Below are 144,179 nucleotides of genomic sequence, written 5' to 3' on the forward strand. Positions count from 1 at the left end.
AGGATTAAAAATCCAAGGTCAAATATTTTCTCTGATCTGTAGAAGCTAAGCCACAATGGGAGAGGGGGGTGAGGGGGAAACTAGAAGTTCTGTAGATCAGACAGAGCCCACGGATGAGCTGCCAATTAGCAGTGCATCCAGTCCCTGCAGGATAGCAAGTCCTGTCAAGGAAACTGGACACGGTAGGCCTGTCCCTTCCTATCCTGTAGGCCCAGGGCTCCCCTCTCCCACCCAGGTTCTGGAGGGGCCCAAGGGACAGAATCTTTATGTCCAGGTGGAGGACCCCGTGGCTGTGCAGATAGTGCAGTCCCTCCACCAGCTGCTGGAGGTAGACCTTGACCTGTGGCAAATGCTGTGCTCAGGGAGGGGCCGCGGCCCTCCACCTTGACTCATCCTGCTTGAGTGCTCCAGTCTAGCACCTGGGACAAGCCCAAAGGGGTTGAGGAGAGGTAGCACCCTGAGCCCTAAGTGCCAAAGGGTAGGTGGCACCCTGAGCCCTAAGTGCCAAAGCCAGAGAAATCCCCAGGAACAAGCAAGGTGTGCAGGAAGCCAGGCAGTGCAGCTGGGCACAGAGCCTGGGTAGCCACGGGGCCTGGGATCCAGAGAGGCGGGGCCTGGGCCACATTTGGGGCAGCTGTGTCTGGGTGGGGCTGGGACCCGCATGCAGCTCAGGCCAGTGGCAGGCAGGTGCAGGGTCACCTCGGCTTCTGTCACCACTCTCTTCTTGAAGAGGCGATCCAGCAGCTCCTCTGATGAGCACCTGGGGCCTGGTCAAGGAAAGCAGCTGAGGCTGGAACCCACCAGGAGGTGGCCAGGACAGGGTTCCTGCGGTCTCAAGGGTGGGGTACTGGTGCTCAGGTTGAGGGGAGGTGCCATGGGCCCCTGGAACCCCAGACAGCATCCAGCCCAGATGAGGGGGGCTGCCTAGGGACTGAGGCCACAGGGCAGTGGTAGGGTGGGGGCACCTGGCCTGTCTGCACAAATCCCTCCTCAGGGGAGAGACAAGAACACAGGAGCAGATCCAGCCACAAGGCCCTCCACACTGAGACCCCAGTCAGGGACCTATGGGCAGTGGGCAAAGACCTGGAGTAACCTGTGTAGGATACACCTCGCCTGACATCTGAGAGGTCACCCATGGGAGGAGACCCCTGGCCATCTCCACCGAGGACATCTGGACCCTCAGGAGCAGCTCAACCACTGACCCTGCCTGGTGACCCCCATGGACAACCCTCAGAGAGAAAGAACCCCCTGCCCAATACCATCAGGAGTGTCAGGAACAGGGCTGCTTGTCACACAGCATTGGCCACAGGAAGGTGGGCTGAGGCCGTCACAACCTGCCAGGCCCAGGGAGCATATGCTCCTCCAATCCCCAGCCTGGTGGCCACTGTACCCCTCCTCAAACCCCAAGGGGTCAGGAGAAGAAAGGATACAGTTCCAAAATGAGGATGAGGGTCTTCCGGGTCTCAAACTGGTCCAGCAGCCCAGTGACCAGCGGGTGGCTGACCGTGGCCAGGATATCTCGCTCCTGGTACACCTGGGCCCGAGTTCTGCTCCACAGGGGGATGAACATGGCAGCACAGAATACCTTATTTCCTTTGTGCTGTACCCTTTTTACAAAGCCAAACACGCCTCTGGGGAGGAGGGAGGGGGATCAGGATGGTGACGCTGTGCCACAGGTCCTGGGCATCCCCGGGGCCAGAAGGGCTGGAGTGTACCTGCCAATCTCCTCCTTGACCTCGTAGAAGGAGTGCAGCTTCCTTCAATGGCTCTGCTCTTCTGAATCTGGCTCACTGTCTCCTGTGGTCAGCACAGAAGGTAGTTAGGACGGCAAAGGCACTGCCCTGGCCCTCGTCCCCAGTACTGTGGAGCTGGCAAGCTGTTCCCTGGGCCTGGGTCTGTGGCCCATGGGAACCTTGAGCTGGGGTCCCTGTGGGGACTGGGGATGCCATGTGGAGACCGAGCGGCCCTGGGCCTGGGAGGCTCTGCGGCTTACCCCCATGGACCAGCAGTTCCGCCTTGCAGAGCACCTGGCCAGCAGCATTGTGTGCGAGACAGGTGTAGACGCCTGCATCTTGCTGGGCCACATCCTTCAGTAGCAGGCAGTGAGTGGTGCCATCCTTCTGCTGGCTCAGCTGGGCACTGTCCTCCATTTGGACACCGTCCTGAAACACCAGCAGGCCAGGACGCCATCAGCCCATCCCAGCATCAGGCCCACCTGCCCTTCCCTGGCACCTGCTGTGTGTCGGCCCCAGGTCCAGCCCCATGCCCAGCCATGATGGGCTTGGGGATTGCAGGAGGGGCCACACAGCTAGGATTGTGTAGTGCGGTTTTCGTACACACATGCACACACAGGTGCCTCCGGCCTCTGAGGGTCCCACCCTGCCTCCTTGGGCCAGCTCTTACCTTGTACCATGTCACAGTGGGCTGTGGGTGCCCCTCAATGACAGCCTCAAACTGTGCCGTACCACTCGCCTGGACCTGCACATCCTCAATGGTCACCTGCATGGTTGGGGGCCCTGGGAAGAGGTGGAAAGGGGGACATGAGGAGGGATTCCCAGGCTGCACAGCCCATACATGTGGTCAGTGAGGCTCTGAGTACACTCCAGGGCAACAGGCAACAGGGCCCCCTGGTAACTGGGAAGTTCTTCCTTCCATCCAACCACTGTCTCCCTGCTTTGCCCTCAGCTGGCCCAGCAGTCACGAGAACAGTCAAGCCAAGGCAGGCAAAACATGCTAGGGGGTGATGGCTCTCTCCAGGACTGGGTCCAGCAGACACCGGATCTGTAGTGCCTGCCTCTCCTGGAGGAGAGCTCCAGCCCCCACCCCATTGTGGCACAAGAGAAGGGGTGGGGAATCTGGGCTGAAGCAGGCAGGGATCTAGCGGGCCCCTCTACCCTCCAAGCAACTGCCCCCAGCCCAGGCACTGCAGAGCCACCCTCACAGCACGCCCTGACCCCTGACCCCCATACTTGAACTTGTAGCACTGGTGTCTAATTAATTAGCAAATAGACACCAATTAATTACAGGGTCCCTGTAGCCTTGGTGGGCAGGCTGGCCAGGAAGACCAAGCTTTGACAGGAAGCCTGGAAAGGGCCCCACCCCATCCACTGGGGATGGCGTGTGACACAGCTGGAGTAGGGTGCCCAGGCTGTGGGCCTCAGGGAACTTCGGCCTGATGGAAACAGAGGTGCTGGCAGGGGCTGTGCCCACCAAAGCTTGCCCGACATGATCTCACATCTGGCTGCTCCTGAGGTGTCCTTAAAACACCTTCAGCCTAGGCAACAGGACCCTTGGTTGGCTTCTGTGAGCTGCCCTGGCAGGTTAATCCTGCCCCAGGGAGACCATGGGTCCTGATTTATATCCACTGGGTCCACCCCAGTGAGGAGCCTGGGCTTCTTACTAGCCTCTGAAGCAGGTTGTCTTGCCTGTCCCCAGGCAAACAGGGTCAGAGCTGAGCTGGGCTAGAGGACATGCAGCTGGCAGGTGCCCTGGCCACAGAACTGCTGCTGGTGTGTGTGGGGTCGTGGTGGAGGCTCCCCTGCATACAGGCATGCTTGGAGCTGTGGCATGGTGGGCACTGATGGCTGGTCTCCTTCCAGAGCTGAAAGAGCTCTTCACGTGTTTCTGATTCCGGGCTGCATCAGAGGCATGACCTCGGTCTTTCCCTTTCTTGGCCATGTTTTGGGGGCACTGTGTCTGGCCTGATGAAGGCTAGGGTCTCTGCTCTTTCTTGCCTGCTTGGGCTTTGCCACACGTATGCAAGTGCTGCCTGATGTGAGTCATAAAGACCCACATGTGTGCTTTCTTCTGGAAACTTGGTGGTAGCTTTGAAGTTGAGGTCTTTGGTTCCCTTGGAGGGAATTTGTGAGTTTGAGGTAAGGCTCCAAGTTCACTCTTTCTTAACACCATTTGTAAAAGACTATTTTCTTCCATTTTATTGTCTAAGAAATCTTGTAAAGTCCCCCAATTTTACCTGAATGTCACTGAGAACGTGGCAAGAAGGGCCAGGGGTCTCGGGTCCTTGGCTAAGGTGCAGCTGCCATTCAGCTCCCACTGGCCCCAGGCCCAGAGCCCCACCTCCCAACCATCCTGCTGGGGTAGCATCTCAGCATGGGCACTCTGGGGACTCTCGCTTGGCCCACAGTGGTGGAAGTCCAGCTTGTTGCCCCTTCTTGGCCAGAAATTCAAGTCTCTTTCTCTTGGTTTTGAGGCTTGTGTCTCCAACCTCTCATGCCCTGGTGGGATGGAACCAGAAGGTTCTGCCACTGTCCCTGTCTGCTGTTTCTGGAGACTCAGGTCATATGACATTTTGTGCTGGGCCTAAGAGGCTTGCAGTTAGTTATTGGTGTGGAAGAACGAGGCTGGGAACAGCAGGGGTGGGCAGGCCCAGGAGGGCGCGTCCCCCTGAAATCCCAAAGTCCTGAGCCTCCTCCACTCACTTTTCCTCCCCAGTGACCAGCACAGACTACGACACTGCCACAGACGCCACGGAGACCTCATCCTACTTCAGTGCCCAGGGATACCTGTCTAGGTGGGGCCACACAGACAGCAGCCCAGGGCCTCCCGGGAAGTGGTGATCTGGACTGGGTGGCTTAGATTGACTTTCCCAAGCCTGCAGCTTTCAGTCAGACCCTGTCCGTTTCTGTCCCTCTGCTCCTCCACTCAGGATACAGGGAACCTCAAACCTATCTGCCTCTGACCTTCACCCCGTGGGCCCTCCTGCCTGGACCCTCAGCCTGCTCCACTTTATGGCTACCCCCTTATTTGTCTTTTTTGCCAGCCGGGAGCAAGAGGGAACCGAATCAGATGAGGGGCAGCTGCCCCAGGTGGTGGAGGAGCTGAGGGACCTCCAGGTGGCCCCTGGTACACGCCTGGCCAAATTTCATCTCAAAGTGAAAGGTGAGGTGCTGGGGAGTGGGCACCGTAGCTGGAGGGAGGCCAGGAGCTGTCTCCCATTGGTCACACGTGGGAAGGGCCTGACCAGTGGAGGTCAGGAGGTCATGTGTGCCTGCTGCTGGGCAACAAGAGGCTGCCACCCCACCCCCACACCAGAGGCTCGCTGGCCTCTGAGCAACCTCTTTTCTGGGCCTTTGTCTGTCTGCCATCGAAAGAGTATAGTGCCCATTGAGAATGGTCGTGTGCTGACCACTCTCCTCCATGGGGTAGGCTACCCAGTCCCCAGATTGTACTGGTTCAAAGATGGCCAGCCCCTGTCTACATCTGCCCACATTCGCATGGCTGACAAGAAGACACTGCACACCCTGGAGATCGTCTCTGTCACCCGGGAGGACGTGGGCCAGTATGCAGCCTATATCAGCAATGCTGTTAGTGCTGCCTACTCATCTGCCCATCTGCTGGTCCGAGGTGTGTGCCCTGAAGGAGTGAGCAGTGCCATATGTACTGCATGCCAGGCCCCATCAGGCCGGGGCCCAGCCCATTGCCCTATGCACAGTGGCACAGATGGCAGAATTGCCCCACAGGAGCGGGTGCCCAGTGGGGCTTGGACGCCCTGAGTGATGAGCAGGCTCTTGGGGGAAGCGGACGAACACTGGGCCCAGCAGACCTGCACAAAGCCCCAGTGGCAGCTCTGACAAGAAAACTCCTGTGTCTTTATTTTCCCAAACGTTCTGAGCACTGAGAGCTGACTCCTAGTTTGACCCATACTGGTCCTGCGGAGAGACTGTTGCTGGGTCCTCCTCCTGCCTCTCAGGGTGCAGCCCCAGCTGCCATCTCCCAGTGCCCATGTGGTTCTAGGCGGGGCCCCAGATTCCCAGTGGGCACAGGGAGGGTGGGGATGTCACACGGATGTACACTGGAGTGTGAGTTCTTTGGCCTCCCGGCCAAAGTTTCAGGCAGGGTAATGGACCTTTGACCATGGGTGGGGCCATGCCCAGGTCCCCCCACTGGGCAGTAGGACCAGGACCTTCCCACATGTAGGGAAGCAAGGGAATCTGTGCATGCTGCACATCTGACTCCCTCTGCACTTTTCAGGTCCTGATGAACCAGAAGAGAAGTCAGCATCAGGTGAGATGGCCCTGTGGGCAGACAGAGGCTGGGTGGATTGTGGGCGTGAGGCCAGAGTGGACCAGCCCTGGGCCTGGTAGCGGTGGAGGTGCAGGAAGAGGGCTCTCTGGGGCCACAGGCACAGGTCGCAGAGAACTACCTGGGGTTCCCAGAACAAGGACATCAGGACGTGGGAGCTGAAGGAGGGGTGCCGGGTGTCTCCATGGCTGTCCTTGCTCTCCCAGATGTGTGTGAGCAATTGGTGCCACCCCGCATCCTGGAGAGGTTCACCCCCAAGAAAGTGAAGAGGGGCTCCAGCATCACATTCTCGGTGAAGGTGGAAGGTGGGCATCCTCACTCCCCGGAGAAAGATCACCCCCCCAAAGTCCCCATGCCACCCTCCCACAGTCCACCCATGCCACCCTGCGTGGCCTCCTGCTCCACCCCTCATATCACTCTTGCCAAGCACCCTCTTCTGGAGGCCCATAGCCAGTGGGGCTGTGTACCCACTGAGCCCTCTCCTGCCCACAGGATGCCAGGCCCCCACCATACACTGGCTCAAGGAGGAGGCCGAGAGAGGCGTGCTGTGGATTGGCCCAAACACCCCAGGCTACACTATGGCCAGCTCTGCTCAGCAGCACAGCCTGGTCCTGCTATATGTGGGCCGGCAACACCAGGGCACCTACACGTGCATTGCCACCAAGGCCGCTGGCCAGGCCCTCTGCTCTGCCAGCCTGCATGTCTCAGGCAGTGAGTAGGGAGCCTGGGTGTGGTGAGGGACCAGCTTGGGATGTATGGCCTTCACCCACCTGTGATCCTTCTCCTGCAGAGCCCAAGAGCAGTCTGGGCCCAGTGGTGCAGGCCAGTTTGGCCTGGAACCTCAGCCCTGCCTGCATGGTGCACAGATGGCCTGCAGGCCCTGCCCAGAGCCCTCTGTTCAGCCCCTCTGAGCGATGGTGCTTGGAGGGCAGGCCTGTCCCCCAACCCCATGGGTGACCAAGTGCTGAGAGTGGACAGGGAGGTGGGCGCTTAGGCACAGACCCTTGCCAGGGCTTCTTAGGGACAGTGCAGGCAGGGCCCCCAGGGTGGTCTAGATGTCCTGGGTAGGGGTCCCAGCCCAGGACTCAAGGTATCGGAGTACAGGACTGGTCCTGACAGCTCCCCTGGATCTCTGGACAGTGCCCAAGGAGGAGGAGCAGGAGAAGATGAAGGAGGCTCTCATTTCTACCTTCCTACAGGGGTGAGTGGGTGCCCTGACTGACTTACCCAGTGGGCTAGGGTGGTGTAGCCCTGTGGGTGGCCACCCCCTTCCCTGTGCAGCTTCTCCACACTATCAAATGAAGTTTTTATGGGCCCCTTCTGGTGTGGAGCCACTGATTGTGGTGTCCTGGCCCCTAGGCCCCCCTCTATGGGGAGCAGAGTGGTGGGGTCCAAGCTGGGCTTGCAGGACACCCCTCCTCCCCTCAGGACCACCCAAGCCATCTCAGCACAGATGTCAGAGTCTGCTGGTCTCACCGGCCTTGCTGGGCAGAGGAAAGGTATGCCCGGGTTGGGTGCAGGGGAGGCCGCCCTTTGGACCTGAGCAGCCTGGGCTCTAGGTTCCTGCCCTCTCATGGCCAGCTCCCAGCTCTGGTTGGAGTCAGAGCTATTTCTGACCTCTGTGGTCAGGGGGCCCATGCCCAGTGGGCTATGTTAAGAAGAGCCACAAAGTCACCTCGGCCCCCACATCCCCAACCCTGCCTCAAGCCTGATGCCAGGCTGGACCCTGCCCAGCCCTGTCCTCAGCTCCCTCACCATCTGCCTGCAGCCCTGCCTGCCACCTGCTGCCCCTTAGCTGTGCTTGCCATTCTCTGGCCACTTGCTGCCTCTTCTGTCCAGACCCGCTCCCTTCATTCTCATCCCTGGTCACAGGCTCTGCATCCTGCTGACCTCACTGGTCTCTTCCTGCTGGCACCACCTCATGGTCTCCCTGCCAGGGCCTGGTCTCCTGCTCACCATCAGCCCCTAGGAGAATTGCAGTGAACTTTTGGGGGAAGCATGACCCCACAGTGTTGTGTTTGTTCCCCCAGGGGAGGCCCTGGTGGCTGAGGAGGCCCATAGCCACCTGTCCCTCACTGAGGTGGGTACAGAGGAATTCCTACAGAAACTCACCTCCCAGATCACTGAGATGGTGTCGGCCAAGATCACACAGGGTGAGGGGGCCAGGATGGGACCTCCCCAACCACAGGGGAGGCTGGGACCCTGTGTCCTCGCATGGGGCCTAGCTAGGACTCTGTGCCTGGGAGCCCTGGAGACTGGCTGGGTGGTAGGCAGTAGGGGGACAGCCTTCCAGGGACATCACAACTCTTGTGTTTGCCCAGCCAAGCTGCAGGTGCCTGGAGGTGACAGTGATGAGGAGTCCAAGACTCCGTCCACCTCCCCCCGGCATGGCCGGTCGCGGCCCTCCTCCAGCGTCCAGGAGTCATCCTCAGAGTCAGAGGATGGGGACTCCCAAGGAGAGGTGGGTGGGCTGGGACCCTTAGGAACAGGGCTTGGGGCCTGACTTGCTGAAGAGACAATGGGGGGCTGCAAGGGCCTGGTGCTACCAAGGGAGGGGCATCACCCCCAGAGACACCAAGGGACACCAGAGGTTAGAGCAGAGGGCAGGGTCTCTGCACGTGGGTTCCTGCAGAGCACTACCTCTGATGTCACTCTCACTGCCATCTGTGGAGAGTGCACCTTTGCCTCCAGAGCCCACCACCTCTTGGGTTGCAGGGGGCAGTGGGCAGCAAGGTGCTGTGAGCAACCACAGTCTAGGCGCCCATCCACGTTGGCAGGAGCCAGCCCTCTCACTGCCATCTGTGCAGAGTGACCCTGGGGGCTCCTGCCCTGTGGCCCTGGACTGGGTACCTCTTCAACCCCTGGACTCAGCACCCTCCCCTCTGTGCTCTTGGGGGTTTTAGGGGGTTGGGAGAACCTATCCCTCTTCAGAGGTGGGGGGCAATGGGGGGCCTTGGCAGGCCTCACCCCTCTGGCCCCAAGACTTAGGCCCATTTCTCTTTATCAGATCTTTGATATCTATGTGGCCACGGCCAACTACCTACCCCTGGGGGCCGAGCAGGATGCCATCACACTGCGGGAAGGCCAGTATGTGGAGGTCTTGGACTCAGCCCACCCACTGCACTGGCTTGTGCGCACCAAGCCCACCAAGTCCAGCCCCTCCAGGCAAGGCTGTGTGTCACCAGCCTACCTGGACAAGAGGCTCAAGGTATGGTAGTCCGGAGCTGGGGGAGGGTGCCAAGGCCCTGGGATCCTGGCCCTTCGCCAGAGAACCCTGGAAGTAAGGGACAGGAGCCCGGTGGCCACAGAGGAGGTGGAACAAACTGGTGCCCTGGAACAAACTCCTGTTTCTCAATAGCTGTCTCCTGAGTGGGGGCCCAGTGAGGCCCCCGAATTCCCCGAGGCCATGTCCGAGGATGAGTACAAGACCAGGCTGAGGTATGTGTTGGGGAGGGTTGAGAGTGGAGCCACAGCTGGCTGCTGGGCCTCAAGGGCCAGCTGGCGTTCTGCCGTGCTTCTTCATGGGGGACCTGTGCTTGCTGAAGCTGTGTGAGCCTCCTTGGGTCACAGTCCTGCCCCTGGTTTCTGCAGCTGTGCCCTCCCAGAGCCTCATTCGGGAGGGCTTCCTGGGGAAGAGGTGGTGCCCTTGCTCCACCACCTACCCACTTTCTGAAACTGGGTGACAGGCTCCTGATCACAGGAACCCCATTTAACTGCAGTGCAAGTGAGCAAGCTCTCCATGTGTCCCTAGTCCCCATGTGGAGACTAGGGACAGTGGGAGCAGGGCAGCTGCTGGGCACTCCCTGATGCCACTCTTCCACCAGCTCTGTCATCCAGGAACTGCTGAGCTCAGAGCAGACCTTCGTGGGTGAGCTTCAGTTCCTCCAAAGCCACTACATACAGCACCAGCAGCCGTGGCCAGCCAGAAGGCAGTCATTTTTCGCAATGTACAGGACATCAGTCGCTTCCACAGCAGGTAGGCAAGGCCACACACATACATGTGAGGTGCACGCACAGCTGTGGGTCAGGCCTCGTGGAGGGTGACACTCAGCAGCTGGGGTAGGAACTCGATTTACCCATGGGCACATCCCACTTGTGTGATGCCCCAGTGACAGACGCTCGCCATATGGGTTGAAGGCTGAAGAATACCTGCCACCCATGAGCACTCACACAGGCCCATGTGCATGCACATGAATGTACACGGGCACACGGGAAGTCCCATGTGCACACCACATATGCTCACGCACCCAGCCTCAAATGTGCATGGACATGTGCTTGATATGTGTGTGCACATAGTGTACATGTGTGCACACATACATATGTGAATCCTGTACAAAAATGTACATACATGCTGGATACACATAGATATGTGCACTCACATGCATGCTGATCTCCATGCACATGTACTCTTGCACACTCACACAAGAATTTGAGTGCATGTGTGTGCCATGTGCACATCCACAGACACATTCAGGCAAACACATGCACACATATTATACACACATGCCACACATGCATGGTCATATCTGCACACTTGTGTATACATGCACAGCCACATGCATACACACATGCACCCACACACGTGCACATGTACATGCATGTACCCACATATACATGCTCACATACTACACATCTGCACACTCGTGGGCAAGTGTACATACCCATGCACTTCTGTACGTGCCCACATGTCTGCACACCCAGCTTAGTATACTCAGTCTCACAGACCCAGAACCCACTCCTGGGCAAGAACCATAGCCTCTCAAGGACAGGGCCCAGGACTGGGCTGTGAGCTGTGCCTGACCCTGTCCCTGACCCTGTCCCTCTCTGTGGCAGCTTCTTGCAGGACCTGCATCGCTGTGACACAGATGATGATGTGGCCATGTGCTTCATCAAGAACCAGGAAGCCTTTGAGAAGTACCTGGAGTTCCTGGTGGGCCGTGTGCAGGCAGAGTCCATGGTTGTCAGCACGCCAGTCCAGGAGTTCTACAAGGTGCCCATGCCTGGCTCCATGGCGTTGGCCATGGTACCCCTCCCTGGCTACTCCCAGGCCTAGTGCTGGCCTTGACTCCCACCAGAAAACTCACTGACCTGAAAGTCCCCTGTGGCTTAGCCCTTGTCCTGTGCTCATGGCCTTAGTTCATATTCCCTGATCTCTTTCCCCACAGTCCCCAGTGACCCTTGAGCCCTGTAGCTCTGTGCTCCTGGGCTGGCCACTTCACTGCCCAAGTTCTGTGCATGCGTCCGGCTAGATGGTAACACAGCCATTGTCCAGGTTCAGGGCCAGGTGTGAGAGTGCCCCTGGGATGTCCTCTACTGTCAGGATGCCCTAACTGGAGCTGTGCTTTCTTGCCTGAAACCTTCCCTGTGGTGCCTACAGAAATGCACTGAGGAGATGCTGTCTGCTGGGGACCCCTCGCAGCCACTGCCACCCCCACTGCAGCACTACCTGGAGCAGCCGGTGGAGCGGGTGCAGAAGTACCAGGCTCTGCTCAAGGTGGGAAGCCCTGTCCTGCCCCAGCCCTGAATGTCCAGGCCAGGCCTTGGGGCTGAAGCGGTCTGGGTCCTGACCCTTGGTCCGCCTCAGGAGCTGATCCACAACAAGGCTCGGAACCAGCAGAACTGCGCCCTTCTGGAGCAGGCCTACGCAGTCGTGTCAGCGCTGCCCCAGCGTGCTGAGAACAAGCTGCACGTGTCCCTCATGGAGAACTACCCCGGCACCCTGGAGGCCCTGGGGGAGCCCATCCGCCAGGTGGGGGGACTTGTGTCTGCTGCCATGTGGTGGGGTGTGGCTTTTGTGGGTGCTGGGCTCATAGATGACCCTGGGGTCTGCGCCCAGGGATGGGTCCAGGCAACCACAGTCCAACCACATCTACTCACACCCCAGGGCCACTTCATTGTGTGGGAGGGCGCACCAGGAGCCCGAATGCCTTGGAAGGGCCACAATCGCCATGTCTTCCTGTTTCGGAACCACCTGATGATCTGCAAGCCCCGACGAAACTCGCACACCGACACCTTCAGCTATGTGTTCTGGAATATGATGAAGGTCTGTGGTGCCAGGGGCTGGGGGTGTCATGCAGGCCAGTGGAGGTTTCCCTGTTCCTGGGCTCCAGGGTGGCCACTGGAGCAGAACTTGCCATTGTTCTGGGATGACCTGGGCATAGCCCTACTGGACCCTGTCTGTCTAGGGATGCTTAGCTCTGTCCTCCCACTAATGTTGCACCCCTCAACAGCTAAGCAGCATCGACCTGAACGACCAGGTGGAAGGGGACGACCTTGCCTTCGAGGTGTGGCATGAGCGGGAGGACTCTGTGCGCAAGTACCTGCTGCAGGCGTGCACAGTCATCATCAAGCACTCCTGGGTGAAGGAGATCAGCAGCATCCAGCAGCGCCTGGCCCTGCCTGTGTGGCGTGAGTGTCCCTGGTGCTGTGCTGGTGTGGGGACCTGAACATCACTTAGATGCCCAGCGGGCTGCACCCAGGCCGGGCACGTGGGCATGGGTTGCTTTCTGCACTGGTGGCTTGGTTCTCCCCTTCGTCAGATCTAGCTGAGGGACCAATGGCTTTGGCCTCCCAGGGAGCCCCATAGCAGGTGTTGAGCTGACCCTGGGACACAAGGGATGTAGTGGGGACATGGTATAGCTCCAGACTTGGAGTATCTGACCAGGTCATGTTTGGGTGTGATGGTCTTGTACCCTGGTCTGTCCCTGCCTCGTGCAGCCACACCCAGCTTAGTCAGTAACCAGGCCCTTGGATGTGAGGCCACTGCTGTTGTTGGGGGCAATTTGCCAGGGTGCACCCAGGGGACATAGGCCTGACATCCCACCCTCAAAGTCCTCAGACCCCCACATGTGTCCTCAGGTCCTCTGGAATTTGAAGAGGAACTGGCTGACTGCACGGCTGAGCTGGGGGAAACTGTAAAGCTGGCTTGCCGCGTGACTGGCACACCCAAGCCTACTGTCAGCTGGTACAAGGGTACCTGCTAGGGCCTACAGACTGACCCTTCACAGGAACCCCTACCAGGGGTGGGCTGCACGGGGGCTGAGGACAGCATGGGGTCTGGTCAGTGGGCTGGGCATGGGGAACAAGAGACAGTCCAGGCCTGTTCAAGGGCAAACATCCTGGGGATGGACAGTGAACAGGTAAGTCAGGTGGTGCCATGGCCACCCAAGGGAATGAGCAGGGTGAGGAGTCAGCACAGGGCCGAGACAGACATGCCTGAGGGCAGCCGAGAGAGCACCAGGACCACAGAGGGGGCCACAGGCAGGCACCTGGGTGCAGGAGAGGCCTGTAAACTTAATGGGCCAGGAAGGGTGCTGATCACACTGCGCCTTCAGGGTCACAGAGCACAGGCCTTACGTGGCTCACGGATGGGAGCTGCCAAGGTCAAGGGAAGTCAGGTGTCTCCCAGGCCCGTCTCACTTGACACTGCCACAGGCTTGGGGTCCCGAGACCATCCTCACTTCCTGCACCTCCATAGGCTTGGGGTCCCGAGACCACTCTCACTTCTGACGTCCAGTTCACTGGTCCCCAAGGTTGCCTTCAGGTTCAGTGATTCACCAGAAGGTCTTGGAGTTCAGAGCTATTATGCTCAGGGTTAGGGTTTACTTCAGCATAAAGACAAGACTGCAGCCCCTGAGAAAAAAGAAGAGCACTTCGGGAGGGTCCAGTGTCACCACTTATGAGCTCCCAGCCTCCCGCTCCCAGTGCAGTGAGGAAGAGCACCTTCTTCTCCCAGTGACACCTGAGAACACAAACAGACCTATGCCAACCAGGAGGCTTAATGAGACTTGACGTCAGCATTTGTCACTGGAACTCTGTCAGACCTGCATGGCTGACCACTCATGTGGCTGACCTCAGGCTCTAGTCCTCCTGAAGTCAAGATTAATGGCCTGAAGCCCACTATGAATCTCACGTTAGCATAGAAGACAGCCTGGAGCTCCACTAGGAAGCTCATTGTTAGTGTAGACGCCAGTGTGGCCTGGGTCACCTACTAGGAATCTTGTTGGCGTAGTGCTGGCTTGGCCTAGAGCATCCATCAGGAATCTCATTATTGGTAGAGATGCCAGCATTGCCCTGGTCACCCACCAGGAATCTCATCATTGGCATAGAAGCCTTCGTGGCCTGGAGCATCCTCCAGGAATCTGTTCATTGGTGTAGACACAGCATGGCCTGGGTCACCTTCTAGGAATCTCGTCGTTGGCATAGACACTGGCATGGCCTGGGTCACCTATTCTCAGAATGGCCTGAGAATCCCCCCAGGAATTTCATTGTTGGCATAGATGCCAGTGTGGTCCAGGTCACCTACTAAGAATCTCCTCATTGGCATAGATGCCAGCGTGGCCCGGGTCACCCACCAGGAATCTCCTAGTTGGTATAGAGGCTAGCATGGGCCAGAGCCTCCTCCATGAATGCCATTGTAAAATAGAGTGTCCAGTCTGGTCCTGAGCCACAAACCCCTAGGCTAGCCCATCTTTTGTGGCCTAAGGTTCCAGAAAATCCGAGGCTCTTCCCTGGCAGACTGTTCTCGGGTCCCAAGGCACCTTGCTGGTGCCAGGGATCAACATGATTCCTTTGGGCAGCATGGAGCATTGACTACATGGAAACCCCATGGTCTTGTGAGCAGCACGGGGCATGGTTCAGATCTGTCATCTGTCACCTTGGCTGTAGTGCCAAGGGCCTGCTTAGGGACATGGCATCATGTTGGTGGTGGCCATGGTTGCATCCTGGATGCATTTTGAAGGCAGAGCCAGCCAGATTTGCTGATGGGTTGCATGGGGTGTGTGGAAGAGAGATGGCATCCAGGGAGCAGCACAGGGGTTGTGGACACCAGAGGCCACTGGTCCTATTCACAGAGGTGGGGCAGACCCACAGGGAGGCAGGCTGGTACATTCTGAGCTGGGCAGGGAGGAAAGAAACCCAGATTTGTGAGATTTTGAAGAATCCAGGTACCCATTGGGCTCCAGGTGGTTATGGAGGGGATAGCTTGAGAATAAATCTAGAGCTTAGGAGAGATGTCTGGCTGGAGGTGAGAGATGGCAGGCAGGTCCTTGGCATATAGTGTGTCTGAAACTATGGGTCAGGTCTAGTGCACAGCCCTCAAAACATTCCCAGCAGCTCAGGAGACTGAGACAGGAGGATACAAGTTCAAAGCAGCCTCAGAAACCTAGCAAGGCCCTAAGCAACTTAGTAAGACCCTGTCTCTAAATAAAATGTAGAAAGGGCTGGGATGTGATTAAGGCCCTTGGGTTCAATCCCTGGTGCCAGAGAGAGAGAGAGAGAGAGAGAGAAAGAGAGAGACTGAGGTCAGTTTGAATGTGGAATGAGTGTGAAGAGATAAGGCAGGCTTCAAGGCTTGGGATCTGGGATTCACAGAGTCAGAGAGGTGAGGAACATAAGTGAAGGGGCGGCAAGCCAGAGAGATGGGAGGGACCCCAGAAAGCTAGCGAGGAAGGGCAGCCAGGCAGAGAGGGCCCAGGAGTGCCAAGAGCTCTGGCCAGCCCCCAAAACAATGAATGAGTCCAGCTTCCTTTCCTGGGTGATGAGGCTAGCGAGCTGCCGTGTCAGTGGGCTTCAGTTTAGCTAGACCATGCGAACCCAAGCCCATGAGTGGAGACCCTTGGATCCAGATTCTCATGGAGTCAGCTGCCTTGCATCAGGGAGTGGAGTGGAGAGCAGAGCCCACCCTGCCCTTGGGGGACATCCACTCATTCACAAAGCTCTCTTCCTTTTGATGAATGCTGGGCAGCCCTTATCTCTTGTTCCTCAGGGAGTCCAATTGGCCTATCCCTGAGTGGAAGATCACAAGGCCTCACTGGGTTGGGCATCTGGTTTCCTCCAAAGCCCCACTGCATGCTGAGAGCTGATTTTCAAAAGTGGTATCTGACAGCCATGTCTGGCAGGGGATAAGTCCCAGACCCAGGGGACGCTTCACTCATCAAGGGCTCTAGCCGTGAAACGGTCTGTCTCAGGAACGTGCGACGTGTCCATTTCCTGATGTGCCAACAAGACACCTGAGTCTGGGTTACTTATAAAGTGAAGAGATTGTTTTCAGATTGAAAGTCCAAAGGGCATGGTGCCATCTGGTGGGGTTCCCCTTGGTGGCCTCATGACTTCTTGGGAGTCTTGCCAGGGGGAAGGAGCAGTTGCAGTGACAGGAAGACAGGGGATCAGGACCAGGCTGGTTTTATAGCAGCTTGCTGACCTCTGGAGACCAGCACCCATCCCTTCCAGTCAGTGCCCTCAGTGACTGAATTCACTTCTGCTGGGGCCCCACCTCTCAGGAGGGGAGCGCTCCCAGGGCACCCCATTCGGAGCCACCCATCTGGAGCTGCTGGGCTTGCACGACCTATGTATGTGCCTACAACCTGGGCCCATGGGGGCAGCAAGTAGATAGAGCTGGTGGTGACCACTCTAGTAGCCAGCTCTCTTTGACCATTTCTGATGGCCATACAAGGATATCAAGTTGCGATTCATCTTCTCATTACCTTGGCTGCCTCTGTGCTATAGCAAGGCCTGGCACTTCCTCTGCCAGCCACGCAAAGGCTGGAAAGTTGGGGTGTGGCATCCACGCTTTACTGCCAGGTGTTTGCGTGGAGCTGTCCCAGCTTAGCTGGTTAACTGTCAAACCAAATGGCCATGCCACTTGCAGCAGCCCCTGGGTCAACAAGGGCACATTGCACTAGTGGCCTCAGGAAGACCAGCAGGATGCCTGGCTCCCCCTGAGCAGAAGGCTGGTGTTAAGGGTCCACTATGTGAACTCAGAGTCACGTGCAGTTTCAGGCCAGAGTTCAGATGCAGACATCATCGCCATGGCACCCAGAGGTCCCTGTCCACAACTGGGTGGCCTGGTGCCTGTGTCCAGCACAGCCATGGAAATTTGAGTTCCTTCTCGAAGCCCCCTGCAGATTGGATGGGTAGAAGGGCCCTCCATCCCTCTGCATGCTGTGATGAGGGACGAGGTATGGGTGGGAGGGAAGGGGTGTTAGGCAGTGGATTATGTATGTAGCTGTAGGCTTGGTGGGATTGAGTGAGGATGGGCCCATAGCCAGGGAGCTGGGCGTGATCAGCACATGGGAGGTCCGCAGGGAGTCACACTGGGGCGGTGGGGTGACCATGGACTTAGCTGTCCATGTGGATGTCTTCTGTCAGGTTCAGGTCTCTTCATTTGGCCCTGCCTCTAGCTAATGTCCAAGGTGGACATAGAGACACAGAGACAGAGGTCTGGGCCACACCCTCTGTGTAGAGAGGGTAGAGAGAGAAAGAGAGAGAAACAGAGACAGACCCAGAGAGGTACAGACCAGCCCCAGCCTCTCATCCATCTGGGCAGGCTTACAAGGTCCCTGCCTGACAACAGCCCTCACTCCTCCTTTCTAGATGGGAAGCCAGTGGAAGTGGACCCTCACCACATCCTCATCGAAGACCCAGATGGTTCCTGCACCCTCATCCTGGACAACCTGACTGGGGTCGACTCTGGCCAGTATATGTGCTTTGCGACCAGCGCCGCTGGCAGTGCCAGCACCCTGGGAAAGATCCTGGTGCAAGGTGAGCCTGGAGGCCCGTGGGGCAGGGAGACACCCTGACCAAGCCCACCATGTGACTCTGGTGGATGGGTGGAAGGGCCCTCCATCCCTCTGCTCACTGTGATGAGGGACTGGGTGTGGGTGGGAGAGAAGGGCAGGCAGGCAGGCATGGGAGGGTGGAAGCCCTATGTGGTCATGGGCTCACTTAGGGCTCAGGAAGAATGTGGGGGCTCGGACACCCCCAGCTCCATCAGAGTGGCTCTTTGTGTCTCTCCACCCTGCAGTCCCGCCACGGTTTGTGAACAAGGTCCGGGCCTCACCCTTTGTGGAGGGAGAGGATGCCCAGCTCACCTGCACCATCGAAGGTGCCCCACACCCTCAGATCAGGTGGGCCAGCACATGGTGGGTCACCAGGGAAGGGGCTTCAGGCTCCTGTCTGCAACACAAGGGTTGTGCAGCTGTACGGGGCTGGGCACAGTGACTGTCTGATCACTGAAGAGAGGGCATTGTGGGGCTGAGACCCACTGGGCATGGGGCCTCTGCCACAAGATAGCATGGCCAAGCTGGATGTGGGCATCCAGAGGGTGGGTTCACCAAGGACTATAGCATCTGGGCCAGGGCAGCGGCTCTGCAGCACAGGAAATGTCACACCCTGCCTCATGGACTCTTGTGACGGGTTCTAGGTGGTACAAAGATGGGGCCCTGCTGACCACGGGCAACAAGTACCAGATGCTGAGTGAGCCCCGCAGCGGCCTGCTGGTGCTTGTGGTCAGAGCAGCTGGCAAGGATGACCTGGGACACTATGAATGCGAGGTAAGATGGGTGGGCAAGGAGCCTCATGGCCAGCTGTCCACTGGGGCTTGACAAGGGAAGGGCCTGGGCCCTTGGCACAGGCCCGGAGACACCAGGCCACTGTAACCCATCATCCCCAACCCACCACACCATGTCTGGCCTTGCTCCTCTTCCACACGAGGCTGAGCCCTGCCACCTGCCATTGTTCCCACCCTCTCAAAGAAGCCCTTTGGTTTTTGCCTTTCTAGGGAACCCAGTGCTGACCTCAATTTTCATCCATTTATGTAAAAAGTAGTGTTAGTTTCCACCTTTGCCTGGTGTCACATAGGTGGGACCCTACAGAAGGAAGAGCTGCCCTGTCCCTATTCATTGTCCAGAGGCCCAAGGCTGGGGCTCCTGAAGGCAAGGCCCAGTCTGAGCCTCTGGTCTTCAGGGCCTGTCCTGGCACACCGTGACATTGAGCAGGTGTGTGCCCGTTACAGGGCCTCCGAGAGCCCCAGGCTCCAGTCTCTGGCTCTTGTCTAGAGGCCAGCCTCCTGCATGTGGGCCCCACATGCAAGTTCCAGGAAGCAGGGAGACCCAGCCAGCTCTGCACTTCAGGGGCTCAGAGCCACACACAGCCAGCAGCCATCTGCACAGTGCAAGATGCCTGGGCGAGGCCCTGGCTGGGAGCCCTGTCCCCTTTGAGGGACACAGTCTCAGTGGGGACCTAAAACTAAAGACCGCCAGAGTGGTCAAGAGACAGCTATGTCCCTTGAGGATAGGGGTCCTGAGTGGTTTCTGTCCATCCTGCAGCTGGTGAACCGGCTTGGCTCCACTCCTGGTGGTGGGGAGCTGTACATGCAGAGCGCTGTGCTGCCGGCCCAGGAGCAGCGCCACAGGGAGCAGACTGTGGCTGCCATAGAAGGTAGGTGCCACCAAGCCTGTTGCCCATGTTGCCTAGGTGGGTCCTCAGGCTTGAGCCTTGTGTCACAGCTGCACAGCCAGCCAGGACTGGGGGGCAGCAGACCCACCATGTCTCAGAGCGGGTGCACTTCCTGCAGGGGTGGCTGGGCAGGCATCTTGGGCAGATGACCTGGCTAGAAGAGGAGGCTGTGGGGAGGAGCCCAGAGGCTGCAGGCCACGTGGTCTCAGCACCTGTGGGGCAGGCAGAGGTGGCCAGGAACCCAGAATGAGTGCTGGAAAGGCTGCTCTATGTTGGGGAAGTGTGAGCCCTGACCCTGGCCTGCAGGACAACCCACAGAGTCACTTCTGACCCAGGGCACCCTGCCTGACAGTGGTCACACAGGCCTCCTGCAGGCAGCAGCTGGGATGGGCTGCACTTCTAGAGAAGGGGGTTTCCCCCTGAGGGCAGAGGCAGGACAGTAGGACATCTGGGGAAGAGCGTCTACACTGAGGACAGAGGACAGGACAGTAGGACATCTGAGGAAAGGGCATATCCACTGAGGGCAGAGGGCAGGACAGTAGGACATCTGAGGAAAGGGCATATCCACTGAGGGCAGAGGGCAGGACAGTAGGACGTCTGGGGAAGGGCATCTCCACTGAGGGCAGAGGGCAGGACAGTAGGACGTCGGGGGAAGGGCATCTACACTGAGGGCAGAGGGCAGGACAGTAGCACGTCTGGGGAAGGGACATATACACTGAGGGCAGACGACAGGACAGTAGGATGTCTGGGGAAGGGCGTCTGGGTAGAGGCAGCACAGTAGGACGTCTGGGGAAGGCATCTCCACTGAGGGTAGAGGCAGGACAGTAGGAAGTCTGGGGAAGGGGCGTCTACACTGAGGGCAGAGGGAAGGACAGTAGGACATCTGGGGAAGGGGCCTCTACACTGAGGGCAGAGGGCAGGACAGTAGGACGTCTCAGGATGGGGTGTCTACACTGTGGGCAGAGGCAGGACAATAGGATGTCTGAGGAAGGGGCGTCTAAACTGAGGGCACAGGCGGACAGTAGAATGTCTGGGGAAGGGCGTCTACACTGAGGGCAGAGGGCAGGACAGCAGGACATCTGGGGAAGGGCGTCTCCACTGAGGGCTAAGCTGATGAGTGGAGAGTCAGATATTGGTCTGGCCCTTTCCCACCAGGCTGAATTGGCCTTGGAGAGGCCAGAGCATTTGTGGTTTAGTGTCCCTGCCCTGGCCTAGGTCACTCCCAGGGTCACAACAAGTAACTCCTACAAGGCCCCATCTGGGTGAGCCAGTGCCCAGGCCACCAGGATGGGAGGAGGGCCACTGTTATATATCTTGGCTCCCAGGTGGAGTTGCCCCCCTGGAAGGGCTGCCTTGGCAGGTGGGGAATCCTTGTACCTAGGGCCATTGAGCAGAGGCTGGACCCATGTTTGTGGAGCCACAGCTTCCACAAGAGGGTAGTTGGAAAATGTGTCATCCAATTCCTGAGCACAGGCTCTTGTAGAGTGTTCCCACTGCAGTCTGTCCATCCCAGGGACCAACACACAGGGTCTCTGTCCCTCTGGACCTTCAGAGGACCGGGCCAGCCAAAGCCCTAGATCCCAACCCTAGGAATTTCGAAGCCCCTGTGGCCCTCATGGACTCTTTCTCCAAGGGCAAGTCCCTGTGTGAGGGCTTGTGACCCTCACCTGCCATATTGGACCTGTGTTCCTGGGGACCCGTGACATAATACTGTCCCACAACCCGGGGACAGTATCACCATACATATATGCTTTTACCGCCACCGGCTTGTCCACTTCCTCTGCATTGTGTGTCTCATGGTTGGGGACGTGCCCTTCTCACTGGGGCAGGAGTGTCCTCTGCAGCTGTTCTCTTGTTGGTCACGATGGGTCCCTTTCTGGAAGAAGGCAGGTGTCAGCGTGAAGAGCAGGCCTCCAGAGCCCACTGGGGCCAGGCACATCACTGAGCGCTGGTTCTTGAAGGCCATGCAATCAGAGCCCTGTGCCTCCTGCTTCCTAATCCTGTCCTGCTGCTTTGTCTTAACCAGTGGCTCCGCAGCCAGAGGGGCCCTGGCTGTCTCCTGTTGGTGGCACTGACCTGGCTTGAGTGTCTGCACCAGGCCAGGATGCTGCTTTGCACGGCTGCAGCCCTCCTGTAACGGCAGACTCACTGGGGCCCACAGCTGGTCTGGGGAAGTTGGGGACCATGAATAAAGTGCCAGCTTAGCAACCCAAGGTGTCCTGGAGCAGCAAGATGGAGCAGTAAGCCGGGTCCCTGCCAGGGAGGACCCAGGTGGAGGCCCTGGGCTTTCCTGCCCTTCTGTGCACAGGAGCTTGCCTGCAGATGGCACACAGGTTGTCCCTCTTTGTGCCCAACTTAGTCTAAATACATACAGCTTCCTGACTGGATTCCTATTCCTGCCATCAGTCACTTCCCTGTAGAAAAGCCTGTGCAAACAATTCACACATATAAATGCACACATGCCTCAGCACAGCCTGTGCAAGCAATGCACACATATAAGCACACATGACTCAGCACAGCCTGTGGAAGCAAAGCACACATAAATACACACACACCTGAGCACAGCCTATGCAAGCAGTGCACACACATAAACACGCACACACCTGAGCACAGCCTGTACAAGCAATGCACACATATAAGCACACATGCCTGTGCAAACAATGAACACATATAAACACACACACACACCTGAACACAGCCTGTGCAAGCAATGCACACATATAAACGCACACATGCCTGAGCACAGCCTGTGCAAGCAATGCACACTTATAAATGCATACACACACGTGAGCAGACTGTGCAAATAATGCACACATATAAACACACACATGCCTGAGCCCAGCCGGTGCAAATAATGCACACATATAAACACACACACACACTGCCTGAGCACAGCCTGTGCAAGCAATGTACACATATAAACACACTTGCCTGAGCATAGCCTGTGCAAGCAATGCACACATATAAACACACACAAGCCTGAGCATAGCCTGTGCAAGCAATGCACACATATAAACACACTTGCCTGAGCACAGCCTGTGCAAACAATGCACACATATAAATGCGCACACACCTGAACACAGCCTGTGCAAGCAATGCACACATATAAATGCATACATGCCTGAGCACAGCCTGTGAAAGCAATGCACACTTATAAATGCATACACACATGAGCACAGCCTGTGCAAGCAATGCACACATATAAACACACACATGCCTGAGCACAGCCTGTGCAAACAATGCACACATATAAACACACACAAGCCTGAGCACAACCTGTGTAAACAATGCACACATATAAATGCACACACACTCCTGAACACAGCCTGTGCAAGCAGTGCACACTTATAAATACACACATGCCTGAGCACAGCCTGTGCAAGCAATGCACACATATAAACACAAGCCTGAGCAAACACATGTACATGTGCTGATGTGCACATACATGTATACACACTTGTGTGTGTGAATGTGTGTGCAGCATGTCTGAGCATGCATATGTGTGCAGACAAGTACACCTGTGTGCACATTTGTATGCAAGGTACATCCATGTGCAGGCACACAAATGTAGCCAGTGTGACCTCCAATGCACACACACAGAGATAGTGTCTAATTCTTATGCTCATCATCTGAGACAAGCTTGAAATGCCATGGGTTGCCTAGGGAAAGCCTATCTCAGTGTTGCAGTGCAGTGAAGCAGAAAGTCCCCTGGTCCAGGAGATGTGGGACCATGTCCCAGTACAGGCCACTTGGCTTTGCTGGCCACCTCCTCCACCTTCCTATTGAGCAGTGAGAGGGCTGCTGAGCCTGGAGATGGCATGCAGTAGTCAAGCCCAGGCCTGCCCAGAGGTCAAGGGAAGAGGCCTCAAGGTGGTTGGGAGTAGGTGCTGCCTGGTTCCAGATGAGTTTCATCCTCCCTGGAACTCCAGTCCCCAGCAGCAAGATGGAAACATAGGCCCCATGGGCTGGCTTTGGTAAGGGCAACAGCTGCGAAAACCAGGAAAGGCCACGCAGTTGAAACAGCTGACCTCCACACTCAGACCTCAGGCACCCACCACATGCAGGGGGCTCAGATGTGCCACATGCAGCACTCTGGTGCCCCCTCCCCTGGAGACCACTCACCACATGCGTGGGGTTCAGATGTCCACATTCAGGACTCTTGTGTCCCTCTCCCCTGGAGACACCTTTTGGACTTGAACTTGTTTTGTGGCAAAGGTATCAACCATCCTGGCCCCATTGTGGCTGGTGGCCCACTGCATGGCCACAAGCTACTCTTCCATTTCCCTAGGCCTCAGGGCTATGTTGGGCTACATGTTTAAGGAATTCACAGGCTTATGTCAGCATGAGGAAAAGCCTGGGCCCTTTTGAGTAGGCAACAGATGCCAGCTCGTTCTCCCCACAGCCCCTGTGGTGCTCAGGAGAGAGAGTGGGCTATCCTTGTGGTGCCTGCTGTCACATCCCAGCCCCTCGGGGCAGATGCTCTCACCTGTCTGTAGCTGAGGAAACTGGACCTCCTAGCTGAAACAGACTGCCCAGGGACACATGGCCAGTGCTCCTAAGCCCAGCAGATGGCTGCACTGCAGTGCCATCAGGGAGTAAGCCCCAGGCACTGGCTTCTCTGTAACCCTTGCTATTCTGACTGTTTTCTTTGTAGTCACTGAGCAGGTGACTAAAGTCCCCAAGAAAACCGTCATCATGTAAGTGCAGGCGTGTTCCTAACCCATCTCGGACTGCAGTGCCCTGCATGCCACTAACCTTCCTGAACCTTGCGGTGTGTCTTGGCCACTTGCAGTGGCTGCACTAACAGCCTGGCTCACTTCTGGCCACCAGTGCCTTGCAGATTTCTCACACAGCCGTGGCCTTAGGTCCCTCCACACGTCATGGCTCTCTTGCTCTGCACACAACACAATGGCTCACCAGAGTTGCACCACTAGGGTGGGGCTGGAACTGAGCCACTTCCCTCAGAAGACTAGAGACAGACTCTTATCCCTTGGTACCCCAGGTCTGGGACGGTATCATCCAACAGAACTTGCTGCAGTGGTGAGAGTATTCTCTCTACACTGCCCAGTGTGGCAGCCACTAGCCACGTGTGTCTGTTGAGTACTTGAAGTGTCTAGTGCAGCTTAAGAAATGAATTTTAGGGGCTAGAATTATGGCTCAGTGGTAGAGCACTTGTCTGGCATGTGTGAGGCCCTGGGTTTGATCTACAGCACTGCACATAAATATATAAATAAAATAAAAAGATCCATTTACAACTAAAAAAAATTTTTTTAAATGAAGGAATTTTAGCAGTCTCCAAACCCAAGCCTAACCAAGGTTCAAGGAAGTGATGAGGCTTAGGGTGGCTCCCAGAAGTCAGCTGAGAGCCAATTTCCCCAGAGCCATGCCCGTGGGCTCTTTGTCCTTCAGTACCTTCATGCTGTAGAAAATCTGGGCATGTTGGTGAGCTGACTTGGGGGATCAGAGCTGGGTGAACTCACAGAACATAGGCTTGCTTATGACCTGGACAGTCCTGGAGACTTGCAGAGGAGGTATGCAGGTGGAGGTGTGGGGAGCTGTAGGCAGGACTGGCTGAGGATTTTATAAGTTACAGGCTGGGATGCTCCAGGATAGAAACCTCCATTCCTCAGGGGCTGAGCAGCCGCCAGAAGGGCCTGAAGGTAGATGTGCTACAGAAGAATTCTGTCATCAGAATTGATGAGGCCCTGGGTTAGCTCTTCCCTGACCTCCCTTCTCCCCAGAAGTAGGCTTCTCCTACTGTGCCACCCAACAGATGGGAACAGTTGGGTGGTAGAGTGCCATCCTGGGTACAAGCAGGTGTTCTAGGGCCTCAGACAGGTTATTGCTCCCTTCCCTCCACAGGGGGAGCATTGTAGAGATGGAGCCAGATCCCATTTGGGAAGCTTCAGAGGCAACCTGAGGGGGACTGGGGGTCAGAAACATTCTGGGAAGTACCCACCTTTGTCCTGCAGAGAAGGCTGTGCCCCCTCAGCTTTGGCCCTCAATAGGCCACCAGGAGCCTCAACCTCCCCACCAGTCAGTGGAGTAGGAGATTCCCTTCCTCCTGGACAAGGGATAGGGAATGTAGGGTTCATCACTGCTGTGCACCTTGAGGGTGCCCATGTGTCTCTGGGCCCGTCCCTGGGAGCAACTCTTCCTGGAGCCCCGAAGTTAGAGCAAGAAATAAAAATAAGTGCTGAGAGAGAGAGAGAGATAGGCAGTGCCTTGGTCAAAGCACCAAGTCCTGACCATGGACTTGCCTCCCTCAACTGGAGCCTGCTCCCTGCTCATGGCCCACTTTACCTCAGCACCTGCTAGAGCCAGGATCACTGGCAGCAGAGGAGGATCTGGGCTAACCAGTGCATTGCTGACCCTTGGATCTGGGCATTTTTGAGCCTTTCCCCCTGTCCATGCCTATAAAGGGGATCAGAACCACTGAGGGCCCTTGCTGAGACAGGCCAGGGCTGCAGAGTCGCTGGCCCTCCCAGCATGCACTCCTGAGCTGTTGGCCTTGAGCTCTGCCCCTCCCACCTTGGGAGATGCCAGCCAGGCGGGGGACATGGCCATGTGGAGCTCAGTGTTCAGCCATCTTCCCCTTGGCCTGATGGGGCCTCACTGGCCTTAGATCCAGAGGCCAGGAGCACAGGCCACAGGCCAGCAGCCTGTCACTTGCCAAAGACTTCACGGCATGCGGGCACTTCCTGGTAGCAGTCTGGGCACCCTGCCTGAGGTACAGAGCAGAAAGCCTGCTGAAGAGGGGGACGGGGAGACAGTGCAGTCCTGGTGTCCAGAGGCTTCAGCTTGGGTGATGTAGCATGGGCCTTCTAGGTGCCTCCACATGTCTTGAGCAGAGCAGAACTTGAGCTTAGCCATGTGAAACACTGTGCTTGGTTTCCTTGGCTTCCTGCCAGGGGCTCTGCAGGTGGGGCTGAAGAGCATGTGTAGGAGTTTGCACACTCACCCTCCTCACCTGTTTGTACCTTAACTTGGTCTCTGGCATGTGCTTATGGCTTGGAGCTGGGTGAGGCTGCAGATCTCTGTGCCCATCTCTTCTTGGGCCCTCTCCCCTACCAGAGAGGAGACCATCACCACCGTGGTGAAGAGTCCCCGTGGCCCACGACGATCCCCCAGCAAGTTCCCCTCCCGCTCTCCTTCCCGCGGCTCCACCAGCCCACAGAGGCCAGTTCTGTTGGCCCCTGACCTGCTGTTCCTGCCGGGGTCCAGGCAACCTCACAGGCCTGAGACAGAGCCAGGCCGGAAGCCCACTGTGCCCACACTGTACATGATGGAGGCTGAGGCCCCCTCCGGAGCCCTGCCAGGGGGCACAGGGCCCCAGCCCAAGTGGGTGGAGGTTGAGGAGACTGTTGAAGTCCCAGTGAAGAAGTCGGGTCCTCAGGCTGTGTCTCCCACCAGGGAGATGCCCAGAGGCATGGGGGCACTGCTCTTCACACTGCCTGGTGGGACGCCAGGTGGGGACCCCAACGCCAACAACTCCAACAACAAGCAGCTGGACCAGGAGCCCCATGCCCAGGGTCTAGCTGTGGTCTGCATTGGGGAGCCCCTCGTCTTCCATGTGGATGCTGGGAGCAGTGTGGACTGGGCTGCTTCTGGAGCAGTCACCCCTGAGCCAGAGGAGACTGGGGCTTCCCTCAGGGACAGCAGCACGGAGTGGGCAGGAGGAGAGGGTGATGGGGAGACCCCTTTCGTGGTGGAGGAGCCCCAGGACACGGATGGCCTTTGCAGCCGTGACCCCAAGATCCTCACACACAATAATCGTGTGCTGACCCTGGCTGACCTGGAAGATTACGTGCCCCAGGCAGGGGAGACCTTTAGCTGCCCAGTAAGCAGCACCTCCGACGACATGCCCTGTGAGGTCTCCGTGCTCCAGAGAGAGATCAGTGAGCCCACCGTGGGGCAGCCCATCCTGCTCAACGTGGGGCGCCCACCCAGACATGTGGGTCCACCTGGCTTCTTCAGGACGGGATCCCAGGTCCACAGCCCTGAGGACCTGTCCTTTCACGTGCGAGGGGTCCGAGCTGGGCCTGTGGGCAGTGCTCCTTGGACCTCCTACTGCACCCCGGTCCAGCACTCTACAGATGGCAGGCAGAGCAGCTTCAAGACGGAGGTTTCCACCCAGATGGTCAGCTTGGGTCTGTGGGAGAGACTGTCACTCTGCATATTCCCCCAGATGGAGATGAGGCCCCTGGCCCCTCCCAGGGATGAGGCCACATACCCTGGCAAGACAGGGAGGCCAGGGCACTCTTACTGTGCTGTCCTTGCAGCATGGGGCCTGCACCCTGCTGGGCAGCAGCACCTGCTCTTCTGAGCTCGGGGTTCAGCCTGCCATGCCCTCTGTCCTGGGCCCTTCCTACCTCACTGGACTTTGGTCCTCAACAAAGAGGACCACAGTGCCTACAATGCCTACAATGCTGGATGCACTGAAGTCCTTCAAGAGAGCCCTGGCCAGGGGCAGCTCAGAGACCAAGCTCTGGGTTGTCCCTTTTGGCCTGCAGGAGCCTCCAGGCTCTGGAAACAGATGTGGACTTGGGCCTGTGTCCTGCTCCTACTGGGCACAGCCTTGCCTGTCCCCAGGCTAGGGATGGGACCCAGACCCCCAAAGCCACACCCAGGGCCTAGTGGCCACCAGCGGCTCTGCAGGGTGGACACAGGGTCTGTGTTGGGAAGTGCACCTGTATTCTGGCTGATAGAGCAATAAACCAGTCTGCGCCTCCTCTCTGCTCCTCTCGCTCTCGCATTCAGTACCCTGGGATCCCCTCCACCCATAGCCCTGGTTGGGCCTAGACCAGCTGCCCTGTTCCTTCACTCCAAGGTCAAGCTGGGAGCCACATGGGTGCCCTGTATTGGCTCCTGTGTGCCCAGACGGGCTGTGGCAGCACATGGGCCTGTCTTGTTCCCAGGCAGGGGCTGTGGGGCTGGTCCTGTGGACACATGATATGACCAGAATCACCCATAATTGTCCCTCTGGCCCACCAGGAGCAGTTCAGGCTTTCCTCTACCTGGCAGCTGAGGCTAGTGTCAGGACAGATGTGATGTGGGGGTGTGATATGGTGGTCCCAAGTTCTTGGCATCTAGAGGTTTACCCCTTTGTCCCCAGCTGAGGTGACCCAGGACAACCTAGCATCTGTCAGAGGGGTGGGAACCACTCTGTGCCGAGCTCCAACCGTGAGGCTTCCCAGGGATCCACTGACCTCTTGGATGGGGAAGGGGAGGGTGGGTTCCCTGACTCCACAGAGGGCATCCTGGAGCTGCCTCTCCATTTTGGGTGCCCCTCCTGGGCAGGGGCTCAGGAGGGTTGGGGAAGGTTCTGGGAAGGGACCTTCTGGGGATGGGAGTGGTCAGCATCCTCAGGCTGCAGATGGTTGGCAGGTGGGAAGGGCATGGGCCATGCCAGGCAGGGGCCTGGAGAGTTTTTCAGGGATAGGTGGAAGGGGCCAGGGAATGGTAGCATGGCCTGGACTAGCTGTAAGTGGAGGGTGGATGGTTACTATGCAGATGGAGTTGGGTAAGGATAGGGCAGTGGGTCTGTCCCCAGGAGGGGGGCCAATGGCTCTGGCCACCTGGACACCAGCCCCATGATTCCCTTGGACCTTGACATGGTATCAGGCTGCCCCCAGGTTTAGAGCTGGGGTTCGGAGTCAGCCTTGCAGGACAGCCAGCCTTGGGATGAAGTGTGCTAGGATTTGGGGCACATGAAGGGTGAAGGATGGGTTCCCGGTCCCCTGGCCCAGGAGGTGGAGGAGTTCTCCATGGGACACCTGGGTGAGGACAGGCCTGAGCTCCAGGGGAGGAAGTAGCTGTCCCCAGTGTGGGTTCTGGGGCTTCTCTCTGTGCCAAGCCTCCATTCCTCACAGCCTCCTGAGTGGGTGGGTGAATGAAGCAGATGGGAGAGGCCAGCTGGGGGTCAGCCCACTGGACTGTCTCTGACAGGGACTAGTCTCTGGAGGCCCCTACCTGGGATCAGGCCACACCAGACCCTGGGCCTTACCATCTGCTGCTAACCCACCTCTTCATAGGTGTTACCCAGGAGGGCTCCGCCCAGCCCTCCCTTGGAGCCGACCAGGAAGTCCCATCTGTGCTGCAGAGACTGCTGGGCCCTGAGGCTCCAGGCCCTTCTGCAGGGGACTTTGCCAGCCCCACCCCCGGCCCCAGGGAACCACTGGCATTTCAGGAGGCTGGCCCCCAGGCTCCAGAAGCCTCGGGCACACCAGGTAAGCCCTGCAGGGAACTGGCTGCAAGGACACATCCTGTGCTGACCCTGTCCTGGCCAAGGAATGTCCTTGGGCTCTGAATTTGCACATGGCCACCCCAGCGTTCTCAGCATGGTGTCAGTTAGGTGTAGGTCTGGCCCAGTGTCTCTCTCAGGACCAAGAGTAAGGCAGCTTCGTCTTGTCTGTCACCACCACCAGCTGTGACAGATTGGTGCCCACAGGGGATGGAGAGGCAAAGGCTAGGGATGGCATCTCTGTGGGAGGCTGCTGGATCAGAGTGGCCACAGAGTTCTGGTGTCCAGGAACGCGGTGATGGAGCAAACCCCTGGTGTTGCTTGGCCTGCCTTGGCACTGGTGTTCACTTTCCCTGCTGCTGCTTTGGGGAGCAAGCCGAGCCCCTTCCCATCCTGGGCTCCCTTTCCCTCCACTCATTCCCTGTGTCCTGCCTGAAGATGGAGGGGTTCCCCTAAGTTCAGCCTCCATCCAGCCCTGTCCTTGGAGGCCCAGCACATTGCCCCTCCCTGCCCACCCAAGTGCTGGCTCCAGCCTGAGATGCCTCAGTTCACCTGCAGCCAGCCTCAGGGCCCTGGAGAACCTCCCCAAGGGCACCACCGCCTGCTCTAAGTGACCACCTGGTCACCCTAAGCCCTACTTTTCTAGCCAGTCTGCTAGGCTATCCTCTGTTTTGTCCCTGGCCACTGATAGAGTGGGCTTGTCTGTGTGCTATGGCCACAATACAACTTGTAGTGCTGGGTGACGTCACCTGCAGTCTCTCCTGCCCGTAGGAAGCTGCCAGAGCCTATGACACCCATGGCGTGGGATATAGCCACTTTCCTGGGTCACCGACCTGTGCTGTCAGGATGTTACCTGGATGGTAGCCTAGCTGCTGGGCAGGGACACTGAAGTGGGTGTCCCTGGTGGGGCAGGTGCCTGCAGAATGGATCCCAGCCAGCATGCACATGCTGAGCCATGGGCTGAACCTGGGCTTTGGGGACAGTCTCACCCATGGCCCCCAGGTCCCTGCAAGCAGTGGTCTTGCTGAGCATACACACACCCTGGCCTGGTGATGTGGGGGACAGCTGGGCAGTGCAGGGCCGAGGAGGGTCCCTTGAGCCCCAGCCCAGCTCTGTCTCACGAGGCTCCTCATCTCCCAGCAGCTGAGATCCCAGAGGTGCCACAGCCTCTCATCCAGGAAGTCCTGGAGCAGGAGACGGTGACTGGTTCTGGGGCCCAGGGACAGACCGTCCCCATCCGGTAACCTCCCCCAGTTAACTGAGTCATGAGATGGGGGCAGTCCTGCCAAGGACAGCTCATGGGTGGGCAGGTCCATCCACTCTTGGCCGTGTGGTACTCAGAGGTAATGGGGTGGTCCTGTGGCCTCCTGTGCACTCCTTGACTGCCCCAGGCCAAGCCAGTAGGCAGGAAAGAAGGCCAACCTTAGGGAAGGAGGCGCAGGAAGCCCCCACAGCAAGGACCAGGGTCTTCCATCTGCACACCTCATCCCCCCGCATGTGGGGAAAGCCTAGGACCCCATCTTGTCACCTCTAGCCAGCAGAAGCTCACCTAGCTCTGTGATTCCAGGGTGGAGGGTGCTGCCTGGCCAGGGGCAGGTGCCGGGCAGATGCTCTGGGATGTCCACAGCCATGTAATCACAGAGACCACACAAAGGACCTATGTGTACCAGCCCATGTGCTAATTAATTAGACAAATAGAATTTGTTAATTAATTAGACACCAATTAATAAGACACCAAATAGAATTCACACATGTGCAATTAATTAGACACAGTGTAGGCACTGGGCAGATCACCTCCCCTGAGCCCTGGTAGCAAGGGATGCTGATACATTTCTCTACCATCGTGAGACCATACCTAGAGCCCACTCTGAGTGGGAGGCCAGTGAGACCCCCCAGCATGTATGGATTGGCAAGCTTGCTCCTCCTGCCCACCCCTCCAGGGCCCAGCTTGGACCTCTCACAGGTACAAAGCAGGGGAAGGTAGGTGGTGATCTGGGGACCATGACCTCAGGGGGTACTCAGGGCTGAGCCAGGACACATCTGATCAACAGCAGCCCTGAGACTTTAGTGACCTGGCCCACACACCTGCAGGTTAAGCCACCTAGGAATGGAGGGAGCATCCTAAGACTCTGGGGGTGGGACAGATTCATAGCAGGACCCAGCCCAGGATGGTCATCCACCCTGGTGTCAGGAGTGTGACCCAATCTGCAGAGAAGGGACACATCTTCACACACACAAACCACCCACCCAACACCGAAAGTCGAGTTGATGTCACTGCGTCTTGGGCAGCAAAGGTGACTTCCCCAGCGTGGTGTAGCTGTGCATTGTGTAGCAGCAGGGTGTGGTGGCTGCCATCAGCAGTGACGGTCCAGTCGTTGTCAGGCTGTACCATAGTTCCATTGATGTACCAGGTGGCTTTGCCCACTGGCAGGGCCTCTCTGAGCACACAGGTAAAGCAAGCCTGTGTGCCGGCTTGCACCACCACATCCTTGGGGGCCTCCAGGACTTCCAGGCGCCAGCCTGCAGTCAGGGGTGGAATGAATGCTGGTGTGTAGGAGGGTCCAGAGAGGGCAAGCCCAGCATGGCCCACTGGGTCTCCCACTGAGTGGGAGTGGACAGAGACCCCATCTCCACCAGCTCTCCCTACCTGCAGAGCCCCACGCTAGAGGGGCCTGGGAGACACATGCCCTGCACTGGAAGCTGCACTCCAGTCCTGGGAGCGCTGCCCAGCCCCTGGAGGAGTCTTGGAGACCCCCTTCAGGCTCCCCACATCTCACTCCATTCCCTAGCCGCTTGTCTCAAAGACTGATATCCTGCCTCCAGCCAACTCTCCAGGCCCTGCCCTCTCCCAGGTGTTCACAGCCCGCAGACTCACACCACCCAGCCGGCTCAGTCACAGGCATAGACAAAACCTGTCATGTCCCAACAGCACGCCTGGCCCTGCTGTTGTGCAGGTACACTCCCCCCATGGCCCTGCTGATGGAGGCCTCCCTGGTCCTTGGCCCCTGTCCCCACTCCCTCTCGGGTTCTCTTGGCCATGGGTCCCCCAGAAGCACAAGCTCAGCAGCAGCATACCCTGATCAGGCAGCTGTGCAGGACCCCAGCACTCTCCCAGAGGCCACCAGCCCAGGTGGAGGACTCTCCTGCAAGCTGCTCCTGTCCCAGGCCCCATCCCCTGAGTGAGCAGTCCAGACAACCAACTCTTTTTGGAGGTAGAGTGGGGGTTCCCAAGGAGCAACTTCCCTTCTGGTGGGAGAGTCCTGGAAGCCACCTTGGGCTGCCCAGAAAGTGGCCCAACCTCCTGTGGGAGAGGTCTCACCAACCTCCGCCCCGTCAGCTCTCATTGCCATTACCTCTGACGGTGAGGAAAGCAGACGTGACCATGTCCCCAGCCAGGAAAGTCACCCGACAACTGTCCTGTGGCCTCAGGTTTTTGAGCAGCAGTAGGTGTCGCAGGCCGTTCTCGAAATATACCACCTCCGCGTTCTCCGAGGTGTGCACGGGCTCATCGTCCAACAGCCAGGTGTGGGAAGCCACCTCAGGCCAGGACAGCTGGCACTCAAACAAGGCCTCCCCGCCCTCAGGCACATCCACATTCTCCAGGCCCTGGACCACAGTGTTCTTGGCTGTAGGGAGAGCAAGGCTCAGGGACTGCTGACCTCACTGTCCCTTGGGAGAGCCAGCATTTTCAGGAGGGCGGCACCCAGGCCTGTAGTGTTCCCTCCACACCCTGCCCACCCTTTGGGCCCCTCACATCAACAGTGGTCTCCTGACCACAGGAAACTCACAGGTGTTCACAGACCGCAGACTCACACCACCCAGCCAGCTCAGTCACAGGCATGGACAACCCTGTCCTCGTGTCCCAATAGCACTCCTGGCCCTGCTACTGCTCAGGTACATTCCCCCCATAGCCCTGCTGATGGAGGCCTCCCTGGTCCTCGGCCCCTGTCCCCTCCTCCCTTTCAGGTTCTCTTGGCCATGGTTCCTCCCAGAAGCACAAGCTCAGCAGCAGCATGCCCTGATCCAGCAGCAGTGCAGGCCTAGGGCAGGTTGCCTGCCACCTCCCAGGCCTGTTCCCACTATGTAGGTCCCCTGCAGTGCAGAGCTGGCTGTTGCTGCCTGCCACTCCACCATTGCTGCATGGCCAGAGCCACGCCAAAGCCGTGCTGGACCTGGGCTGCCCGCCAGGTGGCCTCACCTTGCACTTGTAGCAGTGCCACCACGCCAGTGCCTGCGGCCTCACAAGAATAGATGCCACTGTCACAGGGCAGGGCTGGCCTGAAGGTCAGCCTGGCCAGAGTCCAGTCCTGCTCTATGATGACATGGTGCCCATCTGCGTGTACCTCCCACTCGTCCATCTTCCATGTGGCCTGCACCAGCCGTGAGTATTGGCAGAGGAGTTCGGCAGAGCTACCCTCCTCCACTGCCAGGTCCTGCATGGCACTGACCACCTCCACCTTAGGATCTGTCGGCCAACATGCCGGACATGCATCAGCCCTGAGGAACAGCACCACCATGGCCCACCCACCCCCACTCAGTGTTAGTGGCTTCAGTGGCTGCAAGCATGGAGCTTCATGGTGACAGTTTAGCAGGAGCTGCCTGGCATGTGGCTAGGAAGGGAACCCACAACGCAGCCCAGAGCCCTCCATCAGACACACCTCACCCATGAGCATAGTGCCTAGGCTTCACCTCTGCCCAGGCAGAGCTCCTCTGGCCCCACATACCTGCTGGCCCCCAGAAACATACGCCACTGGAAAGGCTCCTCTGGATGTCCTAGGGCCTGCCCCAGAACCCAGAACCCCTGCCCTGCTTGCTTTTCTCCAGGGGCCTTGCTGCCCACCCAGGGCCCACATTCCATCTCCATTTGTTGAAATCTCAACACATTTTACATGACAGCACATAGCAGGAACCAGGCAGAGCTGTTGGGAAGAGGCTAGGGAGACCCTAGCAGCTGTTACTCTCCCTGTCTGGCCAGCTCCTCCCCAGAAGGGCACAGATCTCAGCTGAGCTCACAGCAGAGGAGCAGATGTGAGCAGGGACAGGTAGGCCAGGGCCAAGGGCATGGGCCTCCCCTCAGAAACCCAAAAAGTCCCCCAAAGGGACTGGCCCCCATGGCTGGGGATGTGCAGCTAACTAGGTGACTGGTGGCCAAGCAGGCGGCAATGCACTGGCCCTACCTGGCAGGTGGCAGTGGACCTAGCCTCCAGCTAGATCTCCCATTCAAAAGAAAGAGCTGCCCACTGTGCCTCCTGGGGGTGCCCAGGGTAGGTGGCACATGTATAGTGATGCCCAGCCTCTGGCTCTGGGGACAGTGCCCACCTTCAGTGCCCATCTTTCCCCTTTCCCCAGGAGCCTGCAGGAAGCGTGTGGCAGCAGGAGCAGAAGCACCAGCATGGGGGAGTCCCCAGTGGTCAATACCTTTGACCAATAACTTGGCTGTGGAGACCAGGGGCCCTGTGCGGAAGGTGATGGTGCCTGAGTCAGCCACCCCCAGGCCCGAGAGTGTGAGGGAGTGAAAGGTCCCATCAAGCACAATGATGGCACTCTGGGGGCTGTCCTGTAGCAAGGTGCCATCCAGCCACCAGTGGGCCTCTGGCCCACCCGCACGAGACACCTCACAGGAGAACGTGGCCACCTCCCCTGCGAAGACGTCCACACTCTGCAGGCCACGAACCAGGCACAGTGCAGCCTCTGCATAAGAGGACAAGAAGGAGGGCTGGGTTCATCACTTAGAGGCTACCTGGGGCTACTGGTGCAGGTGTGTCTTATGATAGCAGGTTTTGTCTTTATGCCCAGTTCCTGGCCCAAAGCTCCTAACCCAGCAGAATCTCCTGAAAATGCTGCAAGTCCTTCCGTTATATATAACAGGCTCTTTTTTTCTTTTAATCACACCTGAGATTATGTTAATGGGGTGACTCAGGCCCAGCCCTGAGACAGCTTCAGGAAAGGACTGGTCACCAAGAAGATCAAGTGATTACAGGGTTACAAGGCTCAGCCCCATCCTCTGAGAAAGCAGGGTGGTTGGACATCAATCTCCATAAGACAAACTCTTAACAAGACTAGATGAGCTTCCACAATGCTGAACACAGGCTGGGAGGGCAGCGTGGAGAGGACATGGAATCTGTGTCCTTTCCCATTCTTGTCTTTCACCTGGCTGTCCCTGAGCAGGATCCTCTGCAACAAGCTATCCAAGATGAGTGTGTCCCTGACTTCTGTGAGTTTCCCTAGCAAACTGGTCAAGCATGAGGAGAGGACAGTGGGAGCCCTCACTTGAAGCCACTCAGAAGTTTGGGTAGCAACCTGAGATTTGCCATTGACATCTGAAGCTGGGGAAGCCTATGGACTGAGCCCTTAGCTTGCAGGGTCTGTGCTAAATCTGGGTAGATAGTGTCAGAACTGAATCACAAGACACCCAGTAGGTGTCCACTGGAGAACTGCTTATGTCTGTTGGGACTGTCTGGTCAAATGTTCTAGGTTGAGGAAGTATGACAGGAAGAGAATAGTGACCATTCTCTAGAACAGATGTCAGAAATGGGATGTGCTGGCCTAGTTCTGAGACCCACTGGTGTGGGGCCACCCTGGGGCCTGCTGGCACCATCCAGACCAAAAGGATGACCTGAGCCCTGGGGTCTAGAAATCCACCCTCATCACAGAGGGAGGCACAGAGACCACCACGGTGAGCCCAGCTCACACCCCATCAGAACACTACAGGTTTCACCCAGAGGAGGCCATGCCAGGCATGGTACCCTGATCATCAGGAGAGCAGACAAGCCCCAAGCCCCATGACTGGAGCTCCTTCTAGTGCGGATGCCTCGTCTGACCCAGGTTAGGGCAGGAAGCAGAGGTCCCAGCACCTGCTTCTCCCCAGGGGTGGTGGCTGGCCTCAGAAGGGGACCTCTCTGTCCTTGGGGGCACCTTCAATCCCAAGAGGGCACCTCATCCAGTTTTCCTCTGAAGTCCCTCAGCCCCAGGGTTCAGGGCCCTGATGCTGGATCCAAATATTCCTGTTCCTGTCACACAGAAGGTCCAAGCTCAGGGCCTTTCCAGATGAATCATGGCTGCCCTCCTGTGCCCTCCATACAGTCTCCATCCTGTCTACCTCCTGATGGACACTCAGGGTGGTTGGAGGAAGAGGATACCAGCATCCACGTCTAATCCTCCCATCCCCACAGGCCAGCCAGTAGGACCAGACAGAGACTTCTTCCACCACCTGCTGCCTAGGGCCAGGCAGGGAGGATGTCACCCCCACCCTGTGCTTCTCTGAGCACTTTCCACAGGCCATCCTGGGGCCTCCTTGTGAAGACAGAGACACTGTTCAGCTTGGTAAGGCCTAGATGCCTTTACCCCAGGAGGCGGGCCACAAGGGGAAGGTGAGAGTCACTGGCAGACACCAGAGCCCATCAGGACAGTGATGTGTGGGGCAGCCCCCATGCCCACCCCAGCAAGCCCTCACTCAGGAGCCTCTCCACACTCCTCCCCTTCAATGCACCCCACCAGCACCTGCCTTCCCCAAGTGTACATCTGCACCTCCTTCTCCTGCTCTGCCAGCTCCTGGGTCTTGCCCCGAGCAATAGTTCCCAGGCCTACCTATCACACCCCTACCTGGACATCCATTCACACACCTAGGCCCAGGGCCCTCCCCCTGAGATCACTGTCCTGATGCATAATGAGCCATCTTTCCCAGGCTAGGGACTCAGAGCCATGTCACCCCCACATAGTCATCGCCCCAGGAACACACAAGGCCCTTCCTGCACTGCTCCCATTCAGGAAACCCATGACACTTCATCTTCATCACTCAACCTAAGGCACTAAGTAGCCTTTCCCAGCCCCCAGGCCACAGAGCTGACCATATCTGTTTATTCTTTAGGTTTTTGGGGAGGAGAGCATGAGATTCAAACATACACTGTCTCCATGTCCAGCTCCACCAAGCAGACGGGGAATCCCTGAGGGCAAAGCTACCTTTGGACCTCAAGGTCCAGGACTTGACCATGGTAGGGGCTTGCTCAATGGTGAGTAGATAAGCGGTTTGATAGTGGCTGGTAGATGGTTGATGGGTGGATGGATGGATAGTTAATAGGTTAGTGGATGGACAGAAGGATAATTAACTGGTGGTAGATGGATGAATGTGTGATAAATGGATGTACAGAGGATGAGTGGAAAGGTATGTGGATAGCTAGATATGGAAGATAGGTAATAGATGAATGGAAAGTGGAGGGTGGAGGGATAGATAGATGGATAATGGGTGCATGAGTGGACAGTGAACAGATGGTGGTAGTAAATGAATGAATGGTAGATGGATGGATGGTTGATAAATAAACGTATGGATAGAGATGGATGGATGGGAGGGTGGATGGAGAGGTGGTTAATGGGTGGATGGATGAATGGATGATTGGTGTGGACCGATGGGACCAGTCTGAGAACCAGGAATAGGGCAGTAAGGGAATGCACTCAAGAGTGACCTGTGGAGTCAAGGTACAATCCAAGTTGAAGATTCCTAAAGTCCTGTTTGCATTCTGGGGCCATGTGCACCATGCCTGAGTCCACACAGGTGTCACGCATCAGCTGTTGCATCCACACCTTTGAGCTTGTGTGGTATGCAAGAGCATTTCAACATGGATGTGTGTGGGCCCACATGGACCATATCAGAAGGTCAGGCATTGAAGATGATGTCCAGAAGACCCTGTCTCAACCTCAGGGTCCAAGGCAGCAAGGCTCTCCTACAGAGAATACCAATCCTGGCCTGTGCTCCCCCTATACACAGTATTCCTCAAGATCTTCACCAGCCTGCCTCACTCCATGACTTGAGGGATCAAGGACTGGAAAATTGCTAAGTCTAGGGTTTCTTCCCCACACCAACACACACACACACACACACACACACACACACACACACACTCACACACACACCAGCTGCCACTAGGCAAGATGCTATGGTGTCCAGAAAACAGGCATCCACAGGCCAGGGCCTAGGTATGGAAGAGAGCTGCCCACCTGTGACTTTCAGCTGGGCTTCTGAGCTGCATGAACCCACTTGGAAACTGATGGTTCCCGCATCTTCAGGGGTCACCTGAGGACACAGGGAGGAAGATGCTCAGTCCTGGCCAACTCATCCTGACAGGAAGGACTGGTCCATCTAGCCAGCCCCCAGTGATGGGGCTCATCACCTCCCTAACCCGACCCCCTAATGGATGGTCTTTCTGAATGGAGCTGGAACCATCCCTGTTCAAGTGGAACAGGTCCCAGAGCCCCACCTTGTGCAGGGTGAGCAAGTGAAGCATGCCCTGCTCCATGGTGATGTCATTCATCTCGTTGGCCTGCAGAGGTACCCCTCCCAAAGCCCAGCGGGCTTCCTGGCTTGCAGCTCTGGACAGCCGGCACCGGAAGTGGGCATCCTGGCCTTCATTCAGCTGCATGTCTTGCAGGGGCTCCAGGATGGTTACCTCTGGGACTAGACACAGGGTAGGCATGGGTGTCAGCCTCTGTGTCCAGGATGCTCCCTTCTTTAGCATAGCTTCCATATCCTGGAGGTCCTCCCTGGTGACCCCACCCCAATTCCTGAAGACAGTACATGGGAGTGTGTTATCAGTCCTTCCTCTAGCCAGGGCATGGGGAGCACCAGTCAGATGCATGGACGCATGCATGCACGGACGCTCGCAGGGATGCACGCACGCACGGACACACTGCGAACTACTTCTGTGCAGTGGGTTTCCTGAGGCCTAGAAGTTTCAGGCAGATGGTGGAGAAGCAAGTGGCTTCACGTAGCTGAGGACCTACCTTCGGAAGGCTGCCTGGCCTGCTCTGCTCCTGGCCAAGAAGCTTTGTCACCCTCTGGGATGAAGTCCCTTCTGGCTTTCCACTTTGCAGTTCCTGGTGAGGATGTGAGGCTTCCCACAAAGGCAGCCTGGTGCTCACCACGGTGCTCCTGTTGGACATTGTGGATCCCAGTGGAGAGCCTCAGGTAGGGAGGGCACTAGTGTGTCCAGCAGTTTGTGGAGTGCAGCACTGGCTGGAGCGGCATCATGGGACCAGAGCTGGGTAAGTAATGCATGGGGAAGAGGCAAAGTGTGTCTCTCTCCCTGTAAGGAGGTTCATGGATGCGCCGACCCTGCTGAGTCCTGTTTGGGATAGGAACCTTGCTGGATAGTTCTTAGGGAACTTGGAGCAGGGTGGGGTAGGAGGTGGAAGGGGTAGGAGATGGGTGAGGTAGGAGCTCCGTGGGGTAGGAGCTGGGTGGGATAGTGCAGGGGAGGGGATGCCCTGTGCTGTCCCTAAGAGGCAGTGCCTGAAGGGGTGACCATGCTGAGGCTTGTGGGGGAAGGGTCCTGGCTGGAGATCTTAAGGGACCTGAGCTGGGTGGGGTAGTGTCTGGGGAGAAGGCGCACTGTGCCTGTTGCCACTAGGCATTACTTGGTAACATTTCTGGGCAAAGCCCCACCCTCAACACACAGGTGAGTGCATGAAGCACACAAGCTTGGGCAGGCATATTGCAAACTGTTTCTGTGCTCTGCATTTCCAGGCATCCAGAAGTGGCCAGTAGACAGTGGAGAAGCATGTCCTCAAGTACCTGAGATCCTTCCTGCTGAACCTGGGAGCAGAGCCTAGGTAGGGAGACTTCCAGTGTCCTCAGCAATGTGTGGCGTATGGCCCTGGCTGGAGAGGTGTTGGGGGACCAGACTGGATGGGGTAGGTGCTAGGTGTGGTAGTGTGTGAGGAGGGGGCACGCTGTTTCTGTAAAGTGGTGCCTGGAGAGGAAGCTCATGCTGAGGCCTTTGGGGGCACCGCCCTGGCTGAAGAGGCTTCAGGGGAACGGAGCTGGGTGAGGTAGTTGGTGGGGAGGGGCACACTGTGTTTGTACCTGTGAGGAGATGCCTGGAGGGGGCGCTCTTGCTGAGGCCTGTAGGTACAAGGCCCTCACTGGGGAGGTGTTAGGGCACCAGGAACTGGATGGGGTAGTACATGGGGAGGGTACTTGCTGTGCCTGTCACTGCAATGCAGTGCCTACAGTGGATGCTTGTGCCTGTGGGGGTGCAGTCCTGGCTGGAGAGTTATTGGGAGACCAGAGCTGAATGGGGTGGAGCTTGATGGGGTAGGAACTTTTGTGGGGAGAAGTGCCTGTTCTTGCTAGGGGGTAGCTGGAGGGGGCAGTCGTCATGAGGCTTCTAGGGGCACAACCCTGGCTGGAGAGGTCTTAGGGGACCAGAGCTGGGTGAGGTAGTACCTTGGGAGGGCTGAACTGTTTCTATAACTGTGAGGTAGGGCCTGGGAACATCCCTGCACATAGCCCCGCCCTTGACACACATGTGCATGCAGTTTGCACATATTCACTGATTCATGCAGGGACTTATCCCAAACTGCGTCTGCACAGTGGATTTCTGGGCAGCCTAAAAGTGTACTGTAGATTGTGGAGAATCTGGGGCCTTCAAATCACACAGATTCTTTCTACTGATGGCTGCCTGGGCTGCTCCAGTCTTGCTCCTAGACTATGTCACCCTCTGGGAAGGTGTCCTTGCCGTCCTTTCTCATTCATGGGTGAGGATGTTGGGCCTCCCATAGTGGCAGCATGGCCCTCACCACCACCTCCTGTTGGTCTTTGTGGACTTATGAGGACAGTCTCAGGTAGGGAGGACTCCAGTGTCCCCAGTGGCATGTGGCATATGGCTCTGGGAGGAGAGGTTTTAGAGAACTGGAGCTGGGTGGTGAAGGAGTTCGGTGGGTAATGTGTGGTGATGGGGCACACTGTGCCTGTCTCTGCGAGGCAGTTACTTGAGGGGATGCCTGGGGGGGCGCAGCCCTGGCTGGAGAGGCATTGGGGACTGGAGCTGGATGGGTTAGAGCTGGGTGGGGTAGTGTGTATGGAGGGGGCATGCTGTGCTGGCCCCTCTGAGGTGGTTCCTTGAGAGGAGCCTCTTTCTGAGGCCTGTGGGGGTTGGACCCTGGCAGGAGAGGTGTCCTGGGACCAGAAGCTAGGTGGGTTAGTGTGTGGCTGCAAGGTGATGACTGGAGCAGACACACGTCATGAGGCCTCTGGGGGCGCCACCCTGGCTGGAGAGGTGCAGAGGGACTGGCAGCTATGTGGGGTAGTGGCTGCCTGCTCTGAGTGAGTGCCTGGAGGGGGCACTAGTGCTAAGGCCTGTGGAGGTAGGGAAGTGGGGCATAGGAGTTAGTGTGCTGTTCCTGGGTGCTCTTGACATGAGCTGAGTGGGTGTGGCAGAGGTTGCAGGGCAGTGGGGCAGAGGCACTTGGGTGCTGTTCCTGGGTGCTCCTGGAGGCAGCTGAGTTTGTGTGGTAGAGGTTTTAGGACTGGTACCTGGCTTCAATAGTGGGGCCTTGTTGGGGGAGTAAGTGTGAAGGGAAACTGGTTGGGGGCTGGCCTGAATGGGAGGATGTTAAAGGGAGAAAGCGGAACACCTGGTTTAAATGGGAGTATACATGTATCATTTTTAAAGCTGTGTGTATGGTGTATCATTTTAAAAGCTGTGTTCTCAACTTTATCTGCCAGTGTTTTCTTTTGTTCGTCTCCCCAAAAGAGTAAATTGCAAGTTTTTAGTATAAGTCTATTCTCTACATTCTGTACATATAATTTATGTGTTTTTCTTGTAACTTATATTTTATTACAATTAGGTGATTTGTAATGATTCATTGTTTATATATCAATGACTTTCATATTTTAAATCAATCATTTTTATGGAAACCATTTTTGTAAGTCCTCATTTACTTTGCTTTTTAGTTCACTATTTCCCAGTAAGTACAATTACTCATCCATTGGCATTTCCCTTTCTGCTGTGCAAAGGGTATATTCATTCTGAAATACTTTGATGTGTATTTTGTCCAGTGTGTGTTATTCAAGCTTCATGGAAATTTAATTATCAGTTGTTTTTGTCTTAAAATGGGAGATAAACTGTAGTTGAAATGGTCAGGTTTTTAAGGCATTTGTCTTGTGACATTTTGCTCTGTTGAGACATGCATTTTGTAAGTACATGTCTTTATAGTAACACACATATTTCATGTCAATATTTTTGTTCATAGAACCAGTTTTAGTAAAAAAAGTTTTTCTATTTTTTCACTTCATCATTCGATATGTTTGAGCCTCTGTTCATGTTCTATAGGTGGGAATTTATTATGATCACCATCTGATAAAAGAAGCTGGTAGCAAAGTTAGGGTTAATTTCTATTTTTACCACAAGGTCATTTGTTATAACGAGGTTTTACTTAGGGGTTTTACAAATTAGCATCAAAGTAGGCAATTAAGAATATTAACATTAACCAGCACTATTATAATTAATTCTTTTTTACTTTTGGGATTTCACAGTGGGATTGAGATTATATGAGGAGTATCATTTCTTAGAAGTATTTTTAAGTGTAGCAGATGCAACCAAGCTTACATATTTCCATTAAAATATGTAGCCCTGAATTCCTGGGCTGGGGTTGTGGCTACACCTCAACATATACGTGTGTGTGTGTGTGTGTGTGTGTGTGTGTGTGTGTGTTTGTGTATGCTTTGAAATCCTGTCACTTTAGATTTTCAATTATGTAGAATACCTTTCTGAGTGTTGATTATATTTGTATAAGTTCATTTCATAGTTTTTTTTCTATTTAGAATACCTCAAAATGCAAATGAGGGCTCTCATGAGGAAATTAAATGTGGAAATTTTGGTTTCCCACAGCAGTTCTGTGATGTATCCCAGGGCCTCCAAGCCCCAGCTAGTGGTTTGGTTTAGAATGATGATGGTGTAAATGGAGAAAAGGGATGCATACTTGATTGTTTTATTTGTTCATATGAGTTATAATTGAGAATAAAATGTATTTTGACATACATAAATGGAGTATAACTTCTCATTCTTTTGGTTATACATGATGTAGATTCACACTGGTCATGTAATAATGTATGTATATAGGTTAATAATGTCTAATTCATTCCACTATTCTTCCTACCCTCTTACCCTCCTCCACTCCCTTCACTCCCGTCTGCCTTATCCAAATCACCTGTATTCTTCCCTAGAGGGCATCCTCCTATCTCAGTCTCTAAACTCATGGACATTACAGGTGTGCACCACAGTGCCTGGCTTTTCTTCTCATTTATTCTGAGGTCCCAGGCAATATTTCTTCTCTCAACAATTTATATTGTTTAACATCTCATAAGTACATATTAGTATGTACAATGTAATTACTTTGATTCCTGGGTAATATCTATCTCAACTTTTATCATTTTTTATTGTAAATATATTTTAAATATCCTCCTTTCTATCTAGTTTCAGTTATTCAATGCTGTATTCACCCGCCTCTGCCATAGAACACAAGAACTTATTCATCCTAACTGTAATGGTGTTCTGGTTGACCAATCTCTCTCCATCCTCCCACCCTCTACACTCTTTCCAGCTTCTGGTAACAACTATTCTCTCAACATCTATGAGATTGACTTTTGTAGAATTCACATATAAGTGGAATCAGGTAATATTTGTTTTTCTGTGCCTGGATTATTTTATTTAACTTAATGTCCTCCATGTTTATCTCTGTTGTTGCGTATGACAGGACTTCTTTTAATTTTGTGGTCAAATAATATTTGTTTGTATATATCACATTTTCTTTATCCATTTGTTAGTTTATGGGCACATCTGTTGTTTTCATTTCCTGGCTATTATGAACAATCAGTAGGGTAGTGCAGGTGTTTCTTTGCCATGCTCATTTCATTCCTTTTTGTATACCCCCCAATAGTGGAATTTCAAGATATGTGGTAGCTCTATTTTTATTTTTTGGAGGACTCTCCATACTTTCTTCTATAATAACTGAACTAACTACATTCCAACCATCACACTCTTCAAAAATGGTTTTTGTGTCTTGCCTACCACATTTATCCCAATATTTCCCTAATATTATGACTTTCCAAGTATGAAAATATCTACCTAGCCAAACCCTTATCTCACTGTCCTAAATACTGTCATGTAAATAAAAAAGTTTTCACAACTGTTTCTCAAACACACAATGACAGTTTCTGTCTGGAACTTTACTAAATTTTTATGGAACTATATCTTTGACTTTCTCAATAATTTACATAGTTTATTCCAGTATACTTTATTTTAAGTGTTTACTGTGTTATTATAAAATTGATTTGTCATTTTTACTTTACTGTATTTGTTAATAATACCTCAATTTTACCTTTATATCCCAAGGGATTGAATCTAGGGCCTTGTGCATGTGAGGAAAGCACCCTACCAACTGAGCTATATCCCCAGCCACAGACTATATTATAAAAATGAAGAATTTCATAGATACCATTGAATTTATGTATTGAGATGCAAGAATAAATAAAATGGCCACATGAGTCATGAATAAAGAATAATTTGAGATTATTCAAAAATAATATCAATAAAGATGATATTAATTAAGATTTACTAATAATTAACATATTTTATGCTGTCAGTGATGAGAAATATAATAATGTTTTCTGATAAATAAAAAGAATCAGTATTTGCATATTTTCCTTTCCTAGAATGTTTATATGATCATTTGCTTTTTTTGTTACACCATTCTTTTGTTTCCACTTGAAAGACTGCCTGTAGCAATTCCAAAAAGAAAGGCTAGTGGTAATTAACTCACACACCTTTTATTTTTTTGCCAAAAAGTTGTTATTTTTTCTTAATTTTTAAAGGAAATTATTGCTGGTGCTCTCTTCTCAGTTGTTAAATTGTTTTTAGTTTGTGTGTGTGCATTCTTTTTCTTTGAAAAATTAATACATCATATCTGACCTAAAGTTTTCTTCCAAAAAATCTGCTGATGTTTTTCTTTTTTTTTATGGATTGTTCAAAACATTACAGAGCTCATGATATATCATCTTTCATACATTTGACTCAATTGGGTTTTGAACTCCCTTTTTTACCCCAGATACAGATTGCAGAATCACATCTGTTACATACTCACATTTTTACATAATGGCATATTAGTGACTGTTGTATTCTGCTACCTTTCCTATCCCCTACTATCCCCCCTCCCCTCCTCTCCCATCTTCCCTCTCTACCTCCTCTGCTGTTGTTCAATTCTCTCCCTTTATTTCCCCTCCCCCTTGCCCCTCATAACCTCTTATAATTTTTTGTATCATTGAAGGTCTCCTACCATTTCCATATGTTTTTCCTTCTCTCTCCTTTTCTCTCCCCCCATTCATCTTTGTTTACTGTTAGTCTTTTCCTCATGCTCTTCCTTCCTGTTCTGTTCTTAGGGGCTCTCTTTATATCAAAGAAGACATTTGGCATTTGTTTTTTACGGCTTGGCTAGCTTCACTTAGCATCATCTGCTCTAATGCCATCCATTTCCCTGCAAATTCTATGATTTTGTCATTTCTTAGTGCTGCATAATACTCCATTGTGTATAGATGCCACATTTTTTTATCCATTCATCTATTGAAGGGCATTTAGGTTGGTTCCACAGTCTAGCTATTGTGAATTGTGCCGCTATAATCATTGATATGGCCGTATCCCTATAGTTCGCTCTTTTAAGGTCCTCAGGGAATAGTCCGAGAAGAGCGATAGCTGGGTCAAATGGTGGATCCATTTCCCTGCTGATGTTTTTCTAAAAGCTCCATCTTAGGAGATAAATCACTCTTCACTTCTTACATTCAAAATTTTTTATTTTCATTTTATTTACTTGTTTATTTATTTATTTTCTAGTTGCTGATAGACTTTATTTATTTATTTATTTATGGTGCTGAGAATTGAACAGACTTTTATTTATTTATTCATATGAGGTGATGGGAATCAAACCCAGTGCCTCACACTTGCCAGGCAAGTGTACTTCTGCTGAGCCACAGCCCCAACCCATCAAAAATCTTTATTTTTAAATTTTGATTGTTACAATTTTCCTCACTTTGGGTCCTTTTTGTATTCATCTTAATTATTTTTCTTTGAGTTTCTTGAATTTGGGTATCCATTTTCTTTCTCAGAATTGAAAAAAAATGTCTTATTTTTTCAAATGAGTTCTAGTCACCCTTCTCTTTCTCTTCTTTAGAGATACATGCAAAACACATATTTGTCCTTGTGATGTTGTCTCATAAGTCCCTTAGAGTTTCTTCACATTTAAAATTTTATATTTTTAATTTTGTTTTTGTTTCAATCAATAATTTCAAAAAAATATTTTATTTCAATTATTGTTTTATTTAAATACTGTCATGTTGGCATTTTTACACTTTACATGCATTTTCCTGATTTTGTGTCATTTTTTTAATATTTATTTTTTAGTTGTAGTTGGACACAGTATCTTCATTTTATTTTTTTATGTGGTGCTGAGGATTGAACCCAGGACTTTGTGTGTGCTAGGTGAGCGCTCTACCAATGAGCCAGAATCCCAGCCCTTTTGTGTAGTTTTCTGCTGTTTCCTCATAACACATGTAGGTATTTTTACAAGGACTATTTTTCATTTCATGAAATTATTCATAGACCTTAAAAGTCTTAGGATTGGTCTTTGTAGAGTTATCTCATTTATTTGATTTATTTGTGTTTCTGTGTTTCTTCATGTGTCTTGTTATTTCTGTTATAATTTTTTGTTTTGTTTTTGCATTTGAAGAAACAGCTACCTCTTCCAGACTTTGTGAATCAGTTTTGTATGGGGGACAAGTTTCACAAATTAGCCAGAAATTTTGGAAGCCCCTTGGATCTTTTATGGGAGTGGTTCTTTTCTGGACTTGAAAAATGATTTCTGAATTAGGTTTGCTGGTTTCTTAAGAAAGTCTTGTACTCTCTTCCTCCCCTTGGTGTCTCATTGCTGTATGGTAGAGTCTGATGCTTAGACAATCCTTTTGAGCTCTCTCTGGTTCTCAGCCCAACTCAGGTATTGAAAGTAAGAAATTTCCTCATATGAGCCTTAAGACAAGTGAGACAAATCATTTCCTCAGACATCTGTCTCTCCCTAAACAACACCTATAATATTGGAAGCATATCCACCCTTCCTCCTAAGAAAGTAGTCATGAATTATGTTTGTCTTGCTGGGTTGGGCATGGGGTAGATAGCAAGTGAATGGAAATGGCCTTTTTTTTACCTCTTTAAATAAAACTGTGTATTCCTGGAATACCCCAATTTCATAACTGGCTTATGCAATGTTCTTATGAGATCATTGGACCATAATCTTTGTGTGTCAATATTTGTGAGGAAGTGACGTCTGGGGCTTTATATTCTGAAAAATTTCAGACATCATTCAAGGAAAACATTTTTTTTTTTTTTATTGATTGTTCAAAACATTACAGAGCTCAAGACATATCATCTTTCATACATTCGACTCAATTGAGATTTGAACTCCCCAAATACATAATACAGACTCACTTCTGTTACATACTCACGTTTTAACATAATGGCATATTAGTGACTGTTGTATTCTGCTACCTTTCCTATCCCCTACTATCCCCCCTCCCCTCCCCTCCCCTCCCATCTTCCCTCTCTACCTCCTCTGCTGTTGTTCAGTTCTCTCCCCTTTTTTTCCCCCCACCCCCTTTCCCCTCATAACCTCTTATAATTTTGTGTATCACTGAAGGTCTCCTACCATTTCCATATGTTTTCCCTTCTCTCTTCCTTTCTCTCCCCCCATTCGTCTTAGTTTACTGGTAGTCTTTTCCTCATGCTCTTCCTTCCTGTTCTATTCTTAGTGGCTCTCTTTATATCAAAGAAGACATTTGATATTTGTTTTTTAGGGCTTGGCTAGCTTCACTTAGCATAATCTGCTCTAATGCCATCCATTTCCCTGCAAATTCTATGATTTTGTCGTTTCTTAGTGCTGCATAATACTCCATTGTGTATAGCTGCCACAATTTTTTTATCCACTCGTCTATTGAAGGGCATCTAGGTTGGTTCCACAGTCTAGCTATTGTGAATTGTGCTGCTATAATCATTGATGTGGCCGTATCCGTATAGTGTGCTCTTTTAAGGTCCTCAGGGAATAGTCCAAGAAGGGCAATAGCTGGGTCAAATGGTGGATCCATTCCCAGCTTTCCCAGGAATCTCCATACTGCTTTCCAAATTGGCCTCACCATTTTGCAGTCCCACCAGCAGTGAACAAGTGTGCCCTTTTCCCCACATCCTCGCCAACACTTATTGTTGTTTGACTTCATAATGGCTGCCAATCTTACAGGAGTGAAATGGTATCTTAGGGTGGTTTTGATTTGCATTTCTCTGATTGCTAGAGATGGTGAGCATTTTCTCATGTGCTTGTGGATTGATTGTATGTCCTCCTCTGAGAAGTGTCTGTTCAGGTCCTTGGCCCATTTGTTGATTGGATTATTTGTTATCTTATTGTTTAATTTTTTGAGTTCTTTGTACATTCTGGATATTAGGGCTCTATCTGAGGTGTGAGGGGTAAAAATTTGTTCCCAGGATGTAGGCTCTCTATTTACCTCTTTTACTGTTTCTCTTGCTGAGAAAAAACTTTTTAGTTTAAGTAGGTCCCATTTGTTTATTCTTGTTATTAACTCTTGGGCTACGGGCGTTCTATTAAGGAATTTGGAGCCCGACCCCACAATATGTAGATCATAGCCAACTTTTCCTTCTATCAGACGCAGTGTCTCTGTTTTTATATCTAGCTCCTTGATCCATTTTGAGTTAACTTTTGTGGCTGGCGAGAGAAAGGGAATCAATTTCATTTTGTTGCATATGGATTTCCAATTTTCCCAACACCATTTATTGAAGATGCTATCCTTCCTCCATTGCATGTTTTTAGCCCCTTTATCAAATATAAGATAGTTGTAACTTTGTGGATTAGTCTCTGTGTCCTCTATTCTGTACCATTGGTCCACCTGCCTGTTTTGGTACCAGTACCATGCTGTTTTTGTTACTATTGCTTTATAGTACAGTTTGAGCTCTGGTATCGCTATACCTCCAGATTCACACTTCCTGCTTAGAATTGCTTTTGCTATTCTGGGTCTTTTGTTTTTCCATATGAATTTCATGATTGCTTTATCTATTTCTACAAGAAATGTCTTTGGGATTCTGATTGGCATCGCATTAAACCTGTAGAGAACTTTGGGTAGTATCGCCATTTTGATGATGTTAGTTCTGCCTATCCATGAACAGGGTACATTTTTCCATCTTCTGAGATCTTCTTCTATCTCTCTCTTTAAGGTTCTGTAGTTTTCATTGTATAAATCTTTCACCTCTTTTGTTAGGTTGATTCCCAAGTATCTTATTTTCTTTGAGGATATTGTGAATGGAGTGGTTTTCCTTATTTCCATTTCAGAGGTTTTGTTGCTGATATACAGGAATGCCTTTGATTTGTGCGTGTTGATTTTATATCCTGCCACTTTGCTGAATTCATTTATTAACTCTAGCAGCTTCTTTGTAGATCCTTTTGGGTCTGTTAAGTAAATTATCATGTCATCTGCAAATAGCGATAATTTAATTTCTTCTTTTCCTATTTTTATGCCTTTAATTTCTTTTGTCTGTCTAATTGCTCTGGCTAGTACTTCGAGAACTAAATTGAATAGAAGTGGTGATAGAGGACATCCCTGTCTTGTTCCAGATTTTAGAGGGAATGCCTTCAGTTTTTCTCCATTTAGGATGATGCTAGCCTGAGGTTTAGCATATATAGCTTTTACAATGTTGAGGTAAGTTCCTGATATCCCTAGTTTTTCTAATGTTTTGAACATAAAGGGATGTTGTATTTTGTCAAATGCTTTTTCTGCATCTATCGAGATGATCATATGGTTCTGGTCTTTAAGCCTATTGATGTGGTGAATAGCATGTATTGATTTCCGTATATTGAACCAGCCTTGCATCCCAGGGATGAATCCTACTTGATCATGGTGCACAAGTTTCCTGATATGTTTTTGTATTCGATTCGCCAGAATTTTATTGAGAATTTTTGCATCCAAGTTCATTAGAGATATTGGTCTGTAGTTTTCTTTCTTTGAAGTGTCTTTGTCTGGTTTTGGGATCAGGGTGATGTTGGCCTCATAGAATGAATTTGGAAGAGCTCCTTCTTTTTCTATTTCTTGAAATAGTTTGAAAAGTATTGGTATTAGTTCTTCTTTGAAGGTTTTGTAGAACTCCGCTGTATACCCATCAGGTCCAGGGCTTTTCTTGGTTGGTAGTCTTTTGATGGCTTCTTCTATTTCTTCCTTTGTTATTGGTCTGTTCAAATTGTGTGTGTCTTCTTGTCTCAATCTGGGCAAATCATATGCCTTAAGAAATTTATCGATATCTTCGCTATCTTCTATTTTATTAGAATATAGGGTTTCAAAATAGTTTCTAATTATCTCCTGTATTTCTGTAGTGTCTGTTGTGATATTGCCTTTTTCATCCCGTATATTAGTAATTTGAGTTCTCTCTCTTCTTCTTTTTGTTAGCATAGCTAAGGGCTTGTCTATCTTATTTATTTTTTCAAAGAACCAACTTTTAGTTTTATCAATTTTTTCAATGGTTTTTTTTGTTTCAATTTCGTTTATTTCTGCTCTAATTTTAATTATTTCTTGTCTTCTACTACAATTGCTGTTGTTTTGTTCTTCCTTTTCTAGGTTTTTGAGGTGTAGTGTGAGTTCATTTATTTGTTGGTTTTTTCTTTTTTTGATGAAAGAACTCCAGGATATGAATTTCCCTCTTAAAACTGCTTTCATTGTGTCCCATAGATTCCGGTATGTTGTGTCTGTATTATCATTTGACTCTAAGAATTTTTTTATCTCTTCCTTTATGTCTTCTGTAACCCATTGATCATTCAATAACATATTGTTCATTTTCCATGTGGTGTAGGATTTTTCCTTCCTTTTTTTATCATTGATTTCCAATTTCATTCCATTATGGTCAGATATGGTGCATGGTATTATCTCCACACTTTTATATTTACTAAGATTTGCCTTATGGCATAATATATGGTCTATTTTTGAGTAGGATCCATGTGCTGCTGAGAAGAACGTGTATCCACTTGATGATGGTTGGTATATTCTATATATGTCAGTTAGGTCTAGGTTATTGATTGTGCTGTTGAGTTCTATAGTTTCTTTATTCAGTTTTTGTCTAGAGGATCTGTCTAATGGCGAGAGCGGTGTGTTGAAGTCACCCGTAATTATTGTGTTATGGTCTATTTGACTCTTGAACTTGAGGAGCGTTTGTTTTATGTAGATTGCAGCTCCATTGTTTGGTGCATACAAATTGATAATTGTTATGTCTTGTTGGTGGATGGTCCCTTTTAACAGTATATAGTGTCCTTCCTTATCCTTCTTAATTAACTTAGGTTTGAAGTTGATTTTATTTGATATGAGTATGGCCACTCCTGCTTGTTTCCGAGGGCCATGTGAGTGGTATGATTTTTCCCAACCTTTTACCTTCAGCCTGTGTATGTCTTTTCCTATCATATGAGTCTCCTGAAGGCAGCATATTGTTGGATTTGTTTTTTTGATCCAGGTTGCTAGCCTATGTCTCTTGATTGGTGAGTTTAGGCCATTAACATTTAAAGTTACAATTGAGATATGATTTGTACTTCCAGTCATGCTTCTTTATTTATTTATTTTAGTTTGGCTAGTTTTACTTTTTTGGTTATTTTCTTCCTCCTTTACTGAGATACCTCTTGTTGTTAGTTTTGGGCACTATTTTTCAATTCCTCTTCTTGTAGTATATTGCTCAGAATGCTTTGCAGTGCTGGTTTTCTTGCTGCAAATTCTTTTAGCTTTTGTTTATCGTGAAAGATTTTAATTTCGTTGTCAAATCTAAAGCTCAATTTTGCTGGATACAGTATTCTTGGTTGAAATCCATTATTTTTCAGCGTTTGAAATACATTGTTCCAGGATCTTCTCGCTTTCAAAGTCTGTGCTGAGAAATCAGTCGTTAACCTAATTGGTTTACCCCTGAATGTAATCTGTCTCTTTTCTCTGGTAGCTTTTAATATTCTCTCCTTGTCCTGTATGTTGGCTATCTTCATAATTATGTGTCTTGGAGTTGGTCTATTATAGTTTTGAATGTTTGGGGTCCTGTAGGCTTCCAGGATTTGGCAATCCATTCCATCTTTCATCTCTGGGAAGTTTTCTACAATTATTTCATTTAATATGCTGTCCATTCCTTTGGTTTGAATCTCTGTGCCTTCTTCTATCCCGATGACTCTCAAGTTTGGTTTTTTAATGGCATCCCATATCTCTTGAATAGATTGCTCATGGGATTTAAGCATCTTTTCTGTGTTGACTATACTCTTTTCAAGTTGATAAACCTTGTCTTCATTATCTGATGTTCTGACTTCTACTTGATCAAGTCTATTTGTAATATTCTCGTTTGAGTTTTTAATTTGGTTTATAGTTTCCTGCAATTCTAGGATTATATTTTGATTCTTTTTTAAGATCTCTATCTCCTGGTAGAGCTCGTTCTTTGCCATTTGAATTTGTTTGTTTAACTCATTTTCAAAATATATTTTTATTGCTTGGACTTGCTGTCTCATGTCTTCTCTAATATTCCTTTCCATTTGAGTTAGGTATGCCTTGAGTTCTTTCCCTATCCCTGCTTCTGATGTTTCTATGTCCTCTTGTAGAATTAAGTTGTCTTGCATTGTTTGTACTCCTTTTTTCCCTTGTTTTCTCATGTTGTCCCCGTTGCTTTCCAGCTCTATTTGATTGTCGTGTTTCTGTTCTCTTCTATAGATTTGTTTCGGTTCTGTATTACTCTGATGCCTCTCCTTAGTGTTGTTAAACTATGCCTGCTGACGTGGGTTCCACTGTGAAGGCAGATCCGACGTCCGAGCTCCAGTGACGACACTACTTCGCTATGACTGGCCCCAGTTCCTTGCCGGGGTGTCCTGAGGAGGTGGTATGACTGAACTGTCTCTGTTTGATTTCAGCTCCCAGTCGCGGCAGGCAGGCGGTCTCCAGCCGCCCAGTATCACAGGCCGCAGGCGGGTGATCGGTCACCTGCGGCCGGGTGTTCTCCTACCGCCCACCTATGCGGGCAGTGGGTGAACTGTCGCCGGCGGGCCTGCAATTTCCAGCTGCCCAGTCTCGAGGGCCTTGCCTCTAGCCTCCTGGTTTCTCCTGCTAGCCTTCTGTAGCTGCAGGGCAGGCCGCACGAATCAGTCGGCCTGGATCTCCGGGGTCCCACAGTTGGCAATTGGGATCCCAGGCACTCTGTCCTTTGGATTTTTCCTGCTTGCCCCTCCCCCAGCTCTAGCTAGACAGGTTTCCTTTTGGCTGCAGATGTGTAGGGGGGGTTGCAGGTCAGGTGCCTCTAGTTCCCCCCCTAGTCTTTATGCAGGCTCACTCTGATTCTCCCTCCCCGGCAAGCCTAGGAGAGATTTTATGCGAGTTCCCGATGTATGGGGGATGGGCTGAGTGCCACACACCTGTTTTGTTGTTGAGATCTGTCGGAGAATGGCGGTGGATATTTCAGCTGTTCAAGATGCTGACTGCTGATTGCCTTGGCGGAGTGTCCGCTGTGGGGGATGGGACTGTACCGCTTCCTTCCCCGTCTAAACTCCCGAACTCAGCCCGGGGGTCAGTGTGGGCTTGGCTGGCGGGATTCCACCTGGTCTCAGCCGAGCCTCTCCCTGCTTGCTAATTAATGGCTTCCCTGGGGCGCCACGCCTTCTGTAGCCGCAGGGCAGGCTGCACGAATCAGTCGGCCTGGATCTCCGGGGTCCCACAGTTGGCAATTGGGATCCCAGGCACTCTGTCCTTTGGATTTTTCCTGCTTGCCCCTCCCCCAGCTCTAGCTAGACAGGTTTCGTTTTGGCTGCAGATGGGTAGGGGGGGTTGCAGGTCAGGTGCCTCTAATTCCCCCCTAGTCTTTATGCAGGCTCACTCTGATTCTCCCTCCCCCGGCAGGCCTAGGAGAGATTTTATGCGAGTTCCCGATGTATGGGGGATGGGCTGAGTGCCACACACCTGTTTTGTTGTTGAGATCTGTCGGAGAATGGCGGTGGAAATTTCAGCTGTTCAAGATGCTGACTGCTGATTGCCTTGGCGGAGTGTCCGCTGTGGAGGATGGGACTGTACCGCTTCCTTCCCCGTCTAAACTCCCGATCTCAGCCCGGGTGTCAGTGTGGGCTTGGCTGGCGGGATTCCACCTGGTCTCAGCCGAGCCTCTCCCTGCTTGCTAATTAATGGCTTCCCTGGGGCGCCACGCCTTCTGTAGCCGCAGGGCAGGCCGCACGAATCAGTCGGCCTGGATCTCCGGGGTCCCACAGTTGGCAATTGGGATCCCAGGCACTCTGTCCTTTGGATTTTTCCTGCTTGCCCCTCCCCCAGCTCTAGCTAGACAGGTTTCGTTTTGGCTGCAGATGGGTAGGGGGGGTTGCAGGTCAGGTGCCTCTAGTTCCCCCCTAGTCTTTATGCAGGCTCACTCTGATTCTCCCTCCCCCGGCAGGCCTAGGAGAGATTTTATGCGAGTTCCCGATGTATGGGGGATGGGCTGAGTGCCACACACCTGTTTTGTTGTTGAGATCTGTCGGAGAATGGCGGTGGAAATTTCAGCTGTTCAAGATGCTGACTGCTGATTGCCTTGGCGGAGTGTCCGCTGTGGGGGATGGGACTGTACCGCTTCCTTCCCCGTCTAAACTCCCGAACTCAGCCCGGGGGTCAGTGTGGGCTTGGCTGGCGGGATTCCACCTGGTCTCAGCCAAGCCTCTCCCTGCTTGCTAATTAATGGCTTCCCTGGGGCGCCACGCCTTCTGTAGCCGCAGGGCAGGCCGCACGAATCAGTCGGCCTGGATCTCCGGGGTCCCACAGTTGGCAATTGGGATCCCAGGCACTCTGTCCTTTGGATTTTTCCTGCTTGCCCCTCCCCCAGCTCTAGCTAGACAGGTTTCGTTTTGGCTGCAGATGGGTAGGGGGGGTTGCAGGTCAGGTGCCTCTAATTCCCCCCTAGTCTTTATGCAGGCTCACTCTGATTCTCCCTCCCCCGGCAGGCCTAGGAGAGATTTTATGCGAGTTCCCAATGTATGGGGGATGGGCTGAGTGCCACACACCTGTTTTGTTGTTGAGATCTGTCGGAGAATGGCGGTGGAAATTTCAGCTGTTCAAGATGCTGACTGCTGATTGCCTTGGCGGAGTGTCCGCTGTGGGGGATGGGACTGTACCGCTTCCTTCCCCGTCTAAACTCCCGATCTCAGCCCGGGGGTCAGTGTGGGCTTGGCTGGCGGGATTCCACCTGGTCTCAGCCGAGCCTCTCCCTGCTTGCTAATTAATGGCTTCCCTGGGGCGCCACGCCTTCTGTAGCCGCAGGGCAGGCCGCACGAATCAGTCGGCCTGGATCTCCGGGGTCCCACAGTTGGCAATTGGGATCCCAGGCACTCTGTCCTTTGGATTTTTCCTGCTTGCCCCTCCCCCAGCTCTAGCTAGACAGGTTTCGTTTTGGCTGCAGATGGGTAGGGGGGGTTGCAGGTCAGGTGCCTCTAGTTCCCCCCTAGTCTTTATGCAGGCTCACTCTGATTCTCCCTCCCCCGGCAGGCCTAGGAGAGATTTTATGCGAGTTCCCGATGTATGGGGGATGGGCTGAGTGCCACACACCTGTTTTGTTGTTGAGATCTGTCGGAGAATGGCGGTGGATATTTCAGCTGTTCAAGATGCTGACTGCTGATTGCCTTGGCGGAGTGTCCGCTGTGGGGGATGGGACTGTACCGCTTCCTTCCCCGTCTAAACTCCCGAACTCAGCCCGGGGGTCAGTGTGGGCTTGGCTGGCGGGATTCCACCTGGTCTCAGCCGAGCCTCTCCCTGCTTGCTAATTAATGGCTTCCCTGGGGCGCCACGCCTTCTGTAGCCGCAGGGCAGGCCGCACGAATCAGTCGGCCTGGATCTCCGGGGTCCCACAGTTGGCAATTGGGATCCCAGGCACTCTGTCCTTTGGATTTTTCCTGCTTGCCCCTCCCCCAGCTCTAGCTAGACAGGTTTCGTTTTGGCTGCAGATGGGTAGGGGGGGTTGCAGGTCAGGTGCCTCTAATTCCCCCCTAGTCTTTATGCAGGCTCACTCTGATTCTCCCTCCCCCGGCAGGCCTAGGAGAGATTTTATGCGAGTTCCCGATGTATGGGGGATGGGCTGAGTGCCACACACCTGTTTTGTTGTTGAGATCTGTCGGAGAATGGCGGTGGAAATTTCAGCTGTTCAAGATGCTGACTGCTGATTGCCTTGGCGGAGTGTCCGCTGTGGGGGATGGGACTGTACCGCTTCCTTCCCCGTCTAAACTCCCGATCTCAGCCCGGGGGTCAGTGTGGGCTTGGCTGGCGGGATTCCACCTGGTCTCAGCCAAGCCTCTCCCTGCTTGCTAATTAATGGCTTCCCTGGGGCGCCACGCCTTCTGTAGCCGCAGGGCAGGCTGCACGAATCAGTCGGCCTGGATCTCCAGGGTCCCACAGTTGGCAATTGGGATCCCAGGCACTCTGTCCTTTGGATTTTTCCTGCTTGCCCCTCCCCCAGCTCTAGCTAGACAGGTTTCGTTTTGGCTGCAGATGGGTAGGGGGGGTTGCAGGTCAGGTGCCTCTAGTTCCCCCCTAGTCTTTATGCAGGCTCACTCTGATTCTCCCTCCCCCGGCAGGCCTAGGAGAGATTTTATGCGAGTTCCCGATGTATGGGGGATGGGCTGAGTGCCACACACCTGTTTTGTTGTTGAGATCTGTCGGAGAATGGCGGTGGAAATTTCAGCTGTTCAAGATGCTGACTGCTGATTGCCTTGGCGGAGTGTCCGCTGTGTCAGACTTTTATTTATTTATTCATATGAGGTGATGGGAATCAAACCCAGTGCCTCACACTTGCCAGGCAAGTGTACTTCTGCTGAGCCACAGCCCCAACCCATCAAAAATCTTTATTTTTAAATTTTGATTGTTACAATTTTCCTCACTTTGGGTCCTTTTTGTATTCATCTTAATTATTTTTCTTTGAGTTTCTTGAATTTGGGTATCCATTTTCTTTCTCAGAATTGAAAAAAAATGTCTTATTTTTTCAAATGAGTTCTAGTCACCCTTCTCTTTCTCTTCTTTAGAGATACATGCAAAACACATATTTGTCCTTGTGATGTTGTCTCATAAGTCCCTTAGAGTTTCTTCACATTTAAAATTTTATATTTTTAATTTTGTTTTTGTTTCAATCAATAATTTCAAAAAAATATTTTATTTCAATTATTGTTTTATTTAAATACTGTCATGTTGGCATTTTTACACTTTACATGCATTTTCCTGATTTTGTGTCATTTTTTTAATATTTATTTTTTAGTTGTAGTTGGACACAGTATCTTCATTTTATTTTTTTATGTGGTGCTGAGGATTGAACCCAGGACTTTGTGTGTGCTAGGTGAGCGCTCTACCAATGAGCCAGAATCCCAGCCCTTTTGTGTAGTTTTCTGCTGTTTCCTCATAACACATGTAGGTATTTTTACAAGGACTATTTTTCATTTCATGAAATTATTCATAGACCTTAAAAGTCTTAGGATTGGTCTTTGTAGAGTTATCTCATTTATTTGATTTATTTGTGTTTCTGTGTTTCTTCATGTGTCTTGTTATTTCTGTTATAATTTTTTGTTTTGTTTTTGCATTTGAAGAAACAGCTACCTCTTCCAGACTTTGTGAATCAGTTTTGTATGGGGGACAAGTTTCACAAATTAGCCAGAAATTTTGGAAGCCCCTTGGATCTTTTATGGGAGTGGTTCTTTTCTGGACTTGAAAAATGATTTCTGAATTAGGTTTGCTGGTTTCTTAAGAAAGTCTTGTACTCTCTTCCTCCCCTTGGTGTCTCATTGCTGTATGGTAGAGTCTGATGCTTAGACAATCCTTTTGAGCTCTCTCTGGTTCTCAGCCCAACTCAGGTATTGAAAGTAAGAAATTTCCTCATATGAGCCTTAAGACAAGTGAGACAAATCATTTCCTCAGACATCTGTCTCTCCCTAAACAACACCTATAATATTGGAAGCATATCCACCCTTCCTCCTAAGAAAGTAGTCATGAATTATGTTTGTCTTGCTGGGTTGGGCATGGGGTAGATAGCAAGTGAATGGAAATGGCCTTTTTTTTACCTCTTTAAATAAAACTGTGTATTCCTGGAATACCCCAATTTCATAACTGGCTTATGCAATGTTCTTATGAGATCATTGGACCATAATCTTTGTGTGTCAATATTTGTGAGGAAGTGACGTCTGGGGCTTTATATTCTGAAAAATTTCAGACATCATTCAAGGAAAACATTTTTGTTTAATAAAAAAGTTGATACTAGGCTATTCATATTATAATGTGACTTTCATTCAAGTATAATTTCTTAAATGTGAGCTACATTGTAGCATAACATTCATTTTACAGGAAAGCTTCAATACACTTCGGCCACTTTTATCTTATGACCATTGAGTAACTACAAATAATAACATTTATGATATTTGTGGTATTGTTTAAATATCCGAAACCTTTTGGGTTTTCAAGTTACAATATTCTTGTAAAATGTGTATTATTTAAATTATTTTTCAATGCTGAATAGGTGAATGTATCCAAATAAAGTCATATGCATTCTCGAATTTATAATTCAATTTTCTCAAAAAAGTTTAGTCAAATAGTATTTTTTGTGAGCCCTGAAATAAGGGAATCTGATGAGCACACTTGAGATTTTTATATTTTAAGGTGTTAGATTATAAACCAAATCTGAAATCAAAAAGAGTTTTCCATTTAATTTTTAATATTTGATATTTTTTCTCTCATTGTTTTATTGAAAATATTTTGCATTCCTTTAATTTGTTCCTCAGAGCCCCTATACATCCTAGATTTTACCTTTTAATTCTATCCCATATTTCATGAAATTCAGCTCCTATTCTCTTAACATCTTTTCTCCATGATCAAGTTTCTTTGCCAAGATTATGTATATTGCCTTTATTATGTCAATATCTATTTTTCAAATGATGTAGTCTGTTGATAATGCTTTCTATTAAATTTTTAATTTGATTTATTGATTCTGCAATTTCAGGAGTTTCCAAATTATTCTTCTTCAAAATCTATATCTCCTTCTTGACATGATCTTTCACTTCTAATATTTTCTCTCTGATTTCAATCTTTACCTCATTTTTTTACCTCTTATGTCTTCTTATCTTTGAACTTTCTAAATTTATTTTTTGAAATTTCCTATACTGCAGTATCAGTAGAGTCTATTGTTGAATCATTCTGTTTTGGATGTTTTCTTCATATTGTTTATGTATCAACCCATCTATTCAAATGGATCTGAAACAGTGGGGTTTCTACTCTACCAGCTTTTAGTTATCCTGTAATTTTCCAGTGCCTCAGATATTAAGGGAAGTCAAATAACTGCAAAAACCTATGCATATAACATATAGGATTAAATTAAGTACTTAGTTCCTATTATGACATGTACAATGTTGATTGACACAATAAACAGAAATTGTAGGGTCAGCAATTTCTATCATTAAAGATAGTAGTTAATTATGAATTATGTCCATCAAAAACTCAAACAATTGGTATTACCTATGACTTCCAGTGTTTTAACTGCTTCTATTGCATTAGTGGTGGGGTGTGACATTATACAAACTAACCAGTGGTAAGGGAAGTTCAAAATAGAGATAATTAAGAGTAAAGAAGAATATATTAGGGAGACAAAGATTTGCAATTTCAAAATAGGGCTGATCCATAGACAACATATTGTTCATTATTTATGAGGGGGAAGAGAATAAATAAAAATAAAAGAAAAATTAGAGGAAGAGTGAAAGAGAGAACAATGAGTCCGGCTTCTGTTGGTTTAACATCTATTTATTTATAGATTTTTAAATTACTGCATTATAGACATACACAACATTGAAATTCACCATGCTTTATTCATAGATGTACAAAGAGAGTTTAGTTTGTTTCATTCTACTGTTCATCCCTCTGTTTGTCCTCCATGCCTTCCATGTAACCCCTTTCACAGATATCTCTGTTGAATGCCCTCTTTTCCATTATGTGGTCGAGTATTCACATATGAGGGGAAATATTTGACCTTTGGCTTCCTGAGTATGGCTTATTTCACTTAGAATTGTGTTCTCATTTCATCAATTTTCCACCTAGTGCCATAATTTAATTCTTCTTAATGACTAAGTAAAACTTCATTGTGTATATACACCATGTATTCTTTATCAATTACTCTGTTGATGGGTTTGATGGCTGGTTCTGTAATTAGGTTATTATGAATCGTGTTGCTATAAGCACTGATGTGCCTATGTTTTTATAGTATGCTGATTTCAGATATTTGGATATATACCAAGGAATGCGACAACTGGGTCAGATGGTAGTTCTATTCCAAGTTTTGAAAGAGCTATTCATCCAGTTTTCAAGAATGGCTGTACTAATTTGAAGTCCTACCAACACTGCATTTCCCCATGAATTATTCTTTTTTTCTTTTTAAAAAATTTTTTTCAGGTGTATGTACAGTAAAGTGTGTTTTGACATATTATACATACATGGACTATAACTTTCCATTCTTGTGCTATATATACTGTAGAGTTACACAGTTGTGTAATTCATATAAGTACATAGGAAAGTTATGTCTGTTTCATTTAACTGTTTTTCCTATTCCCATCCTCTCCCTTCCTTTCATCCTTCTATGTCTAATCCAATAAACTTTATTCTTCCTTTCCCCCCAAATGTTCTGTCTGATATGTGGATCTCTGCACAATATTCTTGATAATTGGTATTTTAAGTGGAGTGAGATAAAATTTCCATGCAGTTCTTTTTGAATCTAATAGTTTTATTGAAGTACAGGGAAAGAGCAAGGACATTATAACAGACTTTCTCTTCCTTGCAGTTTTGATTGTCATTTCCCTGATGCCTAAATATGTTTTATGTATACTTATACACACACACACACACACACACACACACACACACACACCACTTGTATTTTTTCTTTTAAGCAATGTCTGTTTTAGATTTTGTACCTGTTTCGTTTAGTAATTGGGGTTTAATATTTTTTAGTTTTTTTATTATTCTGTATATTAATTTCCTGAGGAACAGATGAAAAATATTTTATCACATTGGTAAGCTCTTTGTTTACATTCTTGTTTCCTTTGTTGTGCAGAAGTTTTGAAATTTGATTTAATCTCATTTATTGACTGTTAGTTTTATTTCTTGTGCTTTAGAGGTCTTGTTAAGTTGATGATTTTGTCAATATGTTGGAGTGTTGGGCCACATTTTCTTTAAGCAACTGTAGAGTTTCTGGTTTAATTCCTAGGTCTTTGATACACGTGGAGTTGGCTGTTATGCAGGGTGATAGGGATCAAGTTTTATGTTTTTCACATATGAATACCCAGTATTCATAGCACCACTTGTTAAAGTGTTTCTGTTTTCTTCAACATATATTTTTGGCCCCTTTGTCGCATATCAGGTCACTTTATCTATGCGGGTTTGTCTGTGTTTTCTTTTCCATTCATCTTCAGGTCTGTTTTGGTGCAATATAATGCTGTTTTTTTTTTTTAACTAAAGCTCTGTGATATAATTGGATATCTGGTACCATGAAGATCTCAGCATCACTCTTCTGGTTCAGGATACATTTGGATGTTCTATGTCACTTCTGTGTCAAAATGAATTTGAGAAATGTGTTTTGTCTCTGTGTTATGAAGAATGTCTGTATTGTGAAGGATGTCATTGATATTTTGACTGAGATTGTACTGAGTCTGATCACTGGTTAAGGTAGTATGACCATTGGGATAATATTAATTTTGCTTTTTTCAAGATTATTGAAAGTATTTCCACTTCTTAAGATTGTCTTTGATTTGTTTTATTCACCATTTTATAATTTTCATTGTTGAGGTCTTTCATCTCCTAAGTTAGATATTTTCCAAAGTATTTTCTTTAGGGTTTTGAATGAGACATGTTTCTCAATTGTTTTGAAGAGGGTTTGCTATTGCTTATAGGACTGCAATTGATTTATGTATTATTTTCTTGTATCATCTCTTTTAGTAGATTTGATATCAGCACTATAAATTTCTTGATGGAGCATTTTAAATCATCTAAGTAAAATGTTCCTGTCATCAGTAAACAGAGGCAACAGGACTTCTTTTTCCTATGTGTATGAAATTAGTTTCTTCTCTTGCCTGTTTGCTCTTGCTGGGGATTCAAGGAGTGGTGAAAGTTTACTTCCTTGTTTTGCTATTGTTTTGAGAAAAAATGTTTTAATTTTTTTTTAATTCAGTTTGATGTTGGCATTTGGTTTCTCCTTCTATCACTAGTGCCTCTGGTGTTTTAACCTGAATGGGTGCTGAGTGTTGTGAACAGTCTTTTCTGAATCTACTGATTATATCATGGTATTTTTGTACTTAAATTTGTTCATACAGTAAATTTTGTGTGTGTGTGTGTGTGTGTGTGCGCACGCTCATGCATGCGTATGTGCATATGTATATATGTACACATATATGTACTTAAATTTTTTTTTTGGAATTGGGAATTGAACCAAGGCATGATTTTCTAATTAGGTTCATGTGCCACTATCCACTTTTTAATTTTTTTCCTATTTTTGTAAATGCATTATAGTATTACAGAACAATGGATTTATTGTTACATATTCACATATAAATCTAATATAAAAATAAGCAATATTATATTGCAGTGTTTCCCTTTGTTTCCTTCCCTCCCCCAGGTCCTTTTACTTTTTTAAATTTCTTCTTTTTAGATATATGTGACAGTGGAGTACATTTGGAGATATTATATATGGATGACATATACCTTATTCCAATTAGGATCCCATTCATGTGGTTGTACATGGTGTGGAATTTCACTGGCCATGAATTCATATATAAACATAGGAAAGTTATGTTCAATTCATTCTCATGTCTTTCCTATTATCATTCTGCTCTCTTACCTTCATTTCTCTTTGTCTATTCCAATGAACTTTTGTTATTTCCTCCTTGTCCCTTATTGTGTATTAGCATCCACATATAAAAGAAAATATTTGGCCTTTGGTTTTGGGGACTGACATATTTCACTTAGCTTGATAGTTCCTAGTTCCATCAGTGTATTGCCAAATGCCTTAATTGAGTTTTATTTAAAGCAGAGTAATGTTCTATTGTGTGTGTGTGTATATATATATATATATATATATATATATATATATATATATATATATCCATATATTCTTCTGGATATTTGATATTTGAGAGACTAGGATGAAGGGTCAGAAGCTTGGAAGAGAAAAGCTATTGGTATAATTCTGTAATTCCCAGGTGTCCTTATGGAGAATAAAATTGACACTTTCACCCCAGGCCATCTGTTCAAGACTACAACAGTACATCTCAAGTAGGGTACATGACAGTCACTTGGAGAGCTCACTCAAACTCAGACTTCTGGGCCTCAACTCAGAGTGTCTGACTCAAGGCCCGGGGTGGCCCTTCTTTATTCCTTACAAGCCCCCAGGGTTTGCTAATGTTCATGGAATAAACACTTCCAACTGATGGCCCTGGTCTAGAAATTTCAAGGGCAGTGAAGGTGACATAAGGTCCTCCTTGGGTCTAGTCTTCACCTTCTTTCCCTTCCTCTTTTCCCAGTGTCCTATAGAGAAACCTACTGTAGCTCCTACTTAGATCACACCTGCATATGTCCATGATAAGTTGGAGCACATGGGATCTTCCAGTCTCATGGGCCTTCCACAGTTTCAGATTTTTTTTCCCTGAAGACTGCAAGCTCTATCTCTGTACTTCAACCACTGTCTTCATATCAGTTTTTAGAATCTCATCTTTTGGATTGTTGATTTCCATGTGAATTTTCGAACATCGTTTACTCTTAGAATTCCACACTGCATTTTCATGATATTTTATCCAGGACTTTGTGGACATAGGATGTTGCTGATGACAATGGGATTCCTCTTTTTCCCTTTTATTAAAGGAAGCTACCAGTCTGGGACTAACTCCTCTACTGAGTGTCAAGGAAGAGCCAAACATGGGCCCTTTTGGGTTCTTAGGACTACTCTGAAAAATAATACTTACTGGGTGTCCAAAAATATCAATTTATTGTAACACAGTTGTGGAGTCTAGGAGTCCAAACTGAATTATTATAGTATCTGCTCTGGAAGGTCTAGGGGAGGATTTTTCCTCGTCTCCTCTAGCTTTCAGTAGTTGTAGGAAATTCTTGGCATACCTTGATGTGTAGATTCATCTCTCCTTTTTCTGTCATGATTATCACATGTTGTTCTCTCTGCACAGGTATACTTTCCAAATTTCCTCTTCTAAGGTCATGAATCATTAGATTATAGCCCACTCTAATTGACTATGGACTCATACAACATTTTTATGTGCAAAAACCTCATTTCCAGATGAGATAATAAGCTGATATGCTGGGAAGGACATGACTATTCAACCCAGAGCACGTATTGAGCACTGAATGTGCCCTATTCTCTGTATTTCCCATGGCAGCACTGTGAGGTACACACAGGCATCACTCACTCCGAATAAACTAGGATATGAAGCTCAGTAAAGTTGTGCTCCAGCCAGAAGCACATGGAACACACAAGGTTGTAGTCACAGTGTAGCTGTAGCATGGGTTCACCTGTCCATTGAAAGAACCAAAGGCCAAATAATCTTTATGATATGAGGATACTAACAAATAATCAGGAGGGAGAAGAAAGAATGAGATATGTGTAGACATGAGACTGCTTCCCAGAAATAGTCCCAGAGTACTACAAAGGACTTCAAATCTTTAAGTAGCTGCCTCTTTGAGAATCTTAGAGCAGGAATTGATGCATAAAATAACAATGCTCAAATTTCTAATCAATTATCCCAAAAGTTGCAATATTACTCTTCTAGATTTAGATTACTAGAATTTCATTAAACATCCTATGTGGGATTATAGTATGGAATTAAAAAAAATATTTTTCTTCACTATTTAGATATAAAATGACAGTAGAGTGAATTCTGAAATATTATATACACATAGAGTATAGCATATAACTTATTCTAATTAGGATCCCATTCTTATGGTTGTAACATGATATGGGTCTTCACTGTGTGTGTGTGTGTGTATTCATAGAAGAACATAGGAAAGTTATGTCTGATTCATTCTGTCTTTTCTATTCCCATTTCCCCTACCTTCTTTTATTCCCATCTGTCTAATCCAATCAATATGTATCCTTCCTTCTCCCCCCTGATTATTTGTTAGTATTCACATATCATTAAGGTTATTTGGCCTTTGGTTGATAGGGTCTATTATGCTGATTTTATGTCCTTTAGATTTATACTGAGAAGTGGGATAACTTGGTCAATTGGTGGCTCCATTACAAGTTTTCTGAGGAATCTCCATACTGCTTTCAAGTATTGGTTGCACCAATTTGCAGTCCAACCAGCAACGTATGAATGAACTTTTTTCCTACATCCTCTCCAACATTTATTATTACTTGTATTCTTGATAATTGACATTCCAATTGCAGTGAGACAGAATGCCCCTGTATTTTTTTTTATTATTGGTTGTTCAAAACATTACATAGTTTTTGATATATCATATTTCACACTTTGATTCAAGTGGGTTATGAACTCCCATTTTTACCCTGTATATAGATTGCAGAATCACATCAGTTACACTTCCACTGATTTACATATTGACATACTCATGTCTGTTGTATTCTGCTGCTTTTCCTATCCTCTACTATGCCCCTCCCCTCCCCTCCCCTCTTCTCTCTCTACCCCCTCTACTGTAATTCATTTCTCCCTCTTGTATTATTTTTCCCTTTCCCCTCACTTCCTCTTGTATGTAATTTTGTATAACCCTGAGGGTCTCCTTCCATTTCCAAGCAATTTCCCTTCTCTCTCCCTTTCCCTCCCACCTCTCACCCCTGTTTAATGTTAGTCATCTTCTCATGCTCTTCTTCCCTACTCTGTTCTTAGTTACTCTCCTTATATCAAAGAAGACATTTGGCATTTGTTTTTTAGGGTTTGGCTAGCTTCACTTTTCATAATCTGCTCTAATGCCATCCATTTCCCTCCAAATTTGCAACTATACAAGAGGAATACAAATATATAGGGGGAAATTTCAATAGCACAACAGTTTCAGTAATCAGAAAGAAACGCGAACAGTATGAAGAGACAAGGAAAGAAAGGACCACAAGCAATGCAGGTCAACTCAACATTAGAAGAGGTAATATCTGCAGCAGATGGAATGTCAGATAAAGAATTCAGGAGATACATGCTTCATATGATCTGGAGTCTCAAGGAAGACATTAGACAGCAAAATCAGACAATGAAAGATCTCTTCAACAATGAATTACATAAACAAATCCAGGAAGCAAAAGATCAACTATACAGGGAGATAGAGGTTATAAAAAACAAACAAACAGAAATCCTAGAAATGCAGGAATCAATAAACCAACTTAAAAACTCAATTGAGAATACTACCAGCAGAGTAGAACACTTAGAAGATAGAACATCAGACAATGAAGAAAGTATTTCAACTTGAAAAGAACATAGACAGCTCAGCAAGACTGTTAAGAAACCATGAGCAGAACATCCAAGAAATATGGGATAACATAAAGAGACCAAACTTAAGAGTCATTGGGGTACAGGAAGGTATAGAGGTCCAAACCAAAGGAATGAACAATCTATTCAATGAAATAATTTAAGAAAACTTCCCAGACTTGAAGAACGAGGCAGAATCCCAAATCCTAGAAGCCTACAGGATGCTGAATGTACAAAATCATAAGAGATCCACACCTAGACACATTATAATGAAGATGCCCAACATACAGAATAAGGAGAGAATTTTAAAAGCTACAAGAGAAAGGAAGCAGAGTACATTTAGGGGTAAACCAATCAGGATAACAGCCGATCTCTCAACACAGACTTTCAAATTGGAGAAAAGTGTACAGCCACTAAATATAAAAATTATAAAGAAAAATGATCAGAATATGTTACATGAAAAAAATTGGCTAGTAACTAGTATGGTCAGGATTTGACTTTTCATCTTTTATTCCTCTTCTGTGTCTCCCACCCGGATATACCTACCCCCCTGTGAAACCATATGCAGCATCCAACTACCATATGCAACATCCATATGGATGAGGAGAGGGGTAGAAAGCGGGACACGGTCTCAAGGCAGGACCTCCATTACTAAGTGGACAGAGTCACAGCCTGAGTGTCAGTTTATGAACTGTAGATATTTTTAGCTTCATGTGGCTGAGCAAAATCCTCTTCTCATAAATGCCTCCTTATCTTTAATCCAAAGGTACCTCTATATGACCCAGCAATCCCAAGAGAAATTAAAACATGAGTATTCACTGCAGCATTCTTCAAAATAGTCAAAAGTAGAAACAATCCAAATATTCATCAACTAATGAGGGGTAAAATGATATAGCTACATAATGGCATGCTATAGTTAAAAGGAATAAAGTACTGATATATACTATAACATAGATAAACTTCAAAAACATTGTGCTATGTGAAAAAAAGCCAGAGAAAACACATTACATATTGTATAGTTCCTTTTGTATGAAATAGCCAGCTAGGCAAAGCTATAGACACAGGAAGTAGAAGAGTGATAGCCAGGCCCTGGGGCAGGGAAGACAAGTTGTGGCTGAGGAGATAGGGAATGGCTGCATATGGGAAAGAGATTTCTTTTAGGGATGATGGCAGTATTCTAAAATGAGATAGCAGCAATTACTGCACAGCTCTGTAAATTTACTAAAATCATTTAATTGTACACTCAAAACAAGTACACTTCATAATATATAAATTACTTCTCAACGCTTTCTTAATGTATCCCTAGATGAAGTTGTACTTGAGAGACACAATTCTGAATACATGTATTCATTCATCTAAAATATTTTATAACTGCCCACGATTTGCCAGGTATTACTCTTAAGATTATATATGTGAAAAAAATTATCAACCATATTTTAGTGATCTGCAAACCAGTTCACATGTTTATTTTTATCACTAGGCTCTTAGATATATGGGAAGAGTTATTTCTTATTCATCTTTCTAACCCCAAGAGACTGCACAGTGCCTGGCATGCAGTAGACCCTGTCCAACATATGTTGCTGGATAAATGAATGAAGCAGATATAAAGATGTTTAAGAGTGAGAGAAGCATTGAGAAAACTAAGCCTTCCCCATGCTGTTTCCTGGAGTAGCATGGGGGAAAGGTGACCAGAGAAGAGTAAGCCAAGAATATAGACTGAAGTCTTGACTCAGATCTTCTTCTGGCTTCTTAAGATCAGGAAAGAATTTATTTGAAGCTCTGGTTGATAGAATCTGGCAGGTGGTTACCCATTTGAGTCATGTTTTAAGATCCTGCCCGACAACTTAGTACTGGTTCAGGCACAGAGACTGGAAGCTTCTAGTTCTCAGAATGTGTGGTCAGCTCACCCCTTCTTGAGGGATTTAGTGGGCATCTCTGCTGAGCTTCTTCTCTGCTTCAAAGTTCCCATTGCACTCACCCCCATTTGGCACTGACCACCTGGTGAGAAATGGTTGTCAACATCTGAGTCCCTCCAACCCCACCTTCTCCACCAGTGTTTCAGAGCTCTATTACACTGCTTCCTGGAATTTGGAAATGTGAGTGTGAAACTGCATAGATATCTATTCCTTTGGTGAAGTAATTTTACTTCCAGGTATGAATTTGAAGAAAACAATGTGCACAATGATCTGTTTTTAAGGTTGTTATTAGTGATGACATTTGTAACATTGCCACATTGGAAGTTACTGAAATAATAAAGAACAATGGAGGAAGGCTAATGCATTTATGGCACTGACGTGGCTCCCTAACTGTCAAACCACACAGATAGCCCACTAATCCCTGCTGAGAAGCAGCAACAGAGCAGATCTGGCTGGCCAGAGTGCAGGAGGAAAGCAAAGCCCATAGCCATGTGGAGCCTGCCATATTGGCACAGGCTTGAGGAGTGGTGAACCAAGACCGAGCAAAGCCAGGTCTCACAAACCTGTCACACCCAGTGCCCAGCCTGAGCCAAAGAGGGTGCCTGCTCCCCTGGATCCAAGCCTCCAAGAATCCAGGATGCATTGACCTCAAATTCCTGCCTCCCAAGAAGCTAGGGGGAAATGGAAGTTGGATGGACCAGAATGGAGATTGCAATAGTGGATCGATAGTTTCCAAAACCTGGTTAGCATAAATTTGGACCAATAGGGTTGACCCAAGATCTGTATAAACCCCTAGACTAGCACACTCAAGCAGCAACTTGCTATCAGGTCCTCTCTCGTCCTGCAAGGCTTCTGATTTTAGTATTCCCACTTGAATAAAAATACCCGCTCTTCTTTGCCTTTGGATTTTTTTCTTTAAATTCATGACACAATAATCTAGGAAAAAGAAATTGCTGGGGAGCTGCTGGAGTCTGCTGCAACACTGGAGAGTATGGCTCACCATTAACAGCTGCAACATGCCACTTGATGGTAGTGGAGAAGAATCTGGCTTTGCTGGCTATTACTTTGAGCGGACACTGGCAGGCGTTCTCAGTTGCAGAGTGCTACAACTTATGCAGAACCCACTCTCCAGTGAAGCAGAAAAACTCCAGTTTCAGCCCCACTGTGTAATGAAATACTATGAAGTCACAACAGTCCAGTTACAGATGAATTTAATTATAAGACAGGGATTTGACCTTGATATACTGTTAAGTAAGATATGTAGATTTCAATCTGCTTCCTGCAATATCATCAGTCTTAAAGGTCTTATTGAGATGTCTATTTGGTGGAAGGAAATCTTTAAGAATTACACAGTAAAGGAATTAGGGGATCAGGCAGCTGGTGAGACCTCGTGTGCACATGTGCATAGAAAAATGAGTTGTTGGGGTTGAGGCTTGTAGCTCAGTGGTGTAGCACTTGCCTCTCACATGTAAGACACTGGGTTCGATCCTCAGCACCACATAAAAATAAAGGTATTGTGTCTGTCTACAACTAAAAAAAAAAACCCAAACAAAAAACAAATAAAATAAATAAATACATATAAAAATGAGTTGTTGTACATATGCATGAACACAGTAATGGTCATTACTTCAGGTTGATAAATATAGCAGATGTTTATGCATATTTGTGTTTTATGGCATTTTCCTAAGTTTTACAATGAAAAAAACATGAAACCTTTAAAAAAAAAGACCTACTTATTCATGTAAAAAAAATTACAGTTTCTAAAAAAAAGTGATATATACAAATTACCCTGTCAGATACATCCTGATTCCTCCAAGTCTGCCTTGAACTTAGTGTCCTAAACCATCAACACAACCAAACAGAAGAACATTATTCCTCAGTCCCTGGCCACAGGCAGACATCAGTTTCAAGAAAAAGGAACATGAAGTCCTTGTCCTTTTCACAAAACAATACTGTAAATGTATAGAGGTTTTTCTCTATAAATTGGAAACTGATGTTTCATATTCTGATAAGTGTCACCTTAATGTGTTTTGGAATTGCAGTGGGAACAGCCAAGAGTGAAGCAAATAGTGCCTTTCCTCTCTCTCCGAGTCCCCAGCTCAGCCGGCAGCGGCAAGGGAGGCTCAGGAGGTAGACCTCAGAAGTGAAGTCAGAGTAATGCTTCCTCTGGGATTATAGTCCCAGATGGATTCTCAGAAGAGGAGAAATTTTAGAAAAAACTTGGAAGATAATAAAGTATGAAATGACCTGGAAGAAACAAGTAGAAGAACAATCATCAGTCTAAAGGGAATAATGCAAGTCTCCCCTTAAAATGTCAACCCACACTAGGCCTCATCTCCTCTGATCCAAGGCCTTTCTAAAAAACCTACATACATCAAACCTCTGGTGTTAGTCAATGTTTTGTTGCTGTAAAGAAAGAGTTATTTTGGTTCATGGTTTCAGAGACTTTAGTCCAACTGGCACCAAGGCAGAAACATCATTTGGAAGAAAGCTAATCAGCTCATGGTACTTGGGAAGCAGAAAGAATGTGGAGGGGACCAGAGAGAAGATATAGTCCCAAGCGAATGCTTCCAGTGACTTACTTCCTCCAGCTATACCCTCCTGCCTACAGTTTCTGCCTCTTCACAGTAGTCCATTCAAATTATTAATCCATCAAATGGGTTAATCCATTGATGTGATTTGAGCCTCATGAATCCAGTCACTTTCCAAAATCCTCATCTCTGAACATTGCTACTTGGGTGGTTAAGTCTTCAACATAAAAGCTCTGGGGGACATTTCAGATCCAAATCATAACACACCAATAAGAGGATGATTTGATTTTATACATGAAGCTGCTGGTAAAGGAATTTTGGCCAAAAGTCCTAAAACTTATTCACCTGCTCCACGAGGCCCTGGAACAGTTGAGGTGAGGTAAGAAGTGTAATAAAGATAGTGAAAAGTTCCTCACCCATTGCCAGGGAGGTTATCAGGAGAACCTGGTCCCTTGTACACAGAGCAGGGTATTGAGAGACAAGAGGAGCACCATGCATGTATCCTCCACAAAAGCAAAATAGTGTTCCTCAGATGGAGGACAGAATAGTTTCGGTTGTTTTCTGCTGTTGCTTCAGAGCCAAGCCCAGCATCTGGCATGGGACCAAGACTCAATAACTATTTGGTAAATTAGTCTGTGTTAACAGACTGGAGGAGATGGGCTAGTCCTACTCCTACTCCTATTCCTTCCTGATTAAAGGAATACTGTGATTAAATTGAAGACTCCCCTGGGACTCCAGTTGAACAAGACAAAACCCAAGCACACCCTGACCTCACAGAGACTGGCTGGCTTTATAGACATCATATTTGGACCATTGTCCCTATCACCACCAGTAGCTGAAAAAACACTAGTGGTTTCTAGTGACCAGGAAACCCATGGGGGTGAGAATGTCCTTGTCCACATGTCAGGTAGACTTGTGAGGACAGGTGCAGTCTCAGTCCTGTGTTTGTCTGGGGTAACAGATAGTATGAAAAGGGCTGAGAAGGAGCTCAAAGCTGCACAGACCCTAAAAGGAGACATGCCTTCATGCCTTTCCTTTCCAGAGGGAAGCTGTGCATAATCATAAACACCTAGTGGGAAGGGGAAGAGAGGGCTTCCCATTGTATACCACAGCCCTATCCCCTGAGCCAGGCTTACCCTCCAAAAGTGGCTCATCTGGAGAGTGTGAGAGAATTGCTGTGCATGTGTATGGTGGGTGGGCTTAAAGACAGTCTTAGAGAGTAGTGTGAAATGGCTTCCCTGGATTTTTAGAGGCGCTGGGAGGGGATCTGAGGTTAGGGTGGAAATAATGGGATGGGGCCTTTGATTCACATTTGCCTTTCTTTCATTCCTGTGTCACAAATTCAGTTAGACCTCTTTATATAGGATTTCAACCAGGAGAACATGAGCGACCCTTCTTCCCGCCCTATCTCCAAAGATCCTCAGAGGATCTTCTTCACTGAGTGTAATAGGCCCCTGTCAAGTCCTGATGGGATCCTTTGATTTCCCCTCTCAAGACCCTGTGGTTTGTTGCTATATGTGACAAAAATCCTGACAAGAACAAATTTAGAGGAGGAAACTCTCCCTGTTTCAGAGGTCTCAGTCCATCGACAGACGACTCCATTGCTCTGAACTGGAAGTAAAGCAGAACATCATGGCAGAAGGGTGTAGAGGAGGAGAAACAGCTCAGGAGGTGACCATCAGGAAGCATAGAGTGCTCTCACTGAGCAGGGACAGAGGCATACTCCAGTGACCTAGCCACATCCTACCTGTGGAGTTAGTTACCACCCAGCTAATTCCTATTAGGAGATTAATGCATTAATTAGGTTAAAGCTCTCATAACCCAATCATTTCATCTCTAAACCTTCTTGCATTGTCTAACAGATGAGTTTGGAGGGGACATCTAGTATCTCAATCATTACACTATAATTTGAATCTTTCATGTCCCCCAATGGCCCATGCATTGAAGGGTTGGTCTCTAGCACTGTTGGGAGGTGGTGGCACCTTTAGGAGGTTAGGCCACAGTGGGCCTGCCTTGGAGGGGGATATTGAAACTGGGGGGTCCGTTTCTGTTTCTCTCTTTGCCTCCGGCTGCCATGCTTTCCTGTCCTGGCATACTTACTGCCTCATTACAGGAAACAAAACCAGGCAGCCATGCACGTAGACTGCTGAAACTGGGAGCCAAAATAAACCTTGTCTCTTTCCACGTTGATTTATCTTAGGCATTCTTTATAGTACTGGAAATCTAACTAACACTTGTAAAAGGGCTGAGAGACTAAATAAAAGTGGAAACTGAAGATGTTAAACAGGCTTTCAATGACCTGAGGGACAGAGATAAACTAAGTGCTAAAACTGAATGCAGACTCTGCTGGCATGGCCACTGAATAGCTTCTCTCTCTCTCTCTCTCTCTCTCTCTCTCTCTCTCTCTCTCTCTCTCTCTCTCTCACACACACACACACACACACAGACACGCACACATGCACACAAGCACACACGCACACACCAACACACACAGACTCACGCACTTTTCAGCCTGTTTCGAGTCACTGTTTCTTAATCTTCCATCTCCAGGATTCTTTTGTCAATCTGTGACTGAGTAGGGGGAAGAGAGAAGCTACCTGAGTTGTTTTGTTTTGTTTTTAACTATACATTTTAAAAATTCATTTTATGTTTTATTGTTACAATGCAATAGTAACATAATTGTTATAGAAAAAAAAAAAACAGACAAGAAATTGTTTACTATCTTTTCTCCAGAATACTTACTCTAGCAAGTACCAAGCTATAGAAACTTCCAGACATTCTTCTGTGCTTAAATTTTTTTCTAGGGTGATATAGATATACTATAGATGCAGATCGATCGATATGTATACATGTATACATATTCATTTTTAATATGAAATTTTGCCTTCATAACTTCTATTTATTTAACTTATAAAGAAAATATTTTCGGGCCAACAACACATGTTCACAAGATTACAATAAATAACAGAAGAATACACTAGAGGCACACTGGCATAAAATCCAATTCTTTATTGTTAGAAATGTAAGTTATATTTAAATGTGTAAAATATATCTAATGAAAGCCAAAATTCTTATCTAGCCAATAATGATACACCTTTAACCCTGAATTTGCCTATATAGTCACTGTTTTCTAAGTAAAACTCATTTAAATGACTACAAAAACCAGGCTTCCGGAAGAGTGGTACCTTGCTGAAAGGCACCTATTCAGGCATGGTGGGAGGAGAAAGTGGAGAGTCACCCAGGAGCTGGGAACTGCCACCAGTAGAGGGAATGACTGTGGAAGGCCCTGGGATATGAGGGTGGAACACAAGTCTGGTAGATCCTTAAATTTCCAGAGGCAAACCTTCCAAGAAACTAATAAAGCCTCAAGTTCCAGGACCTTCTCTTGCACTGGCCTTCCGTAGACCCTGCCAAGGAGAGGTCTCAGTCACTCAGCCACAAGAGTGATATCATTTTGAAAATTTTGCATAAGAAAGATACCTTGATGAATTCCAATTTGCTAAGTGCCTGTTGTACTTAGAAGTTACTCTTAGCTCTATGCCCATTTATGGGCAAGCACTGGAATAGCCATGGTCATCTTAGAATAGAGTAAGAGTAACTTTGTCAGTTTAAAGGGTTCCTAACTTCTCGAGGGGAGGAACTGCTTCCAGGAAAATATCTCCCATCCATGTGTGATTCTCCTCGTGCTGAGACAGACATTGCAGGGCCAGGGGTCAAATTGCAATATGCACATGTTCTGTGAGGAGAGGAACAAAGTCATCTGCTACAGATCAGATATAGAAATGGTATGAGAATGCAGATTTTAGGCCTGGGTAAAAGTAACAGCTGAAAATGAGTTTAATGCAAGTTCCTGGAGAGAATGATTTGGTTTTATTTGGAGGCACGAGAAAAAGGAAAATTCTTGTTGTAAAGACCCAGCTGACATTTAGAGATGCATGGGAAATGACTTCTAGCCCGGGGGGTGGAACACAACTTCTAAAATGTGATGAACTCTTCCTTTAAAAATATTTGAGATCAGAAAAACCTCTAAAGCAAGTTAAAAACAAACAAACTATTTTTAAAAGGATTGCATCTTAGCCAGACACGGTGGTACACACCTGTATCCCAACAGCTCAGGAGGCCGAGGCAGGAGGATTTTGATTTCAGAGCCAGCCCCAGCAATTTAGGGGGACCTAATCAATTCAACAATACTCTATTTCTAAATAAAAAAAATATATATATATTTTAAAAATGGCTGGGGATGTGACTCAGTGGTTAAGTGCCCCTAGGTTCAATCCTCAGTACCAAAAAGTAAAATTTAAATGGTCGACTTAATTGGAATAAGATATGCTGGAGATTAAGAGGTTTCTGGTTGTGTCTAGGATGATTGGCATGTGGGATAGCAAACTGAAGTGGAGGCCCTCCATAAGTGGGGTAGCACCATTCAATGGGATCTTGGCTTGGATGGAATTTTATTCCATCCAAGGAAGCAGCAGCTGATGCAAGCTTGATTATTCTTGAACACGTTCTTGATCGCTGCTTTATTTGTCTGAGGACACGAGACTCTCACTCCTTCACTCTTTCAAAGCAGACTCTGCCAGTGATTCTCCAGATAGTTTTCAGAAGCCTTTGGTCTCAGGCTGGGGGTAGGATCATTAATCCCTGTAGTTCTGAGGTGTCAACATCTTGGACCACACAGCTACTTGTTCCTCCAGCTCTCCAGCCTGCAGACGACCATTGCAGACTATCCAGCTTCTGGTTGTGTAAGCCAATCTAATAAATCCCTTTTTATAATCATATCTCCTGTTGTTTTTGTGCCTCTGGAACACCCTAATACAAAATGTATCAACTTTTTTATCTTTATTCCCTAAATGACATAGTATGACAGCTATTTACATAGCATTTACATTGTGTTAAGTATTATAAGTAATCTAGAGATGATTTAAAGTAACAGGAAGATGTGTACAGATTACATGCAAATACTACAGCATTTTACTTGAGGGATTGCATATCTGAACATTTAGTAATCAGGGTGGGGAAATCCCTGCAGCCAATCACTCATAGATACTAAGAGATGATTGATCCCTTTTTTCTCCTAACTGGACAGGGTATAAGACAGTCATCATTTAAATTTTTACTGGATAATAAAAATTTATGAAACAAAATGACATGATAGAAACTGTTGTCTTTATTTTAGTGTAGTTTATGTGCCCTTTCATTATTTCTCTTGGGAATCAGTGGCTACAACATTAAAAAAAAAAAAAGGAAGATCCCCTGTATCTGGCACTTACAAGAAAGAATGAATTAATTAGATTTTGTTAAAGTTTTCAGAACAACTGAGTAAGTGAGCCAGTGTTCTGGGTTCATTTCTGGTCATGGCAAATGCTTTATTAGGAAGCAATGTATTTGAGTTCTCAGAACAGACATGCACACATGACCATTCTTGAAGGAGAAGAAAAATTCTACATTGTTTTTTGTTTTTAAGAAAGAAAAAACCACCCTTTGTTTCCACTTATTCATATACCCTCTTCTAGGAGAGGTAGGAATATGCTTAATTCCACAGAAAAACAAAAGCTGAAAACTGTTTTCTTTACAAAGTTAAAAAACCTGTATTTATAAACAAAAGAAAACTAATACAGTCAGACACTGTAGCAAAAAACAAACAAACAAACAAAAACACCCCTCTTCAACCTGCTGCTAAATTATACCATGGATGGCCATGGATGAAATTTGAAAAAGAAAAAAATCCCATTGCCAGAAGAGGAACAAGGGTCAAAAGGATAACTCATATAGATATGCTAAGCTGGCCCCAGTCCCTTTTTGGAAAGAGAAGCCCAGTATTATGAAAAAAAGGAAATTTTCTCTCCTTCCTCAGCATTTGAAAAAATCACTGCAAAACCAAGCCTTTTCATGGTTTGGCAGAGGAAGGAAAAACTAAGAATGAAATGGGAGGATTTATACATTTGATTCACAAAAAGGAAAAGTTTAGACTAAATGGAGAGGGGATGTCAATCAATACTCCAAATGTATTTTGCTTGTGATATTCTCCATATTGTGTTTAGAATACAATATGTTGTTGTGTCCAAAGGAAATAAATGCATCTATGTTTATCATTTTGTGCAAAAGTGTTTTCTAGAAAGCCCCAATCTGAGAGTGGCTATCTAGTATAGAAGCAGAGAATCCTAGACTTTCAGACCTTTTAGACAGAAAACTTTAATCTTCTGTTTGAAACTCTAATTTCTCTTGCCACAGATGCACTATTTAGAACTCTAACTTTATGAATAAATTGCTAAAATCTAAACCCTTCATCTATTTTGCATTTGCCTCTCTTCCCAGGAAGGATATGTTTTGTGATTTGTCCTTAGTGCATTCCAGATGGCTCCCAGTGACCAGGTCACTCCCTTCCCCAAACTCATACCCTTTTCTTTCCAACCATACCTTCCAGAGTCTTGCTCTGGCTCCCAGGCCTCCAGATTTTTCTACTTTTGACAAAAAATAGAGGCCTACCACCTCTCCCAGCCTCTCCAGTTCCTCACAATTTGCCAAAGTTGGTCTTTGCAACTCCCTGAACCGGCATCTCTTTATCTAGGAAGCTGCACCACATATACATTAGCAAGGGGTTCTCTGACTTCTCTCCACCCAGGCAGGTTCAACTCCTCCTGTTTGGCCCATGCCAATCACAAGGCCATTGTCCAAAGCTGGAGAGGAGCAAAGGAGCTCTGTGTTCTCTCTGGTGCCTGTTGACCTAACTTGCAGGCTTCAACACGGAGCCTTGTACCTGACCCAGCTCCAAAGGAAACATCAAAGCTCTTTGGGTTGTTTCAATTGTTATGTTCCCTAACCTCTTCATGTTTTGACAAGACCGGAAAAAACAGGAAGTTAACCCTCTTGATTTCATGTCTTAGGTCTCTAGTTTCTTTTCTCTGGAAAAGAAATCCCCCTGTTATTTCTAGACAAGCTCATGTTTCTCCTTGCCCCAATTCTTCCAATTTTCATTTGTTCCCTTGACCCCACATCCCAATAAGCTCCCCAAAACCCAGGACAGAGGCACCATTTACTCTTCATAATTCAGAGTATACAGTCTCATGTATAATGGACACTGCCTTATTAATCCACCAAACAGTAATGTTTACTCCTCTGAATCACTACAGACTTGTTAAGAATATGTATAAACAATGTCATCCTGCAATTTGTACACGTGGAAAAATGAGAATTCATACCCTATTTGAATCAAATGTATAATATGTCAAGATCATTGTATTGTCTTAAGCAACTAATAAAAATAAAAGAATATGAGCTTTGCATCCAAGTTCAAACCTACCTATATGACCATGGAAACATTTCTCAAGGTTCCTGTGATTTATGTTTCACTTATGCAACCAACCTAATAGGATTACAGATTATATTATTTGATTATACCTGATAATATATGAGTGATCAATAAACAGGTTTACATTATTATAATCAATGAGGACATAGAACTTACCTCAAAAAGTTATTCTGAGATTGTATGAAAAATAACTAAAAAGATCTATCAAATTGCAAGTCATTAATAAGTGTTAGTTGGCTTCTTGTCTTCCGAATGGATATGCTAATATCCATTTTTACCCTGGTAGCAACTTTATAGATTAGTTGAGTAATGTGCTTAGTGTGATAATTAACCACAACTGAATATCAATTTGCACTTTATTGGCATATTCAAATAAAGTATCCTCAGAGCTGAAATCATCTAAATTAATTGAATTAACTTTAATTCATTGTGAAATACAGACCAGGAGTGTAGCGTATGGCAGCTGATATGGTTATATATTGGAAAGATCTGGGAATTTGCCTTGGAAGATATGTTTTTCAGTTGATATCAGGCAGGATAATGCCCTCCTCAGTTCCTCATCTGCAAAGTGGAAGTTATAATAGTCCTGGTTCAATTTATTATATTGGGTATTGGCAATTCAAATAGCTGAAAACATGTTTTGTAAAACACTTTATTTAGAAGTTAGTTACTGTTAGGAAAAGGTGGCAATGAGTACAGTTTAAATTATACAGAGAAGGTTTAGAAAATAAGATTAGAACTACAAATAAATCTCTAATATTATTTTGTTCATATCAGAGTCCTTACCTAGCCCTTCCTGGTGGAAAGAAGATAATTTATGACACAAACCAACTACCAAGTTATTAAAGGATAATTTTTAGAATAAGATATAATCAAGACTCTCATACAAAGATAAAATAAAATGCCATCAAAGATTTTTATTTAACTCATCCATTGATAAGGGAAGCAATATGGTGTCACAACTGACAAAGGAGAATTGAATGAAACCCAGGTTTACATGAAGTAAAGGAAGGCTAAGATGAGTTTATCAATACATGTGAACACTGGGCTACCCACAGAGCAAACATGATGGCACTCCACCAGATACAGTGGATTGGATTTGTTATGTGGCATAACCATTAGCATTAATGTAAATTTTATACAACTTAGTTACAGAATAGTTTAAAGAGAATGAAAGGAAAATAAAATCTGTGTAGAAAAGTTAATCAGCAACCCATGGAATGATGTCTCTCCAACCTGTCCTGTCAGAGTTATTCAGTAGGGTAACCCAATAACTAATTCATTATTAGAGTCACTGCTGAACACTGTGTTTGGGGAACAGACTGAGATGGGGAACCAATGTGTCTCATGTATCAAAACCTCAAGATGCTTCAATTTTGATTAGGAAGACATGAAAAGTGAAGAAATAACAGATATTCCCACCTAATTTTTTTCTCTCCTTTCAATGATAACCTCCTTGAAAATGTGAATGTTCCCCCTAATTTAAAGCTATTTAATGCACATTCATAAAAAATCTGGCTGTGACTTTCAGACTAAGCAGCAACCGAGATTCTTTGTGAATGGCCCTCTTCCTCCCCTAGTACCTCCACCCCTTGGGCCATAAGTTTTTATTAGCAAGACAGGGGCAGAGTTGTGGTAAGGCCCCTGACTTCTCCACTCTAAGGCCCCTTCCTAGGGGAATTCCCCTGCAGGAGGGTTGGAACCCAGAAGCCTGTGCACTCATATGTTGAGCTGGTTGGACAGATTGTTGTAGTTGGCTCCCAGTCCTCTAGCAGGCTCTGGTAGGTGGCTCCTACTGAGACTAGACATCCATGAGCTGCTGGTACTCATGGTTCTTCCACTTGGTATCAGAATGCATGTTACCTATCTGGGCTTCCGTGCTACTGATCACCACCTGAGTCTGTGCCCAGTTGCAATTCCTGGGCTCCAAAGTGGGCCTTGGTCTCTGCCAGTGTGCCTTCCAGAGTTTTTCAGGCTGAGCTATTAATAAGGTTTAATTTCAAAACCCTGTAGGGTACTCACAGGTCAGTGACCTCAGACTTGGTCATCTGGAGCAAGTGAGCTCCAGGTTCAGCTCTTTGGTCCAACTCATAAACCAGGCTTAAGTATCCTTCTGGTTCTCAGCCATGACTTCATATTGGCTTCTCAAGTCTTTCAGAGTGTTGGCTAGCTCAATGCCTGGGAAGAATCTCCACACTGACTTGGCTACCACCTGGCCCTCAGAGAACAAATTTCCTCCCCACGGTTCTTCTTCAGGCAGGCAGGCTCCTCTTTCAGGTCTTTGATCTGCATCTCCAGTTGCTCCTCACCCATGTCAGCTTGTCCAGCACCCGGTGCAGGCCGTTGATGTCATCCTTGACACTCAGTTGCAATTCCTGCTCTGCCTCAAACATAGTTTGGAAGTCATCTGAAGCCATACAGGCATTGTCAATCTGCAAGAAAATCTTGGAATTCTCAATGGTGGCACCTAGAATGTTGTCCCTCAGGTCCTTGAAATGGTATCTGTATTTGCAAGAGGGGCTGGCCCCTGCATCTTGTATCAGTCAAGGATTTTTACCTTCAGTTCACCCTTTGCCTGCTCTAGGCTGTGCACCTTGTTCATCTTGGAGGCCAGGCCATTGTTGAAGTTCTCCATTGTGATCTTCTATTTACCCACCAGAAATTGCTTACCCAGGATGTGCATATAGCTGCCACTTTAGCTGTCACCATAGCCCCCAAAGGAGGAAGAGGACAGTAAGTGTCAATGGACACAGATCCACCACAGCCACCTGAACCCTGGTGGATAGTAGGTGTGTAAAAAAGGCATCACCAGCTCCAAATTGCATACTTTGCATGAGGTAGCCAAGGACTGGGGACAGATGTAGGAAGTCATAGCAAGGCAAAGATCATGAGCAATACTGATCTATGGAGCTGCAGACTGAAGAAGAAATTGATTGTAAGGTATGTCAAAGCTATGGGGAATCACAATAGAGGAAGAGGCTGACATGGTGCCCTTTGGCTGCTGAAAGACAGCCATCTTACCCATTGGGGAGTGGAGGGGGTTGGAGAGAGGGAGGGAGGGGGCAATTGGTGGCCCTTAGTTTGGTTTTTATTATCACTACCACCATCATTATTGCCACTAGACTTATCAACAGCAAATGTAGATAATGAACGCCTGTCATAAAGCTTGAAGCACCTGTGAAATCAGTGGAATCATATTGAAAGTGTCTGTTTATTTCAGGCAAAACTACAATGGGGAATAAAAGACATCAGACAAAATATTGTGACTGTGTTTAGCTGGACCATTTCCAATCATTTTCAAATAAGTTTTCTAAGTTCTGATAAAGTAAATAAAATGACAATACACTTTATAAAAATGTAGCATATTTTAAATCTATTTAATAAAATTGGAAACATACCCTTGTTGTTTCCAGTGACTATACTCATTTGTTGCTCTTGTAGGATGTCTTATGGGATATGTGGTCAATTATTAGTTTTGATCTAAAGCCCAATATTTGTCAGGAATGTAACCTCCTAAATCATAACAGTCTTAAGAAGGGAAAATATGGATATGCTTTACATTAGCCCATTTTATTACAAAATTTCCCAGAATGCCCTATGTAGAGAGTGGAGGGTCAAAGAGATCAAATGGGGAAATAATTAAGTGGATTTTGAAATTTGAAAGTGATTATTCTTTAAGATGAGAAAACTCTCACAGAGATATTCTATCAACACTGAATTTCAGTTTGTGGATTGACTGAAGACTCACTAATTTATTTAAGAAAAACCTTTCATGCATGAATTATATTTCAGACACTGAAATAGAAATTGGGACTATGTAGCTGAATTATGGTGTTAACTGTTTCAAGAAAATAAAATCTCTTTAGAGAGACAGATCATTCATAATACAAGCAAGTGGAGTCTACAGAGACTTTGATCTCAGAAACATAGTAGTTCAGTCATAGATCTAGAAGAAATTGAGACAGACCAGAGAAATATGCAGGAATATATAGGCTGTGGCCAGGGCTTAATCCAAAATTTTCCAGCATTTAAGATCATTGGCATGGTAGCATTTGGACATAGTTTGAGAATTCAAAAAAATATCCAATAAAATATATAGATATGTTCTCTTGGGAACGATGACTGATTCAAAATAGATGGAAGAAACATACTTAGCATAAGAATGAACACATTCCATTCTCATAGCCAACTGGCTGGAACTAGACCCCCACTTTACTGCTATGGCAGGGCTGAAGACCGAGGAGAACCCATGAATTCTTAGTGATCAATATCTTTCTCTTTCACAACATCTTAACTAATAATTTAAGTGGAGGGGGTTGGAGAGAGGGAGGGAGGGGGAATTGGTAATTTTAATTTTGGTTTGTGATGTGGTGTATAAGGTAAAAAGGAGATCTTGTGGGAGCAGGGCTCTTCCGATAGCAGAAATCACACACATGTGTAGCTGTCCAACTTATGACTGTGAGGCAATAGAATTTAGTGGAATTAATGTATGTTCAAACCCCAAATGTGCAATTTACTAGCTGTATAAACTGATCAAGGAATGTAACTTCTTTTAGTCTCGGTCTACATTCTGATAAAATGAGAATGATAACACCTAGCCCCTCAAGTGCTTAGGAGATTAAAAGAGGTAACTTATGTGAAATTTAGTACTCTAAACTGGTAGTTATTAAGTAAGACAAGGTCTAGAACTCTTAATTATAAAAGAAATCAATGCGCTCCTGTTTATAAAAGAAGGCAATGTTAGTCAAAATTGGGTGTTCATAGCTACAATGAAATGGGAGATTGGGTGCATTGGGGACATCCTTTTTGGTTATCTGTGGGATCATTAACATCTTCAGATAGACTCTAATGGTATTTTCACAAATACATACTGTATTAGCCAGTTTCCCCTTCTTATGACAAGAATCTGAATAAATCAACTTACAAAGAGGAAAGGTTTACTTGGGCTCACAGTTCAGACGCTTCAGTCTATGGCTGGTTGACCCCTTTGCTTTGACACATGGTGGGGCAGAACATCATGGCAGAAGCATGTAGCAGAGCAGAACTGCTTACCTTATGTCTGGGAAGGGAAACCAAGGAAGAAGAAGGGGCCAAGTTCCCACTATGTTCAAAGACTTACCATGAGGCCCCACCTTTTAAGAGCAACCAATAGAACCACAGGTTGGAAACCAAGTTTTTAAAGGTCCTGGAGATATGGACCTTTTGGGGACATTTATGATCCAAACAATAGAATACACATGCATACATTATATCCTAGCTCATACCTGCATCTCCATGTCCTCCAGGACCCTGGAGAATAAACCACCTAGAGATGTCCATTCCATGTGAGAAGAGTTCTCACAGGACCCTGATTCAATTGTGGAGAGAATTTCAAGAACCTGACAATAAAAGGAATGAGGAGAGAAAGGCTGCAGAATAAAGCCCTGCTTGGGCCTCTAAAGCTTTGGTGTTCTCTGAGGTCAGGAAGAAAAGGAACAGAAGGAGAGATGACAGTGGGCAGTGGCTAGGCAAGCCAGATTTGGAATTATCAGAAATGAAAGAAAAGCAGAAAAAGAAGTGGGGGAGAGTGTTCCCTGGCTATTGGCCCAGGTTGATGTTCTTTTAAATCCTTTTTTTTAATAAAAGAAAAAAAATAATTTCATTGGACAAAAGCTACTGCTTTCAATTCTCCCATGGCAAGAAAGACAAAAGCAAGAAATTCATCCCTGGGTTTTGCCAAATCTCAGAAAAGCACATAAGAAGGATTGTCTAATTCCCAAGCAGCATTATAGAAAACAGAGTGAATGAAATTTAAGCCTGAATGCAAACATCTGTGGAACTTTTACTCGGGAGGGGGGGAAAAAGAAAGTGATATTAAGACCTATAGCATCTGAAAGAGAAGGTTAATGAAAATAAGTACTTAGCACAGTTTTGTAACTCCAAAGGCACTCCCACATGCCAGATATTCTGAAGCATCAACATCCTTGAGAAAACCACAATGTTTACTCCGTGCTTAACATGCACATCATGTACCCACCAGTGTTTCCTTTGCCTTCCCAGGTCTCTTTCAGCCCTCCACTGCTGCAGAAACCTTCTCTCCTGTGAGACTCCATTCCAGACGGCTCAGGTAGGCCAGCCAGGTCAGCCTTCCCTTTCTTATGCCCTGCTGGAGGGGTACATCTGTGACCTGGCCTGGCTTATTGTAGCAATTCAACTCTAAGGTGGTTATGAATTGCTCAGAAATGGGCACATAACCCAAGGATAGCCAATCAGGGCCTTCCTTACAGTTTGACATGTCAACTTTGAGAAGTGGTAGGGAACTTTCTTCTCTGGGATCAGGAAAGCTCAGGGTCAAGGATCCTGGATAAACATGGAGCTATCTTTGCCACTGCAGGGGAAGTGTCTGCTGTGAACAAAGAAAGCAAAGAGGAACAGAAGCTATTGAAGAGTGCAATGGAGACTGGGCTCCGATGACAGTCAGCCACAAGGGCTGTGGTTTCCCAAAGTCTAAAGAAATCCTCTGACGATGGATGGGTGTCAATGAAAAGGGGATGCGGGAATTGTATAGGTCCAAGGGGGGAATAATACCTTCCCCACTAATCTCCTGAGACATGTCCTGGAGGACATGGAAATGGACCTCTATCCCCCAAAGTAGAACTCAATAGCCGGATTTGCTCACTCAAGAGCTCACAGCTCTAACTATTGACATCTTTATGTTCAACAAGAATCAATGGTGTCTACAGTACAGACTTGTTATCTTCCTTTCAAATGTAAATTTTTAGTGAAAGTTCTCTTCAAATAATACCTTACCTACTTGGGGAAAAAAAGACTGTCCCTAAATTCTTCCAGAATCTTCAAAGTCTCTCAGTCATGAACATCAGCACAATTTCTAAGGCAGAGCTGAAAGTATTAGAGGGAGTGAGATGTTTGTACTTAACCTTGAAGGAAAGCCTTCCTGCAGAGGGTTCATCATGATGGCCTCGAGTGAAGGCTAAACTGGGGGGTGGTGGGGTTGCAAAGAAAAAAAAACAGAAAGAGAAAGTAAGGCACAGGCTCAAGAATACCTCAACCTATTACCTTTGAACATTGAAGGTGAAGACAGGGGACCTGAAGTAGGGAAGGTTAGCTTGCTCCAGTGACAATTTTCATCTAGAAAACCAGGATCTGCAATGACTCTGGGGCATAAACGTGTCAGCCAATGTTCTTGTGCTCAGGCCTCAAGGTCATTCAATTAGTTCCAACCCAATGTGGCAGCAGGGGGAAAATTAATGAGACCAGAGACAAAAAGTTAGGAGATATTTAAACAAATACCTAAAAAGAAAATGTCACAAGGGGGTTGGCAGGTAGGAAAATGTTGATAGATTTTTTTTACTGAATTCTGAAACTAATAATTGAAATATCCCCCGTGGTTCTTAGTTGAATACTTTAATCTTTCTTATAAAGGAAAGGAAAGGGATAAAAGGAATCAGATAGCAGACATGGGCCACCTCATGATGATGGTAATGAGTCATTTAAGTTTCTAGGCTTCCTTTTTTTAGTGTAAACTGAGGATAATCAAGCCCACCCTCTGGGTTACTGGGAGGATGAAAAATGCCCAGAACAGCATCTGGGAGGCAGCAGGTCTCTCAAGTTCAGCTTTATTCATTTTCTCCTGCTGCATGCCCTGGCTCTCTTCCCACAGTGCCCAGGCCAGGGTTTGTAAGTCACAGAGCCAGCTGGCTACCCTTTCACTGAAATCACACTTTCATACCAATGCACATGTATCAGGTGTGGGCATTACAAATGGCAGCCAGAGGGTGAGGGGCTGTGGAATTCTGGAAAGGGAAGAAGGTGCCTGGACCAGGTCCAGCCCAAGTGGACATTCACCTGCCATGCTGCCATCACCTTCTATTAAAAGTTATTCCACAGATACCACTTTCATGTTCACATCGAGCAACTCATGGACTTAAGTAAAATTGCAGAGTGAGAACCATCTATGGTAAATATTTCTCCAAAACCATATGCTGGGCCTAAGGCAAAACAGAACTCGTGTCTGCCTGTGATTTCTGTGGCTCTGCAGTTCTGCTCCCCAGGTTTCTGGTAAAACAGCTTAAGTCTTCAAATAACTGATGACTGTACAGATGCAGAGGAATGGCACGTTTGCCAAAATACTTCCAGGTTACTTCTGTATCCTTGAACGTGGCATGGGAGAGGTAGGAGGGTGATTACCCCTTTGTATGCAAGTATTAAAAGAGATATTTTCCTTAATTCCCTAACACAGTGGGTGTCCCATAGAAGAAGAAGAATGGACAATTATTCTTTTTAAATAACTTGTTTGTCTAATTTCAAAAGTAATGCATAGAAAACTTGGAAACCGTATTAGTCAGGCTAATTAACATTGGCTCCTATAACAAACAACCTCAAAATCATAAACATTTATTTCTCACTCACTCAATGTGGATGTTTCTAAGCAGGTGGCTCTGTTTGATGACTCCCCTAGGGCAGTGACTAAGGGATCCAGGATCGTTCCACATTGCTGTGTTGCAACATTCTTAGCATCTCAGCTAGACTCTGCATCAACAAGCAGAGGGAAAGAGGATTGCTCAAAATTGTCTAAAGCCAGGGATGTAAGTAGGTCACTTTTTCTACATTCCATTGATCAAAATTGATCCTGTGACCAACCTACACGCAGTGAAGAATAGTTTTTTCTCTACCCTCACTATATTTAAAGTGCACAGGACAAAACAGATTACCTACAAACCAATAACCCAAAGACAATTCACAGTTAACAACATGGTTTATAACTTTATTTGAAACATATAGACAGATGAACATATACTTACAATGTAGCACCGTATGACATATTCTATTTTATGACATATTTTTAAACTTTGCAACTTAACTATAAATGTTTTCTAATAGCCTAATTTTAAGAGGCTGCATAGTATTAGTCTATGTAGATTATCATAATTAATTTTAACAATATGTTGTGAGATTGCTTCTAATCCAATTGCTAGATAGTCTTGGTTTTCTCTCATAAAAAGCAATGCAATATAAACATGCATAACATTTATGATTATTTTCTTAGGAGAAATTCCTAGAAATTTATAGATTCATAATTCAAAATAAAGAACATCTTTAGGACTGAACCACTTCAAAATGTCTTTTTTTGGGGAATCTTATTTTAGGAAGCTCAAACACAGCAGAAATATTTTTGCAAACTTTTGTTACATTCTGAGCAGAGAATTCCAATTTTCTAGAAATGTCTTGTTTGAAGTGTTTTCCTCTGTTTGCTGAGGAAATAAAGCACGTGTTGGCTAGTTAAAGAAAGGATTGTACATACAAAGTAATGGAAACAAAGGATTGACTGAGCCCAGGCTTCTCACTAGAGAAAGTTGGAAGATGGTCTACATAAAGAATTACTTTTAATATTTATGACAAACTTGAATGATAAAAAAGCATGCCAGGGCTGGGGCTGTAGCTCAGTGGCAGAGTGCTTGCCTAGCATGTGTGAGGTGCTGGGTTTGATCCTAGTATCACATAAAAATAAACAAATAAAATAAAGGCATTCCATTCATATACAACTACAAAACATTTTTTTTAAGCTTAAAAGTTAAAATAAATAAATAAATAATATAGTATGTTTTTTTTTTAAAGCATCTCAGAGAAACATTCAAGTCATTTGCTCCAGACTAATAATGGTGGAACAAGGACTCAAATAAGCCCTTTGTTGAGCAAAATTGTGAAACTAATGAAGAATCCATGTTGTTTTGCATTCCCTCCTCTTCCTTCTTTTGCTGCCCACCATTCTCCTGTCTCTAGTTCTACCCTGTTATCACACCAGTGCAGAAAGATTCTGTGATAGTATGACGAAGGGCACTGTTCTGATAATCAGAACTGAGCTGGGATCCTGTCTTGGTTATTTTGACCAATATGCTCTACATACCTTAATGAATCTGTCTTCTTCAGAAGAGGGATTTGAACCAGATAACCTCTATGTCTCTTTAATGTCCCAAATTTATAGGGGAAGACCAGGTCTTGTGGTTCAACACTGCCTCTGGCCTATTGGGTAAACCTGGCATGTCACTATATCCATAAAGGAGGAATTGAACCCAGGTGGCAGCATGGATTCTTTGCAGGGTTTACTCCAGAACTCTTCAGCAGTGCCTAACCAAAGACCTGACACATAGTAAGAGTATGACAAATGTTTATTAACTACTGGTTCTTTAAACCTTCCCCTCCAAAGACGCTGAATTTGTTTTTAATTGCATTGAATATATAGTTTGATTATATTTAACTGTTTTCTCTAATGCTACTCAAAAAAAGAGACAGACATCTAATGCAGGACATTAGCTATCATGCCATGTTCCTGTCCACCTTCGATTAATCTAGATACATGACCTTTGATTAATCTAGATACATACAAGCCCTGCAGAGGGATTTACTCGGTGAAAAAGAACTAAGAAAATGTTATCCAATATGTTTCATTAATATTCCAGTGCTCCTTATGTCCTCCACACGCCCAGTGGGTGAAGACCATAAGAATAGTACCTTATGCTAATTTGAAACTCTTGGTTTGACCAACCAATTTTTGAAAACTTGGTAAGTTCTCTACATGTAAATTCAGGCCTGAATCCATTACTAGGCATTGAGAGTACAGCCAAATGTCATAGTGAGCTTATAGCTCTGACAGTCAGGCTTTTAATCCTTTTGGGTTCAAAGATTCTCTTGAATAATGTAATGAAAGCCTTTTCCAAGTAAACTGCATATATTCATATGTGAATGCATGCACACACACACACACACACACACACACACACACACACACACGTGACTTTCAAAATATTAAACATGTAGTATGGCCCTGGCACTGCTGGTTCCGGTTCAGAGGGAAGTGTCAGAAGGTCCCCTCCTGAACCAGACACTAACCCTATTTGCTGGATTGTGTGGACATCTGGAGGCTTTGAAACAAAGTGTATTTACAACCAGTATGGAGTATTTACTATTTAAACATTCACTGCAGATTTACTAGTGCAAACTACCTAGTAGCAGACTTGTAGATACCCATTTAATTTTCCATGCAATTTCAGGGGATTCATGGAGCCCTGATTACCAAGGACCCCTTATTGCCCATATTACCATTCTTTCTTTATTTCTTTTGGAAATAAAATAAAACTGTGTTGTTAAATGATTTAGGTAAAGTCACCTTGTCTCTTAAGTTCTCAGTCTTTATATTTAAAAAACGAAAGATAAGATTTGTCTGCCATCTAAGCTCCCTCCCTCTTCATCAATCCTGTGGTCAATGATTTGGTGGGGGATTGCTCCTCTTCTGCTTGTTTAGAAAGTTCCACTGTGGCTTCCTCAAAACCTTCTTTGGACCTCACTCGGGTAAAAATAAATTGGCATGGGGTCAGCCCAGCAGAATAACTTTCTAAAATGAGTCATGAATCTCCATGAGCTAAAACCTTGTTTTGCATGGTCCTCTAACTCATGGGAGTTAGAGGACAGCTGGTCACCACAGTCTGCAAAATGACCTTTCCTTGGGTTGAGTGCTTTATTGAGTCACCCTTTGGCCTCCTTGACTCCAAGCAAAGCAGCCCAGCTCATTATCTACTTTTTAGTCCTGTTTTCAGACTGAAATAGATCAGCATAGATTTAGACCTAGAACTCTGGTAAGGCTCGACCAACATGAAATGAAACACAGCGCATTACTGTTTTACCATTAGACAATTTCCCCTCACTTACTCTCAGTTGCTTCCACAGTTATACCCACCTCAGGTCATCTCTTTTCTTTATTTTCTTCTTTTCCCTCTTCCTCTTCTTTTTCTTATTCATTAGTCTCTTTTTCCTCCTCCTCCTCCTCCTCCTCCTCCTAGTCTTCTTCTTCTTCTCTTCTCTTCTCTTTCTCTCTTTCTCCCTCCCTCTCTCCCCCCAATCATTGAAGATGCTTCTGAAATCCTACATTCTTTGTGGTACCAAGGTCTCCATTTCATTTTATGTGCATGTGGCTCTGGTTGGACATGCAGTGACATTCCATAAAGCTTTTGTGGCAAACTCAAAAACTCTCAAGATTTTTATCACTGCCTATTTAACCTGGCATTTCCTAAGCTCCCTATCTCCTTTAAGACTCAAGGAATGCACTTACCATCTGTTTCTACCTTTCCACATTTTAGCTAAACTTGTCTTTTGCTCAGAGTGCCCTGGCTCTTCTGCTTGATGTATTTCTTGGCATGAGTATCACCAACCCAAAGACCATCCAGGGGCCTTCTATGTGAGTGAGTGTAACTCAGGTAGGGGAGTAAAGAGACAAATCTTGCAGAGGGTAGAGGCTAGATGTTCTGATACAATCTACTTGTGTAGGAAAAGGAGGATAGATTTCTAAGGCATTAGGACAGCAGGTCATTTGAGCTGTTTTGTGGTGGCAAGCAGAAAGATGCTGAAGGTATCTGTGCACAGACATGTTGAGAAAGGCCTTAGGGACTCAATCCATGCTGGCACTGAGATTTCTAAAAACAATATCTTTCCTCTGGAAATCCTTATACCAGTTCCCTATCCTCTCACCTATATAAATGCAAATTTTCCCAGTGATTTGGAGATGGCCCAGGCACAGAGAAGATACACATAATCAAGGTTATAAATTCCTGTGTGACCATTTTCCTGATAAACACAGGAAACACGGAGATTTCTATGAGTTTCACTTTTGTTCACAGTGAAAATTGTGAGCTGAATGTTAACATTATTTTTTTTTAGAATCTTACAGTAAAATCTTAATGATCTGAGGCAGAAAACAAAGGACTCTCCTCCTGATGGGCTTTCAGATCTGACCAGCTGTACATCAGCCCCTTTCTTCAGGCTCCCAGGAAAACCTCCATACGCTCAGGTGTGAGAGCTGCAAGTATTTTTATGGTTTGTTTTGTTTTGTTTTACCCAGCAGAAAAGCTATTGTGGGTAAGATCAGTAGATGCCTCCCTAAATGCCTGAAAACAATCCCTTCTTGAAGCCCTTTCCAGAGTGACAGTGGAACCGGAAAGGGATCAGTGGCCCCCAGGAGAATGTGTGAAATTCTTTCATGGGTGGAACTGGAGCCACTTGCCAGGGGAAGGGCCATCCCAGAAGGGGTGGGATGCTGGCACTTCTGTGTGGCATTTGAAGATTATTCCTGGACATAATGGAAAGAAGAAAGAGGCTGTAACAAAAGGCAGAGTTCACTGACAAAAGAACAGGGTAGTCTGGTTTGCCTCGTTGAAGTTTTAACTAAAATTCCAGAAAGCAAACATCTCAAAGCAACAGGAACTCTAAATCTGGAGCTAACCCTGCGTGCTGAACACCGTGCCAGACCTCTCCTAAGCGTCATTTGATTTTATCTTAGCAACAACTCTGTATGAGCTATGTCATGATCATCTTCCTATTCAGAATGCTGGAACTTAAGTGGATTTAAATAATTTTTCATGTTTATGATTAATGCATAATTCACAAACCATGGAATGTGGATATACTAAGAATATAGTTTAATGAATCACTTTTGACAGTTACCCATCCAAATAACCATCTCCCTAATTAGCATATGGAATATTTATTTTTACCCACCCCGGAAAGCTTCCTGATGCCACTTTCAAATCAAGCTCAGTCCCCTAAAGGAAACCACTCTTCAGATTTCTATGATCATTTCCTTGTTTTGTCCACTGTGTTAACTTTCTAGGGTTACCATAACAAAATACCACAGGCTGGGTAACTTAAATAACAAAATAAGTTTTCTCACAATTTCAGAGGCTGGATGTTTAAGATCAAAGAGTCTTCAGGCTTGGTTTTTTCTGAGAACAATCTCCTCTTGACTTGTAGATGACTGTTTACTTTCTATGTCCTCAAATTATCTTCCCTCTGCCTGTCTTTGTCTTGATCTGTTGGATCTGGACCCATGCTAATGGCATCATTTTAACTTAAGGCCCTATCTGCATATACCCATGTTCTGATGTGGTGGGGGTTAGGATGTAAGCATATGAATTGAGGGTGGGGGGCACAAGTCATCCCATAACACCTGTTCTTGAACTTCACATAAATCTAATCATCAAGATTATACTCTTTTTGCTTCTGGCTTTTCACTTACCATAGCATTTCTGAGAGGGCGTGTGTATCAAGTTTGCTCCTTTTAGTCATTGTATGAATATATCATAGTTTGTTCAACCATTCTTGTTTTGGGTCATGCAGATTCTTTCCAGTTTCGGGTTATTCTTGCTAAATCTGCTATAAGCCCTGTTATTCAAGACCTTTGTATACATATATTCATTTCTCTTGCATAAGTAGATGGAGGTAAAATTGTAGGGTCTTGGGGAAGATCTAGTGCTAATTTCATAGGAGTTGGATAAGAGTCCCATATATCTTCCTTTCTTAGATCGGGAGCATTTCAAAACACTTTGTAAAATATAATACAATAGCCCAAAAAAGTAATAAGAAAACTGGACCCAATTCTCCCAGCTCACTTACATTACCTCCAGTGCTCAGCCTTTAAGGTCACAAAAGGCAGAAGACCTCATTGAAGTACAAGCAGAATTCTCCAAAGCAAATTTAAACTCAAGGAAGGCATAGGTACCCAGGCTCAAAACCTAACTTCTGATTCATTGAGCAGGTACTTTAAATCAATAACAATTAATGCAAGGGTAAAATAATGCTTTGGAATACCTCGTTCTTAGCATAAAGATTACCAATTCAAAAGGAGAGCTCCACTTACAAGAAACAGTAATAATTTTCTATAGTTCTTCAATTATCTTTCTCAGCTCCTCATACAAAGTGAGAGGTTCATGGTGGTTCAGTTTCCATAACTCATGACTGATAAACCCCAAAACTGCTTTTCTATATGCAATGGCAAGCTTTATTTTGTGTATTTAACTGATACAGCACATTTCCTGAGAAGACAATCCTGTCACGGTTGCTTGCACTGCTACCTTGTTCAAACTGTGTAAGTATGTTCCTATACTCACTGTCCCCCACCCAACGTTCTACTTGTTTATATTAGCACCAAAATCAGATTTTTTTCCTTCTGATAATAAAGCTTGCAGTTTATGTCCGAGAGAGAGAGAGGGAGAGAGAGAGGGAGAGAGAGAGAGAGAGAGAGAGAGAGAGAGAGAGAGAGAGAGAGAGAGAAAGAAAGAAAGAAAGAAAGAGAAAAATAATAGATTCAATGAAATACCATGAGCCAGAACTCAACTTTAGCTACTGAGTCCATCTGTCCTTTAAAGTTCAAGGGAAGTCCATGCCCCTTTGTGTCTGGATAAATCCCCACAGCTTCTCATTGGAGCTTAAACTCATGTGTTTCTCATTCCTTCAACACTTGAGCTCCTCAGAGCCCTTCGCAGAGGTGCAATCAGATGTCAATCTGATCTCCTACACACTAAATTAAGACATTGTGGATTTTCAGAGAGTCTAAAGGTTGCCCAGACCAGGCCAAGTGGAGGAGGCAGTGACCTGAGGGTCCTGAAAGTCCTCCTGTCCCTGCCACTGGCTGAAGGTGAGGAAAGAATGCAAGACTCTCCCATCCTCTGGGATCTGGGTCACCAGCATCAGCATTTCTTCATCCCAAAGGCTTTCTTTTCTTTCTCTCTCTCTCTCTCTCTCTCTCTCTCTCTCTCTCTCTCTCTCTCTCTCTCTCTCTCTCTCTCTCCAGTGAGTACCCAACAGCTGGGGACAGCTTCCAGAAAACCCTTCTTTTTTTCTTCCTGAGCTGACAATGAATTCATGGTTTTGCTTATGAAAAATAAACTCAAGGCTTCCGGATGCTGGATTCTGTACTTTGTTCCCCAGATTAGACTGAAGGTTTACTCCTCTTTCAAACATACCAAATTATCCCCAGATCAAAGCCAAAGCCCTTGAAACAAGTGATAAATGATAAGACCCACTGGCCCTGAGCTACTCCTGAAAGGGCCTCTGTGGTGAGGGAGCAAAGCTGGTTCCAATAGTGGTAACAGAAGTTAAGTACTTTATAATCCTATTATAATGGGAGAAAGCTCAGACCCACAGGGCTTGAACAGTCTTGTACTTGACTGGTCATTATGCTTGGCAGATATGGTTGGTCATGAGGTGGGTTTAGACATGTGTGTTTAGTAAATGGAGTGCTGGGTTTCCTTTCTTTTTCTTTTTTTTAATCTTTATTGTTAATATCCATGGTAAAAAGTATTAAAACAGTGTAATTTTAAACAACTGAAAAAATTAAGGGAATGGGACATTTTGGTGAGTTTGATTTTTGTTATAGCCAGGAAAATATTTTCCATCTAACTCAAGTTGATTTTTTTTCCCTGATGATGAGCAGATTTTATTGTGTCGCAGAAAAAGAATTCAGTTAAGACTCAGAAATGGATCCTAACACTGACTTTTCAACCATCCAGCTGGGGCACCCAAGCCAATTCATTTCCCCTCTTGGAGCCCTAGTTCTCAAGTCCCTGGAGTGTGTTTGTAATTTCTATAGCCTCTTCTTGCACTATTACACCATTTGCCTTGCCTTAGGGTCACTGAACCCTACTGAATCTTTCTTTGACTGTGGAGGATCTCAAATTGGGATTGTCAGGCTGGGCACCTTTTCATAACATTGGAAGTGGAGAAGGAACAAGGGGTTGTGTTGAATGTATCTTTCCAATGGAAGATAGAGTTGACTCTCCAAATTCATGGATTCTATATCTGTGGATTTAACCAACGATGAATCAAAACTATTCAGGGAAAAAAAAAGTTACATCTGTACGAAGCTTATACACATTTTAACTGAAACAATGGAGATAGAAGGATATGTTGTTTTATTTTAAGCCAAAATCTAATATTAACCACACAGTTCAATTTAATAATTAATTTTCAAGCACTCACTATTTTAGGTGCTTGGCCTTCAGAAATTCAATAGGCAAAATGTAACATCCAAAGATAGCAATATTAGAGTAGCTAGTGCTGAACTAAAAGTTAAAAGGACTAGAGGATTATTTGGGAGAGAGAAACTCATACCAACCTCGCTAAAAACATTGAGCAAGTAGTTGAAGAAAGCTGATTGTCTAGTGTTCTGATGACCTTCTAAAAGGGTAGTTCAAAGGGGAAAATATCTCTATTACATGAGAACTCTGATGATTTTCTTTTGGGTTTCATTGCTTTGCAATTGTTAGCCCAGACCAGTATAATTCTGCCAAATGGACCAAGAGGAAATTTGTTTTCTTGAAGGTTTTTTGGTCCAGTCTCTAATAGGTGGCCTAAATGCCCAGGCTTTAAAACCACAGGAATGCTAAGAAGAAGTTGGCATTAAAATGATTTCCTGTTAGAAATGCCAAAAAAGTATTAGAGGGTTTTGTAAGGTCCTCTCTGAAGATCAAGGAGAACAAGAGACACCAGTCTCTCTGAGGCAGGCTAGAGGAGGAGGAGGAGGCAGATGCCACTGGGGACCCCTCCCAAGCCCCAGATTTCAAGGCACACGGAGGGTACAGTCCTGGGGGGGGGTGTTAGTAACTCCTCTGAAGATGGGCATAATTGTCCTCACCAACAGCCTGCCAGTCTGCAAGCCCTGCTGCTCTCTGGCTTCCTGAAGATGGAATTGTTCCATCAGAGAATGGTCTTTATAAACAAGCCTCCAAGAAACCCAACTGAATGTTCTGCTCTGAGTCAGCTCAGTCTTTATTAGCTGGAAGAACTGTTCTTCTGCAGCTCAGGTCACAATGGAGATTCTCCATTTAGATGTTGGAGCCAGAGCCCCATATCAGAAACATTACCAGCCAGAAGAGGAGTTTTTGCTAATGAAGTCTAATAGTGTTTAAAGGACAACTAGGTTGGTATTTTTCTTTTCTGAATGAACATGCTGGTAAATGAAATCCAGAAAAATTTTTCTGGTAGAAACTACCATCGTGGGCAGTGTGGAGGAGAGAAGATCACCCAAAAAAGTGTAGTAGCTTTTTATTGGGGAACAAAATATAGTTGGGGGAGAGTGGACTTACCAGCCCAAATCTGGGCAAGCAGGATACATTCACATTTGTTTTTAAATTGAATTACAACCTAATATAACATTGAGAATATAACATTGAGAAGGATCAGAGTGTAAGCACCAGTAATACTTAAAGAATATAAAATTTTTACTTTACATTTTTGCTGAGGTTAAATTTATGTAGCTAGTTGTCTATGGAGCATGAAGCTCTGTGTATGGATGATACTAATGATTTTCATCACCACTGAATCTCATTCCTTCCTCAGTGAAACCAGCCTTATGGTTTGAGGTTCAAATGTTCACACTGTATGTAATATAAACTCTTCCTTAATTCTAATGGAGGATTATTTTGCTTCTGTGGTCAACATGAAAAGAGTAACTCTTTTTCTGAAGTTTAAAATTATTGCTGTATTTTTAAAAAACCTATTTCCAAGCAACTGGGCAACTTTCCCATCGCAGAGGGAAATTATTATTCTTCCTGCTCCGTGTTGTCATGCTGAGATATCTGCTGAGTAAACACTTAGCCTTTCTCTTTAGGTTCATGTGGCCCCTCCTGGGCTCTTGTCTTGGTGAAATTAGTATATTAACAACTGAGCATATTAGAGCCTTTCCTCTTTTCTCTTTGCTTGACCCCAGTCTCCTGGCAATAATATTCTGCATGTTTATTCAACAGACAGTAATTTTTACAAGACACTTGGAGATGGAAGAGAAAATGGAAGGCCTAATCAAGGTTCTGTGTTTCACCACTTATTTGAATTTGACTTCACTCATTGTAAAATTATATTTTAGTGTTCATCTTTCTGATTCTTGTATATTCTCACAATTGATTACTAGCTCAGAAACATTTAAATGGTGAGATCAGTTATTACCCACAAACCTTAACGTCTCAAAGTTAGTTTATGAAACAAAGCTAACTGCTGAATGGGCTTGCAAAATCTATAAGAATTTATCTTCATCTGTATAAGTGCCTATCATTTTGGGAGGACCAAAGTAAACAGACTTGATACATTTGCAAACAGATACCGTGTCTGTAAAAATAATGATGTTATTCATTTATGGAAATCATCTGGAGTAATTTCTGACATATAGTACCTACCAAATAAACGGTATGCAGAGTTATACTGCTTTCTTCATTTTAGGATAAATTATTAAGTCCAAGAACTATCTGCAAGTGGTTTTGATATTTATGTATGCACTAAGACTTTTAGACATATACAGATGAACAACATACTTAAACATGTACATCTTCTTGGGCATTTTTTTATTCCCCTGGACATGACTCCCAGTTCAGCCCTTCTGGAAGATGCTTAGGACATGCATGAATGACTAAAGATACTCTGAACACCGAAAACAATAGACAATCAGTGAGAGATGCTAATGGCTCACATTTATGTGTCAGGGGACACTCATTTGTAGGTGATGCCTGAGAAAGGAAAAAATGATGAAGAGCAAAAGCTACCAAAGACAATAAATGGAATATTGTTAAGAAGTGTTGGAAAATAAATTGGCATTTCTGAACCATGGGGAGAAAAGGTGGGTGACCAGAGAGAGAGTTAGAAGAGAAAACACCCCAAAATTCTTCAGAAGGAAAAGCAGAATTTCCTAAAATCAATCTATTGGAGAGTGAAACTCTGAAAACAGGAGAAAGTAAAGCCAAAAGGAAATTAGATAATAACAGAGGTCCTCTTACATTGGGCAAGTTCACAGAAAAAAAGATGGAGAGTCAACACCTACTTACTTTTTTAAGCTTTTTAATTACTAGAAATATATGGGGAAAGAAGTAGAAAAAAATGATTGTGAGAAGGTGGCCAAAACGTTTCTGACCTGGATAACACTCAACCAAGTTGAGGACTTATAGCAAAATTATAATTAGATGTTAGAGAGTAAACTTAGAGATAATCTCGTTCTGATACTTACATCACAGTTCTAGGAGGCAGAAGTAAAATTCCTGCATAAGAAAGCATGCATTTATGTAGCTAGTTGTCAAGAAATATTTTTTTAAAAAAATTGCATAATTCAATTTGTGTATTGTGAAATAATGAAGTTATTTTTTAAAAAATATAAATCAAAGTTTCAAATTTCTCCATTTACTGCCAATAATTATCTGTGTCAAACCTGGTCATCATAACCTGCTAAGAACTGTTCAGCCTCCCTAGTGACCTTTAAAAAAATGTCAGAACCTTATTTCTCATTTCACAGCTGAGGAGTGGGCAGATCAGAGAGAGAAAAGTGATTATTCCCAGGCCACCAGCAGGTGAGTGATAGGGGTGGAATGGGAACCCAGCCTTCTAGACTTAGTCTTCTTCCCAGTACACCACAACACTTCACAAAGTTGTCCCCAGTCCTTTTTCCCCAAAGAGATGGGAAGCAGCTCCTTCTCTGAAATGATTTGAATGTCATCCTCCATAAAGAAAGTCAGCTAAGTAATCCATGGGGTACGTCAGATGACTAAGGAAGAGACAAGTGTAGGCTAAGGCCCAGCATAATGGATGTCATCCCAGTCAGAAAAAAAAAAAAGTCCCGCACATCTCTGGGCCAGGAATTCCTACCCGGAGTTAACAAATCAACTGATACGCCTTCTGCTCTAATTCAGGGGCATTTGAGCAATGCAGAGCAGTGAATTTTCCACATTTAAGTCCAATATCATAAGGCATTTCAATTCCTCAAATCCCTTCTCTCTTTTCAGCCAGCTGTCTCCTTTCTTCATAGTGCTCTTTGTGTGGAGATCTCTCCGGACCAGTCATCTCCTATCATGAAAATAATTCTGTTACCCACTAGAAGGGAAAAGAAAATTCACCCATTGAACCACAGAAAATTGCAGTGACAATGTGGAGACCCTAGGGAGGAGCCATATTGATTAAAATGTTCAAGCTAGTAAGAAAGAAGGAAGAAGAGGAGGAGGGGGGAAAACAGGAGAGGGAGGGGTGGAGAATAGGGTAGAAGAGGAGAAGGGGGAAAAGGGCAGACTGTCCCCATGGAGATCTTCCAAAGTGATTTGGTGGGGCACAACACAAGAAAAAGCATTTAGGGAGGAGAGCAACCGGCTGGAAACACCAAGCATCCCTTCACTTGCTCTTTGTGGATGGAATGCTCCACTATCTCCCCCTTGTGGGGATCAGCACTACGAGGTGCAGCCAAGAATCAGCAGAGCACAACCCAACTGCATAGTGGACTACAGGCAGCTGGACACCACTTGAACACACAGGTACAGTCATAGCCTGAAAAGTATTTGTGGGAAGCACTGAATCTTTCCAAGTGACTTCGTAAATGATGGATCCCTTGCAAGCATCAGTTTGAATTCACAGTCCTTTAAAAGGACTCATAATGGCTCACATTGCCCTTATGCTTGACAAAGAACATCATCCCATCTTCTCCCAGCTGCCTCTAAGAAAGAGGTCATTGTCATTGTTTCACATATAAGGAAACTGAGGCTCAATGAGATTTATGCAGGAGATACTAAACTTTAGTGCCTCTCAGTCTTCATAAAGCACTCTCTAAAGTCTTGAGGGAAAGAGATCTAACTCTTTTTGCTCCCTTCTCCTACTATTCTGGGTGGCAATAACATTAACTCCCCCACTCTCAGGCCAATGTCTGGAGCAGTAGATGTAACATTTCTCTTATGATTTCTTGGAGAAACCCAAACTCAATCAGAACATTCTCACTCAGTTGGGATTCACCCAGCAAACAAATTTTGAGTTCCAACTAAGAACAGGGGAATTCTATGATTTAAAAATATCCCAGGTCTAATGGGTCCAGACTTGCATTATTCTCCCCACTGCACACTTGAAAAACCAAAGCTCAAAATAAGCTGTCTCAGTCACAGTGCAGATCAGTTGGTCTAGATCTAAGACTGTACCCAATATGTCACTTGAGACCAATCTTCTGTGCAGACAGGCAAGAGATAGGGTAGCATGAACTGGGGAATTACTCTTGACCCCCTTAAGTCTCTCATCCAGAAGAGGGTGCCATGACTGGGATTCCTCCAGATTTATCTTTTTTTTTAATTGGTGCATGATAATTATACATAATAATGGGATTTGTTATTTCATACTTGTACATGTATATGACATACTTTGTAAGTTTTATTCTGGCCCATGAACAGTGTAAAGGGATCTTGGAGACCTCTAGATGTAGAACTTCAGGCAGTACTGTACTCAGGGCTTTAGCATCCCACAAGTGACGTGAGGGGCCTGAATGAACTGGCTTCCTCCTGCTGCCTAATGTGCTGGCCCGGGAGCAAGGTGGCCTCGCGGGGCTGCTCCTCTGTTGTGCTGGTTGCTGTTGAGGGTGTTGGCTGAGTTCATCTGTTTACCAAGGCAGATAGATGCAGCCTTCCCCCTGCGATTACTTCATCACAGGCACTGACAGACCCTTCGGGCAGGGCTCTTGGCACAGACCCACTGGGGAGCATCTCCACTCATTGCCCATCCTCATCAAATTCAGATTTATGGAGTGTGAGGCTAGAAGAGGCCCCAGGAAGGTCGTGGAACACATGCTCTCAGGCCCCTGGGAGCTTATGTTCTGACTCACGGGCCATTTCCCAAGACACTGCCAAGCAGGTCAGCGCCAGAGTTCTCACCCCTTGGTCAGTGGGGAGTTGAAGGGTGGGGCCACAGACTTGTCATTTTAACCAGGTCACCCAGCAATGTCACACCAGGGGCCGTACCAACCTCTGTGTGAAGTTCTTATTTTATCTATATTTTTAGACTTCCAATTATGCTATGGGTGTAGTGAGGACCCATATATGGAGAGAATATAGAATCTAAACAAATGACTTCTTTGTCATCTGGTAATGACAATACCAATGGTTTCCAAACCTTCCTTTGCGCTGACCATTATTGCACAAGTTTATGTACTTTCACTTATTTACTCCTCTCCATCACCCCATGGGGTGGGAGAAGATTCAATCCATTGTATATACCAGAGAGCTGTGTTTTAGAGAGTGCAAGCTCCAGGCCTGGGATTTGGCTGGGAAGCCCAGACACCTCGCTCTTGCCCCCTATGTCCCAGCTCAGTTGTGAAAACAAGTGATCCCATGGAAATAATGGCAAACATAAAAGAGTTCATCAATAGGCATTAGGATTGAGTGGTGCAGAATACAAATGCGTAGTAGTTGAGGTCAAGGAGAAAGTACTCTAGGATGGAGCATCTGGGGAAGGTTTCCCCAAGGAGCAGGATACGAAGCTGGTCTTTGCAGAACCACCAGAATTTATCCAGATGAGGGGGATGCAGGCTAGGAGTGGGGTGGGATAAGGGTGGGATGGGGGTAAATATGAAGCGGGGTGAGATAGGAACCATGTGACGAGTGGAAAAGAAGTGGGGCATCTTTCATTCTCACCCCTCCTTTCCACTGCCTTTGGGGCTTGATTTCAAGGGACTTCTGAGTCGCAGTGGTCAGCCCACGGTGGAGATGGCCAGCAGATGCTTGCTTTCTGTTGGGCCAGTTGCAGGCAAGGAAAGTTGAAAAAGAGAGAGAGAGAACAAGACAGAGAGAGAGACCAGAGCTCAAATCTGTACATAAGCAGACCAAGAAATAAGTCCTATGTATTTTGGTAGAAAACTTCTCTCTCTGGTTTGTCCTAAGGTTTACAAGGATTTTGCTGGTGAGTTGCATGGATTGGAGATCTGAACTTTTCTTGGTACCTAGACCACCAGCCTGGGGTCTGGGGTACCTGCATCTCCCACCTGGATTAATGGGGCAATCTGTTCATGGTCTCTGTTGCCAACTTTGTGTCTCTATGATCAGCTCAGCTACAATGTACCAGCCAGGGCAATCCATTTGAAATGTAAGTCAAATTGGGCTATTCCTCTTCCAAAAGTCCTCCACAGGGTCCCCATTTTACATCAAGTCTTTAACTCGGCAATCTCCATCTGAAATGTCAAATTTCCCCCAACTCCTGCCTCCAGACCTCAGTCTCTATGACTGACTCTCTCTCTCTCTCTCTCTTTCTCTCTCTCTCTCTCTCTCTCTCTCTCTCTCTTGTACCAAAATTGAACTCAGGAGCACTCAATCACTGAGCCACATCCCCAGCCCTATTTTGTATTTTATTTAGAGACAGGGTCTCACTGAGCTGCTTAGCGCCTCGCTATGTCTGAGGCTGACTTTGAACTCATGTTCCTCCTGCCTCAGCCTCCAGAGCAGCTGGGATTACAGGTGTGCCCCACTCACCCTGCTCTGTGACCGTCTCTTGAATCCCTCTCTGCTCCAATCCTGAAGTCTCTTTGTTACTCTTCAAGCAAGTCAGGCGGACGTCCACAATAAATTATTTTCCCTGTGTTTTTTACTGCCTGCAACATTTTTCCTCCAAATGTCATTCTTTTTCAAATTTCTTAAAGCCACCTGCCCTCAGCCTCATATTGAGAACTGTCTGTACCATCCCATCATACCTGATGCTGCCCTGTTTCTCCCAATTCCTATCCCATTCATCACTGTCCACCTATGAAAACATTTACATAGGATATTGACAGTTCACTGTCCAGCTTCTCCCACTAGAATATCAGGTCCAAAACATGGGATTTTTGTTGGTTTCTAGAAGAGTACTCCCAATAGAAATATAATGAAAGTCCCATATATAAAGTTTTCTAGAAGTTTCAAAAAATAGCAAAAGTCAAAACTTTAAAGTGATGTCATTAGATACTTACTGTATGCCTTCATATAGCATGAGTCTCTAAAATAGTATCATTTCTATGTGTGGCACTGGCTGTTTTTCAAGGGTCTGAACCATATGTGGCTGATGGCTCTAGAAATCGATGTGTCAGGTCTGCAACAATCTTGACACTTAGTAACATCTGATTATGTCAGTTCAATTTGTTGATATTCAATCTGTTGAAAAAGGAACAAATGAGTTCCTGTCTGAGGTACCTCTCCTATGAAAATCGATGAATTATTCATCCCTTCTTTTTGCCCTAACTCTCAGTAAATGGATGGAGTTGAAGAATATCGTGCTAAGTGAAATTAGCTAATCCCAAAAAACCAAAGGCTGAATGTTCTCCCTGATAAGTGAATACGCTGATCCATAATGGGGAGTGGGGAACGTGGGAAAATGGAGGAACTTTGATGGGTCAAAGGGGAGGGATGGGGAAGGAGCAGGAAAGATGGTGGAAAGAGATGGACATCATTACCCTAGGTATATGTATGACTGCACACAGGGTGCAACACTACATCATGTACAACCAGAGACATGAAGAGTTGTGCTGCCATTGTGTACAATGAATCAAAATGCCTTCTGCTGTCACATAGACCTAATTTAAATTAATTAATTAAATAATATAAAGAAAAATAAAACCCTACAATGCAAAAAAAAGAAAAGAAATGAAGAAAAGACAGACTCAGCTATTTCTCTCCCGCAGATCTCTCTCATCCCCTGTCTTTATTGCACTTAGTAAGTCTCTCCATGAGGTTTCCCTCCAAAATTCCAAACACAAGTTAATTCTCCATTCTCTAAATTTCACAACAACTTGCAATTCTTATCTTGGTGCCTGAAGCCCACTGGGGGATAGCATGAATTGAATGGACCATCATTAAGGATAAAAATGCATCCACACATATAGGATTTGTACATAATTCCTGGTGTTTCATGGAGCACTAGTAAAGAACCCACATGACAGATTGATGTAGCCAGTAGGGTTTCAGAATTGATTCAGTAAAAAATGACTATCAAAGCCCAAATTCTTCTGACTTTCTAAACTGCACAGTGTAGATAACTGCAAATGGGAGGAGCTCTAAGTAACCTCACCCAATCCGTCTTTCCTATTTCCACTCCAGCTTTCTAAGGGATTATATGTGAAATCCTATGAATTTTCTTCATTTCTAATTCTTCTCATTCTTTCAATCTAGTTGTTGATCCATTCTCCAACTTACAAGTCCCCATTACTATCTTTAATCTTATGAGCCAATGTGAATAAGCATATGGTAAGGAGTATGTCTTCTCTTCATAATAAATGCTTTTTCAAAATATATATGAAATGGGGCAGTTACCTGCTTATAGAGTCACTTTATCCCAAAGTGAAATTGCTATGTTCAGCACTAGTCTTCCTGAAAAAATGTATAAACCAGATTTGCATATAATATGTGTAGTGCCTGAGATCTGCTGCAACTTATGATGGGTAGCTGGATGTACACAGAAAATAATTTAAAATGGGTACTAAGGAAAGATTCTTGTGTACAAATAAACAGTATACTGGAAAAAGCAATAATATTCACTATTTCCAAAAGGTTTAAACAATGGATATGTCAAGAGATGACTGCATAAGAAAATGTGTTGTGCACATACCATTATTGTGCATAGTATTTACCCATAAACAGAGTGAAATGCTGGTACAAGCTATAATGTGAATGAACTTTGAAAACTTTATGCTTAGTGAAGGAAGTTATATGCAAAACATCACGTGTCATATTCTGTTTAAATGATATAACCAGAATAAGAAGGCTTGTAGAGACAGAAAACATATTGGGGTTTGCCAGAGACTGGTGGAGAGAGGGAAAGAATGAAGATTTCTTCATGGGACCCGGATTGTCTTTGGGGTGATGAAAATATATTGAAATTCAATGCAGGTGGAATATACTAAATAGCATTGAACTTCACTTCAAAATGATTGATTTCATATTGTGTGTATTTCACCTTGATTCAGCTTTTTTTTTTTATTTTTTAAGTAGAAAAGAAGGGCAGTTCAAACCCTTCATCTTCTACTTCACTCAGGGTTAAAGACATGGTCCTTCCAATGCTCTACACAGTCTGCTCTCAAGCCCCATTTTTTATTTCATAGGAGCCTCCTTGCTGTGCCCAGGGAACTTCAGTCCAGCTCTCCCCATTCCCCAGGACCTTGCTGTTCCCACTTCTCAATGCTTTTCCCTGACTTCATGGTTCATAGAGCCAACACAATGTACCTTATGTATTCCATTCAGTTTCCACTGCACAGGTACAGCATATGTAAGGTCCCTGAGGACAGGGGTCCCTGTTGTCTGTCCTGCCATCCTTCCAATGCCTGAGCCAGTGCTGGGCACACTTAGGCACCATGGGCCTCCCACAGAATCTACTGACCTCTTGGAGCTTTGTGTTCTGTGAATCAGATGCATCATGGAGACTGATCCAAAGCTGAGTTGTGTGGGAAGGAAGGCAAAGTGTTACTTGTGTGGCTCAAGTTTGGGCTGAGTGGTTCTAGAACCCACAGCAGGGGCAGCACTTCCGTCTCTGGGCTCAGTGGCCTTGTAATGTAAAGAGCTTGGAGAATCATTCCTGGAAGGAAGCTCAGAATGGAGTTTATTTCCTTAGTTTTCCCCATGATTCCACTGGCCGTGTATGTCCCTGAATGAATCACTCAATGCTTAATTGACTAAGAATGGATTCTGTTATCTCCAAATGAGAGCCTTGACCAACACAGTATGATTCAGATAGAAGAAAATCATGAAGTTGTTCTGTGTTCAATGAATAAACTGTTCTGTTTCTCCATCTGACAAATAACTCATAGCTCATGACTACTTTCTTCTCAAAAAGAGAGAAAAAAATCATTTGACACAGAGAATTTTGGCTCCCATCACCCTAACACCTGTAGGTTTTAAATTCATTACTTTAAAATAAATCTGCTAACTCATTAAAGCTTTTACCCCCAAATCAGCAATTTTCTTGTTTCTGCTGGGTAATAGAATAGGTACCTACGGAGAGTGCTATTTAGTTGGTGCAAAATATTCTTTTTCTACATTTCTAGATCATTCAAGCATAGTTGTCCAATCTACAACTACCAAATCCTGAAGACGATGATAAAAATGTATTCTTCATATTTTTGTTGATCAGGTAGCTGATTGGCAGGTGGCTGATGTAGGGAGGGAGATTGTTCTGGTGAGCACCATATGCTGCACATCTGACTGAGCTTGAGTCTTACCTAGGTCTGCTCCAGGTGAGGGCTACTATTTCCTGGGGGAACATCTTTTCATGTGATGGCAGAGAAGCCAGTAGAAGCAGACAAGCTCTCCACAGGCCTAGGTTCAGAACTGGCCACTGTCCCTCCACCACCTTCCACAGGCCAAATCAAGTGCCATAGCAGAGTTGAAGGTTGAGAGGTGGAAAAAACACTTCAACTGCTTTGGGAAGGCTTGCACACTTTCATGGCAAAGAGCAAGGGTTCAGGGATGAGTGAAAACCTGGGCCAGTGAAATCCTCCAACTTCCTTATGAGGAAATCCACAGCCATCAGAAGTCCGACTCTAATCTTAACATTGATTGTATTATTATTATTAAGTTTTAATAATTAGGAGGATGTATTTTATGGATTCTGTTTTTGAAATTAACCATCAAGATCCACCAAATCATGTCCAAGTGTGATTTTTTTATCAACCATTTTATGTGTCCATTATAAGTAGACAGATTCCTACACGCCAGCAGGGACTACCGTTCCCTTTTCTTTAATGAATGAATACCTTTATCAACATGTAGGTCAAGTCAAATTCTGAGTCTTCCCCTTTCAGGAAGGTACAGAAAATGACCATAAATTTATAAAATGTGACATTTTAATCAAGCCCCAAGCTGTTGGCTAATTGCATTCAGTGCACTTAAAAGAAAATACAGGAGATGTCAGGTTGGAGTAGAGATGAGCCCCAAATTGTCCTTAGTACTTCGCTGATCATTATGAATACCATGGTATCAAATCACCCAGAAAAGAGAGAGCAGTAAATCCTTTTAAAAGTCACATTTCCAATTTTCTTTTCAATTTCATTTTGGAGTAAATTTGGACACAGTTTTATTCAAAAGCTGACATTTTCTTTCAGTGTATCCTTTCTGTACAAAATATGTATAATGGATCTACTCGGAGCACCGGAGACCATTAAGCTACGGAAGCATGAAATCAGCTAGAAATTATTATTTTAATTCTATTCACTTGTGCATAACAGGAGGAACACTATGCCAAATAAACCTTCATCAGGACTCTACCTAGTATTCTACATACTATTAGAGCTTGAAGTTTAGAATACAGATGTGAGGGGATGCAGCCAGACAGACAGAATCAAAATCAAGAAATTAGTTTCCTATCCCAGGAGAATTATCAGTAACTGAACTAAGAACAGAGGCAAAGCATATGCCACCCTTCCTAGTCTCTTGGCTTTTCTCACTGATGATATAACTGAACTAATCTGCCCTGGTTTTCCAAGGATATGGTATGTGAAAAACCAGAGGTGCTCCTTTTTTATCAAAAAATGCACCCCCCCCTTCTATGCAACCCTAGCGATATTTACTACGCCAAACATCACAAAAGTAACTGGCCTACGCTAGTATCCATTATTCTGGCTCACAGAAGTGATAACTGAGCTTTTGATATCATTCTGCCTCCCATTCTTTCCCACACGTCTCTCTTTCCACTGAGCAGTTTGCTGATGTAAGTAATGTTTTATAAAGCAAGAAGATGGCAAAGAATAGCAAAGTCATTATGTATCTCATTATTTCTGTGCCTCCTGGAAAAAGGAGGGTCGTGTCGGTGCGGGCAGCAAGGAGAATTGATAATGATGGAAAATCACCGGGCCGCTTAGTACAAAGCACCTGTTAAAAGCGGGACGTGTTTATTTTCCTGAGACTAGTTTTACTTTTGAAAATCAAAAAACTGCACAGGACTACGAGGGGATTCAGAAGATATCATATCTGTTATGGTTAAAATAGGAGGTGCCCCCCCAAAAGTTCATGTGTGAGACAATGCAAGAAATTTCAGAAGTGGAAATGGTTAGATTATTAGATTAATCAGTGGCATGGACTAATCCACTGATGTGGATTAACTGGGTGGTAACTGTAGGTAGGTAGGCTCTGGCTGGAGTGTGTATGTAGTCCATTGAAGGCATGCCTTTGGCGTTTATGTTTGGGGCTTCCTGGCACCACATCCTGGTTGCTTTCCTCTGTCACAGCCTTCCAGTATGATGCGCTGCCTCACCTGGGACCCAGCACTATAAGTTGGCCATTTTTAGACTGAACCTCTGAAATCAGGAGCCAAAATAAGCTTTTCCTTCTCTGAGGTTTTCTTGTTGGCTGTTTTGGTCACAGCAATGAAAACCTAACTAAAACAATGTCCATTCTTTTGGTCAAAGGCAAGACCACACAGGAACAAGAAAGAGAGTGGCAGAAATGTGAGGTGCAAGCCAGCAATTTTTCCTTCTACAATCTGGAAAATCCCATGCTTAAAGAAAAGGTGGTGCTTGGTGTCACTTACTGAAGGTTTCAAAAAAAATCTGTATTTCTATATTTCCCCTTCTTTATCAGAAATCTTGTCAGGAAGAGGATGGTTTAAGATTATAGGGGATCACATAGTTATTATTTAATGTTTCAAATTTTTTGCAGAGGTAGAGGGTCAGCTTAACTCCCCTTTTGTAGAGTTATTAGATACAAAGGAAGAGAGAAAAAAAAGGAAGGAAGAAGGAAAGCTTTTTAAAAAAATATTTCAATAAATAACTTAAAAAGAGAAATTAATTTTCTTTCTTTCACTTAGTTGTAGTTATAAGGACAGGCACTCTATGATCTAAAACACAAAACTAACCTGAGAATATGTGCATTTCCCAGTTCAAAAATGCTTATGCAAATTTTCCCACCTTGCTAAGACTTTTTCTGAATAATTTTGTTTAGAGAAATAAGAGGTTGTAATGGTGTGGTTTTTAGGTCCTCGAGGAAGAATGTTCAGTGAGCCTCTGCCTAATTTTTCATCATTTCGAGTATCAATTCTCAGCAGATGCAGTAAATTAAAATTAGAAACCTATGAATTTTGCAAATAACAACAAAGTGATGTGCCATCACTCTGCTTCAAGAGCATGCTCTACTGAGCTACCATTTGAACAGAAGGGAATCCGGTGGAATGTTTCACTGAATCACAATGGTGTCCCCAAAGAATAAACTTTTCCAAAGTTTTAACACCTGAGACCATGAAAATCAATCTACTGAACTATAAATTTGAAGAATTAGGACAATAGTTACAGCTTATTATTATAATCCTTATAGAAAAATAAGTGTTTATGTTCATACTGTTGAATTTGCTGATGAAACACATTTCTTTGTTTTTCCTAGAATGTATGTAAATGTGTAGGTTGTTTGTTTTAAGAGAAAATATGTCAAGCCAGAATTTGCAATTCCTCTCAGTTGTAGATTTCTGTCTCATTGTTAAAGGAAAATTGTGCTTTTATTTTGCCCAAGCACTAAAATCTATTCACAATGCCATTCATTATGTACTACGTGATAATCGTGGTTAAGATACTCACATGCCTGATCTAAGATGGAAATTGCATTCAGACATACAAGAGAGAGTTATTATTATCTTTTTATCATTTACCAAGCAAAGAAAACCCAGTCAATAAGATCCTCAGATACCTGGAAACCCAATGGGCTCAATATCAGGGTAGTTTTCTATTTCCATTTGCAAGTACATGGTGGGAATGATGGCCACTCCTTGTGTAAAGACTGCATCCTCAACTTCATCAGTTATTAAAAAGCTAGGGAGAGAATCAGAGCCATGGTGCAAGGGCCCGGGATTGTTGGGAAGAGACCTTTCATGCTATAGTCTTAGGATAAAAGCTGAATTATAAATGAACCTGGGAGGCTTTGCAAGGCACTCACTGTCCCTTGCTGTGCATTCTGCCTGTGCAAAGGAAAATCCCCTTTGAGGAGATTAGCAGAGGTGGTTTGGGTGTGATCACAGAGGCTGAGGGGATGTGTGTGACTCTTGCCTAAGCTTAAAGTGGATTAGCAGGACTTAAAAGATGGAAAATTGTTTTGTGCAAAGCTCACCACGCTTTTGGAAACATAAATGAAATCACAGTCCTATGAACGTAAATCTGATTTCTCTCAGTTCAATGTGGTGAAAATCCTCTTCTGAAAGTTTAAACAACAACAAAAAAAAAGGACGTGGCGTGCCAATATTCATGTCAGCTAATGATTGTTGCACATTTGAAAAGAATTTCTTACTTTCCCTCCCCGCTTAGGTAGGCATTGGATTCATCAGTAAGGATGTCATTTCACATGTTTGAAGAGACAATGTGGTGAATAGGACATTGGACAAGAAATAAAAATAATCAGATTTTTTTTCCAATTCAGCCAGTCTCTCTGGGTTAACTTGAACAAAACCTTTAACCTTTTTTGTGTTTGGTATTTTTATCTATAAAATGAGAGAATATGCCCCCCATGGCCCTTAAAATTCAGCAGGATGTATCCAATTATGTTGTGCATTTGAGACAGCTTTATTAAAATACAGTATTCTGGAAGTTTTAGTTTTTTGCTGATACTCTTATCTTTGGTGGTAACAACTGATAATTTTTGGTAAGATCCCACTAACCTACGCACTAACATATTATTCTCTGAATATGTATTCCATAACAAAACATGACCTCGGTTCATTTTTCACAAATAAAAACAACACAAAAGTTGTGCTGCATGTTTACTGGTGACCCATGGGCTACATTATCTCCTTACAAGAAACTGGGTCTTAAAAAGGCAAGAGTATCCACAGATGGGTGTTCATCTCCCTTTATTTCTACGTGAACCATCCATGAGCAACATTTGGTGTTCTCTTTCCTATCAATCTTTCAGGAAGAGGAAGACACTTTTTTAGCCAACTATCAAAGTCATTAAAATTATAAATTGGAGTCAATCATCTGTTTTCAGAAAGAAATATTTCAGGGCCCTGATGTTTTGTGAAAAATAAAGGGCGTCTACTCACCAAATCCTGAGATACTCTCTAGTAAAAGGTTCATCTCAGCTCTTACAATTGGAGGGTCTCAAAAACCAGGTTTTGGGCTGGGCGCCGTAGCACACACCTGTAATCCTCCCAGTGACTCTGGGAGGTTGAGGCAGTAGGATCCCGAGTTCAAAGCCAGCCTCAGCAAAGGAGAGGTGCTAAGCAACTCAGTGAGACCCTGTCTCTAAATAAAATACAAAATAGGGCTGGGGAGGTGGCTCAGTGGTTGAGTGCCCCTGAGGTGAGTTCAATCCCTGGGACCCAAAACAAGCAAACAAACAAAAAACAGTACTTGCTCTGTTCTGCTATGACTTGATCAGCCATGTTTCAACCTAGAAAGAGAATCCTCTGTTAAAAACAAAAAGTTTTTTAAAGATCACAAAGCTGACATACATCACAAAGAAAATTTAACTTATAAAAATAAAAAACAGAAAATTCTAGAAAAAAATTGGAACATCACTCAATCACTGACATCTAATTATACTTGTTGACCTGATAAAGATTTGTACATTAGACATCTATAGTTGCAGAGAAATTAAGAATTCATACATTCAAGTAGAGAAATAGTTATCTGGAAATATGGTATAAAATCTAGGCAGGACCATAATACACCCTACATTCAACCTTTACCTTTACTATTTCAATTAATAACTTAATCCCAGTCATTCTGTGTTTTTTTATGGGGGGTGGGTGAGGGGACAGAACACATACTTAGGGAAATTACCTGAGGGAACTGAAATCTGACTCCAGAAATCTCAATCCAAGACTTTTCAGACCCACATAGAATATATCATGGTAAAACAAACAAGTTGACCATTTTCAACAACTCTGTTAGCTTTTGCCTGGCTGCAACCAAAAGACCTGACAAGAACAATTTACAAGAGGAAAAGTTTATTTTGACTCATGATTTCAGAGGTTTGGTCCAGAGTCAGCTGACTCCATAGCTCTGAGACCAAGGTAGGCAGAATATCAATGGTAGAAGTGTGTGATGGAGGAAAATGGCTCAGGTATGACAATCAGGAAGGAGAGAGAGAGAGAGAGAGAGATAGAGAGAGAGAGAGAGAGAGAGAGAGAGAGAGAGAGAGAGAGAGAGAAAAGACCGTTCATCAATTTCTATTGATGATAAAAATAGAAACCCTAAAAGCATGCCCCCAGTGACCTACATCCTCCAGCCATGCCTTATCGACCAGGAGTTACCAAGAAGTTAATCCACATCAGTGGATTAATTCACTCTTAGGCTTCAGTTCTCATAATCTAGTCATTTCACCACTGAACTTTATTGCATTATCTCACACTTGAGCTTTTGGAGGACACTTTGTATCTAAACCATAAAAGCAACCAAGAGATTGCTTATAATTATCATTAATATTACAAACACAGTTATAATATAGTCAATGCAAAAGCATAGGATCATAGTAAGATGAACAAAAAAAAAGAATATCAGGATATAAAAATGGCCCGTGATATTCCAGAAATATGGGTCACTATGGGTCAGATCTTTGTTGAAGAAGTTTCAGTCTAATTCTAGATTTATGGCCAATCAAATGATTGGTACACCACTGGAAATCACACATCCTCAATGAGGAAAGCTATAACAGCTTGCAATATAAATCCTTTGTACTGGATATCAGAATGAGGTCCAGTAATATAGGGCTGAGGACACATCTCAGTTTGTAGAGTGCTTGTCTTGAATTTACAAGGCCCTGGGTTCAATCCCTAGCACCACACACACACACACACACACACACACACACAAAAAAAAAAAAAAGTCCAGTAATTTACATGATACTTATAACTGGGAACAGCACTTGTGCTGGTGCAAGTCATGCACAAGATGTTGTTCAAACTGATAAGAAAGCAATAATCTTTTTTTTAACAGACTTGCATATGAGGTGATGGCAGTCTGTCTTTAATGACCACCTGAGTCTGATAATTACTCAGCAGACCTGAAAAATAAATGAAAAGAAACCAGGTAATAGCCACAACTGAAGACAGAATATCTATTCTTAGCTTTTATGTTAGATGAGGCAAATAAATTTACTATTCTGTCTAAGGCTGTATTGTGGAAGATCCTGAATTTCTTTCAAACAAGAAGATTAAATTTGAAAATTTCCTGCTAATGAGAATTTTTAAAAATGCAATGGATGCATGCAATAACTTATTTTTGCAAATGTCATATGATAAGCAGATTCATCAGATGAGCAAATCTAAATAAATCTAAGATGATTGAAGGACCAACAATGCCACACAGTAGGAAGAGCTTTGCATACAATGTATCAAAATGACAACAAGGCAAAGTATATGTAAAGTACTTTTTGAAAGAAAAAATAAACAGTTGATGGCAGGAAGAAATAGATTAACAATAATTATGTTGCTACTTTCTACACTGTAGGGTTAGACCCCTCTGCATCTTTTTAGTTTAAAAGAATACAACTAAAAGGGGGAAATACAAGGAGTAAATAATAGCTGCCAGAATATTAAAACCACAGATCAAAATGATTTCTGCCAATTTAATATGATGCTAAAAAATTCAAATATAATCAACCTTTAGGCTAGCTCCAGATGGAGAGAATGGAACTGTTGACACTGAAAGATCGGGTCTGCTTTGCTCCCAAGTGCCTTGCTCAGTAGTTACAGGATCTCAGAACACTATCCTGGAGGTCAGAGGCTGTTGGCCAGGAAATTTGGTGTAAGGCTGGTGGCTATCAGTGATATTCCATGCCACTGTGATCAAGGATACTGCAGCCTGAACCAGAGTCAGGGTAGGAATAGTTCACAAAGATGAATATGCTCCCAAATTGGAACTTCCAAAATAGCCTCACCCCAAATAGGACTCCTACTGGTACATCCATCCATAGCATGCATTTTGAACTCCATTCATCTTACAGGTATTATCACTTGATAGCCCATTGATATTTGTGGAAAAACTTCAAAAACCCAACATCTTGACAACTGTGTAGCAGAAGGGGAAGCAGCAATACTTTGCTCCAATCACTCTGTTAAAATCACTGTTTACCAAGGGCTCAAAGCAGCAATCGAAAGTCACGTTCATTAACCACAAATAAATTAATTCAATTAGTTGGAAATAAAGAATTTTATTATAAGCAAATAACCACAGGTCACGAATATCAGAAAAAAATTATATCCATACTTTTGGAGGTAATCATTCCTTAAACAATACAGTATAACAACTATTTACATATAGAGAGTTGTATTGTTTATGATAAGTAATCCAGAGATTATTTAATGTAAACAGGAGGTTTATGCAGTTTGTATACAAACACTGTGCCATTTTCTACAAGGTATTTAGGCATCTGTGGATTGAGGTATCTAAGTGAGGTGGGAAGTTCTGGAACCAATTGTCTGCAGAAGATAGCAAGGGATGATTGTGCATATATTTAATTTGCATCATATATTCTTGTACAAATATTGAATTATAAGCAAAAGAGTTACCTTTTTGAATGATATTTAAGAGTAAGATTAGGAACATCATGTGAATTTCAGTATATTGTCACTGAAACTAATGCATCACTCTCAAGAGCGGATAGTCAAAAAGTAGACCAAGACAAGGTTGTTTGTTATTATGTAGGCATTGCCCTCAGTAGCTGTTTGCAGGTTTAACAAGTAGGTGTTACCATTTTTGTCCCAGGAATCTGTGCTTCCTGAATGAAGAATGTTCTCCCTCATTCATTAAGCATTTATTGAGAGCTTACTGTGTGTCTGGTACTCATCTAGAGACTGGTAATACAACTGTAGATACAATATGAAATACAAAGAGATAATAACAATTAAGCAGGAGATCATTCCACACAGATAGAAACTGTGCTAAGTACTATGAAAGTGCACTGGGTTGAATAGTGTCCCCCTAAAATTCAGGCCCACAGAACCTGAGACTTAACCCTGTTTGAAATTAGTTGCACCTTATCAGGGTACTCTTAATCCAATCATTCTGGATTATGGTGGGTTCCAAGTGTATTATGACTCTTGACACTACAAGAAGGAGAAATCTGGACACAGAGACAAACATGGGAAAGAATGCCACGTAAAAACAGGCTGAGATCTGAGCATACTGACCAATAATCCCAAGGATAGGCTGTAGATCTAGGAGACAATCAGTCTCTGCTACCTAAGCCACCTCCTTTATGAAAGAGTACCTCATTCCAGCAGCCAGTCCATAACCCCAAACACAGGAAATCTTAACAGAAGACTATTTAATTGGAGCTTTAGGACAGAGGGCTCAAAGGAGGTTCATGCAGGATGACTTTCAGGGCAGATCTGTGAGGCAGCAAAGGGGAAAAGAATTCTACCTCTAGGGAATAGCACCAACAAAGACCCAGGCAGGAAGGAGATTTAAAAACATAAGGGAGGACAGTGGGGGGTACAGCTCATGGCCAGAAGCTGCAGTAGAAGCTGCTCCATGCAGGTGTTAAAAAGAAACACATGGTGTTGTGTGTGTATACAAATGTGGCATAATGATTCCTACTATTATGTATAATTACAATGCAGCAATAAAAATAAATAAATAAAATGGGAAGTTTAAAAGTAATTATGTTAGGCAGCTCTAACTATTACTTGGTTTATTACCCTCAATTTGCTTGTTTTTACTTTCAGAGAAATGTCATTATATTTTTTTCTGATTTATTTAACATCCAATAAAAGATACTTTAAAAAATAAATGACAAGAGACAAAAATCAAGAAGAGATTATAGTTTCCCTTCTTACTGTAAGTTCTCATGATGAGGTAAGTCATTGACAAGAATTGTTCTTTAATGTTGAGAGTAGACACTGGTATTAAGAAGCATGGTGGTTATTTGCGGACAAAATATGTACAGCAATAAAAATGGAAGGCAGGACACACTGTCCCTTTGTTTTATCTGTGTCCCCAAAGACAAATGAGTTACTAGTCACATTATCCTCAGGGATTACAATATTTCTTGCAATTCTCCTTCAATGTGTTCTCATTATTTATTTTGTTCACCCAATTCATGGTCATTGGCATTTATTTATCATCCAGCAGACATCATAAATTCTGGGGTAAGGAGTTGCAGGAGGCTAAACATTATTTTACTGAAGTGGTTTGTGAAAACAGGAATTTGAGTAGCATTATTCCTGGTATGCCACCATGTTGGTAATATAATAAAATTAAAATTAAATCATTGTGTTCATAAAGTTTTCATCTTCTAGATTTACAAATGTAGAAAGGAAAATATTGAAATAATTTTTCAGAAGGATATACATTCTCTGAAAACACACACACACACACAAACACAAGAAAACATAAATGATTTTTTCTATGACAATAAGAAACCCAGTCAATGGAGCTGAACTCGCTTCACTGCTTGGGTATATGGTTCCCCACTTAGAGAGAATATCAGGGCTTAAAGATGAGGTGAATGTCTTAGAACATTCAGATAGTAATGAAGAAAAAATTAAGAAAGATGTATCAACAGAATGTAGAGAAGCTCTGGGACAATATCCACAAAAAAATTTAATACACACAGGTCTTGAGGAGAGAGAGTGAAGATACAGGTTAATGACAAAGAAAATTTATTCAGTGACATAATAGCAGAAAATTTCCCTAATTTTGAGAATGAGTTGGGAATGCAGGTACTGGAGGCACTTAGAACTCCAAAAAGATCTGAGCATAAAATACCTTTTCCTGGACTTATTATAGTTATAATGCAAAAAATTAAAATTAAAAACTGAAAAATCAGATAAAGAAAGAATTCTGAAACCTGCACGTGTCAAACCATTAAGGAGGGCAAACTTACATAGAAGAAGGTGATAGAGAGAAAGCATGCATTGGAAATAATATATTTCATTGGGAGAGTAATAAGCCAATTAGAATTAAATCTCATTGGGAGAGTAAATAAACCAATTAGAATTAGGAATTAATCAAATATTAGAAATAAAACAAAATAATACATAACTCATAAACACTGTATATAAATGGTTTTAATTCTCTAATTGAAAGACACAGATTGTTGGATAGGGTTTTTTTCTTTTTTTAAAAGACCAAATGTATGTTGTCTGTAAGATAGACATCACCAGCAAACACATCTAAGGACAAAGTGAAAGGATTTTTCATGCCAATGAATTAAAAAGCAATTGGAAGTAGCTATTCTCATACCCAACAAAGCAGTGTTTCAGTCAAGATTAGCCAAAGAGAACAAAATGGTCACCACTTATTAGTAAAAGTAATATCTAATGAAAAGATATGACAATTATAAATATTTATTCTCAGAAGATTGGTGCACCCAATTTAAAAAAATAAACACTACTCCACATAAAGTGACATACAGCCCCCATACAATAAACTGGTGTATTCGATACTCTTTCTTAATAAATAGGCCATCCAGACATAACATTGACAATGATACTACAGAATGAAACAATACTCTAGAACAAATTGACTTCATAGACATCTACAGAAAATTTAATCCAACAACAGCTGAAGGTACTTTCTTCTCAGCTACTTGTGGAACTCTCTTCAAAATTAATCATGTATTAGGCTATAAAGTACGTCTTAGCAAATTCAAAACTTCAAGTAATTTCTCACTTTATGTCAGTTCATGATGTAATGAAATCAGAAATCTAAAGCAAAATAAAATTCAGAAACTGTTCAAACACAATGAGATTGAACAACATATTTGAATAATGTGAGTCATTGGAGAAATTTAAAATTCTTAGAATCAAGCAAAAATTAAACACAACATTCCAGAATCTATGGGACACAATGAAGGAAGTTCTCAGAGGGAACTTTATAGCTATGCATGCCTATATTAAAAAATCAGAAACCTCTCAAATGAATACCTAATTGTGCATCTCAAGGTCTTAGAAAACTAAGAATAAACCAATTCCAAAACCAATAGAAAGAAACAATAAAGGTCAGAGCTGAAATTGATTAAATAGAGAATAAAAGAACAATAAAAGAGATCAATGAAACAAAAAAATTGTTCTTTTAAAAAATAAACTATATTGATAAATCCATAGCCAATCTATCTAAAAGAAAGAAGACCCAAATTAATAAAAGTAGAAGTAAAAAATGGAATATTATAATATACTCCACTGAAATCCTGAAAACCATTAGGATTATTTTTGAAAACTTACATTCCAATAAATTGGAAAATCTGGAATAAATGAGAAAAAAAGTTCTAGACACCTACACCTACCAAAATTGAATCAAGAGGACCCAAAAAATCAAAACAGTCCAATAACACACATTGAAACTAATGCATTAATAAATATCTTCCCAACAAAGAAAAGTACAGAACCAAGCAGATTCACAGTTGAATTTCATCAAATCTTTAAAGAATTAACAATGATGTTCCTCAAATTATTTATGAGATAGAAAGGGGTGAGGAGGTCCATTTCCAAATTCATTCTGAGAAGCCAGTATTAACCTAATACAAAAACCATATGAAAATACAACAAGGAAATAAAATTAGAGACTTATATTCTTGATAGGTATAAATGCAAAAATCCTTCATGAAATACTTGCAAACCACATTCAACAACATTAAAAAAATCATAATAATGGTCAAAATGGTTTCATTCTCAAAAGACAGGAATGCTTTCACATACACAAATCAATAAAAATAATACACCACACAAATAGAAACAAGGACAAAAATCACATAACCATCTTAATAGATGCATTAAAAACCTTTGACAAAATGAAAAACTTTTTTGTTAAAAACCATGAAGAAATTAGGGATAGAAGAAATTTACTTCAACATAAATATATGATAAAACCAAAGCCGACATTATACTGAAGGGAAAAAAATCAAAAGCATTTTCTCCCAAATCAGGAAGAACAGGATGTCTACTTTCCCTGCTTATGTTCAATATAGTATGCAAACTTTTAGCCAGAGCAATTAATAAAGAGAAAGAAATAAAAGAGATTAAAATGGAAATGAAGAAATCAAATCATCCCTGTTTGCAGGTGATATGATCCTATGTCCAAAGGCTATAAAGCCTCTACCAAGACTTCTAGGTCCAATAAATTGAGCAAAGTAGCACAATACAAAATGAACATATAGAAATCAGAAGCCTTTCTATTCACCAATAATGAACCTTATGAGAAAAAAATAAAGAAAACAATTACATTCATAATAGCCTCAATAAAATAAAATAAAATACTTAGGGATCAATACAAGAAAGTGAAAGAGCTCTATAAGGAAAATTACAGAACACTGAACACTATAAGTTGAAGAAGGCACAAGAAGACCTCCTATGTTCATGGATAGGCAGAATTAACATTATGAAAACTGACATATTACCAAAAGCAATGTACAGACTCCATGTGACTCCCATAAATTCTTCACAGAAATAGAAAACACATTCCTGAAATTCACATAGAAGTAAAAATGATTCAAAATAACAAAAGCATTTCTGAGCAAAATAAAAGCAATGTTTGAGGCATCTTCATACCTGATGTCAAACTAGACTACAGAGATATCATAACAATAAACAGCATAAAAACAGACACATAAATCATGGGATAGAATAAAAGACACACAGACAAACCTACTCAGATACACACTTCCTGATCCTTCACAGAGGTGCCAACAACGCACATTGTTGCTTGAAAATGGTGCTTGAAAAATAAAAAGTTAGATCCCTATCTCTTACCTCATAAAGTCAACCCAAAGCAGGTCAAGGAGCTAGGTATAAAATCAGAAACCTTGTAGCTACTAGAAGAAAACATAAGAAAAATACTTCAACATGTATGTATAGGTAATTAATTCCTGAATAGGACTTGATAGTACAGGAAATAATAGCAAGAATTAATAAGGTATGACATTTCATTTAAAAGGTTCTGCACAGCAAAGAAAACAAGAATGTAGAGAGCCTACAGAATGGGAGAAAAATCTTTGCCAGTTACTCTCCTGACAGAGGATTAATAGCCAGCATATACAAATAACTCGAAAATTAAATACAAAATTACATAAATAAATATAATAATCCAGTCAATAAATGATCACATGCACTGACACTTCTCAGAATAAATACAAATGTCCAACAAGTATATGGGAAAAAAAAAAGTTCCAGCTTTTTAGAGACCAGGGAAATGCAATCCAAAACTACATTGAGATTCCACGTAACTCCACTCCAAATGGCAATCAAGAGTACCAATAACAATGAATGCTGTTGAGGATACAGAGAGAAACTGTACTCCCACTTGGTGGAAATGTAAATTGGTACAGCCACTTTGCAAATCAGGGTGGAGTTTCCTCAAAAAGCTAAAAAATAGAATTACTCTCTACCACCTCTTGGCATTTATCTGAAAGATTTAAAAGCAGCATACTCTAAAGATACATGCATACTCAGTTTTATAGCAGAACCATTCACAATAGTCAAGGCAAGAAGTCAACCTAGGTTGTCTGTCAACAGATGACTGAACACAGAAAAATGCAGTCAGTGTATACAATGGAGTTTGTTTTTTTTCCCCAATCATAAAGAATGATGAAATCATGTTATTTGAAAGAAAATGGATGGAACTGGAAAGCATCCTGTTACACAAAATAAGCCAAACCCAGAAAGACAAATGTTGCATGTTTTCTCTCATATGTGGAAGCTAAACAGAGAAAAGGAGAAAAAAAATGAACAACATGCTATGCTAAGAAGACTCTTAGGGTAGAGGAGGGGACCATGGGAGGACGCAGAGGAGGGCAAGGAGAGACAACAGGAAGTGAAAGTGATCACGTTATACTATGCTCATGTGCTAAGATGCCCCAGTGAAACCCATTATCCTGTACAATTTTTATGCACTGATAAGATACATAAATTAAAAACTATAAAACATACAAAAAACAGCTCAACAGAAATCTAGGACTCAGAAATAAAGAGTAGCAATGGTAGCTGGTTCAATTTTTAGAAATAATGACAGAAATATGTTGATCTTGACATGATTACCAGTCATCCATTAAACCCAAAGGGAATTCTGGGTTTAGATCAATAGTAAAGTGGAGAAAATCAAAATTGAGGAATTTGTTTCTTATACTCACATTAGCACTTATTGCCTTGGATGACCTCATTGTCTAAAACGACTTTAGCTCATGTGATATTTTTTTAGCATTTAATGGGAGGAAATTTCCTGCAGAATAGCCAGCTACTATTATTTTTGCATTAATGTCAACACCGATCATTGTGCTCTGACTCCTGACAGTTTTTACCTTCCGATAAATAATAGATAGCTATTTTTAATGCAAGCAGTTATAAAATGGTTCTTACAGTTAAAAACTTGCCAAATTATTTTCATCTATTTTAGAGTGTTCTCAAGGATTAGAAATATGACTGATTGTAAAGTTAGCACTAACAATTATTTCTCTAACTTATCCAGTTTATCAGCAATATCTTTTTATACTTCTGCTCATATATTTTGAACTTCCTTGTGAATTACATGGAGGTTTTAAATAGTTTGCTTTTGTTGTAAAAATTATTAAAGAGTATTAACTTTTTATATGTTATATATTTCAAAAGAGTCCTTATAAAAACTGTTTGTAGGGAGAACACCAAAATTTATTTAAGATCATTCAAAGACATTAAATACTTGCTAAGGAAACTAGGTTACTAATTGGGTGATAGGCTATAGAAATTTAAAATGTTGGTAAATTATATGTAATCATGATTCAACTATTTAGTCATAGTTTATTTTCTTACTTTGTTATAAAATGTAGTGGTCTTAGTAGGGCAAATTATCATTAGGACAAGTTATTGGGGTTATTTTAAAACTTTGGTTGTATTATTATAGAATTTTTTTAAGCCCTAGCTATTTTTATCTGATGAAATTAAACTGATTGAAGTTAAAAAAAAAAGAAAAATTACATTAGTTTAGTTGCCTAAAATCCATCTGTGCTCTAATCATGTAAGCACTTAAAATGTAAGAGCCCATCTCTCAGAAAATATTAGAAAGCTGCAATAAATATAATTATGCAAAAATTTTTAGTTAAATTTTTGTTAAACATAAATATTAATGAGTTTATTTATCATCTTTATGGAGAGGCAAAATAGTGGTTAAGATACAGAGGCTAGAGTGTCAATTTCAGATCTAATTCCTACTCTGCTATTTATTTATTCTCACCAAATCAACATATCAAAATTCCCAACTTCAACACCTTTGTTTATAAGATAATGAAAACAGTTCTCTGTAGCATATGTGGTTGTTGTGGGGATTCAGTGAGATATTTCATGTAAGGTATTTGGCCCAGTATCTGTCCTATAAGTGTTCTTTTAATGTCATCTACTATTACAAAAAGGTAGGTAGCATCTGGCTACAGAATAATAAAAATGCATCTCTTTAACTAACAAGCAGGAGAATGCACATAAGTTAACACATTTCATATGTAAACTATCATTTCCTAGTAAAGACAATATAACAAAGTAGAAATGATTCGATATGTAAATAACAACCTCTTTCATAAATAATAACTAATTAATTTTTCCAATAACATCAATCTTTAAGTCTGATATTGTCATTTCCTTGAACTTCCTCATGAATATCCTGACTTGCTTTAGACATGGCCTATTTCTTCACATCCCTCTATTATACTAGGATTTGAAATGAACTAAATCATATAGAATTTATACAGTGAACATTTTGTTAAATGTAACAGATGTATGGAAAACACACAACTTGATGGGGGCCCAAATCATTAATTTCTTCATAAGGGAGTTGCCATTCCCAGGTAACCATCTATGAATCCAGGGATGCAATTTATTTTTTATTTTTATTTGTTCTAATTAGGTCTATATGACATCAGAATGCATTTTGATTCATTGTACACAAGTGGAGCACAACTTTTCATTTATCTGGTTGTACAAGATATAGTGTCGAACTATATGTGCAGGCATTCATGTACCTAGGGTAATGATGTCCCTCTCATTCCACCATCTTTCCTGCCCCCATGTCCCACCCCTCACCTCCCTTCCCTTTGCCCCATCAAAGCTCGTCCATTTTTCCCATGTTCTCCTGCCGTTATGGATCAGCCTCCACTTATCAAAGAGATCATTCAGCCTTTGGTTTTGGGGGAAGCTTACTTCAATTAGCATGATAGTCTCCAGCTCCATCCATTTACTTGTAAATGCCATCATTTTATTCTCTTTTAATGATGAGTACTCTCCATTTGTGTATATATTCTACACTTTCTTTATCCAGGGATGCAATGTTAACTGCACCTCAGTTGGTCCTATCAGCACATCTGCTTCCTCATCATCAAGCCCCAAAGATTAACCATTCCTCTGCCTCCTTATCAAGGGACTCACAGTCTATGCTTCCTTGTCTCTGGTACCCTTCACCCCACATTTCTCCCGGGAAGCAACTTTAATGTCCTTTTGTGGAACTGCATTTATTGTCACTGTGGGTCCATATTCCACAGCATAAACATGTCATGGCTTCTTTATTCATCCTGTCTTTGATACAAGTGGGTTCCCGGCTGAATGTGTGTGTGTGTTATGACAATGCTGCTAGATCATTCCTACACGTGATGCACCGGGAACATATGCAGGACTTTGGCTGAGTTGATAGGAGTTGAGTTACTGAGTCACAAAGTCTTGGGGAGATTCCTAAGTTTAAATTCCTATATTTGGCTTGCATAGATACTTCAAGAAGGAACACATTTTGACAGAAGGGGATTTCCTGATCCTACATTTGACAGCTATGAAAAGAGTAATTTGTGTACAAAGTATTTTTCAAATGGGCCTAAGAAATACCAGTAAAGCAGCTAGACTAGCTGCTGTGTGCTAGCCATTATGCTAGGTTTTGGGGGATAAAAAGGACAAAAGAGCCCTGAGTCAAACTTTCAAACAGCACAAAATCTAGCACAGGAGATAAATGCAAAATAAAACATCAAGCTGATGAGTTCATAGTTATGGATGAACTGGGCACTCTGAATTAGAGGAAGATGATCCAATGACATTGTATAAGAATGTCGTGGGTTCTAACTAGGAGCTCCAAAAAGACTTCCTCTCAGGACATTGAAGGAATGAATAACAACCAAATAGAAAAAGACAAGTCAGAAGGGCTTTCCAAATGTAAGAGACAGCAGGTGCTGTGAGCCCGTGAAGGTGAAGGTGGTAGCTCCCTGGCCACCCGGGCTTGGTGGAGCTCTGAGTCACCAGACCTCAGAGAGACACAGAGAGGGGTCCAAACTCGGTTTTTGGTTATTGTTAAGGATTTGGGATAGTTTCCTATGAATTAAAAATTGTGGGAGGATTTTAATGTGGCAACAGGAAGAGGTGAAGAAGAGCTGCTATGTGGAGTGCAGATTGGATGAGGACCACCATGAATGCAGAGTTCATAATGACAGAAGTTCTGAAAAGGGGTGACAGTGTCTCAGACATGGGGTGACAGTGTCTCAGACATGGGGTGGAAGTGGAGAGGCTGAGAAGCTGATTGATTACAATAACACCTAGAAAAATCAATAGCACTTGTTAAATGAGGCCACATTAATAAATAGCTCATCACGGATATCCCAGTGTCTGGTTAGCTCAACTAGATGGGTAAATAACTGGTTAATTCTGGGAATGAAATCCCTCTAGTTTGGGATGTAGCTAATCTAATACAGTGCTCTCTTTCATCTATATTTACATCTTGGAATGAAATCCAAGATCAAATTTCCTGAGCTGTTTATTGCTCCCTTTGAAATGCTGCTTCTCCTGACAGGGACCCAGCGGCTGCCAATGTTATCTTGTCACTGACATCCATCTCAAGCCTTCCATCTTTTTACGACTACTGATTGTGTATTTCAGCATGAAACACATTTTGGGAGGTGCTTAAAGAAAACATCTGTTGTATGCGCATATGAGATAGATCAACGGTAATCACCCACTCACTCACTATCTACTGATCAGTTTGAATGCTCCTGAGATACCGTTATGAATTTCTTCTCATTTCATTTCCTCTGTGGGTTTGTTTTGGGTTCTGTTTATGATCATACACCTAATGGAAATACATCATCTGTGCGGAGCTGTCGCAGAGAGGCCTGTGACTGTTCAGTTTCAGTATGGTGGGAAATGTGAAACTGGATAACCCTACATAAGCAAACTTGTCTCCCAAGCCTATATCTGCATTTGGGGATTCGTTCAGTACCCAACTTGTAGTTTTGAAGCTGCAGGTGACTCATCTTATTCTAGGCAGAAACTATGTTTTGGATGACTTAAGATAGTTTGAGACAGGCACAGTGGTGTACCCAATTGTAATCCCAGTAACTCGGGAGACTGAGGCAGGAGGATCACAGGTTCAAGATAACATTCAGCAATGTATTGCAGTTCTCAGTGACTTAGCAAGACTCTGCAAAATCAATAAATAAAAAATAAAAAGGGCTGGAGATGCAGCTCACTGTTAAAACAACTCCCCCAGAGTTCAATCCCCAGTACACAAATAAATACAATTTGTTCGTAAAAGCTAGAAATTCTTGACAAATGGAGAACTAAATGTATATCTTTATTTTCCTTTCCATAGCTCTGTTTTTCCTTTGGAAATTAATTTTGCATATCACTGACAGATTTCATTTTCTAAAGATACATCATGCGTCACTTTTTTAAATCAAAGGCAACAATGATGAGTCTTTCTGGCACACTGCACAGAACAGGTGTATGTCTAAGAAACCCTGCGACTTCTCTCACCCTGAAACACCACTTCATTTGCCTCTACCTCCCAGAAGGCTAGCTCTCCTGAATCAGCCAAGTCTATGCAATGCACCCTGCTCTCCTTCAACACTTGAATTTCTAGGTATGCATCTTTCCATTCCCATTGGTCCTTAAAAGGCCTTAACCCCTCCAAACACATCCCATGTCTCCAGGCTGAGATGAAATCCTAACTCCTCCATTAGATCTCCATAATTATCCCAGCTCATCGCGATCACTGACTTCTTCAGTTACCTTAATTGCATACATAATCCAGTTTGTTACCTTAAGCAATTAGTTGATTTTCGGGGCAACATTTTAATCATTAATGGATATTATCTTCGATGCCTGACAAAAGGGGACTCATTCTTATCTAACTACAGTCTGTACACAATGCTACCCCGGCTCTGCATAGAGAGGAAGTCCAATGATTGACTGACAGATTGACTGGACCCCTCTGAGATGTTTATTAAACACAATTCGGTAATTTGGCTGTGTTATTGCTTTCAAAGTTACATGTACCCTGAAGGATATAAAACATTCCATTTGTGTTGTCTAATCTTTCCTTGTAATCCTGTCATATAATTTTTTATTTCAGCAAGGAGAGAGAGAGCCAGAAATGGAAGAAACTGCAAATGGAAGTCACTGAACCATTTGGAAATTCAAAGTTATAGAGAGAAAAAGCTGCGAAGATTAGTCACACTCTTCCTGCCACTCTGACGTGGCATATGGCATGAAGATTTCCCCTTGGACTCTGTCACTGAAGAGAAGAGCCACAAATGCACAGGAAGATGTCACCCAATAATTGCCACTCAGAATGTCAGGGATAGGTAGGATTCTGTGTTTTCAGAACTGAATGTCAACATATATGCATATATTGAATAGATGCCTCTTAGAAAGTATTAATTTGCCATTGCTACTGTGGCATCAAGAGATGACTTTTTACATAACATATTCACTTATGTGTTTTTTCTGGGGTGGGGGTTGGGTACCAGGGACTGAACTCAGGGGCATTTGACCACTGAGCCACCTCCCCAGCCCTCTTTTGTATTTAATTTAGTGACAGGATCCCACTGAATTTCTTAGCACCTCACCATTGCTGAGACTGGCTTTGAACTCCTGATCCTCCTGCTTCAGCCTCCCAAGCTGCTGGGATTACAGGTGTGTGCCACTGTGCCTGGCCCACTTGTGTGTTTAGTTGTTACATACTAAGTCCCTGCCTTGTATTAAAGCAAAATTCCTGAACAAAGAAAACTGACTATGCCTTTACTTCATTAAACTCCAAACACAAGCAAAACGTAACGCACCATTTCTGATAAATACTTACAATAGACAAAACCCAAACTTAACCCCAGCCAATCAGGAGTGGCCAAATAACATATGCTCATGCACCTGCAGATTTTCTAATATGATAAACCAAAAAGGGAGATTCTGCTACTACAACCAGATAATTACTTTATTTTGCTTCCTTATTCACCCTACAAACACTCTCCTGTAGCACCTGACATTGGAACCCTAAACCTACTTAGGCTGGCTGTTTCCCAGTTCATGAATTGCTCCTTACTCCACTGAATGCTTTAGGATGTTATTGTGTCTGGGTTATTTATTTATTTTTCTTTCTTTCTTTTACATGTGACAAAAAACAATGATGGTTGCTAGAGATACAGCAGAGAACAGGGAAGCAACACTCAGACTTACTGTCCAGAGGTGCAGAGAGAGAAACAGTAAAGAAACTAATCTAAAAGGTGATAAATGGAGGTTATTTCATTTATGGAAAATTAACAAGTGCCATCATAGAAAATGACAGGCAGAATTTGCTGAACATATTCTTTGAGGAAATATAGTTTATCTGATCCCTGAGGAATAACAAGCAACTGGCTGTGCAGAGACTATTTTTTTATGTTATTTACTAAATAGGTTTATAGCAGTTATATGGGACATGAAACAAACTTTTTTTTTAATTTACTGAGAACACAGCCTGCTCTTGTGGTCTCAGCTCATAGCCTCTTCAACAAGACAGCCCTGTGATGTGGACAGTTGGTTATTGGTTGCTTATCAAAGTCCTTGTGGAAATAAATATAAAAACAATCATAATTGAAGATTTAATGAGTGAAATAAATTTTTTATGCCTCCTGATTTATTTTTCTACTCAATCCACTGGTTCTTTTGAGGGTACTTTCCTATTCCTTATGATATACACCTTCTTTATCTAAAACTGACCTAATGCTTAAATGATCATAATTAAGCTGGGAAATATAACTCTAGGAGTGAAGGTGTTTGTATTCTGGTTCAATCTTTTATCACTTAGTAGTTCCGTGGCTGACGGCTCTCAAAATCCTTCCTTTGTAAAGAACCAAGTTAGTCAGATTTTCATTGCTATAACAAAACACCTAAGGTAAATCAACTTAATAAACTGGTTTACAGTTTAGAGGTTTCAGTATGTGACTGACAGACCCCATTGCTTTTGGACCTGGGGAGGCAAGTACATCACTGCAGGAGTGTGTGGCAGGAGTGTGTTTATCTCATGGCCTGAAAAATAGAAACAGCCAGAGACCAGCATCCCACAATGCCCTTTAGGGGCATGGCGCCAGAGACCTAACACCATCTACCAAGTCCCACCTCCCAGTGATGCTGTAGACCAGAATCACGTCTTGAACATGTGGCTCATTGGGGCACATTACAAATCCAAACAGTAGCGGGAACTGAATCACCTCCCAATCAACGTGCATCATCATCCTAGGGCACTTGCCAACCCTGCTCTGGAAGGCCATAGGATTTAACATGTCTCCAGAGCCACCGCGGAGGGGTGACAGGAGAACAGGGAGAGCTTAGAGCTCTCTCTTCTCCCTCCATAAAGTAAGGCCTGGCCTTCTACACCGGATATGCTGGGCTTCTGAATGTGGCTTAATTAGGAGAACAGGTTCTGTGCCTTAAATCCCTTTGTAAACCATTAGACTAAGTGATTTGATGAATCCAGCATCTAACTGTAGGTTAAGGTTCCATGGTCTTCAAAACTAAGATTAAAATTAAGATCATTTGAGTAAGAGGAAATTAAATAAACTGGAAATTATAAGATCCAGTGCTAACAAGATTGGCTTAACCTTTTTCAAAGAGTTGGGACCCTTTATTTGAAAAAGATCCAGATGGGAACATAAAGATAGTCCAAAGCACAGATCAGTGCAGACACAAGCCAAGATGAGTTTCCCACCAGGCACGGGCACACCACGGACCAGCAACCTCCAGGAAATTATAACTGTTTGCATCCTAGCCACCTGGGGTGTCCCCAGGTCACACTCTCTGGGCCTAGCACTGACCTGCACCCTATACCGGGCTGATCTTTGGGTTTTACCTTGTCATCTGCTTTTTTTTAAATTTAAAGACTCACTTTAATTAACCACATGAAAATTTATGTGACACTACAGGCAAGTAGATGATAACTTTGACTAGGATTTGAAAACTTTATACTTGCCCATAATTTCTCCCTCAAATAGGCGTGTTATTCCTACAACAAATGGAACCTCTGATCAATTTGTGCAGAGATTCCATGAATATTCACTTTGCATAATAGTACATAATAGCAAATAAGAGATTGTCATGGTTACTGAATTTCTGTAACAATGAATGGCAGTAATTTGAAGGAACACTACTACATCCGTAGTTCATTTTCAGCAACATTAGACAAATATACAAGCTCAGTGAGGTGGTACAAACCTGTAATCCCATCTGCTTGGAGGCTGGGGCAGGAGGATCTCAAATTCAAGGCCAACCTCAGGAAGTTAGTGAGACTCTACATCAAAATAAAAAGTATAAAACGCTAGAAATGTAGATCAGTGGTAAAGCACCCCTGAAATTAATCCCTATTTTCAAAACAGAATATATATATATATATCCAACACAATCCTTGTAAAAAAGATATTATTGAGTGCCGAGCTTTTGAAATAAAGCCAATTTCATACAAGACATCTGCTCTAAAGATTGTCTTTTTGTTATACAGCATTTTAAAAGATAGAGTAAGAGGGAAAAGAAAACAGGAACTTTAAAAATTGAATTACAAAAAATATTTGCACCAATTTGTTCTCTAGAAAATATAGAGAACAGCATTTTAAAAGATAGAGTAAGAGGGAAAAGAAAACAGGAACTTTAAAAATTGAATTACAAAAAAATATTTTGCACCAATTTGTTCTCTAGAAAATATAGAGAACATACATTTTCTCTTTTATCTCAAGAGATAAAAAGTTCATCTCAAAAAGAACAAATGTGGGCTGGGGATGTGGCTCAAGCGGTAGCACACTCACCTGGCATGCGTGCGGCCTGGGTTCGATCCTCAGCACCACATACCAACAAAGATGTTGTGTCTGCCGAAAACTAAAAAATAAATATTAAAAAAAATTTTAAAAAAAATTAAAAAAAAAAAGAACAAATGTTTTCATGCTTCAAATGAGCCCTTAAGAAATATCCTTTCTTCAAATGAATTTTTTCCCAGTTGACTTTAATTAAGTTTAGAATAGTGTACCTGGATACAAAAAAGTGAATGCAAATCAAATTACTGTCTAGTCCAACAAGTGCTAACATTTCCCCTTACAGCTGTACCCTGCTCTCAATGTTTTCATGGAAACATTCACCTAAATCAAATTTCTGATAATCAATCACACTTTAAGTGCACTGGGAGAATTTGTAATTTAAAGGACTCTCCCATGATAAACTCTGAAGTAGAACTAATAATACTTGGAGTTTACACAATCTTTAACTGCTTTCATTATTGTATATATCACTCTTTACACTTAACAAATCTGCCTAAAAGGAGGAGCACATAGACAAGACAACTGGAGGAGCATCTTTCCATGCATCTAGGAAGAGATGTCAGCTAAACTTGCAGAAGGGTTATTCATCCCCAGTGGCACCATCATTTCGTGTGTATTAGTCAGTGTTCTCTTACTATAACAGATACCCGAGATGACCAGCTTAATAAGATAAAAGGTTTATTTTCACTCACAGTTTTAAAATTCTACTTCATGATCTAACAGACCCATTGCTTTTAGGACTTTGAGGTTGGTGGGGAAGTAGCACATTGTGGGTACATGGGGCAAAGCCTTTCAGCTCATGATCTGGATGTATAAGAGAGGAGGAGGAGGGCTGGGATCTCACTATTTTTTTCAAGGGCATGCTCCCCATAACTGGAAGACCCCACACTAGGCCCCACCTCTGTTAATCACTCCCCAATAGCTTCAAACTGGGGATTGGCCTTCTCCATATGGGCCTTTGGGGCCATTCAGATCCAAACTACAACACTCCCCAAAACTGTACACAGGTGTCTGCTGCCAGTGACCCCTCAGAGCCCACCAGGGCCACAGCTCCAGTTGCTCGGGTTGGGCTCATATCCTAGGGCCCTGAGGGCATGAAAACACTCTAAGGATGCATCACAGAACTAGGGATTGGGTTGCTATGGGGAGAACTCAAGGAAGAAGGGCTGTGTTCTGGGTTGCTACTCTCAGGAATGGAAGGACCAATTCTGTGACGTGAACATTGCCCTAACCCCCACCTAGAGAAGAGAAGACCAGATGCTGGGGCCATGATGGATGGAAGGCCCCACTCAGGGGGGAGTGTGACATTTGGTACTTTGTGGGCAGTGTCCCTGTGTGGTGGGCAGGACAGGAATAACAAGTGGTTTTATTTCTTTCTTGTTCTGTCATGTTTAAAACAATGTGGGCATGTCCTAAGAGTGCTTATAGTCAGCAGGGGAATGTCAAGTCCTAGGACAGCAGATGAAACACCAAGTTCCCACGGTGGTACCCCACCCAGCCATCTCCTAGATGCCAGGGGGGACTTTACTCTTTCTTGCTGTCCATGTGTTCAAATTTATGGATAGCACTATACCAAAAATATTCTGCCCCAATGTGTTCCCTGGGAAACACAGAGGAGGTACGTTAGGTCGCATTTAAATCCCTAAGTCTGCGTGTATCACTTATCTGACTAGGTCTAACTCTTAGAATGCCTCCAACAGTTGTATACATTAATTTAATTAATTTGCACTAATGATAAGCATAAGTGTCTACATATTTTTGTTTCCCTAAATATCCTCATTTCAAAAATGCTGCACCTGCTTACTACATACTCTTGTCTCTCAAATTTAAAGGTTGTACATTATAGTCACTGGAATTCCACAGCCATTCCACAGCCGGGCACCTTAATTCACAAATTATCCAAAATTTGTTTTCAAAATCCTCTTTGTTTTTAATACATACCCTTTTGTGCAATATTAAATAATGTGATTTCCCAGTGTTCAGTACCAAGCTATTTTATTTTACACTTGTTGACTGAGACTTATTGAGTGCACTGTGGTATGTACTGTGCCAAGCACTTTCCATAACATAGCTGATTTAGGCTCTGAACAGACCTGTCGATCCACTTTCAGTGTGGTTTAGAGACACTGCCTACTCCTTCAATTCACAAAGTAGGGGCAGAGAGATACACTTGAACACAGGCTATCTAATTTCTGAACCCAGACCTTCAAACACTGTTAAAAAAATAATAACTGAGCATTTTATCCTGGGCAAAACGTACAACACTATATTATTTCTGAATTCCAATATCTCAAGTTTCTACATACAAACAAGTTCAGAGAAAAGAGGAAACACGTTTGAAGTAGGTTCCTTAAGGATCCTCCTGAGAAACCGATTGAGGTAGATTTTTTAAGGCATGTATAATTTCCTTCTGGCAAGATGGTGGGAGCAATGATGAACACAGAGGATAAGGTGTCGTGGAGGAAGAAGCTATTTCTGTTGGGGAACCCAGCTAGAATAGTTTAGCTGGAGTTGGGGGAAAATATTGGGAGAATATAGAGCCAAAAAAGGTAAAAATGAAGTCATTAGCAGAAATCACTGCCTAGGAAACACTTAGATGTTTCCTTTTAAGTAAAAGTACAAGGATTTTATGTTGGGTTTCCTTAAATTTAACCAGAAAAGAAAAAAAAAGACAAAGAGGAGAATAAGCAGATAAACCCCTTTTTTCTACAAATCAACTTTTATTTTGCACCTTCTGTGTGTATTTGATCAGTGTCAACTGCCAAATATTTCATATAAGCAAAGCAAACAGCCCCATGAGGACCCACTAGAGCCATCACTCCATGGTGGTCTGGTCTCAGAGTAACACAGTTTTGTTATCAAACACAGAATTTTTAGGCTGTGGACAGCATCACAGAACTGCACACAAGACTGCCATCCAGATATGATTTAAAAGTCATTACCCTTGGACGACTGAGCTGTCATTGGCCTAAGTCATCTCTGGCTCCTGTTTCTACACTTGTCTCATGACCATATGTATTTAAAAAAAAAAAAGAAAAAAAGCCTTATTTTCATTCTTGCCTGTCATCTAGATGACTTTTGAAATTAAATTACTTTTCTAAATGAATTCCTCTCTCCGGCTTGATGATTGAAAAATATCCACAATATCTTTCCCTTGCGAATTATTCACTGAATCCTTGTACTACTTTATTGAGAAGTAAAGTAATCTTGTCATATCATGTGTGGTTTCCCCTTAGAATAATGTTGTCACAGCCTAACCTCCTCGCTTGTTCACCTCTTCCTATGTTTTAAAAATTATAAAAACTCTAAGAACTTCATAGACAAATAATTACATCTAATATATATATATATTTTTTTTTTCTTAACCTTTATTAGAAAGCCAAAGAATTGGGAATTTAGATGTCCTGAGAGCAATGGAAAACCTCTGATTCCCAATACTAATGTTTTGTTTAGTTTCCATCATCCACATGTGCAACATTGTGAGGCAAAAGTTGGTGTTTCTACTTGCTCCAAGACTTTTCCATAAGACTTAGTCATACAATGGATTCCAAATCACTCACCTGTATTAAATTGAATCTGGTTACCTGCTGTATGCAAAGTTAGTAACTAACTGTCTTCATCCATCTGTGCTGCTATAACTAAATACTTGAAATTGGGTAACTAATAAAGACCAGAAGTTTATTCCTTACAGTTCCAACTGAGAAGTCTGAAATCAATATGCTGACAGGCTTCAGGCATGGTGAGGGCTGCTATTCCTTCTTTCATGATCCTGCCTTACAAACTGTGTCCTCTGGAGGTCAAACCTCCTATTCTCATATGCAAGAAGTGGAAGACTGACAAGAAGAGCCTGGTGAGTTCCCAGGGGTCCTTTGATGTGGTGCTATTCCATCCATTAAGGTGGAGCTTTCTTGGCCGCATCCCCTCTGAATGCCTCCCCTCTTAAACTCTTGCTTTGGGGAGTGAGTTTCAACATGCATTTTGGAGGGGACACCATAAACACTCAAACTGTAGCCCTCTTTGTCCCTCACAATCAAGCACTGAAACACTGGAGGATTATACCAGAAAACCCAACACAAAGGAAACAGAATGTAATTTTTGTGCTTTATTCTGGGAGAGACTAATAGGAGACTGGAAGAGGACTGATGTCTATCTCCAAAAATAAATTGCATGAGTGTCTTCATTTCTCTTGATCTAAGGGGTAAAAATGCATGACACGATGTATAACCTATGCAATGCCTAGAATCACTTCCTTGGGAACTGGATTGGGAACTCAAAGGTAAGTCAAGCATTAAAACCTTGAGGTAATGGTATGGAAACACTGGGAGCTCCTAGTACATGACATAGTCCTCGAGACCATTCACGGACTCCTTCAAGCAAACTCTTCCAGGTGCCACAAGCACACTAGGAATAAGAGAGACAGAGTCTGCTCTTATGAGATCTATTTTATAATAGATGGGCAACACAGTCTACAGAGGTACACAGGGGCATTAATACTTAAATGCAGACTGTGATAAAAAACCATGAATGAAATATACTTGTTGCTACCTAGCAAAAGAGGAAAATTCAGCCCTCATTCATAATAATGTTTCAGCTGTAATTTGCACGAGCAGACCATGAGGTTACCAAAGCAATAGGCCAATTATACTTTTCCTGTTGTATTTTTGTATTATTTTTATAACTATGATCCTCAATATAGATCATTACCACTGGGATGATTAGGTAGGGGACTATGAAGAAATCAATATAAACAGAATTTTGAATATTGCCCAAACAAGCAATTTAGATATTAGACCTGCTGAAAATTTATTTAGAGCACCAACAACCTCTGATTCAACACAAATATGTATCACAGAACCCAATCACCAGCTGGGAGTTAGTATATTTTGTTTTTCATTAAGATTTTTTTCTTTTTCTTTCTTTTCTTTTCTTTTTCTTTTTCTTTTTTTTTTACTTTTTCATAGAGAAATGATTCATTAGTGCCCTTGTTTCTTTACTTTTTGAAGGGGACTTCATTTCATGGAGCACTCGGTGAATGGCTTAATACATTTTTATATAATCTTTAGCATGACACCTGTGTCCAAGGTACAAAAGCAACTACGGGAATTCCACATCATACAATAGTTCAGGTAATTTAAGACTGCATACTTAAAAAGAGCACACTACAGGGACACAGCCATGTCAATGTTCATAGCAGCACAATTCACAACAGCTACACTGTGTAACCAACCTAGATGCCCTTCAGTGAATGAAAGGATAAAAAAAGTGGCATATATACACAATGGAATATTACTCAGCAATAAAAGAGAATAAAATCATGACATTTGCAGGTAAATGGATGGAGTTAGAGAAGATAATGCTAAGTGAAGTTAGCCAATCCCCCAAAACCAAATGCTGAATGTTTTCTCTGATATAAGGAGGCTGATTCATAGTGGGGTAGGGAGGGGGAGCATGGGAGGAATAGATGAACTGTAGATAGGGCAGAGGGTTGGGAGGGGAAAGGGAGGGCATGGGGTTAGAAAAGATGGTGAAATGTGATGTACATTATAATCCAAAGTACAGGTATGAAGACACAAATTGGTATGAATATACTTTGTATACAACTGGAGATATGAAAAATTGTGCTCTATTTGTGTAATAAGAATTGTAATGCATTCCACTGTCATATATAAATTTTTAAAAATTAATAAAAAAATGACCAATGTTTGAGGAGATAATTATGTTTGGCCCTACTTAAAATTTTGTTATGTATACATGATTCAAAACATTATATGGCACCCAATTTACATGGATACTTTTTATACTTTTATGCATCAGTTAAAAGTAAATTAAAAGACAAAAGATCAGCATATTGTAATTTCCACTTAAAATTATTTATTAAAATTGGTCTTCCTTACTTTATTCCAATTTATCAACCTCTATAGAGTTATTCCTGATTTTGAGTTGCTGCATTAGAGCATTAGAAAGTAATTTTCTCATTTATATGATACTAAAATCATTCTGTGCTATTTATTTGAAAAATGTTACATGGAGACATAATTAATTGCCTTCATAGAACCAAGAATTTTCCTTGAAAATAGGTGCAACCAAAAGTCTGTGTTACTTATATTCATTACATTTAGGGTGAATTTATAGCAGATCGTATAATTATTCAAAGAGCTGTCCTTCCAATTGAGGCATTTCTACAGTGATATTATAAAATACCAGTAGAAAAATGATCATGCTTCCTGATTTTTAATAAAAAACTGTTTACTTCACATCAAAGAGCACAGGTCTCAAAAAATATAGGAGAATCTGGTTTTTATTACAGCAGCAAAGAGAAAAAATAACCTGTCTCTAATTAGGAAATGATAGGTCTCTTAAAGCTAAAGGATTTAAAATCATTACACTTTTCACTTTCCTATTAAATGAAGTTATTTTTTTTTCCTGTCACAGGCAAGAAAAGAAGGTGGGAAGGAAACAGAAAAGAAAGAGCAGGATTTGACACAGTACTGAAGGAGTTCTAACAGTGTTGTAGGACAATTCTGAGCACAAGGTTTCTCAGCCCAAGGCAACTCAGTAAGACCCTGTTTTTAAAGAAAATACAAAAATAGGGGGGATGGCTATGGATGTGCCTCAGCAGTTAAGCACTCCCGAGTTCAATCCCCAATACCCCCCAAAAAAAGAATGTCTGAAGATTACACACAAATCATCAGCTGTAAATTCCTCTTTGCTAAAAGTAAGCCAAAGAAACTCACCCTGCACCCTTTCTGAATCTTTCATACTTTCTGCCAAAGCACTTGTGTGTCACTCAGCTTTGCATCACTGTGACTAATACACCTGGCAAGAACAACGTAGAGGAGGAAAAGCTTATTTGGGGCTCACTATTCCAGGGGTTCTGTCCATGGTCAGCTCCATAGTTCTGGGCCCAAGGTGAGGCAGAAGAACATCATAGGAAGATGATGGTGGAAGAAAGCTGTTCACATCATGTTAGCCAAGAAGGGGGGGGTGGGAGAGAGAGAGAGAAAGAGAAAGAGAGAGAAGAGCGAAGAGAGAGAGAGCGAGCGCACAAGCATTCATACTCTACTCACCAGGGACAAACATCAACCCCAAAGCACACTCCCAGGGACCCACCTCCTCCAGCCACAGCCTAGTTGCCTATGGTCACAAACCAGCACAGAAATCCTCAAATTATTAATCTGTCAGTGGATCAATCCACAGATTAGGTTACCGCTCTCATAATCTAACCATACACCTTCAGAGTATTCCTGCACTTCTGGGGACATTTTATATCCAAAGGGTTACAGCAACATATACTTTTGTTTAGGAGGCAAAGCCTCTATTATTTAAATGCATAATGGATAATGGTGCCTCTATTTTTCTTTTAAACTATGTCTTCCTGGATATTATGATAATGAAAATCACTTCTATAAGTTTCCTCAGTCATTAAAAAAGAAATGAAATATCTAGCCTTACTTAACCTTTGACTTCATAAGAACAAATATTAATGCTACCTAACTTCTTTTGAGTCCTCTCTGTGGGCGAGTCCCTGCGTCAGATGCTAATATTCGATATTTTATCAAATCCTCACACCAACTTTGTGGTTAAGAATTATTATCCCCATTATGTAAAAGAGTATGTTGAGGTCTAGAGATTGGATGGCTTGCCAACTATCATATAGCTGGCAAACATTAGAACTGGCATTCAAACTCATCAATTTACCGTCTCTTTTCTATTGCTCATAAAATATTCTGCTTCTATCAGTAAGAGATAGCCAATAGGTGATGCTTCCAGCATCATATTCTATGGATTCTCTATGTACAATGGATGACTACAACAATCCTGAATATTCAGTGTATACTAACCCTTATAAACCTTTCATGGGATTTGAACCTGCTTTCATTAGTTTTCCCTAATCTTGGAGTCTATGACTTTTGACTTGCTTATCTGACACACATCAGATAATATATGCTATGACTTATCCCAAGCCTCTTGCTTGACTAGAACTCAGAGCCAGTCCTAATATTTGTTCTGGGGAAATGTGATTGGTTCCTCATTCATATCCATGAAGCATGCCACAGGGAAAAGAGAATATGAATATAGGCGTGGCCCATGGCATCTGAAACTACAGAGTCACTCAACATGGACCCAAATTACACTTTGGTTAAATTCTTTAATTTTATTTTGTAAGTACATATTGAGCAGGTTAGATAAAGATGGTAAAATAAAAAGAACTTCAGATGTAGAATCAAGCTTTGGCTGAGCGCCAAAGGTTTGTTTTCCCAACTACTGACTGCTGTTTCACTTAGGTCACTTTATTCAAAGTGACACAGTGTAGGTAGTACTCCCAGCACTGCCATTGACTAAGTCATCTTGAGAAGAAGGATAGTTAGGATGCCTGCCCTATAGATCGAGTCCTTGGCTAAATCCTGGGATAACAATCCATTATGCCTAAAGTATTTTAATAACTGTTTCTCATCTTGATTTTTGAAATAAGGATAATAGATTATCAGCTTGACATAACTTGACAAGTCAGATGTTTTGAGTCACCGTTTGCTGATGAAATGACATTCAGGAATACGATGAGTTGCAAGTCCGTCAGTTGATTCCCCTGAGGTATCTGTCCTGTTGTCCCACAGAATCCTTCCCTTCAAAAGACTCCCAGAGAAAACAGCCTTTAGAAACTCAGTGCTTTCTCTTTCTTTTGAGAGAATTTCTTTGTATTCATGTAAATGTCTTTGCAGGGAGATAAAGCATATTCCATTCCAATCCTGCATGATCTAAGCTGTGATTCACTAAAGTACCGTGGAGCATATATTTCTTTTTTAGACAACATTGTCATCAGTGACACCCGAAAGGAATACATTTGAGTTCCATGGAACTTATCGTATTTCTTCTCTTTACGATCCCTAGCCCTTTTCATATTTTATTTTAGGCTTGTCAAGGTTCTCAGGACCTCACTAAATTGCTGAGGCTAGCTTTGAACTTATGATTCTCCTGCCTCAGTTTCTCCATCAAATGTATTACAGACATGCACCACCACATCCAGCCATGGACTTTGTATCTTAAAACTGGTCCACAACCAAAAATACTCCAGAACTGCTCTCCAAGGTTTCTTGCTGCTTTCCTTATCACTGCTTTCTAGTCCTCTGCCTGTTTCCTATGTCACTCACACTTTCTCACAAAAATAAAAAATTTAGCCAGTGACTGAGGGAGACAGGAAAGAGGAGTTACTGTTTAATAGGTATCTAATGAGTATCAAGTTTCAGTTTACTTTTTTTCACTTTTTGATCTCAGCCGTTATTTAGAATTGGAAACAGAATCTAAGAATACAAGCTACACAATTTAAAGGGATTTAAACACCCACTATGTTAACATCTAAGGGAAAGTTCTACATTTGCAAAAAATAAATAAAACCTTCACCTTACTGTTTCTCTGTATCTCCCCACCCAAAGTGTCAGCAATTCTGAAGGATGGTGGTAAGGGTAGTACAACAATATAAATATATTAATGCCACTGAGTTAAATACATTTAAAAATGATTAAAACAGTAAATTTTATATTATGTATACCACAATTTTTATAAAAGATACTGATACATGGACAAATCTTAGAAAAAATAAACAAAAACAATCTACATGAACAATAATATAGTTATGGTACTAATGATCTAATATAACCTATTGGTATAAATAAACATTACCAATTGAAAGAAAAAAAAAGAAAAAAAATCTACATGAAAAATGCCAGACACACACAAAAAAAGAAAGAAAAATGCCAGACACAAAAGCACAAAAGATTTCATATTACGTGATTCCAATCATTTGAAAATGTTCAAAAATTCACTGGTGATAGTTGCACATCATCGGTGACTATACTAAAAACCAATGAATTATGCACTTTAGTGAACTGTTTATGAATTATTTCTCAATTAAAAAAAATTAACTCGTTTTCAATCTATGACTACTAAAGACAAATACTATTCTATAAATTCTGGAACCACATTATGGTGCCAAATTGAACAAAGAACAACAATAATAATAATAATAAAAGGACTGTGGTTTAAAATGGCTGGCAGTGAAGATCAGGAAGGTCTGTACCAGGGCATGGTGGCTTTCCAATCACAGGGCAAGAACAAAGGCAAGATCATGGAACACACTTGAATGAAGCTGATCAAAGACCTTTATTCTGGTCCTCATCATTCATTAAGCCACCTATGCAAATAATTTCTTCATCTCTGCCCCAAGCAGCAACAGCTGCATCCAGGGCTAAAGTGGAAGACAGACATAAGTAGTGAAAGACCTTATAAAGAAAAGTTATCAGGCAAGAGCTCTACTTATCCTGGCTCAAGTAAAGGTAGAGCAGGAAGATGTGCATATGTGCAGAGATTCTGTTCTTCAAAGCTGAGGCCTGTAGAGAGGCAAGATGAAGAATGCAGTGAAGGCTCAAAAACTGCCCAGCTCAGCAATCAATCCAAAGTACCTAAAAATACAAAGAGAAATATGTAAAGCAAGGTACCTTGAGAGTAGGATTAGTGTAACAAACTGAGCAAAGTTAAAATAGAAAGGATGTTGGTACAAGCAGCAATTCTAATTTTGACGAATATCTATCCAAAAGCTCTTCAGGGAAAAATATGATACTAAAGAGGGTGGGTAGTTAGAAATTAAGCATACCAATCTAGAGAATTAGAATTAGGTAGGTAAGGTTTAAAAAATTGTTGTGTAACTAAACATACAGGGAAACCATACAAGGAGTAAGTGACATAAAATAAAAGATAAGCTAAAAGAGTTTATAATCTTTTAGATAGTTCCAACTTAAGATGTGGGACTGAGCCCATAAATTTATATGCCCTGCCACCCAAAATTACATTCAAAAGAAAAAAAAAAGGTTTAAAAAAGATATAAATCTGCAAAAAGGAATAGGGGCCTATGAGCAGTTAACAGATTCCAACAACAACAACAAAAAAAGTGAATTATCAAAATCTGCCTGAAGCAAGTTTTTAAATAGAGGAAAATGAGCCCAGAAGGAACACAGAGGGGGCTGCAGCTGAATAGGAAGCCCATCTGCCTAGAACCATAGGGAGGATCTAGACTCAGTCAACAAGAATTATAAAAGACCAGAGAGGAAAATGAGATAATAACCCATGTTTCTCTATCACAAACTATTGCCCTCATATGTCCCTCTTAACTTTTTCTATGTGGTGAAGATATTTACACCTAACTTGGGTGGGAGAATCACAGGGCTCTCTTCTAAAGAGCCAGACAGACCATCATTGGACACTAGGGCACCTCTACCAACACTGCTTCCACAACACAGCATTCTGTATACTGGCCTTTGGAAGCCCCAGGTTAACATCTAACCACAACTCTGCTCATTCTAAAGCAAAGCTGCCAGGCAAAAACCATCCCCACTGCACTACACACAACTTCCAGTCTTCACATTCTATCATTCTTAAAAAGAATAAACATCACTGAGAATTTGAAGAAATCCTACACAAATAAAAGAGACCAAAATTTATTTTAAAAGTTCTAGCATAAAACAGATAACTCAAGGCAAAGAACATAGTAAAAACAAGCCAGAAACACCTCTAATTTAAAAAGATAATAGCCTGCTTTTGACAATGACAACATCTTGCTGAGATCAACTAATAAAGCTAAAATATATAAATATAAATATGGGCATGTATATATGTATACAAGTGTGTGTGTGTATGTGTATGTGTATGAGTATAAATGAGAGATCTTTTTTTAAGAGAGAGTGAGAGAGAGAGAGAGAGGGAGAGAGAGAGAGAGAGAGAGAGAGAGAATTTTTTGATTAGTTATTTTTTATTTCTCGGCAGACACAACATCTTTGTTTGCATGTGGTGCTGAGGATCGAACCCGGGCTGCACGCATGCCAGGCGAGCACGCTACCGCCTGAGCCACATCCCCAGCCCGAGAGAAGATCTTTAAGACATTAAAAAAACATCAAGAAAAGGCAAATTTAAAATCTAGAAAAGGCAGGGAACCAATCAATAGTCAAACCCCAAAGTCTGCCTGAGTGGGGAAGACTGGTAACCCACCCTTTTTTAAGCTAGAGTCCCATAATATTATACCCTCACAGTAACCAAAATTAAATCAGACTCCTCACAGACTTATAGCCCAGGGGTTACACCACCACTATGATGCAGGAAACTTCCAGTCTTAGATCTCATTAAGGATGTACTGTACTGATAATGTTCCTATGTGTCTTGCTGGAGCAAAGAAAAATGTTTTTGGAGAAAGATATCACCATAAAATCTCAAATTATCTAACAAATAATTTTTTCCAGTGCAATGACCACTATGTAAAGACAGTACCAAAAGAAAGAACGGATAAAAAGACAAACTCAAAAGTCTAGATATTGGATTGGACATACTACAAAGTAAGAACTTCAAAAGGCTTTGGATATTAGATGGGATATTACACATGACATACTCTATAATAAACAACTACATTCACCACTTAAATAAATGAAAGACAAGTTTCAGAGTATCCACAGAAAAACAAAGAGGTTTAAAGGAAATGAAAAGAAATGAAGAAAGAACCGAAAATTCCAAAACAAAAAATTACACAGATCACATCATACAAAGGCAAAATTAGGATTGGGCTTTTATGTATGTTTAGTGAAAATCCCAGAGAAAGTGCAGAGAAAGACCAAAGCAGAGTCAATGTCTAGAGAAACTGGCTGAGAATTTCCCAGAGCATATCCAAACTTCTGTCCATCAGAGTGAAATCTCAGAAAATCAAAGGCAAAGAGAAAATCTTAAAAAGGGATAAACTACCTTCAAAAGACAGACTATGATTTCTCAACAGAAACAATGGAAGCCAAAAAAATGGTAAGAGAACAGCTAGAATTCTGAATTTAGCAGTAAAATCTTTTTGTATTTCCATTTCCCTCTCAAAAAAAAAAAGAAAGAAAGAAAGAAAGAAAAGAGAAAGTTGAGAGTCAGCTACCAGTTACCTATATTAAAGAAAGCTCTAAAGGACTTATTTTGGGGAAAAGGATTACAAATGGAGGGTAAGAAATACAAAAAGATCAAAAATTGTAGTAAGCATGTGAATAAACTCATATATTGTCTGTATCATATATCAATAACAATGTCTGATGTGGGCTGATAAAGACACATGGCAATAACAGCATGTTAAGTTGAGGGATGAGGGTTTGTAAATGGCATTAATGGATTCTAAGATTCCATTTTGCTGAGGATGAGGGAAAAGATTCTAACTTTTGGCTTTGATAAATTAAGCATGCATATAGTAACTAGTGGACTAACCCTAAAAGGATAGATATATACGACTTCCCAACAGATGGAAGGGGAAAAAAAGGAATAATAATACAAAAGGCAACATAAAATAGGACAAATGAAAAGCAGAAAAAATAAGATAGGAGATTTAAGTCCATTGTTATCACTAATTAAATTAGGCATAAATGAACTAAGTGCTCCAGTTAAAGGCAAAGATTGTCAGTATGAATTTAATATCCCCAATTATACAGCGCTTACAAAGATATGGAAATGTAAAAACAAAAAGATGGGAAAAAACACATAAACACTAAAGAAAGCTGGCAAACTTTAATAATGAGACCAAATATATTTTAAGGCAAAAGAACATTATTAGAAGTAACAATGGTAAATTTTTAAATATTAAAAGTTGTATCATGAGCAATATATAATGATTTTAAATTTGTATATTCCTAATTCCAGTTTTAAATCTATAATGAAAAATAAATCCAGAACCATAAGTGAAAATATTCTTCAGTCATAGTAGGAGACATTAATACACAATTCTCATTAAGTGATTCAGTAAGCAGATAAAAGAAATTCAGTAAGAATATAGAAAACATAAACTATGCAATGAGACTTGACATTGCACCCAACAACTGGAGACTACACTTTTTCTTCATTCATAGGCATCCACACACAGAATACACCTACATACTGGATTATATAGTAACACATGAAACTAAAGAAATTATTTTTAAAAAAATAGGTTGAAAAAGAGGCTGAACAAACATCTACAAATTAAGAGATTACTCAAGATCTAGGCTTGAAGCTGGCCATGAAAAGGTA

The 144,179-nt window shown here is 44.0% G+C and overlaps 2 protein-coding genes and 1 long non-coding RNA gene across 3 annotated transcripts; all 3 read left to right on the plus strand.

The window, feature by feature from the left end:
* Window positions 1-2,540: 2,540 nt before the first annotated feature.
* LOC144370517 (obscurin-like) lies at window positions 2,541-11,217 on the plus strand. Its single transcript, XM_078031327.1, has 14 exons — window positions 2,541-2,583; window positions 4,453-4,531; window positions 4,781-4,899; window positions 5,992-6,024; window positions 6,249-6,347; window positions 7,183-7,243; window positions 7,471-7,541; window positions 8,073-8,195; window positions 8,364-8,503; window positions 9,050-9,250; window positions 9,401-9,480; window positions 9,867-10,018; window positions 10,876-11,032; window positions 11,208-11,217. The coding sequence occupies exons 1-14, from the start codon at window positions 2,541-2,543 to the stop codon at window positions 11,215-11,217; spliced, it is 1,368 nt and encodes a 455-aa protein (XP_077887453.1).
* Window positions 11,218-11,423: 206 nt separating this feature from the next.
* On the plus strand, window positions 11,424-39,031 carry LOC144370361 (obscurin-like). Its single transcript, XM_078031112.1, has 11 exons — window positions 11,424-11,536; window positions 11,627-11,791; window positions 11,927-12,085; window positions 12,273-12,450; window positions 12,901-13,014; window positions 17,416-17,583; window positions 17,846-17,948; window positions 18,245-18,374; window positions 19,149-19,260; window positions 29,313-29,507; window positions 37,389-39,031. Exons 1-11 carry the CDS (start codon window positions 11,435-11,437, stop codon window positions 37,466-37,468), a joined length of 1,506 nt encoding a protein of 501 aa, XP_077887238.1. The 5' UTR covers window positions 11,424-11,434; the 3' UTR covers window positions 37,469-39,031.
* Window positions 39,032-39,105: 74 nt separating this feature from the next.
* LOC144370362 (uncharacterized) lies at window positions 39,106-85,927 on the plus strand. Its single transcript, XR_013430345.1, has 3 exons — window positions 39,106-40,123; window positions 84,637-84,703; window positions 84,971-85,927. It is a non-coding gene; the product is annotated as an uncharacterized LOC144370362 (long non-coding RNA).
* Window positions 85,928-144,179: the final 58,252 nt, after the last annotated feature.

The sequence above is a fragment of the Ictidomys tridecemlineatus genome, chromosome 14, assembly GCF_052094955.1.
Source record: "Ictidomys tridecemlineatus isolate mIctTri1 chromosome 14, mIctTri1.hap1, whole genome shotgun sequence".
NCBI classification, from domain to species: Eukaryota; Metazoa; Chordata; class Mammalia; order Rodentia; family Sciuridae; genus Ictidomys; species Ictidomys tridecemlineatus.

What these genes read in the sequence shown, in the direction of transcription:
- LOC144370361 (XM_078031112.1), top strand. Translation starts at nt 11,435, where the DNA reads ATGCTGTCTGCTGGGGACCCCTCGCAGCCACTGCCACCCCCACTGCAG. An exon ending in TGGGGGAGCCCATCCGCCAG is followed by an intron (nt 11,792 to 11,926) that starts GTGGGGGGACTT and finishes CTCACACCCCAG; the next exon opens with GGCCACTTCATTGTGTGGGA. An exon ending in TGTTCTGGAATATGATGAAG is followed by an intron (nt 12,086 to 12,272) that starts GTCTGTGGTGCC and finishes ACCCCTCAACAG; the next exon opens with CTAAGCAGCATCGACCTGAA.
- LOC144370517 (XM_078031327.1), top strand. Translation starts at nt 2,541, where the DNA reads ATGAGGAGGGATTCCCAGGCTGCACAGCCCATACATGTGGTCA. An exon ending in ATGGGGACTCCCAAGGAGAG is followed by an intron (nt 8,504 to 9,049) that starts GTGGGTGGGCTG and finishes TCTCTTTATCAG; the next exon opens with ATCTTTGATATCTATGTGGC. An exon ending in ACCTGGACAAGAGGCTCAAG is followed by an intron (nt 9,251 to 9,400) that starts GTATGGTAGTCC and finishes GTTTCTCAATAG; the next exon opens with CTGTCTCCTGAGTGGGGGCC.